Source organism: Myotis yumanensis, unplaced genomic scaffold (assembly GCF_028538775.1).
Source record: "Myotis yumanensis isolate MYYU_CA2020_CCGP unplaced genomic scaffold, mMyoYum1.0.hap1 SCAF_15, whole genome shotgun sequence".
Classification (NCBI taxonomy): domain Eukaryota; kingdom Metazoa; phylum Chordata; class Mammalia; order Chiroptera; family Vespertilionidae; genus Myotis; species Myotis yumanensis.
In genome coordinates this window covers 51,502,731-51,645,409 of record NW_027223766.1, presented here as the reverse complement: position 1 = coordinate 51,645,409, position 142,679 = coordinate 51,502,731, and the positions used below count along the sequence as shown (strand labels likewise).

Genomic DNA, 142,679 nt, shown 5'->3' with positions numbered 1-142,679 from the left:
TGAGGCCTGGTTTGCTTCCCTCTCCATTTCACAGCACACCCCCTCCTTCTGGCCATACTTTCTACAAAAAGGATCGCCAGAAATGGACTGCTGCCTGTTTCTCTTTCTCGGGCTGCATCACCAGGATCAGGCCCATCTCGCTCCTGTGGACAGCGCAGGTTCCCTGTTGGTAATGTGGACTCGCTGTGCAAGCACCCGCGGGCCTGGCCAAGCCAGGCTGGGCCCCAGCTCTGCTCCCCGCCTCCTGCTCCGCCCTGACTCCTGCCCTCGCCCCTCCCCGGGCCTGGCTTCCATCCTGAATGAACTGTCTGCAGACACTGGTAAGGTCACAGGCACATTTCCTGCTCTGCCCCAGGCTGGGCCTCAGGGCGAGCTCTTCCCTACGCTCTGAGGAAACCCGTAAGGTGGGCGCCTGTGTGCTCCCCGGAGGGCTGAGAGCTGTGGGCCCCCACCTCCATCTCCAGCCTCCTGTGCCTCTGGCCCAGCCTGGGGCTGCGCTGGTGGCCGCTGTGAGCTGAGCAGCTACCTGCTGGGCTCCTGACGGTGGGCGCCACCTCCTGCAGGCCTGGAGGGCAGGGAAGGAGTGAGACCAGGAAACCAAGAAGCGGGGGCTTCTGGAAAAGGCCCCCCTGGTCTTCCTTCAGAGGCTATAGCCCACTGTGTGTGACCTAGAGAGCGGGCTCACTCCCGTGCCTTCCGTGTGTCACTGGGGCTCCCACTGGATAAATCAGTAACTGTCACTTGACCTAGGCAGCAAGTGCATCGGAGAGCAGACCTGGGGCCAGTGGACAGTGTCCTGGACGCTGGTCCTCACCCGAGCCCTGGACAGTGTGGCCGTCCCCTGAACGCTGAGGAAGGAGGAGGTGCCCGGATCCCACGTGACCCATGCAGCGGGCAGGAGGCACCTCGGGGCCTCAGGTGCACGCATGGTCATCAGTGGTACTCGTGTGCGTCTGGCAGCCCCCAGGGAACAAAGCGTGTCCTGCTCATCTTCCGTCACCGGCCCAACACCAAGCCTGGACTGTCCCGTGAGCCCAGTGACTTGTAGATGAGGGAAGAGTGGACATGGCGCACCCTTGAGTGAGACACATGACCTTCCAGGCCTAGTTCTGGGCCTTTTGGAATGAGCCTTTGGGCTGCATGGCCTCTACGCTCCTTGGGGACACTGGCCATTCTTGTGACTTCGAGAAACGTTCCCTCCCCCGTGTCAGTGAATTTGGAAAACGCCGGTGCTGTTACTCAGGCCTGGTGCTCCGGTTGGCCCGCAAAGACCAGCAGGAACAGAGCCTCTGGGCAGAGGAACAAGTGAGCCCAGATCGGCACCGCCTGCGCCCTCCCGGCTGAATGGCTCATTCACGGCTTCGGCTCCCATCTGCGCCGCCGGGGCCTCCACAGCCAAATTCCCAGCCATTCACAAGGCGCAGCTGCCTCGGCCGCGTGACCACCGGGCTTTCTCGAGGAGCCAAGCGTGTTACGTGGGAAAAAGACGTTCGGCTCGGTGTCGTCCGATGCTTTGTTCGCTCACAAAGTGTCTCCTGTGCGCACACCTGGCCGGGAGGAAAGGGGCAGGGCCGGGCCGGAGGGAAGCGTGCATGGAGCACCTGCCCCGGCCGCATGCCATCCCTGCAGGAGCCCCGGCCAGAGGCCAGGGGAGGCTCAGGCAGCAAGCACTGTCCACCGTCTGTCTCCCGGGAGGGAGGGCAAAGGCCAGCCCTCCTGATCCCGGTCAGCACTGGCTCTGCAAGTGTTTGCTGAGCAGCTACTGTGGCCCAGTCACTCTGCTGGGCCAGTTTCAGGGTGTGAGCGTGCCTGCTGGAACCACACCGCTCCCGGACCCCTGCGCCTGCTGCAGGCGGCCAGCAAGGTCTGTGCTCATGCTGACACAGTCCTCCTAACGCTACTGCTCTCATTTTACTTTACCTTAATAGTAACTTAACAGTAACGATAATGGGCTAATATTTCGGCAGAGCGCTCTGGGCCTGGCCCTGTTCTTAGAGCGTCACCTAGACCGGCTCCTTTGCATCTTGTCATAACCATCTGCTCCAGGGAGTGACAGTGCCCGTTTCACCAACGAGGAAGCTGAGGCGCAGAGAAGCTGGGGCCCTGGGCTGACGCCCGCCAGGCGGGAAGTGGGGGAGCTGAGACTCCACAGTTTGATTCCAGAGTCCACACACTTTACCTTCCTATTCAGTCGCCTTGCAGGGAGTGCAGGGCCGGACTTTGTTAGTGTTTTGTAGGCGAGGAAACCAGAGCGGCCCTGGCTCTATGCAGTGCTGGCTGCCCGCCTCCTGCCGGGCACAGGTGACAGGGAGCCCATCCAGGCAGCGTGCTGGATTCTCTTAGACCCAGACTAAAACACAGGCAGGTCAGGAAGGAGCAGACACACAATTCGCCCAACCCTCTAACTTCCCACAGGGACACATACGAGATGGAGGGAGTTCGTGGGGTTTGGGCATGTCTCTGGCAGCATTGCCCTGCAGACCAGTGATTAATGACAGTGCTGCACATCTCAGAAACACCCCCACTGATAGAGATAGAAGCAAGTTTTTAAATTCACCTCAACACTCAGCAAACTCAGCATCTCAGCTGATGACTATTTCCCTGGTGTCAGATCATAGAGTAGAGCAGAAAGAGGCTTCCATAATCTTGTCACCCAGTTCCTTTTGGTAAGTCGGCTCTCTAGCGTTCTCTCTCTCTCTCTCTCTCTCTCTCTCTCTCTCTCTCTCTCCCCTCCTCTCCCCATTGATTCTATTGATTCTTTTTCTCTGGAGTACCCAGACTAATGCAACACTTCAATTAAGGAGGCAATGGTGTAGCTTGATACCCAGTTAATGAGGCCATCACCAACTGATACCCTCCTCTCCTCCATCCCTGTCAGCTGGGTCAAACTTGAGGTCTTCATTTCCCCTCCCCAGATTATTCCATCTGCCCATTAATGGTCTCCCTGCTTCCTTTCCCACCCTCTTCTCACCCATCTTCCTCGTTATTATAAAGTTCATTTGTCCAGAACAGTGGTTTTCAGCTGGTGGCCGTAAGAACGCTTAAGACATGTCATACCTGACTACTAGTCAGGGGCACTGGCCTCTTTTCCTATAGATCCTTTAGGTTGTCAAATTAAAAAATGACAACAGCCAGCACAACAATAGCCGTCCCATGTGAATGTCCTGTCTCAACCATCTATATATATAAAAGGCTAAGCGACCTCTGACCGGTAGCTATGACACGAACTGACCACCAGGGGGAAGACGCTCAGCACAGGAGCTTCTGAGCTGCGGTGACTTGGTAGTGGCAGTTCTCAGGTGATACACCCTGGAACCAGAGAGGAGGGAGCCCAATTCCGGGGTGCGTCACCCGAGAACCGCCCTCTCGCAATCTGGGACCCTTCAGGGGATGTCAGAGAGCCGGTTTTGGCCTGATCCCCGCAGGCCATGCCAAGGGACCCCACCTGCTGGAGGGACCCCGCTAACTCCACTGACGCCCTTTGAGCCCCAGGTGCGGTCCACTGGGGAGGGACTGCAGGAGGTTGGCTCCAGGGCGTGTCCGGCCCATCTCGCCGAGTCCTGCCCCACAGGCCACCTTCTAATTAATTTCCTTTCAATATGCGTGAACCCATGCACCAGGGCACTAGTAAATATATAATAGAGGCATATAACTGAGTTCCATCTTACTGGTCATGTCACATAATAAGGTTGCATCTGATTGGTGAATGCTTGGTATCAGAAATCCTTATATACAATTATAGGCACCTGATTTTCCAAAAAGTCACTTTGGAGCAGTTAGGGTAGATAATTATTGTTTTTTGTAAATCCATCAAAATTTACCCTTTTTTTGTCAGATCGGCAAAAAATATATTTTTTGGTGTGCCGCAAAATTTTAGTTTCTACTTTGTGTGTCTTGAGATGAAAAAGGTTGGAAAACGCTGATCCAGAAGAGCATCCACCTAACTCCTTCTCCTTCTGAAAATTCATGAATAATAACAATACAGCCACCCTGGTTTAAAAGCACTTCCTACATGTTCTACACAATTCGACTTACTAAATTCTCCCAACAACCCTCTGACATGGATGCCTTCATTAGTCCCTTTTGCAGATGAGGGAATCAAGGAGTAGGGTGGTTAAGTAACCTGTCCAAGCCCACACAGTAGGGGGAACAGGATACCCTGGTGGTGCAGGGCCTGAGGCCATGTCTGCACCGCTGCACTCAGCACATCCCCCTCCCCCCTGTCACTAGGAAGAAGGCCATGGTCATCATCACCCAGGCACTCACACTGTGGGTTAGGGCTGCCTCACTGCTCATACGAGCTGGGTGTGCACATAGGAGCTGGGTGTCCACATAGGAGCTGTGTGTGCACATAGGAGCTGGGTATCCACATAGGAGCTGGGTGTGCACATAGGAGCTGGGTGTCCACATAGGAGCTGGGTGTGCATATAGGAGCTGGGTGTGCACGTAGGAGCTGGGTGTGCACATAGGAGCTGGGTGTGCATATAGGAGCTGGGTGTGCACGTAGGAGCTGGGTGTGCACATAGGAGCTGGGTGTCCACATAGGAGCTGGGTGTGCATATAGGAGCTGGGTATCCACATAGGAGCTGGGTGTGCACATAGGAGCTGGGTGTCCACATAGGAGCTGGGTGTGCATATAGGAGCTGGGTGTGCACGTAGGAGCTGGGTGTGCACATAGGAGCTGGGTGTGCATATAGGAGCTGGGTGTGCACGTAGGAGCTGGGTGTGCACATAGGAGCTGGGTGTCCACATAGGAGCTGGGTGTGCACATAGGAGCTGGGTATCCACATAGGAGCTGGGTGTGCACATAGGAGCTGGGTGTCCACATAGGAGCTGGGTGTGCATATAGGAGCTGGGTGTGCACGTAGGAGCTGGGTGTGCACATAGGAGCTGGGGGTGCACATAGGAGCTGGGTGTGCACGTAGGAGCTGGGTGTGCACATAGGAGCTGGGTGTCCACATAGGAGCTGGGTGTGCATATAGGAGCTGGGTGTGAACGTAGGAGCTGGGTGTGCACGTAGGAGCTGGGTGTGCATATAGGGATGAGTGTGCACATAGGAGCTGGGTGTGCACATAGGAGCTGTGTGTGCACGTAGGAGCTGGGTGTGCACGTAGGAGCTGGGTGTGCATAAATGAGCTTGAGCAACCAAGTTGTTGGCATCTCTTGATGGCAGCTCCTTGTCACCATAGCTGGTTGGATGAGATGATCTCGGGGTAAAATTCTCTAACTGGGCCCGAGTTAAAAAGAGGATAATTGGTGTGTCTTTGAAGGTAGACTTTGGGCTAAAAAATTAAAGGAATCTGTATTTTTTCACTTGGAGGGATGCTAGCTAGTTGACAGCCTGGTTCCCATTTCTACAGCACTTCACAGTTTATATATGTGTGCACACATGGGTCCTACAGTAGCCTCAGAAGATATAGGTCATCGTTTTCATTTTACAGGTTAAGAAAGTCCAGTGTAAAATTCATTTTTTTAGTTATCTCAGTAGTGGCAGCATCAAAATCTGAAGCCGCACAGTCTGACACTGGCCCAGGTGTTCTCGCTCCTGCAGCACCTGCTGCTGTCCCCACTGCTCCCACGTCACTGTCCCATCCCCTGACACTCCCCTGCCGCTGACCCACTGCTGCTCCCATGTCACTGTCCCATCCCATGACACTCCCCTGCTGTGGACCCACTGCTCCCACGTCACTGTCCCATCCCCTGACACTCCCCCTGCTGCTGTCCCCACTGCTCCCACGTCACTGTCCCATCCCCTGACACTCCCCCTGCTGCTGTCCCCACTGCTCCCACGTCACTGTCCCATCCCCTGACACTCCCCCTGCTGCTGTCCCCACTGCTCCCACGTCACTGTCCCATCCCCTGACACTCCCCTGCTGCGGACCCACTGCTCCCATGTCACTGTCCCATCCCATGACACTCCCCTGCTGCGGACCCACTGCTCCCATGTCACTGTCCCATCCCCTGACACTCCCCCTGCTGTGGACCCACTGCTCCCACGTCACTGTCCCATCCCATGACACTCCCCTGCTGCGGACCCACTGCTCCCATGTCACTGTCCCATCCCCTGACACTCCCCCTGCTGTGGACCCACTGCTCCCACGTCACTGTCCCATCCCCTGACACTCCCCCTGCTGCTGTCCCCACTGCTCCCACGTCACTGTCCCATCCCCTGACACTCCCCTGCTGCGGACCCACTGCTCCCATGTCACTGTCCCATCCCATGACACTCCCCTGCTGCGGACCCACTGCTCCCATGTCACTGTCCCATCCCCTGACACTCCCCCTGCTGCTGCACTTCCCTGGGGTCTCCTGTCACATACGGCCATGCTCAGACCCACCCAGCAGAGATTCAGGCCACCTCCCATGCCCTGGCATCCGCCTCCGTGACCATGCCCACAGAGGGCGAGGGGCAGGCTTGGTGTTGAGCCTGTCATCACCATAAGAACAGGAAACAACGATTCACGAGGGCCTGGCTTGAAAACATTCCATTTCTCAGGCACATGGAGCCCAACTGTCAGATGGAGGCACTGTATCACCAGGAACCTGGGCTGTTTTCAGACCCGTGACCTTAAGGTAAAAAGCTTCAGCCGAGTGGCTCATTAGCCAGCCAGAGCCTTTGAAGCCAGCCGCTGCCCAGCTGCTCGCTCACCAGGAACCACTCGGGAGGACACGGTGATGGGTCCCATCCGGGGACGTGGATTTAATGGTGTCACCTTTATTTCCAGGGCAGCTCTGGGCGGTCCAGGCAGGAAGCAGAGGTCCCCTGGACCCGCCTGGGAATCAATCAAAGACGGCAGCCGGGCCCCGGCCTCCATGGAGATGCTTCAAGCAGGGACCCGCCCTCGATCGCCGGCAGGTTAGACGTGGCCAGTGACAGTTTGAAGTTCCCGGGAAGGACCATCCTGGGTGCAGCTGAACCGGTGGTCTGGGGACAGAGCCTGGGAAATGGGTGCACAGCCTGCCGACACCTCGTGTGAGGACTGAGGGCAGGAATGAGTCAGTTGGTGAGATGGTGCACTTGCCTAAGTTACTCCCGAGAGTAAAGGCTGATTGAAAATGGATCCATTGGAAATCCTTTCACTCACTCATGTATCCATCAATTTCCAAGTTCTTACTGAGAGGCTGATCTGGGAATTTAAAATCTATCACTGAGCAAAAGTGACAGATCCTTGTCCTCCTGCGAAGGCCTAGTACCATTGTTATTTCCGAGGTTTCCATCGGCTCTCCCAAGGGGGGTTTGACAGTATAACTCGTCCATTAGAATTAGAAAGAGCGAGATAGACAGAAGCACAGCAAAGTCCTTTAATGCAAACTGGAGGGGAGTCGGCTTCCCTCAGGAGGCAGTGGTCTACTTCCTTAAAGTGAAGGAGGAGCTGGCCAAGCAGGAGTCGGGGAGGGGGAGAGGGGGGCGCCCAGAAGGTAGAACACGAGCGAAGGCGCACACAGGGTGGGTTGACAGGGAGTCAGTAGCAGGGGGTGCCGTTGGAAGCCAAAGGGGTTCAAGAGTCAGGGAGAGTCAGGCCAGGCAACCAGCTCTTGGACCTGTTGGTTCTCCATCCAACAGGCCCACCTTGCTCCTGGAAGGAGAGAACAGACAAGACTTCCATGTGGACTTGGCTGACCCTTGGCCTTGACCCTCGCTTCCTTTGTCCCAGCCCAGTGCCCCCTCGCCCTCGGTAAGAGCCCTGCGGAGCCCTGGGCTGCTCCTAGAGCAGCATGACCAGTCCACACGTTCTTGTGGTTCAAGTCCCTCCACAAGCAGTGGCTTGGGAGAGCCGGGGCCTATCTTCTGTTTCCGGGAATTAGCAAATGTCCTGGGAAGCACAGCGAGCCATGGACTACAGGGCGGGCGGGCTGAGGGCGGAGTGGGGCATGGGGTGCAGACAACTTGCTCCCGCCGAGTGTCCCACAGGCAGTGCCTGGGCTGGTGTCAGCTAGTGGGCATCAGTCGTCAGTAACAAGGAACAGACCGGCTGGGCCTTGGCCTCCACGCTGGTCTGCCTCCGAGTGCCGGGGGCGGGACTCCAGCCAAGCCCAGGAGCGGGGACACTGTCCCAGTGGTGATTTGGGCACCTCCCCGCCTGCCATTGGACACAGCGCCTTGAAATCATCACAGTCAAGTGCACCAAACAAATGCGATCGCACAATGCCAGGCAGCAGAACCCGTGTAAGGAAATGACCACTTCCCTCCTCGCTGCTTCGGAGAGAGAGCTCGTCATGCCCGCACTCGCTGAATGAGATTCCACAGACCGCGCTTGCCTGGCTCGTAATTAAAGCCCTCTGTTCCCCAGTCTGAAGTCATGTGTGGGGGAAAACCTCGGGCAAGTTGTTTTCAAAATGGCATTCTTTCTAAATTAGTTGTGAAATTTACATCGCAACCTACTCCCCATAATGGAGTGTGTATTCTGAATTTGTGTTATTCTAACTTAATTAGCTACTTGCTAGTCCCCCAATAAAGGTATCCAGGAAAGCGGGGGATGGGAGATGTGCAATGTCCGTGTTCAGTATCTGCCCCGTGACCGCATCGGGCCCTTCATGCCACACGACCCTGGCAACTCCGAAGCCCAGCGTGCTGGCTCCTCTGCGGGGGACCCCCCCAACGGACAGTCTCCGGGATTTCTGTGGGTTTTTTTTCTTCTCTTTTTCTAATATATTTTTATTGATTCCAGAGAGAGATAGAAACATCAATGAGATAGAATCATTGATCGGCTGCCTTCTGCATGCCCCACACTGGGGATCGAGCCCACAACCCGGGCGTGTGCCCTGACCAGGAATCAAACCGTGACCTCCTGGGTCATAGGTCATGCCGGCCGGGCTCTCCTGGATTTCTTATAAGGGAAACAGGTGGTGAGATTGTGAACTTCGTCTTAGGTGCTATAAAAAGGTGACATGGAACAAGACAAAAACAGAAGTTAAAACAAGATGCATCCACTAACACACGGTCTCCTAAAATGACAGTGTCCAGACTCACAGGTAAAATACAGATCTCTCTCCCTCCCACAGAAGGTGTGGAGATGGGCAACACGGGGCATCTTGTCAGGTCTCAGTCCCTTCGGTCTTGCTGCTCTGTCACCCTCAGCACACTGCGGCTGCCTCGGAGCCCAAGAGGGCTGCGCAGGACCAGCCCTCACGTCTCCCTCTGCAGGAAGGAGCAGGGCCATTTCCCCGGAATCACCCGTGACACTTGCGCTTACGTGCCATGGGCCAGAACATGGTCACGTGGGTGCACTGGGCTTCGTGGGAGGACAGGAAATGGAGTTCCATTCAGGGCAAGCATCCAGGCAGCTACGTTTTTCTGGCTGAAGATGTTAATAAAGGAAGAATAAAAAATAGTTGGAGTAGAAAATCCGTTTCTGTGGGGGACAGGGAACGGGGTGCAATGTCTTAGCCTGAGGGAAGCCCCATGCTGGGGACTGGAGGACCACCAGCTGAGCACTCGTGGGGAACAGAAAGCCCATCCCTCCTCTCGGATGTCACGGAGCCCTGCAGCCTCACCTTCCTCCCTCCACACCCTCCCCCCCCCCCCCCCATTGAAAGGAGGCACAAAAGGCGATCGCACAGCCACGAGGGAGACTCAGCTCCTTCCCCGCACTCACTGGTGGAAGCTCCCCTTGTCCCACAAGACGGAGACCCTTCCGTGGCTCAGGAGGGTTCTCGTGCACGCTCACTTGGATCTAAGAGACATGCCTGGCACAGCTGTTTGTGCTCCTTCATGTGACACTGTCAGGCTGTGGGCAGGAGAGGAGAGGAGCCAGTGAGACAGCAGGCGTTTGCCCGGAGAGAAGAGCCAGCTGCCAGAACCAGCCTCTGGGTCCACCCAAAGGTCACTACCCGCTCGTCCCACTGTTCACAGAAGGGCCAGCCTTTCGCTCCTACAGACTCATCAGTAAATGCATGTTCTCGAGAGAGGAAAGACAGCAACAACCAAAGCCATCGTACGTGCAGGAGAAATAGAAATGGGACATCAGGAGCAAGGAGAGAGGTGGAGAGAGAGATCAAGGAAGTCCAACCTACATCTAAGAGTTCACAGAACAGACAATGAGATAACGTCCAGGCCCCTAAGGAGGTGTCCCTTCCATGAAAACACTCCCCGCTGTCGCCTGCGGAGCGATAAACACTCCCTGTCCTGAGGGGACTCGGACGAGAACTGCTGCAGCATCGAGGAACCTGAGGCTCCATCTGACGTGCTGATCCCAGCAGGATCAATACAGAGATCCTAGTTTCATCCTGAAAAACAAACCACTGCGGACCTTCAGAGAAAACAACCAGAGAAAAATGCAGATTCGTTCCCGGAAGAGCAAGGAGACCATCAGCAGACTTCTCGGCAGCAGCTACGGGTGCCGGGAAACAGTGAGATGCCTCCACCGGCCTGAGGGAAATAGCTGTGACTCAGGATTCTAGAGCCAGGGCCATCGCCACTCACAGCTGGGATGTTTCTAGATCACGCCTCCTGGGTGCCTACTCAAAATGCTGCCGTTAAGATGCACCCTGGGACAAGGAGACTGAGGGGTCGAAGGAGAGAGGGAGGGCGGTGGGGACAGGTGAGCAGATAAAATCCGTGCATCTGCGGGTCTAAACGATGGTTTTGCTTGGGGCCACCTCACTTTAGGGGATGAACTCCCCTTTGGTCGTTTACCTTAGGGAAGAGCCTGACCCTTGCTGTGACTGTTGACTTGGCGATGCTTGCTTGCTTGCTTGTTTGTTTTCCAGGTAGTAACCCTCTTTCAAAAGCCAGTGTCCATGTCAGAGACAGTGCATTTAAATAAACAGTAATTGTAAGGATTAAAATTTTGAGGATGATCATTTAGATTGATTTAAAAACAAGGTGGAATTTATACACAGTTGATTGTATTATGTGGGAGCATAAAAGTTTTGATTCACTTCAGACTTTATAAGAATGCCTAATTCAATAGAAGAAAGCCATGAAATAATTGTTATATAAGAAAAGGAAATAGACTTGGACAAAACTCAATCTTTCTGGAATAAGGCAGAAAAAGAGAGAAACAAATGCAATAAAAAAATAAGTATAAAATGCAAAATAAGGTAAATAAATAAATCCAAATAGCGGCCTACTTACAATAAATATTGGATTCTCAGATTTGATTTAAAGATATGTTGTTTACCCTAATTCATACCTGAGACAGAATTTCTTGTTTCAACAGGTATTTATTATCCATCTGCAAGCCACTGTGGATGCACAGATGAAGGCCTTATCTCTGTGGAATTGACAGTATTTCAGTAGAGCGCAGTGGTTGTGAACGAACAAGCAAATACAGAATGTCAGATACCAGTATGTCTGCAGTGGGGTGCATAGTGTCCCCACAAACTCACCTGAACCTCTGGGTGTGACTTTACTTGGAAAGAGGGTCTTTGCAGACGCCAGGATTTAAGTTAACGCGCAGTCTGAATTAGGACGGGCCCTCAATCCAAGGACTGGCGTCCTTCTAAGAAGAGCAGGTGGCCCACAGACACACGCACACAGAGAGGCGGCCACGTGAGATGGAGGCGGAAACAAGGGATGGGTCAACAAGCTGAGGAACAGCAAGGACTGCCAGCACCCCTGAAGCAAGGACGGAGCAAGGAGGGTTCTCTTTGGAGCCTGCGGAGCGAGCGTGACCCCGAGGACACCCTGGCCTCAGATTCCCCGCCTCCAGACTGTGAGCGAATGCAGGTTCTGTTGTTTAAGCCACTTCAGACAGAGATGTGAGTAGACATGACTCAGGCCACACAGCTTGTAAACCAGAAGTTGTTGTGAAAACTACATGTAATAACGCCGATAAGAGCTTAGGAAATGCCTGTCACGTAGCATGGGCGCAGTAATATTTGGATATTGACTTCTCACGTACAGGGGTAAGCGTGGCCGTCTGTAAAGTGTGTATGATGTACGTGGTCATGTCGGATACAGAGCATGTTTTAAAGTAACACCAGAGAAGAACATTACGGAAGGAAAAGCCAGGAAGTGTTCATGAGGAGGAGTATAAGGTTTGATGAGGAAGGAAGAATTAGTTTAATTGTATGTCCTTCGGATAGTTTACATGTTTTACCATGTGCAGGCATACTTTTGTTAATAAACAGAGCTCACATGGTCCTTATTCACTCTAGACTGACATCAGTGTGTGGATTTGAGTCTTAGATCTAATGCCCTCAGCGGGAAAAGCCAGGGGAGGCTGTGACCTGGGAGAGAAGGTGACGCAATGATTAACCGTGAAGCAATTAACGGGCGGCTCTGTCCACTCGTGCGAGCCCCCGCCATCCAGAGCGCAGGCAGGGAGCCCGTCTCCCGGGTCCCTCCCCAGCCAGTTCCCTGTAAACAATGGGTGGACCGCTGACCTTTAACCCACCAGTCCTCTTGCCCTGTAGCATCCAGTTGGCACAGAGGCCCTTCAGCTTACAGGGGTCACAGGGCAATTCTGCTTTGCAGCGCGCCTGGAACCCTCCTGTGAACGTGAAGATTTGGGGAATGACTTTCTCATTTCACCTCCAGCATGCATGTGATGACCATATAACTGATGTGGGTAGAACTGTGCATATGTAAGGTGAACGACTTGATGCGTTCAGACGTAGGCACATTCCCGGGATGCCGTCAGCGTGACCCTGATAACAGACGTCGCTCCTGTAGCTCGGAGTGCAGGGTTGTGAAATTGGAAATGTAAGAGGTTAAGAGCGTAGATCTCACGCTAAGTGTTCTCACACACACGAAAGACACGAGGAAACCCTGGCATGGGCCACTGACCTTTCAGCCCGCCTGTCATCTGTAGCCCCCGGGAGGCGCCTGGGGACCGTCTCCTGCATCCCTGAGGGGCTCCCGGGGGTGTACGTTCTGTGCTCAGAGTTGAAATGATGGAGGATGCTCATCCTGAATGAGACGACACCTGTGTCCACCTCCCCCCTCGCGCCTGCCTCGTCGGAAGCCTGGCCAGTCCTCCTCCCGGTCCCCACGCAGCAGCTCCAGGCTTGGCTCCGGGCCCAAACTGCCTCCGATTTCCCTTCAGTCCGAGTGCTTCTCCTCCACCGTGAGAGCCATTCCCTCCGAGCCAGGCGGCTTGGGGGCCATATCAATTAAACTTTAATGTGTGTTATTATGCTCCCCGTCATTATCATTACTATTATTAATAATGTGCTTTTGGGCAGCGCTTGGAAACTGTTCCCGCGGTGACATCTGGCTCCCAAGATAATGGATCTTCTTGTGGGCAGCGTGTGGACGTGATGTCTGCCGCTGTCACCACAGAGACGGCGCTCCTGACCTGGGGGCCACGGGCGCTGGGCGCGGCGAGTCCCGGCTGCCTGGCCAATGCAACCCAAACCTTCCTGGGCAACCAGGACGCCAGACTCCACCATAGTCACCATGGGAACAAGGAGCCCCCGCAAGTACACGTTCATCCATTCAACACCAAGCTGCTGCTCACGTGCAAACCATTCATTTTATTGTTTTTAGCCCAGCCGCAGCTGCTCGATGGTTGAGCGCCGACCTATGAACCAGGAGGTTATGGTTCGATTCCCAATCAGGCCACATGCCCGGGTTGTGGGCTCAATCCCCAGTGTGGGGCGAGCAGGAGGCAGCCAATCAATGATTCTCTCTCATCATTGATGTTTCTATCCCTCTCTCCCTCTCCCTTTCTCTCTGAAGTCAATAAAAAGAAAAAGATAAGATTGTGGCCAGTTGCTCAGTGGTTAGAGCGTCGGCCCTCGGGCAGCCCCACCGACAGTTCAGTTTGGGCCTCGGGACAGCATGTGAACCGAACCGGGAGGGTGGGCAGAGGTCAGCACTTGCTGTGGTCGGAGGAGTCCCAGGTGGTAGAGGGACCGGGACACCTGGGGAGAGGCCCTGGCCAAGCAGGAGGGGAGGGCGGCGCTGGAAACCCTCCCTGGCTGGCAGGAAGCAGCCCTCTTTTCCGCCTTTTCCTCGCCCCAGGCTGGTGGTGAGGAAGGAGGGAGCCGGGAGGGACCTGCGGGCGGACGCTTCCCCAGCTGAGAACATCTCCCACCCGTGAGTTCCAGCCCCAGGTCACCTTGTGCGGTGCCTTCTCTGCATTAGTTTTCCTGTTTTTACCAAACACCGCTTGCCTGGTCCCGAAAGGCTTCCCTTTCCCAGCTGAAGGCAGGAGCAAAGTGAGTCTGACATCCCTACTGAGCGGCTGCAGGGAGAAGCCGCCGCCCCACCACCAGCCTTTCTTCCTGAGCCGAAGGCCCGGGGCCGGGACCCCAGTGGTTAAAGCTCCGGAAAGCAGCGGGTGGGGACCTCCCCTGAGCGCGGAGCCTCATTAGGGAGAAGGGACTCCCCTGAACATGGCGAACATGGCGGGGCTGCTTCCGACAGACTCCCTGCTCAGCGCTCGGAAGTTAAACTCAGGAGGCTTCCCTCCCAGGCTCCTGGCTCCCAGGGTCCCTGCAAAGATGAACCGGACAGTGTGCTGACCCTGACCTGCATGCAGATCTCCCCCACCCCCCGCCCGGCCTCCCTCCCAGAGGCACCTCTCAGACACTGAGCCATGCAGAGAACAGGCACACTGGTCTCCGTCGAAGCCCCTTCCCATGATAGCCTCCGAGTTCGCTGGGTTATCCTCAGAGGGAAGGATGGACGAGTGAGGCGCAGGGGGCGGTGGGGGGAGTGGGGCTCAGGAGGAGGCGGCTGCCTGGGAACGAGGGAGAAATAACTCATTTGTTCCAGGAGCAGGCGGCTGTGCTTCTGCGAGGCCCCGGGCTTTGCTTTCCTCCCGGGCGCCCGTCGGTCTCCGCTGTTCTGTGGGGAGAAGACGGACTGGCCCCGAATCAGCAAAACCCAGGGCTTCCTGGCAAGAAATGACCAAAAAAGCCAGGAAGCAGAGGAGAGGCCCGGGGAAGAGCGGGAGAAAGTGCTGCCCCGGCAGAGACGCAACCATTGGCTGAAAAGGGCATTTGGCTACATCACGGCCTCCCCGTGTCTATGCCCACTGGGCCTTTCTGGTCAGCAACACAAAGCACCTTGGAGAGAGGCTTGCGATGGGCTGTGTTGCCCTGAGGTCCTACGGGGGTTGCCGGGGAGGGGGCCACGGCCCCAAAGTGCTGGGGGCTCCAGGCGAGCTTCCTGATGCGCCAGCTGCCCGACCTGGGCCTGGAAATGAGTCCAGGAGTCGCCGTTCCATGTCTGTGGCGAGAGGCTGTAGCCTGTCCCAGAGGCCAGGGTCAGAGCCCATACGGTGTATCTGTGCCACAAAGAAATGAGCATTGAGCCCGCATGGCCGGGATGGCGGGTCTCAGTGTTCCCGTCTGTGTAATGGGGAGGGTGTGTGGATGGAAGGACGCTGGCGGAGACAGCGGCTTTCTCCTCCAGGAGCTCACGCAGCGCGCCGCCCCCCTTACCTTCCCAGGGTGAGGGGCGCCAGTTCCTGTTTTCCCTCAGACTTCTTCTTGGAGACAGGCCTCCTCAACCTAGACTGGGATTCCCACGTGCTCTCCCCCCGACAAAGGGCTGTAATTGCAATCAGCAAAATCAGGCCGTAATTAACCGCCCGCACAGAGTTCCGCTGGTGGGAAAGCATTTTCCATCCCTGTTGGCCTGCATTCCCCCCACCGCCCCCGGGCACATCCCCGGGTTCCACTTCATGTCTAAGTGCTGCCTAGTATCTCCTTCTATACATTTAAGACACAGATGATGCAAACTAGTTGATACAATTGGAACACCATCTCTCATTTTTAAAAAAAGTGGCGTCGATTTCAAATATTTCTTATGTGTTTGATTTCCTTGCCCTTGGTACAGTGGGAGGGACGGGACGCTCCTGGCAAAGCTGTTCTGTGAATCAGATCGCCAGTTGCCTGACATGGACGGGCTCGGGGACCCTGGGGGGCGACTCCAGCCCCCGCATCCCTCCTGAGGCCAGGCCTGTCCACCCCAGAGCCGGCACTTTCTCCCAGGCGTGGGGTCCGGTGAGGCCTCTGTGGGCCTTCCATTCATTGTCTATGAAATGGAGTTTCCAGGTAAAATCATTTGCCCAATTTGGGGGATGATTCTTAGAGGAATCGGGGTGAAGCGGGTGACAGGATGTGGGAGACTGCATCACCGCTTCTGACTTCCCGCCTTCCTGGACCCTGTGCAACGCTGGTCCCTCCGCCCCGTCTTCTGTCAGCCGGTGAGACTAGCAGGCCCTTCAGCGTGGGCCACGGTGTTTTCAGGGAAGACCCACCTGTGATCGAGGCTGACTAAAATATCACAAAAGGCCTGGAGCCCTGCGTCCCAGGATGTGGAGCCTGGGTTTCCCAGACCTGAGTGTGAGCGTCGCTGAGGAGTTGTTCTTAAAATGCAGTGAAGTCAGTGGTGGCCCCGTCCGCTCCGTCCTTCGATGCCCCCTGATTTGCTTTTGGGCCGAGCCAGAGCCTGGACGGCTGGGCTGTCACAGGTTCTTTTATTCCCCTGACAGTCAGCAGGCTGACAAACGTGTGCCCCTCATTGAAGGTGTGTGTGTCTGGCTTCCGGCCCTTGTGTTTCTCACTCCCGTAGCATAAAGCCCCACACACTCGGGTCTGAAGATTCCGTCCAGAGAGAGCCCGGCCTGTCCTGCAGCCCCGCCATCCGGCGAGGGTCTGCGGTGAGCAAAGACCAGGCGAGCTGTTACGGGCCGATTACCCGAGGGCAGCCAGTGCCGGCTTTATTCTCCATATTTGACCTTAAAAATGTTTTGTAGTTTGTCAAGGTTATAATTTTCAGCCAGTCGGCTGCAAGGGCAGCTAATTAAGTTGTGTTTAATGACGTTTGTTCCTTACAGGAGCCTGATTAAATGTACCGTGTAATTTTTTACCAAATCAAGCAATTCGCCCAATTTTCCAATGTGCTTAATAAGCCAGGCCCGAGCCATCAGCCCGCCAGCTGCGGGATGGATGCGGCTTAGCCGGGAGGGGTCTCGGACCTGCTCTGCCGTCCCGCCTCCCTCCTCGGCTCCCTCCAGGGCGCCCTCCCCAGGAACATCCTCTCCTCCCCTCTCCTGTTCCCACCTGACTCATTCCGGACAATCAGCCTGAAACTTTCTTTGTTTTTTTTTTTTTTTACATATTTTTATTGATTTCAGAGAGGAAGAGAGAGAGAGAGAGCAACATCAATAGAGGAGAGAGAATCATGGATCGGCTGCCTCCTGCACGCCCCACACTGGGGATCCAGCCCGCAACCCGGGCATGTGCCCTGACCGGGAATTGAACTGTGACCTCCTGGGTCGTAGGTCGATGCTCAGCCACTGAGCCACGCCAGCCAGGCACTAACTGATTCCTTGCCCCTGTGAACTCTCAGATCAGGCCGATGACGGTATCATACGGTGTTCTCCTTACGGGCCACGTCCCGCCCCTGGTGTACCAGCCGTGGCATGTGTGTGTGTGTGTGTGTGTCTGCAGAGCTGTTCTTGGCATAAGTGGACTTGGGTGCGCTGACCGACGGGGGCTCCTCCGCCAGATGCACCTGGGCTGTGTCTGCAGGGCTGTTCGCCTCCGAGGACTGACAGCAGAGCCCACCCTCCTGCAGTGTGGGAGGTCGGAGCCTGAAGTCCAGGTGCTGGCAGGGGGGACGGGACGCAGCCACAGCTGAAAGGCATGACCTTCAGCAGGCCCTGCGCGGCCGGCTCGGCCTCAGAGCTACGGCCCTGGCGCCCAGGCCAGTCTTCCTGCAGGAGGCGTCTGTGCACTGCGGGGTGGTGAGCAGCACGCTCCACTCAGGAGCCCGTGGCGCCCCCTCCCCCGCCCCCCATGGCTGTGAGAACAGAGATATCTCAGACATCGCCAAGCAGCGCCGGGAACAAAGCGCCCGGTGGGAAGGGCCGCTGTAGGTTTCAGGGGTGGGGGGCAGATTCGTATGCAGGGCGGCGGCTGAGCAGCTGAGCCGTCCAGGGGAAGCTCGGGGGAGGCTGGACCGTGGGCGTCCTCAGACTGCGAGGCGAGCAGAAGGGAGCCTGCGCGGCCAGAACAGGGGACCTGGGGCTGGTCTCCTCTTCCCGTCCCTGAACCTCCCAACCCGCTGACTTAAACCCCAGCTCCCGCGCTCCCTGCCCGAAGGACTGCTCTCAGCCTCCCTGTCTCTGTCGCCAGGTGCTAAGTACACAGTCTCTTTAGCGGAGTTTGCAGATTGACTGCTCCTGACAGACAACACAGATCTCAACATTTACACGGAAGTTGTCTGTCAAAAAGCAAAGGAAAGAATGTCCTATTTTAGGCCGTCTCTGCTTCAAGCACAGGAGCGAGGAGGAGGAGGAGGAGGAGGAGGAGGAGGAGGAGGAGGAGGAAGAGGAGGAGGAGTCTCCCTGGCGCAGAGCAGCAGCTACCCCAGGAGGCAAGTGTTGCTGGGGAGGTTGCTAAGCAACTGCCTGGCGGCGTGTTGGGGGACGAGGTGGAAAGGCACCAGGGCCTGGGCACCCAAGACACACAGAGACCCTCCCAGGACACACTCCCCACGGCAGCTAGGACCCCTCGAGGGCTGGTGGCGGGGTGAGGTTCCTCTCCGTGGCCTTGAAGCCAATAGGAGAGATCCCACAGCCAGGACAGCCTGGCACACGCCACCACCCCTGGCATGTCGTCTGCCATCTCCTGTGCAGCCAGCAAACTCACACGTGGGGTCAGACAAGGCTGGCGTCTCACCCACAGGAGTGTTTCAGCGGCAGCGCATCACAGCGAGATGAGCCTGCACTCGCCTCGCGGCCGCCGCCACCATGTTACACGGAAACGGTCTGTGTCTCGTCCGACTGTTCCCAGTGGGACCGCAAGGTCCACGCTCAGGACCACATCGCCCTTGTCCATCTGCTCAGTGGCCAGGACACGGCGGGAGCGCAGCCCTCATTACATGTGTCATTTGACCAGGGGCACCGAGGCCTCAGTGCCCAGGACGAGCATCCATGCCCAGCTCTGCCCACACCTCTGCCCTCCTCACCAGTTGCCCTTGTCCCAACTACCCTCCCACCCCCACTCCACCTTCAGCAAGTCAGCACCCATCTCCCGGCTTCCTGAATGAGCCGTGACCTCTGAACCATGGGGCCCGCTCCCTGGGTAACTCCTACTCATCCTCTAAAACCCAACTCAAGCGTGAAGGCTGTCTGAGTTTGCTTAGCAGATGGAGAGGATGGCGATAGGGAGTAAGGGGACTGGGACACTCCCAACGCCCGGTCTGAGATAGATGGATGGATGGATGGATAGATAGATAGATAGATAGATAGATAGATAGATAGATAGTAGATGGATAGATAGATGATGGATGGATAGATGATAGATAATATATGATGGGTGGATGGATGATAGGTAGGTAGGTAGATAGATGATGGATGGATAGATGATAGATAATATATGATAGATGGGTGGGTGGATGGATGAATGGATAGATGAGAGATAGACGATAGATAGATGATAGATAGATAGATAGATAGATAGATAATAGATGATTGATGGGTGGATGGATGGAGGGATGAATAGAGAGAGCCATCCTTTTGTGGCCTGTGCTAGTCCAAGCCGTGGGTATTATCAGGACGTGGCTGCTGCAGATCACACACAGCATAGCTGGTAGGCAGATCTGAGATAAAACCCAGTTCTCTCTGATCCCAAAGGCCCTGCACGTCTCTCTCGGTCATAACTTGCCTATGACGCGGCGTGCAAGTCATGTGTCCAAGTCAAACATTTAATTGCGTGTATCAGTCACTCTTTGGACCAGCTTCTGGGGAGGGTGCGGACACACTGTGCTCATCTGCTCACGAGGTCAGGCGCATAGGCACGCGCTCCATTAACAGCACAGGCTGGTCCCTGAGGGTCCAGGACACACAGCCCTGCCCTCAGGGCTCAGGGGGCGTTATGACCCAGCACCGGGCTGCTTTGCTCACCTGTGCGGTGGCCTGATGGTCGCACCTGCACAGTCAGCCCCTCGTGGACTCTCCAGGCTCACACCCAGCCCCCCAGTCGCCCCTGCTCGGGGTTTGAGACGGAAGGGGCTCATATCTTCCCTTTGTAGATTGAGCTCTGCGTGCGTTTCCTCATCTGATTATTGCAGTTCAGTTCTAGGCGGAGAGGAAGGGAGGCCTGTGAGGACCCACTGTGCGCCTTGCCCTGTGTGCCCCCCACTGTGGGCACTGAACCTGGGACAGCTCTGAGGCAGGGACCATCCCTCCTGGCCTCCCCTGGGGACGCCCAGCTCAGAGGCCAGGGGCAGCCTCCCCCACCAGTCACCGCGGAGCCAAGACGAGGCCAGCTTTCCTCCGAAGCCCACGTTCCCGCCATGGAGCGCGGCCGCCAACAGCCTGGGAAGGCGGCTTAGAACCCCACCGACTCAGACCAGGAGAAAGGGGGTGTCCGCGGGAGAAAAACGGGGCGAAGGCATGGAGGGCACGTGGAATGCCTAGCGTGGCCAAAGCAGAGCGCGGACAGACTCCCGGCAAATGCGGCCGGAGGGTGTGGGACAGACACGAGCCCCCAGAGCCCTTTGCGCACCGCCCGGCCTCCTGGCCCCTCCCCTCCCCCCAAACACCCAGCAGCTGCACCTCAGTGTCTCCCCTGACAGCCCCCCATCCCCGGGGGCCAGGAGCTGCTCAAACACGTGCCTCCTGCCCACCCGCCGCTCCTGAGCGGCTGCCACGCTGATCTCGCTGCCTAGTCCTCTACAGACCACCGCCCTCCCCGTACGCGCCGGACGCGTCACCTTGGACGCCTCGCTGTGAGCCAGCTCCTAGAGGAGGCTCGTCCCCGACAGGGCACCCCAGGCTCTGGAACAAGTGAGCCACCGGGCCAGCAAGGGAGCCAAACCAGCCACCTCTCGTCTCCACGTGACACGCAGACACTCAACAGTGTCGCACGCAGAGACCTGCATGTGCAGAGAGAGACAGAGCAGGGGGGGCGGGGGGCAGGAGCCGGGGGCAGGGGGGGAGGGGGGGCTCTGTAATAGTGTCACCAATAAAAGTTCAACAAGTGACAACAGCTAGGAATCTTTGGAGGAGGCTAGGGGTGAGCGTGAGGGGGGCGGGGCGGTGAAGGATGGAGAAAAGACAGACAAGAGAATGAGCTGGGTCTGGGTGGGACGCTGCCCTCTCTGATGGAGAGACAGTGCTGCAGCCTGTGAGCCGTGTCTGTATTTTATAGCAGATTCCACGAGGCAAAGTAAGGTTACAACGTTCTCGCGGGTTTCGAATCCACTCAGTTACAGGCACCTGAACTCTATCAAGCCCACATCGCTCAGGCACGTGGGGCCACGTATTCGGACCATAGGTTCAGGCTCACAGCTGTAGCCTTTGGCTATCGTTGTGCTGGGAGGGCTCTGCCCTCCAAGCTGGGACTTGCACGTGGGGCCACGTATTCGGACCATAGGTTCAGGCTCACAGCTGTAGCCTTTGGCTATCGTTGTGCTGGGAGGGCTCTGCCCTCCAAGCTGGGACTTGCACGTGGCTTTGCCAGGAGAGGACCGTGCCCTCTCATTAGTCCGAGGCTTGAACCTGTCCAAACGCTGTAGCCACCTTATTACTTGAGTCAGTACTTAGGACTTAGGACTCCAGTACCCCCCTAGGGACATTCGGGACAGGGGATGTGGCCGATAAAGTTTTATGGAGCCCACAGTGATCTGCAGTGCCTGTCTGGATCCGGCGCCCACCTCAGGCGAGAGGAGGCCTGGCTGGGCTTGGAGGCCGTGCAGGGGCTGCTAATTGGGCCCTTGTTAATCACAGGCTCCCCAGCGTGCCCTGTGCAGGGAGCGGGAAGGGGGCGCTGAGGGTTTATTTTTAACAGCTGCGCTTTCTGGGGGAAGTAGGAGAGGCCGGTGATGAAGTGCAAATAAGAGGCCGGGCTCCTGGCGTCCAGGAGGGCTCTGCTCAGCCCGGGCAGGAAGCACCCCGTCCCCCGTCCCCCGTCGTCTAACACGGTAATTAGTGGGAGATAATGTGCCTGGCAGCCCATCTCGCCTCCGACTATTTGCCTGACGACGGCAATTGTGCGGTTTCTTTTTGTTGTTGGCTCTCTCTTCAGCCGGCTTCCCGGAGTCCGCCTGACGCGCGAGGGGGCTGGGGACTCCTTTGTCTGGAGGTAACCATGGAAATGCATAATTAGACGTTATTCGTTATCCGTGGTGGAACGACCCGGGCGGCGGGAGGTCCCCGCGGACGGCGCTTTTAATGATGCCAGGACTCTCTGGGAACATCGGACGCCATTACCTTCCCAGATGCAGGAGGCGCACCTCGGGGGCCGGCGGGAGCCGGTCAGGCCGTGGGAGCCCGTGTTCTGGTCCTCGCGCTGCCCCTCCCGTGAGGGTTTCCGCCTCTGGGACCCGGAAGGGCCCAGGTGAGGTCAGTGCGCACTTGGATCCCGTTTTGGTCTTCATCTCCTCACTGCGGAGGCAGGTGCCTGTCCAGAGTCCTCTCGCCGTCAGAACGGGCACGGGCACCAGGAACAGGGGTCTGTTCTGTTAAAGGCAGACACGTGTCCCATGTGTCACGGTGCACGAGAAGACTGAGGCGCAGCGTGTGCTCGGACCATCCACACAAACCAGTGACCCCGAGTGGCCGTGGCTTCCTGCCTTAGGTTTTGTCCTCCGGTTGGAAACCTGGACAGAAGGACCATCTAACAGACGGTGATGAGGGAGCTCCCCAAGACGTGGGGGCGGGGGGGGGGGAGGCAGAGCAGGCGGACACAGTGAGCGGGCAGACTGGCCAGTGCATTGACCGTGGGGGTGAGGTCTCCCCTGAGGGGTGGCCTCGCGGCCGGACACACGGTCTGTGGGGGTAAGACCGTGGGTCGGCTCCTTCACAGTGAATCCTGAGTCCCCAGCAAGGCAGGGCGCCTCTGTGACCTGAGCATGGCCCACCTCCCAGCTTCCCGCCTCACCCCTCGCGCCAGCCCCGCCGCCTCCTCCCCGATTGTTTGGGTCGCGTGGCGTTTCTAGGATTCTCTGGGCTTCCCATTCCCTCTGAGACTGGTCTGTGCTCCTCTTTCCGTCCAGGATGCCTGAGCTTTCACACTCTCCGCAGCAGATTCTGTGCGCACGGGTGGTGCCAGCTGCTCCTGTCCCGCGTGGCGTTCCTGCTATAGGACGGTTCCCACTGCCATCCTGGTTTGCAGGGTAATGTCATCATTTTAAAAGAATAAAAGCAGAGAAGCAGCACTCCGCCCTCTTCCAGTGAAACGCAGACAACGAACGAAGAGAAGGCCCTCTGGCCCCGGATGAGGTGTGAAGAGGAGGCCGTGCACCTGGGCCTCCAGGGGGCCGTGCGGTAGGTGCTTGCCCTGCGCACCCCACGCCGTAGGCATGGAAACAACATGTGTCTGCAGTCCTGACCAGCAGCCTGAGGCTGTCACCCAGCAGCCCAGAGGGTGGTTCAGAGCCAACACCTCATCCTCCTGGTGCAGGAAAAGGAAACGCTCAGGAGACTCTAGGACCAGGCACAGGGTGGAACGGAGATGGCTCTCCACCTGCCCTTTGGGTTCCCCAAAGCGCACGCTTCCTCCCAATGGGGTGCCGTTCCCCTCTGCCCAGTCGTCTTGTGGCTCCCCAGGCCCACCCACCAATCTTCTGTTTTCTCCTCAGGTCTCAGCTCTTTGTCACTCTTTCAAGCATGTTCTCACAGACTTTTATATATACACTAGAGGCCGGGTGCACAAAATTCGTGCATGGGGAGGTCCCCTCAGCCCAGCCTGCACCCTCTCCAATCCGGGACCTCTCGGGGGATGTCTGACTGCCTGTTTAGGCCTGATCCTGGCCTAAACAGGCAATAGGACATCCCTCTCACAATCCTGGACCACTGGCTCCTTACTGCTCACCTGACTGCCTGCCTGATCGCCCCTAACTGCCCCTCCTGCTGGCCTGGTTGCCTCCAACTGCCCCCTTCTGCTGGCCTGGTTGCCCCTAACTGCCCCCCCCCGCCAGCCTGGTTGCCTCCAACTGCCCCCCCCACCAGCCTTGTCTCCCCCAACTAACCCCCACCCCCCACACCAGTCTGGTCGCCCCCAACTGACCCCCCTGCCAGTCTGGTCGCCCCACACAGCCTGCTGTTCAGTCCTTTGGTCATCCCTCACTAACCCCCGTGCTGGCCTGGTTGCCCCATGCAGCCTGCTGTTCGGTAGTCTGTTCGTTTTTTGTTTTGTTTTGTTTTGTTTCTGTCATGATAGCCCCTGGCTTTTTATATATTACTAGAGGCCCGGTGCACAAAAATTTGTGCACTCATGGGGGGAGGGGGGTCCCCCAGCCCGGCCTGTGCCCTCTCGCAGTCTGGGACCCCTCGGGAGATAACGACCTACTGGCTTAGGCCTGCTCCCAGGTGGCAGAGGGCAGGCCCAATCCCTAGGTGCAACCCCTGGTCAGGCTCAGAGTAGGGCCGATTGGGGAGTTGGGGCACCGCCCCCTGTCACACTCAAGGCAGGGTCGATGGGGAGGTTGCGGCACCACCCTCAGTCACTCACAGAGTAAGGCTGATAGGGGAGTTGGGGCACCGCCCCCTGTCACACACAGAGCAGGGCCCATCAAGGGGTTGGGGCGCTGCACCCTATCACACTCAGGGCAGGGCCAATGGGGAGGTTATGGCTCTACCCTGTCACACACAGAGCAAGGCCCGTGGAGGGGGGTTGGGGCGCCACCCTCTATCACCCACAGAGCAAGGCCGATCAGGGGGTTGGGGCGCTGCACCCTGTCACACTCAGGGCAAGGCCAATGGAGAGGTTATGTCTCTACCCTGTCACAGAGCAGGGCCTGTGAGGGGGGGGGTTGGGGCGCCGCACCCTGTCACACACAGAGCAGGGCCGATCAGGGGGTTGGTGCGCCGCACCCTGTCAAAGACAGCCGTAGGGCGATCAGGGGATTGGGGAGCTCCCCCCTATCAGGCACAGAGCAGGGCTGATCAGGGGGTTGGGGCACCTTTCCCTGTCACGAACAGAGCAGGGCAGATAGGGAGGTTGTGGCCCCACCCCCTGTTACACACAGAGCCACAGGGCAATCAGGGGATTGGGGAGCTCCCCCCTATCAGGCACAGAGCAGGGCTGATCAGGGTGTTTGGGCGCTGCCCCCTGTCATGCTGATCCCGGTGCCGGGAGCCTCGCTGCTCCGCTGATCCCAGTGCCGGGAGGCATATTACCCTTTTACTATATAGGATAGAGGCCTGGTGCACGGCTGGGAGCCGGCTGGTTTGCCCTGAAGGGTGTCCTGGATCAGGGTGGGGGTCCCCACTGGGGTGCCTGGCCAGTCTGGGTGAGGGGCTGAGGGCTGTTTTCAGGCTGGTGGGTGACTGAAGCTCCCGACCGCTCCTATTTTTCTTTTTTTTCTTTTATTCTGGGCCAGCTTTAGCTCTGAGGCCTGGGCTGCCTTTGTTTACCTTCTGTATTTGATACAATGTTGCAGTCTGGCTGGCTGAAGCCCGGCTGACTGAAAGCCGGTTTCTGGGGTTTTGTTTAGCTTGTATATTTGCAACATAGTTGCTTAGAGTTGCAGCTGAGAGGCCAGCAAGTCAGGCGGGGAACGTTGGAGTCCACAGTCACTGGAGCGAGCAAGCCTCCCTGTTCACTTCAGTGCATGGCTGCCGGCCGCCATCTTGGCTGACAGTTAATTTGCATAAGGATATGCTGATTAGCCAATGGGAAGGGTAGCGGTCATATGCTAATTACCATGTTTCTCTTTTATTAGTGTAGAAGGTACTTTAATTGATTTCAGAGAGGAAGGGAGAAGAAGAGAGAGACAGAAACATCAATGATGAGAGAGAATCACTGATCAGCTGCCTCCTGCATGCCCCACCCTAGGGATGGAGCCCGCAACCCGGGCATGTGCCCTGGCTGGGAACTGAACCGTGAACTTCTGGTTCATAGGTAGATGCTCAACCACTGAGCCACGCTGGCTGGGCTCTCCCCGACTTTTAAGACCAAATGCTCCCTTGCACATCTGAAAGCCTCCCCCTGCACCTGGGACTTGGGTCTGTCCATCCCCGGCCAGAGGTTTTGGTTGGTGCCAGGTTGGAGTGCACCATGAAGGGCAGTCTGAGGATGCTGGGTTTCACTCTGCAGGCAGTGGGGGCCTAGCAAAGGTTTGCAAGGCACGGCAGGGTGAACCACCCATCGCGCTGGCACCAATGTGTATGATAATTGGCAAAGGCCAGGGCTGGGCAGAGGGTGCTGCCCCAGGTGAGTGTCCCCAGGTACCTGGTGAGCTCTGCTTCTAAACCTAATAAACCACGAAAACTTTGACTTCCAACAGAAACCTTAAAATAATCACAGAGCCCCCCAAAGTGCCAAGAGGGGCCCCATGCGGTTTCCACAGCCTGCCCAGTCCCAGCCAGACCCCGAGCCCCTGAGAGCACAGCACGCACTGGGCTGATCAAAACGCATCAGGGAAAAGATATTTCATCTGCGGACACTATTTTTCTTTGGTACAAAGTGACTTTCGCTCCTAACAACAACAAAAAGTATCCAAAAAAGAGAGAAAAAATAGCAAAGTCTCCATATCAAAGCCGTATTGATTTTTCTTTTCATTTACCAAAAAAAAAAAAAAAATCAGCCAGGCCTGCCTGTTAAAAATGGAACGTCCGAGGGCCCGAGCTGACGTCGCACCAAGAACCCGAACATCCTGCCGAGTTCAAGGAGGCTCCTCATTAGAAGCAAAGCCGAAGAGGCTGGGAAAGGGCGAAAGGCCGAACCCCAAACCCAGCTCTTCACACCGCGCTTCCCAGCTCTACCCCGTGAACCACAGAGTTTGGAGTTGAAATATCACAGCATCAAAGGACTGGAAAAGCCATGCCGTGTTGTCCACAGACATCTGAGCTCCGACTGTGTCCAAGTGCTGCCCCTGCAGGGGGAGGAGCCAGAACCAAGCACCACATGCACCTTGCATTTCAGATTACAGCCATGCTAAGCCACGCATGTTGGTCACGTGTGGCAGAACCCCAAGACCAGCCAGCAGGCTGCAATGAAGAGACTTTATTGACTCCTGCCCCCGACACGCCCGGACAGAGCCATCACAGGCTCAGCTGCGTGCAGGGCCCGGTAACGACCTCCGCGTTGCATTTTCTGGCCTGTGCTCTCCTCTCGGGCCCTTGTTCACGGCTGTATTTTGTTGTTACGGTCCAGCTTTCTCCACGTGGCGGGCAAAGCAGCCGGCGCCAGCCCCAGGCCTCCATGCTTATAACCCCTGATTCCGAGGAAAACGACAGCTCCTCATGGATCACCAGCCTGAACGGTCCAGGGAAGGGCTCTCACCAGCTGACCCTCACCAGGAAGTGTGAGGCATCGTGTGGAGGGGGACAGGGGGACCCCGAACTGGGGGACATGGAGGAGACGTTGTCACCCCCCTCCTTCACACTCACGCCTACAAGCCAGCAGGCCAACATAATCGCACGTCCCCCGAATGGAATAGTCTGAGGATAACACGTGAGGCATTGTGTTAGTAAAACTGGCTAAGCCACAATGACACTGTCCTGCTGCAGAGGGACATTACACACTGTTCACCAGTGAAACATGATCTGTGGCCCTAGCCAGTGTTGCTCAGTGGATAGAGCATCAGCCTGCGAACTGAAGGATCCCGGGTTCATTTCCGGTCAAGGGCACATGCCTGGGTTGCAGGCTCAATCCCCAGTAGGGGACATGCAGGAGGCAGCTGATCCATGATTCTCTCTCATCATTGACATTTCTATCTCTCTCTCCCTCTCCCTTCCTCTCTGAAATCAATAAAAATATATTTTAAAAAGGAGAAAGAAAGTAACATGCACTGTTAACTCTGCCCATGAACCAGGAGGCCACAGTTCCATTCCAGGTCAGGGCATATGCCTGGGTTTTGGGCTCGATCCCCAGTGTGGGGTGTGCAAGAGGCAGCCAATCACTGGTTCTCTCTCATCATTGATGATTCTATCTCTCTCTCCCTCTCCCGTCCTCTCTGACGTCAATAAAAATATATTTACATAAATAAATATATAAAATGCTAGTAACACCAGGGCACTGTTAGAAGGACGGCTATTGGAGAGAAGACGCTGCACCGGTGGCTTTTACCCGGGGCCGGACCACCTGTCCACGTCCAGCCAGCTTCCCTTCTGAGCTGTGTTTAGCCCATCGGCCCTTGGCCTCTCTCCTGGGCTGTTTCTGTGGGAAGCTCTGCATGGGTCTCTCTGCCCACAGTTCCCACCGTGGCTTCACTGCCTCCAGCCCAGGCTCTGGGTCATGACATTCAATCCCTCCCGCCGCTGCCCTCCTCCAGCCCCTCCCCCTGCTTCCTCCTCCCGGGAAGCTTGAACGTGGAATTGAACTTGCACTGCTGTGGGCGCACAGACCTGCAGCCTGATGGTGAGGGCTCCTCTTAGCAGAAAACTCCATGAGAAATTTTTAAGTTTTTTTTTGCCAACTGACTATTATCTGTGACTTTAATTCAACAAAGTGAAACGAGTTGTGGACTATTGTAGCGTGTCCTTGAGTGTCATTCATCGTCAGTTGTGTGAAAACATCGCTCTTTCCGGAGAACCAAGGCCTCGCATGCTCTTTGAAAACATGCAACCGCAGCCCGTCACGTGCTGTGAGCGTCTCATTCCCTTCATCCCGTGGAAGGAAGCGCTGCCTCTGCCAAGCTGAAGTCCTTGACGATGAGGCTCGTCTGTGACCTTGACTGTTTTCTTTCCAGGCTTGCGTTGCAGATATGTTATTTTATATGCACACTAGAGGCCTGGTGCATGGAATCGTGCACCAGTGGGGTCCCTCAGCATAGCCTCGGGGATCGGGCTGAAACCAGCAGTCCAATGCCGCCTGCCGCTCCTGCTCATCCCGGCCCCGCTGCGCCTGCCACTGCCGCTCGGTAGGCCCACTGCCGCTCCGCTGTGATCTCCGGGCTGTGGCAGCAGCAGCAGCAGCCGTGAGCCCTACGTCTGGCACCCATTGGTCAGCTGAGCGGCACTCCTGCTCTGGGAGCGCACTGACCACCAGGGGGCAGCTCCTGCATTGAGCGTCTGTTCCCTGGTGGTCAGTGCACGTCATAGCAACTGGTTGACCAGTCGTTTGGTCACCTAGGCTTATATATATATAGATGCCAACCCTCTCTTTAAAGATTTGTAAGGTGACGAGTGGTCTGGCCATTATAAAGCTATCCAGCCTTGCGCGTGAGCATGAAGATATTTGAAGGATTCTGACAGACATTGTTGAAGATCAGAAGAGAAACCTGAGCACAAAGAAAACGTAAAAGAAATGCATTCAGAAAAGTTGATAAAGCCCAGCAGGCGTGGCTCAGTGGTTGAGAGTCAACCCATGAACATGAACCAGGAGGTCACGGTTCCATTCCGGGTCAGGGCACATGCCCGGGTTGCAGGCTTGATCCCAGGAGGGGGCGTGCAGGAGGCAGCCGCTCAATGATTCTCTCTCATCATTGACATTTCTATCCCTCTCTCCCTTCCTCTCTCTGAAACCAATAAAAGCCTATTTTTAAAAAGTGGATAAAGCTGCAAGATATCATGTCAACTGTAATTGAAAAGATGTTTTGGAATGTTTCAAATAAAAAAAATAATAAATTACAGGCTCCTGAATGGGATGTTCATGAAGCATACCTCCTTTTATCATCTAAATTTATTGTTAAGGAGATGAAAGGAAATGTAATTAAAGATTACGGGACGCGTGCTCACTTCCGCAGCACATATACTAAGATTATGGGAAGCAAAAGGAAAATACGCGGGGAGAAAAAGCAAAAGCAATAGAACTTAACCTGACATTTAGAAGCAAATTATAACAAAACCAGCATCCCGCTCACAGTGGATGTGGTGACTCGTTAGAGACAGTGTGCCTCTCACAGCCATCACCCACAGCCGCCTGGGTTGTCTGAGATCTTGATCCCTTTAACGGACTGGATCATCGGGATGTGTTGAGAAGATACTCCATTTCTGGCTGATTTGAAACAGGGCGCTCACATCCACGCGGGTCACACCAAACTTAGCCCCTCGCCGAGAAGCTGGCTGCCCCGCGCAGTAACTCGGAGAAGATTCAATGTCCCGTGGCTCCGTAAGAAGAATTAAAATGCCCCAAACGGTAAGCTCATCCGGGGCAGAAACCAGGTTCTTTTCCAAAAGAACCTGCTATCAATCCTAAACATTTAGAGGACATGACCAGCAATGAGCTGGGGCCGTGAATGAACTTTTCTAGGCCATCAGAAAACCTGTTTTAACCCGACATGCTGGGGGGGGTGGGGGTGGGGGGACTGAGGGAGACTTCTATAGCCTCAAAGTCAAGGCACAGGGTTATCGAATGCAGCGGCGCGAAGAATCGGAACCAACCTCCTGCAGAACTCTGGACTTCGTTCATTCTGGACACAGTGGTGTGGGAGCAGAGCCATCAAGGCCCAAGGACGGTCTCCCCCCCACCCCCCCATTCCCTGGGGAGGGACGGGTTCGGGGAGGGCGGGACTGGAGCAGAAGGACCTCTCACAAGAGCCCTGAGGGTTCCCCGAGCTGGGCCCCGTGAGCGATGGGGGAGGGGCGCTGGGGCGAATCGGAGCCACAGCCCACACTCCTCATGCTGAGCGGAGAGTGGTTTCCAATAAGGGGGGTAGCTCCCAGGGCCGCTGGGGCTTCGGGAAGACCCGTCGGGAGGTGAGTGATGGTTCTGAGACCCATTAGCAAGAGCAGAGGACCGCAGGGTGAGCCTCCCTTCCCTGCCCCCAGCGTGGTGCCCCACGCGGCACCTGCACCTTATTAGTTGCCATTTGAGACGTCTTCATTATCTGGGCCCATTGGAAACCACGTCAGTTATTCGAAGCCAAGAGGTCGATGGCCAATCAATGCGGGGCCATTAAGGCGCAGAGCTCTCACCAGCCCTCAGGCCGGGCCCGGCGCCTGCGTTCTCCGAACAGAGACCACAAAGCGCTTTCCCTGGACGGCGCTTTGCTGAGAGGCTGCGGCCCGGCCGTCGGTGGGCGCGGAGCAGTCAGGGCTGCCGGTCTCAGGTGGTGGGGAAGCTCTCGCTTTCCTCCCCTGAAGAAGCCTGTTATTTATTTTCAGATTGAGCCAGACCTGGGTGGGAGTGTCCTTTCTGTTCCTCCCTAGAGCCTCAGCCAGGAGGAGGGGGGCAGGCTGCACTCCTGGGTGTCACTCTTTGCGGGGTGACTCATGGGCCCGCTCGACTCTCCGCCATCTCCTCCATCTCAGACGGGGCCCCACCGTGGGTGTCACCCACAGTGAAAGGCGCCTGGCTCCTAGCGGGCGGGGAGCAGTGCGTGATGCTGGAGACTGCTAGCATCTTGGGGGCCACTTTCTCGTCTGCACAGACCTGCGGCCAGCGCCGCGTCACCTCCAGGTGTGTCATGATTGGCCCAAAGGCGTGAAAACCTTCCATGGAGCCTGGCACCCCACGGGCCCCTCCTTCCACCCGTGGAGACGGGAGGCCCACATCGTGGCGCAGGGAGAGGGGGCTGGGTGTCCTCAGGGCAGAGTAGCAGAGGCAACTGAGAGCAGCCAGGGAGCCTGTGGGAGAGCAGGGAGGCGTTCTCACAGAAGGAAACCCCGAAAATGCCAGGTGCCAGACGGCGCCGTGAGCACACGCCTGGGCTGACCTGAAGGTGCCTCCCAGGTAGAGGAAGAGTGCGAGAGGCCGGGAGGGGAGCAGCCCAGGGCCCCAAGATGAGGGCACAGAGGAGGGGCCGAAGGCCCTCCAGGTGGTCCCGCGTGTCGGAGGCCACAGCAAGGAACCGGCCGGATGGAGACCTGCGTGTGCGTAGCTGGGGCCCAGCCTCCCTTCCGTGTTTGGGACGACAGAGCTGTTTTCTAAATGCCTCCACCCAGGAAACGCGCCTCCCGGGACTCCCAGCGCGGCTGCAGGAGCCGGGGTGGCCCAGGCTTCCGTCGGCCACTCGGCACAGCAGCCATCACTGCGGCCAGTGGATGAAATGCGGCACTGGGTGTAGCTGACTCCCAGAGAGAGGGCCATTCACCCGCCGCACTGCGGGCCCGTGACGGTAACTTCCGGCCAGCGGCAGCCCTGGTTCCGCGTGGGATACGGTGCTTGTGTTGCATGTGTGTGTGTTTTAATAAAAGAAACTCTCAGATTCTTTTTTTAAAATATATTTTATTGATTTTTTATAGAGAGGAAGGGAGAAGGAGAGGGATAGAGAGTTAGAAACATCGATGAGAGAGAAACATCGATTCAGCTGCCTCTTGCACGCCCCCTCCTGGGGATGTGCCTGCAACCCAGGTACACGCCCTTGACTGGAATCAAACCTGGGACCCTTCAGTCTGCAGGCCGACGCTCTATCCACTGAGCCAAACCGGTTAGGGCAGATTCTTTTTTTAAAATATATTTTTATTGCTTTCAGAGAGGAAGGGAGAGGGAGAGAGAGAAACATCCATGATGAGAGAGAATCATTGATTGGCTGCCTCCTGCACGCCCCCTACTGGGGATCGAGCCCGCAACCCAGGCATGTGCCTTTGACCTGTGACCCTTTGGTCTGCAGGCCGACGCTCTATCCACTGAGCCACACCAGCCAGGGCTCTTTCAGATTCTTCATTGACAATCCCGTTTCCCATCTAAAAACCATAGCAGATGATGTGACTGTAAAACATGAGCAAAGCAATGCCACTTCCTGGCGCTACTGATACTTCAAACCACGGGGTTCACCCAGGGAGCCCTCTGTCTGCCGCCCGGAAAGTCCCGCGTGTTTGAGCACCAAAGGGAAATTAAACCAACCAGAATAATGTATGGAGCATCTATGAACGGCAGCGTGGTTTTCCAAGAGCAAGAACTCATAGTAACAGCCGTGACTGCTGTCAGTGTCACTGGGCACGCCCGCCGTGTCCTGGGAGCTTCCCTGGTCCTCGCCCCTAAACGCTGAGCCGGCCCTGAAAGCGGGTCCCGTTACCCCTGTGTCTGTGGCGAGCAGTGTGCTGAGGGGCGAGGTCCCTTCCGTGGCTGTGCAGGGAGCAGGGAGCCTCCCACGGCAGCCCCTGGACTCCACGCAGATGGCCGTGGCCGACACCCACGCTCCCAACTGGGAAGCCCCGCCCCTCCCCAGCTGGACCTGCACCCCCACCCCCTGCGCTCCATGGGGCCCAGGAGGTTTGAGAAAGCCCTCAGTCCGGTTCTCAGAACCAGACCTCATGGCAACTTCTCCCCAGAACAGTCGGTGGCCAAGGGCGTTCCCTGGCCCTGTGCGGTGCTGAGGGTTATTCCCACGGAGCAGCCGTGGGCAGCCCCGGCCTCGCTCGTGTCATGAGTACTTATTGAGCACCTACTGCATGCCTGCGAGCCCTCCGCCGGAGAGGGACGGCGTGGCGCTGATTGCTACTGCGGGGGGGGGGGGGGGGGGGGGGCCAGGCTGAGGCAGGCTCTTCCTCCACGCCTCCCCCAGCGGCCCACCGAGCGCTTCTTGGGGCAGCCTGTCCCCGAGATGGGAAGATGGGGGTTGGGGGGTGGCCCACAAGTGCCGGGGCACAAGCTGCCCCCTTTCTCTCCCTGCCTGTGGCCAGCGAGTCTGCCTCCCAGGGAGAGAGGCCAGCAAGGCCCATCCTGCTGGTCCCAGACCCCTGGCAGCTGGGGTGGTCACATGGCCGACTCCAACCAATGAGAGTGAAGGGCGATCACAGGGAGCGGCTCCGGGGTAGGTCGCTGTGGAAGGAAGATGCAGGTGCAGAGGGAGGAAGCCCAGCCCGTCCCTGCCCATCTGGGTTTTTATCTGGTTGTGGGGGGAGCTCAGCCATCTGGTGCTGGTGGCGGTGGAGGGGACTCCCCAGCACTGAGGAGACAGCCTAGGACAGTGGTCGGCAAACTGCGGCTCGTGAGCCACATGCGGCTCTGACCCCTTGAGTGTGGCTCTTCCACAAAATACCACGTGCAGGCGCGCACCTACGTGTGATTGAAACTTCGTGGCCCATGCGCAGGAGTCAGTATTTTGTGGAAGAGCCACACTCAAGGGGCCAAAGAGCCCCATGTGGCTCGCCAGCCGCAGTTTGCCGACCACTGGCCTAGGAGGACAGCGAGAGGCGGGCCCTGGTGACACCATGAGGGCCTCTCCTGGGGTGAAAGCAGAGCAGAGGCTGCGATGGGTGGGTGGCTGGGGTGGATGGCTGGGCAGCCCCCGCATCCGAGGCCTCAGGGCAAGAATGGAAAGCAGCCGAGGAGGCCACGCGGTTGCTGTGCAGGAGAAAGCAGGCGTGCAGGCTGTGGAGGCCGCGTCACCCTCCCTCTGCCCCCAGGTGTTTTCATAAGTGTCCACAGCCGGCCCCAAGCCAGGATGCCTGCGGCTCTGAAAACTGATCCCAGACTCTGGTCCCGCCACTCACTCTGCCTGCCTTCCCGCCTGGGGCCTTTATCGTGTTGTCCTCCCTCCGTGCACACAACCAGCACTGACTGAGAGCCTTTTGTGTACCCGGCACAGGGGCAAGTGATGACACACAGAGGCGACCAGACAGCCCAAGCTCTCGGCGTGGCAGAGCCGCGGGGGAAGCCAATGTGCACGAGAGAACCCGAGGACACAGCCCCACGGGAGGGAATTTACCAGGTGTGCGGATGGACTCACCGGTCCCGGCCGTCAGAGTCCGGAGACGCAGAGCTGGTTCCCTGCGCCCAGGCCTCTGCCACACCTGGGCCGGCCCTTCCTCCCCGCTGAGTCCCCGGCAGCTCGACCGTGGTCCCTTCGTGTCCCACCCACCTCCCCGCAGCCACGGAGACACCGACGTTCATGTGGCTGTGAGTCACTTCCTCCCCTACGGCGCACGGTTACCAGGGGAACGAGAGAAATGACAGTGATCAGCAAGGACAACAATTGCTGGGCTGGAGGAGTTGATAATTGCCAAGTGATTGAAATTTGCGGAGAGCTGGGACCACGGAGCCGGCTAATTGCTCTTATGACAAGGCCTGGGGAAAGGCACCCCGACCCGCTCCCGGCAGTCGCTGCGGCTTGCCATCCCCGAGGCTACGCCCCGGCCAAGAAGACAGACACCGAAATGCCCTGGCAGACTTTCCCGCAGCCTGTGCCAGGAGGAGCTGACTTCGCCAGGATGGGCACCTCTGTCCTTCCTTCTGCCTCCTGCTGCCGCTTGGGAGGCGGAGGCGATGGCGGGGGCTCAGCAGCCCTCTCCGCCCGTGAGGTGACTCCGGCGGTGAAAGCCTGGACGGAGGGCGGGGGTGAGCCCTGCTGAGTCGCTGTCCCGGGGTACATGATCGGCCGACGTGCAGACATCTTTAATGTGAGAGAGAAACAAAAAGTCACAGTTCTTGGGGTTTCGGCGTCAGCATCGCTCTGAGCTGGGAAATCCCCGTCGGGAGGCTGATGCTGTGGGTGCGAGCGATGCCCGGATCCACGCGGCACAAGCGCGATCCCTCAGGGAAGGGGAAGGGCCGAGGACGCTACAGAACAAGTGCAGGCCCGAGATCAGGAGTTTCCCAATTGCAGACGCCGTTCTTGCACCGGAAGGGCTCTGTGGGGCCTGGCTGAGCTTCAGATGGGAAGGGGCCCCTGAACTGTTTTTCACTGAATCTGGCAACCCCAGCCCGGGGACCCCACACATGCAGACAGATGGCGCCCCAGCTTTGAGAAAGGATGCGACCTGAAGAAAAACTCGGGGCAGCTGATCCGTGCCTTCCACCTGCAATGCTCCCCCTCCCCCTTCCCGGGGTCCGCTGGGAGGGTGGGTGCGAGCACCCTGTGACCCCCCCGCGCCTTCCCTGGGGGCTCCAGCCCACACCAACCGCAGAGTGGACAATGGCCCCCACCCCGTTGCTCCTCCTTTGTGGCCTCTGTACCCCAGTTTTGCCTCCCTGAGATCAGCTGGGGCTCAACCAATCAGAATCTTCCTTCTTCTGACTACAGCCATTGGTTGGAGGCTGCCCTCACGTGACCCTAGTACATCCAATCAGAGTGGGTCTTGGAGTTTTTGCTGTGGAAGGAAGGGGATCTCACCTGGGGGGGTCTCACCTGGGAGGTCTCACCTGGGGGGGGGCTCTCACCTAGGGGGGTCTCACCTGGGGGGGTCTCACCTGGGGGGGTCTCACCTGGGGGGTCTCACCTGGGGGCTCTCACCTAGGGGGGTCTCACCTGGGGGGATCTCACCTGGGGGGATCTCACCTAGGGGGGTCTCACCTGGGGGGGTCTCACCTGGGGGTGTCTCGCCTGGGGGGGACCCCTCAGTCCTAACACCCAGGTGCAGCCGGGCCAGGCCCAGGTGCCCGGGGGACTGGCTGCCAGCCCTGCCCGCGTCACTGCATCCCTCCGGCCGGAAGCCGCTGGTTCTGTTGTCTCCCACGCGTGACACACCGGCTGTGATGCAGCGCTCGGTGGCCCAACCGAGCTAAGCGCTGGGCACGGGGCTGCCGCGCAGTGTTTACCCTCCTCACAGCTCGGAGATGCTCACAGCTGGTAAGCTGGTAAGGGATAAGATAGTAATAATAATAATAATAATAATACAATAGTAAAGCAGCGAGCGCTTATTGGAGCAGGCAGAGCATCAGGGCCAAGGGTAAGGTGTTTGCTATCCTGTTGGATCCTCACACCAACCCTGAGTGAGGTGCGTTCAGGTCCCGCTTCACAGATGAGGAGACCTTGGGCGACATGGAGAGGCCCGAGGTGACGCTGGGGCGCGCCCTGGGCAGTCTGTTCCCAAGCCTGCACCCTCCATCGTGAGCGAGCCGGGTCCTGTTTTGGGCACCAGGGCAGCCCAAGCAACAGCAGCTGCAGACGCTGCTCCGGATGAAAGGCAGGATGAAATGCAGGTGATGCCTCTTCCAGGAAGGCTTCCTGGTTCCCACTCTCCTGCCTTCTGCCCCCGCCATGGCCCCTGGCCCTGTTCTCCCCGGAGGATGTAACTTGTCGACACCCGAGTCCTCCAGTGACCCCCCAGTCCCTTTGTGCCTTGGCTGCTGGGAGGCTCAGGGGCACATTTCAGGCTTCCCAGCTCACCTTCCTCTGGTCGCATCTCACTGCCTCAGCCCCACTTGCTCCTTCCCCCCATTCCCTCCTCTTTTCCTTTTATCCTACTGGGCAGCGCGCACGCATTGCAGGAACCGCCCCCAAATCCTTCCACGGGGAGTGAGACAAAGCACAAAATAAGTAAATAGAAATGATAAAACTCTACCCGCGGCTATGAACCCCATTGCATCGCCAATAGGAGCCATACATTTCCCCTGAGAGGCACTGAGACAGTGTGCCTGCCCCTCCCCGAATGTGAAATGCTGTTGCTGTTTAAAGGAAACGAAGACTAAACCCCCCTGGCGTCTCCCTGCCCTCCCAGCCCCTCCTGCTGAGCTTTCTCTTAAGTAACCGCAGGAACCCATGGGAAACGGGTAATGAGGGGCTCATCCACCTGCCGCCTCCCAGCTCATTGCGGAGCCAGGAGATGCGAGGCAGCCAGGCCTCACTCCACGCCCGGCCTCTTCAGCTCACATTCAAGGCCCTAAGTGGTCTCAGGTGTGTGGGTCCCTTTCCGATGGCGGCCGTAATGAACTGCCACCCACTTAGTGGCTTAACACAGCCCCGATGTATCATCGGGAGGCTCCGCAGGGCAGACCTGCAGGGCGGGGCCCCCTGAGCTCACGGTGAGGTGGGGGCAGTGGGGTGTGTTCCTGTCTGAGGCTTCAGGGGAGGGTCCCTCTCCAGCCTTGTCCAGCTTCTAGAAAAGGCCTCGTTCCGTGGCTCACGTGGCCCCTCCTCCATCTTCCAAGAGCATCCCTGGCCCTGTCCTCACACCCGCATCCACTGACCTTGACCCTCTTACAGGGATCGTAGTGACCAGGGCGGGTTCACCTGGATGGGGCAGGTGACCTCCCCTCCAGGCCCGAGTCACCCCTGCAGAGCCGCTTTGCCGTGTGGGGAGCACGCTCACAGGTTCTGGAGATTCAGGGGACATGATTCCACGACAGCCTGTGCTCCCCCCAAGCAGACCCCAAGGGAGGGCCTCGGGGACACAGGCAGCAGGTCCTCCCGCAGCGGCATTTCCTGCCGCGTCATTGGTGGGTGAGAGGCAGCCAGCGTTCCTTATGCAGAACCTGCAGGCGACCCTGGGAGGACGCACCTCCGTTGGTTTGGGGGTGACTGGAAACAGGGCGGGGATGCCCCACACATAACAAGTATCTGTGGTCAACCTGGAGGACTCGGCGTCAGGTCGTAGGTCCCCTTCCAGGTCACACGTCCCTCCGGCAACGGGTCTCACTTCATCCCACAGCATCTACCCGGGCCAGGCCTCATGCTCACAGCGCTGCCCCAGAGTGAGGCCGCGCAGGGGGCGGAGCCCACACACGAACACTTTAAAAAGGTCCCAAGTGTCTGCCTCGGGAATGTTCCTGGAAAGCCAGGCCTCGTGAATGCCACCTCCCTTCCCAGACACCCAGGTTTAAAAATTTGTAACATTCGTATAAAAGTGATTGTTTTGCAAATTTCAGGAAGGATTGAAAATCACACACACACACACACACACACACACACACAATCATACTTCCACAAGCCCAAGATGATGACTGTAAGAAATTCCCATCATTCTGTGCAATTTCTTGCCTATGAAGATAGAGAGGACACACAGTTTTTAAAAAATAAAATTGCGATCATATCACACAGGTCTCTTTCACTTAATAATTTGGAAAATGTTTGCATGTTATTGACTAGGCTAGGTACATATATATTTTTAAATATATTTTTATTGACTGCAGAGAGAGGAAGGGAGAGGGAGGGAGGGAGATAGAAACATCAATGATGAGAAAGAATCACTGATCGGCTGCCTCCTGCACGCCCCACACCGGGGATGGAGCCCGCAACCCGGGCCTGTGCCCTGACCGGGAATCGAACCCTGACCCAGGGGTTCCTGGGTTGAGGCTCAACCACTGAGCCACGCCGGCCGGGCTAGGCTGTTCCATTTCTGTTGGAGAGAGTAACTGAGTGTGTAAACAAAGCTGAGCTGGGCTGGCTTGTTCGTCTCCAGAAGCCTCATTTCTGACGGGACCAGTTAACCCGCCGCCGCCGGGGCTGGTAAGAGACGCCAGCCAGGGGCACCGCCCGTGCGACTAGATGAGCGAGAAATGGCCGCCATCTTCCCGACGCGTCACAGCCGCGGGCAGGAGACGCTCACCCGCTCGGCGCCGGGGCCCAGCCCTCCTTCGGCTTCGCAACTCGGCCCATGTCTCCTAACAAGAGAAAACACCTTTTTAGTCAAAGAGAAGGAGAGGCCTCAAGAAATTTTTTAAAAAAATTGAATTTTCATGTTTCATAAGCTACAATTTTAAAGACAACTTATGCCAAAAGATTAAAGAATAACTTTATGAAATAGTTGTCAGTGTTAAGTCGTGCCCTCCGTGACTAACCCAAGAATGTATGACAAACAACTAGTTATGAGGTTTTACATTGGTTTAAGAGGGGAATAACTGGCCCCAATTACACTGGCTGAGCTGCGGCTTTTTAGATGACTAAGACGAATTAAACTTTTTAAGCTGAGCATTTAGGTGAGCTGGAAACCCGTCTGGGGTTTCTAGGGCAACTCCCTCCGTCGTACGCTCCCTGGTTTTTAGTCGTTCTATTAAAGATAACTTAAGTGAGATTAAGACCTTATTTGGTTTATTTACCTTTGGCAATGAAGACCGTTTAAGGGCCACACACATCCTTGGCCTTGGCGAGGGCGGCCCCATTTAGTCAATGTCTTTAAAAGCGTGGGCTTTATGGCTTCCGGCACGGGGCGAGGAGCGCATTAAGGCACCAAAATTCTCATAAAAAAATCCAAAGTGGCGCTAGTGAGAAAACGCTCGACAAGATGAGAACGGATCGCATCCTTCCCCCGCAACTCAGGCGTTCGTTTAAAACCAGCGTTTAAGCAAGCTTTGGTCCGGACACCCCCTGGACTCTTAGGCAGCGTTTAGGTCTACGGAGAGTGGCTCTGGGATGGCGCGTTTAGTTTTATGCCGTTTTTAAAGGAAGTCGTACGATGTTTAGCGTGACCCTTTTATGAGGAGCGTCGTTAAGCGAGTGCTCTCCCTGTTTACAGCTATTTAGGAAGGCCTTTTTAAGTCCGAAAAGCATGAAACTGTTCGCTCACACACACAGGAACATTTCTTTCAAAAGTTTATTTAGTATCAAGCAAGAGGAAAGTTTGCTTAACACTACAGAACATTTCAAGACTGGAGTTACAAAAAGAATACCACATTATTTGCACTTGTAATTGGCTTCCCTTTTTACGCGAGGGAAAAAAAAAAACTGGCATATGGCTGAAAGATAAAATAACTAACCTCTATGGAAACCTTTAAAATGAAAGGTGAGGCGTATGTTAAAGGATGGATTAACATGTTTAGTAAACCTATTTTTTGTTTAACACTAGTTAATCAAAGTTGTGTGTGTTTTTTTTCCTTTTGATGACCTATTTTTTTTTTTTTCATATACAGGTTGGAAATAACAAAATGTTACATGTCTTTTTTATTTTTTTTCTCTTTCTTCCCAGGTTGATGTTTCCACAAAGTAGTTTTAAGTTCCATCCATTCAGATTTTTAGGCATTTTGATTTATTTTAAAAAGGGGATTGTTCATAGAAAAAAATTACTTTGAACAGTTTACAGGACGGGTGGAGATGGGCTATTTCACAACATCAGAAAGTCAGTACAATCAGTAGCGGCCGTATGGCTGGTCTCGGTAGACGCCCTTCGCCGTCCGCGCCGAGGGAGCCTTGTGTCTTGAGTTAGTCCACTCCGCTTGCCCTGAAACCAGTATAGACGGATCACAATTAGACCATCGGCCAGGTCCCGCGGGCCTCGTTCTGCAGGGTCTAACTTGGCCCTGAACCTACCGCGATGTCATATTGCAGAGACACAGCCCTGACGCACCCAGAGAAACACCCACGGGAATTCACCGAGAAAACAATGACAAACACAGTGCAAGACAGTCTGCGCGGGAAGAGATGTGATTTTTGTATCTTACGTGGCAACCGACTTCGCAGGACCCTTCCTCTGGGGAAAGGGTGGCTTAGATTTTTTTCTAACAAAGAAAACACAGGAAAAAAATCTGTGAAGTTGGCTCGGCCGGCGCGGCTCAGTGGTTGAGTGTCCGCCTCTGAACCAGGAAGTCACGGTTCGATTCCCAGTCAGGGCACAGGCCCGGGTTGGGGGCTCTGTCCCCAGTAGGGGGTGTGCAGGAGGCAGCCGATCAATGGTTCTCTCTCATCACTGATGCTTCTCTCTCTCTCTTCTTCTCTCTGAAATCAACAAAAACATTTTAAAAAAACAAAAATTAAAAAATAGAAGACATGTGGAGGCAGAAGGAACAACTGGAGGGGAACGTGGAGAGGGCGGACGAGGGTGGAGGAACGCCACACTGCCCTTCGTGGGTCCTCTCAGAGGAGGGCCGAGTGAGCGCGTGCTGGGTGCAAGTCTCACCGAGGTCACACTTCGTGACCGTGAGGGAAGTCAGTGGCATAACGCCACATGTAACGCACATGACACTAATCCATTAGTGACAAGGGCACCCATCGTCTTTCCGCCGCAGGTCCTCCGAGACCTCAGGTCTTAGACAGCAAGCCATGACCCCTGCACCCCAGCAATCCCATGTCCCCTGGCCCCGAGACCAACTTAAAAAGCTGCCAAGGAAAAGGCTTGACACAAACATGCATCAGCGTCACCCCCGCCCGCTAACTTGCATCCACCTAACTGCACGGCGTTCAACAGACCAACGTGCTTCTCTCGAGTGGCTGCTCCGAATCATAAAAATAAAAAAGTGAAAATCCCAGGTGCAGTCATCGCGGCTGGGGGCGGGCGATGGGAGGAAGGCACTTCAACAGGAAACGCCTGGAAACGGCCTTGCAGGGGCGTCCACAGACGTCAGCACATCCACCACCCAGAGCCTGAGGTGCACCCGGGGGCCGGGCACAGCCGTGACTGCAGCCTCGGTCCTCCGAGCCCCGAGCCCTGCCCATCATGACGCAGCCGCCGCCAATTCTTTCGATTAAACCGGTTGTCATTCCGCCTGCGGAGGCTGGGGCCTGGGTTCCCCCGGAGCCGGCGAGAGCGCCCACCTCCGCCCCGGCTCAGGGTCCTGTCACCCCTACAGAGTGGCTCCTCTGTGAGGTGCTCAGAGGCCTGGGGCTTGGGGGTGAATTGAACTATCAGGATGGGTGGGAGGGTCACTCCAGGGCTGTCCCCCCAAATGGTCTCATGTCCCTTTCCTGTCAAGAACAGAGACACTCCTGTAAGCCCATCCGAACAGGGGCCGGGTGGCCAGCTGGGCCATGAGGGAGGAAACCAACCCAGGGCATCACCCAGACAGAACCCCCCCCCCCCCGCCCCCCAGTGCGAATCTGCCTTCCCACCGTCCTCCGCGAGGCTCCCCCCTCGCTGGATTTTACATCTCCCAGGATGTGAACACAGACAGGCAGGGGCTGGCGGCTGCGCACCGTCCTCCTGTCTGAATTCCCCTCAGGCCTCTGTCCACGGTTCCCGTGGCCTCGCACTCACCGTAGGAATCGTACGTCTCGTCGCTGAGCCCGTGGCCGTAGTCGTAGTAATCAGCGCCGCTGCAGGAAGGAGACAGAACAGGGGAGAGGTGAGCTCGGGAGAGTCCCTGTGGGTGGAAATCACCCCCGGGAAGCAGTCCACGCGTAGAGACAGCCTAAAGGACCGGCTGGCCGACAGACAGCCCCTAACACGCAGGCCTCGGGCCTCAGGGTGACCAAGGCCCCCCACCTGAATACAGAACAAATGTGCCGACACCTTCGCCACAGCAGGAAGGCCTCCTGCAGACGGAAGCAAGGACTTCCCTTCCTCCGTGGGCCTCGCCCGCCCGCCAGCAGACTCAGCTGTGTGAGCTCAGGGACGTCCTCTATCCCCCGGCACCACAACTGGCCAGTTCCTCTGAGAAACTCAGCACTTTGCCCGGCCGGCGTGGCTCAGTGGTTGTGTGTCGACCCAGGAACCAAGAGGTCGCTGGTTCGATTCCCGGTCGGGGCTCAAGCCCAGGCCGCAGGCTTGGTCCCCAATGTGGGGCGTGCAGGAGGCAGCCGATGGATGATTCTCTCTCATCACTGACGTTTCTATCCTCTCTCCCTCTCCCTTCCTCTCTAAAAATCAATTTAAAAAAAAACAAACATTAAAAAACAAAGAAACTCAGCACCAAATTAAGAGAACCTGAGCCCTCTTTTCAAAGGCCAGAAGCCACGTCCTGATGGCCCGAGACAGACACAACCCTGGCTTCCTGGGAACTTATCTTCGCTGCACAGATAAGGTGAGAGCAGCCTCTTCATCAATCTCAAAAGGCCACCCTTCCCTGAGACAGGCCGAGCTGCTCGCCTGGGGCTGTGAGCGGCGCTTTCTCAGTCTCCTTCACACAAGGAGCCAGCAGTCAGGGCACCGGCACAGCTCAGCCTACAACAGCGGGTGCGGACTGCTCCCCCGTGAGCGGGAGGGTAGGGGGCGTCACGTGGCCCAGCCGCGGTTTGCTGATAAGACAATCTCCGTCCTGACAAAGGGAAAACTCTAAACTGACGTTTCCATCGTTTCACCCGGCTTCTCATTACTTGCTGCGAGACTGTCATCACGCCACGCGCTGGGAGCAGCTGCGCCCCTCACGCCTGTCAGCCCCTCGGGACGGCTTCCCCAGCTTTCATTCCGGGGACCTCAGGGCCTGGTAACCAAGGACGTGTCCTATTTCCCAAGGGCACGCTGAAGACCGAGCCGTGGCAAAGGGGAAACACCACCATCTCCTCATCCAGGTTCGCAGCTTTTAATACCGACACTGGGCAAGAAAACGCAGCAGGCCGCATGCAGCCCACTCCATCTCGAGGTCGAGGGCGCCCCCCCTCCACAGGTCAAGAGCGGGCTTCTTGCCACGCGAGGCCGAGTCTCCTGCCCTTCTCCGCGTTCCCCCCTCCCGTCCCATGTCCGGGGTCCGGAAGTCTACACGTTCAGCATAATTCCTGGCTCTCCCAGGGGTCCCGGGTCCCCCATCAGAGTCAGGAAATACGCCCAGAACTGGAGGAAACCAGGGCTACGGAGCAGACGGTGACCCCGAGACTGTCCACGCCTCCCTCCCTGGGCCTCCTCCCTCCCTCCACAGGGTTCAAAACCAGGCCAAGGCCCCGCCTGCCCGATCACCAGTCTCTGTGAACGGGGCCAGGAAGGACTCCTGGTTTGTACCCATGCGTCTCCCCGTCCCCCCACAACCTCTTTAAGCTTCTGCAGTTTCTACTTCACAGTCCCTGGCGCTCTCTCCGCAGGCTCCCAAAAGGCTGAGGGTCACACGGGCAAGTGCGGGCCCGAGCCTGTGCCTGACAGCCTGCCCGCCCCACGCCTGCTGCCCCCCCACCCCCCACTCCCCACCCCCGTCCCCTGTAGCCGAGGAGGCTGCAGTGCACCCTCAACCAGCAAGCCCAGTGCCCTTCGCTAACGCGCTGGGCTCCTCCCTGTCCCGATGTGCACGATAACTTGTGTTTTTCTTCCACGTCTCGATTTTTTTGTTCTTTGTAGAGAGTCTCTCTCCTCCCGGTCACTCTCTCTGCTGCCCCAGCTGGGATGCCGTCCGCCTGGGCCTCAGTGTTCCTGCCGCACCCGCGGCTCCGGGCCCATGGAGCCGCCGCCTCCGCCTCACCCGCGGGTGAACTCCCAACCCCTCGCCTGGCTGGCCTCGTGGATGCCGTCTTCTCACCCACCGGGGATGCACCGCCTTGGTCCGTGGCCGCCTCCCCTCCTGGCAGCTCTGTCCTCCCCAGGGGTGGTTCTCCAGTCTGCTCCCAGATTCTTCCGACATTTCGGCCGTGTGCTCATTGTTGCATTTGGGGATGAAAGCCCTGTTTCGAGTCGCTTCTTCTGGGGCCGGGGACAGGGAGAGTGTATACCGGTGGGCGGGTGGGCAAGTAACGTGTCCTGTGTTTGGGCCCCGGGGCCCCCCGCGGGTGAGAATGTGTGAGGTTTGGCTTTGTGCCCTTACCGCTCTAACCTGGGGTCAAACACCGCTGAGCGCGAGTGGGCCCACTGAACGCTAGTGGGTCCGAGGCTGCAGGAAGAGCGGCCCAGCCTCCGCGGGCCCCAGTTCACAGCTGTCGGTTAGGGGCTGTCCTGCCCCCTCTCCTGGACGGTACAGAACCCCTCTCCCCCGCGGGGTTTGCTCCGTTTTGTTTTTTCGTAGATCTGCTTTCATTCGCTTCCTCTTAGGAATCTTTCATAACCTTTTTCTGACACTTCATGGAATTTTTAAAAATATGTTTTTATTGATTTGAGAGAGAGAGAGGAAGGGAGAGGGAGAAAGAGAGAGGAACGGCCATGAGAGAGGAACATCACTGATCGCTGCCTCCTGCACGCCCCACACTGGGGATGGAGCCCGCCACCCGGGCATGTGCCCTGACCGAGAATTGAACTAGCAATCTCTATGGTTCACGGGCCGACGCTCAACCACTGAGCCACCCGGTGGGGCCCGTGGGGGTGGGTGAGGCAGACGTCCCATCCTCTTGACCCATCTCCCTTTCTATGTTAAGTCCTTTTTAGCTCACAATGCGTCACCTCAAGGCCTCATACTGTTTCCTTTTCCAGGGAAGACAAGGAGGTCAGAAGATGGAACCACGTCTACCCAGACCTGCCTATCCAGGGGTCAGTCCGACAGCAGCGTTCGTTCCAAAACAAAGAGGGAAAGGAGAGGCCACTGTGCCCCCAGGGACCGGAAACGCGGCCCGTCTCCACGAAGAGCCTGCGGTCCTCACGCTTCGCTGCGATGCCGGGACAGCTCTTTGGGGCGGGAGGGGCGGTGCGTCCTCCAGAAGTTGAACCAGTCATTTCTGTGCCGGGTGAATTTCTCGTAAAAAGGCTGGCATTTTTCCTGATGATTCTGGCCCATTCCTTCCAGGAAAATCTTATCTGTAATCATTATGATAAAAATGAATATTCGAGCAAACGGTTAATAAATTCTTACTATGTGACAGGAGAAATGGAGGGCCATAACCCAGATAACAGCTCCAGCCCGGCTTTCGACTCGGGGCCTTTAATCCTCATAGGACCGTTAATTTTTATAGATAAAGTGGAGTGAGTGAGAAGGGCCATTTAAAACGCAACTCGGGGCCACTCCCGGGTCCCATTAGCATGGACGGCGGGAGGACGGGGCTCCTGCGGGGGGGCTGGCTGACACTCCCAGCGGTCGTCCACGCGTCTCACTCGCCCGGTGGTTCTTCCGTGACGTGTAGTAACTCTTCCCCAGGCAACACGGAAGAGGACGTTTCCGACTCGGGCGGGTTAGACCCCAGCCCAGTGCTGTGCGGCCCGGGTCCCGCTGCAGCGGGGCTTGTTCCCTCGCCGACCGGGGGCTGCTCCCCCAGCTGAGCTAAGACGTCCGCCTTTTTCCCGGCGCAGACATGGCACCTGCTGTGGGGGGAACTGCTGGGACTTCGGCATGACCACGGCGGTGCTGGCACTGCACCAGCGTAGTGTGTGGCTGCTGGTTTTGTCAGGCAGCTGCAGTGTTCAATGGCCTTGATCGAGTTGTAAAAATGATTCCTGTTACTAAATCTCAGCTCTGGAGCAACACCTTTCAGCTCTCCTGGGCGACCAAGTGCGGAGGCCCGAGGGCCGTTCCAGAGCGGGACCCAGGAGGCCGGGGCGGTGCCCAGCCCTGCGATGCGGACGGGCATCCTTGTTCCAGGAGAGGAGTGGCCACGAACCGTGGCTCTTCAGACTTAGCTCCCGGGCAGGCGGTTTCTCAACAATGAAAGACGTGAGCCCGTCGCTGGGAGGAAAACAACAGACCATGTGTTTCCATCGACAAAACCCACGCTTCCCAGCAGGAACCAGAAACTGCGAGCACCAGCGTTTGACGCAGGAAACTGCGGCGAGTCGACACTGGACGGCCTCTCTGCTGAGCCTGGCGGTGATGATATAAAATCCAACTTTTTCATGTGACATAATGAGACGCATCGCAGCGTGGAAAAGGATGCCCGGCTCGGCGGACCAGTTTTCTCCAAGGACCCGTAGGGATGTGACAGACTCCAGCATGGCGGGGGAGGTAGGCCAAGGTCCCCGAGCTCTCAGAGTCGGGAGAGTCTGCGGACAGGGCTTCCCGCCCACAGCTCACCTTGAGGCACTGCCGCCTCCGCCTTTGGGTGCAGCATCAAAGAACAGCCACCCTCCTGTGGACGGCGAGCGAACACTCTTCCCTTTTCCAACCGCGCACGCATCTGTCATCCAGCTTCTCCCCCCAACACGAGGGAGCCCCCCCGGACGGAGCACAGAAGCTGATGGGAGAACCCAGCTGGCTTCTCTTCAGCCAGACAATAAAGAGATTTGCAAAAATATAAGAGAGATGTATGTAATTTTATTATTCTGTTAGCATGCAATGGGTTGATTATTGTTATATATTTCATGATGAATAAATACCTTTAAACATTCCTGTTTGAAGTCTGAATATGGAACATGGTTAACAGGCAGCAGCCATATCCACGGAAGGACTCTGTGGCCCTCACTAATTCTGGGGGGTAAAAGGGTGACATGTGATCTGGTCACAAAGAGGAAGTAGCCAATCACAAGACAGTGACTTCTCTGCATGGCCAGGATGTCACGGCGGCAGGAGAAAGGCCAGTTGCCCTGACTTCCAAGTGTAGCTTCTCTCCACACCACGGATCCAATTTAACTACCGATCCCGACGTTTTCGGAATAACGGGAAATATGTCTGTGTACTTTTTCAAACACCCAGGTAACTGAGGGAGACCAGACGAGATGGTTGTAAGGGATCCCATCGTCCAAAGACAATGCCCCAGGGCCTGTGGGGTGCGGGGACCGTCCTCTGGTTACCCGGGTGCGCACCCAGGCGAACATCCCCCCAACTACCCTCTTCAGATGGGGGTGAGTGCATGCTCTCTGCTGTGTGTACGGGATAGCTCAGAAAAAGGGGAAACCTAAATGGAAACACGCCCTGACGTTCGCCACCAGGGAAGATGCACTGTCGCTGCATCGGCCGCACTTTCCCCCTTTCTTACCCAGAGGCTCCTGTGCGACCAACCGGGTGCCAGTGACAACGCATCAACCCCAAACGCTCATCGCAGCCACTTCCGCAGGCGAGGCCGCCAGAGAGAGAGAGGCAAACCCAGGGAGTAAGCTTCCAGAAGTTTCCAGGCAGAGGCCGACCACCAGGAGGTAAAGGCTTGCATCTCGGCTCCCTGCTTCCTGCCTGAACCCCAACTTGGCGGCGGGACCTGCAATAGCCAACCCGAGCCTGCGACACAGGAAGGAGGCGCCTGCCCCCCTGCAGCTGCTGACAGCCCTACAGGAGAGGAAGCCAGCCTCCGACGTCTGGATTTATAGTTATTTCAGAGCTCCTCCCGGTCCGGGAAGACAGAGCGCTGCCTTCTGCAATGAGGGGCTGAGTATCTCTCGTTTTCTGATGCAGAAATATCCAACGAGGGCTCCTTACTTTAATGGTTTCTCTGTAGTTCCTTGCTCTCAAAGGCTGCAGATGGGCCCTGGCCAGTATGGCTCGGGTGGTTGGGGCGTCACCCCAGACATCAGAAAGGGGCGGGTTCGATTCCCGGTCAGGGCACACGCCCAGGTGCAGGTCCCATCCCCTGCGGAGGTGCCTGCAGGAAGCAGCTCATCAGTGTTTCTCTCCCTCCCTCCCCCCTCCGCTCTCAAATCAATTTTTAAAAAGGTTGCAGGAGGTTCTATGTAATTTTTAAAAACACTGGATTCTGATGAGATTCTAAGAAAAGGGAAAAGAACAAAGAGCTTTGTTGACAAGAGCCTCCAGGTCGCTCTGTCCCCGTCTCCCCTCACACGCCTGCCTCTCGGGCAGCGCCTCGCGGCCCGGGGGTGTTTCACAGCCGCGCACGAGGCTGAGCTGGGCGTCCCTGCATGTACTTTCCTTACACGGTCGCTGTGTCATTTTTTAAGCAGGTTTCTCATCTTCCTGCGATCAGTGTGGAAGACAGTAGAGAATCCATAGTGAAGGATCGGGCTTTGGAGTCAAACAAACGTATTGTCAGAACCTAGGCTCCCGCACGTAACTGTGTGTAAGCTTAGGCTACGTTAACTCAATTTCCTGTAAAACACTTTTAAAAATAAATCTCGTATACGATTGTTGTGCGATTTAAATAAGATAACGTGCTACATGATTAAGCTCTTATTCAAGGACAGCTGTTATCAATCTTATTAAAGCGAAGTTCCTTCTAAAGAAGCAGCATTTGGCCCAGAATGCTGGCTCGGCTTTAACCTGTTGTGCTCAGAAGAGCGCAGACCGTCCCTTTAGCGAGACACGTCTCACAAAAACACAGGAGCAGTTCCCTTCTGTGCGCCGTGCTCCACTATGTCAGCGTTTTATTTAATTTTCAGGAAGGTAAGTCCTGTTCTGTCCGCTCACCCCTATCAGTTCAACGCGAGGTTCCCTGAGGTGTGCCCTTGGCGTGCTCAAGGTCACACCGCGAGTGGCAGAGCTGGATTCAAAGGCAAAGGGAGACCTGCTTTTCAACTCCAGCTTCGGGATTTCTATGGGGGCTGCTCACTTCAACACCAAATTCATTCCTCAGAAACACCAACATGTAGGGTAAGATCTCCCATGAAGAAGCACAAGGGAACGGATCCATTTTTCTAACTTATTTTCTGGCAAAACATGATTTTTAAAAAGGTACCGCCGTGTGCCCACCACCCAGAGTCAAGTCGCCTTCCGTCACTCGGTCCTGCTGCCCGACGGCCCCCGGAGCCGCTCTGACGGGGCGGGGGCGCCTTCCCATCTTTCCAAACTCACAAGTGCCGCCTCGGAGACGCTCTGCCCCGGGCTCCACGGGCAGGACCACAGCTCGAATGGTGGCTCCTGGCAGCAGGCACCGCGCCAGGAAGCACTGGCCACAGTCCAGACGCTCACGCCCACAGCCTGACCACAGCCTGGGAGATGGCCACCGCACCCACCGCCCCTTTCACCGACGGGACCGAAGTGCAGGTCACAGGACCCGGCGCAGCTGCCTTGCTGGCAAGGGCAGAGCGGGGACCCCTCGGCGCACCCCATCTCGCAGCTGTGTCCACTCGGCCTCCACGGGGCCTGCCTCCTCGGGGTGCTGCCTGGGCCCGCAGCCGTGCGGACGTTTCCCCCCTGCCTCTGCCTTGTCTGCCCCAGGACCTGCCGGAAACCGCCCTTCCCTCTCCGTTCCCCCTGCAGACGCGCTCCGTGCAGTGAGCCGGGCTCTGACCGCACAGACACCGGGTCACGGGCTACGAGCGCGTGCCAGGCCCGCGATGGACGCCGGCCAGTTCCCTTCAGGGTCACCAGCCGGAGGGGAAACGCGGTCTCACCTGACTTACTGCAGCTTCTCGGCTGAGAGGCGGGAATGAGGGCTGACTGGACCCTGGGCATCGCAGTGGGCACGCCGACGTCAGTGTAAACATCGCTCCCCAAACCCACGCTCTCCCGCCCACGCCCCCCGGGTTCCAGGGTCTGCACACCCCCGAGAGACCTTCGGTGACTCCTACCCCACAGACGGGGATCTGAGTGGCACGTGCAATTGTCTTCAGTGCTTCTTGTTTGGATGCCACGCACGAGGGTCTTCCTCAGAGAACAGAAGCGACCCTGGAGGTCATGGTCACCAGTCACACTGAGGGCGATCCCGCCCAGAGCCGGGCGGCCCGCCCCGAGCCGGGTCCACGTGGGGCTGCGGCACTTCCTCCCCACGGGCCTCAGCCTCTGTGCCTCAGTCTCCTCATCTGTGAATCGGGTAGTAATAGTTGCCTGCCTCCCAGGGTTGTGGCACCCAGGACACGAGACCTCACTTACAGGTTTGCTGAACTCCTGCTGCGTAACGGACACCTGCTGCCTCGAAAGTGCCCAATAGGATTTTTATTTTTTCTAAGTTTGCTAACGGAACGAAACGTTTAGAAACGTGTTTCTCCCTTGCTAGCTGGAGTCTGAGGAGTTTCCCGGTGAAGCTGTGAAAGGCCCTGCGTTATTTCCGGTCGAGTGGAGGGCCAGCTTGGGGCGGCGGGGGGGGGGGGGGGGGGGGGCTCTGACACGGAGGGTGGGGCCCAGTCCTGGTTCCCAGTCCCTGGATCAAGCTGGCCCCAGCAGGCGACCCAGGACCGAGGGGAGCGGATGTGAGCCCAGCGCGGCCAGACGTCAGGCTGGGGGACCACCCCCCTCCCCCGCCGCTCACCACCTTCCTGCTGCCGACTCCAGGACTCTCCACGCTGACTGCATTTCCACTTCAATCTGTCGTAACTGAGTTACAGCAACAACAGTCCCAACAACAAGTGCTCCGTGTGCTCATTACACGTTCCCAATCACGTTAACGCCGAATCACCGACACCGCCCAAGCCGGCCTGGCACCACCTGGAACCGCGTCACGGAACACCGCGGCACGCGTGCCCGCTGAAACACGGCGGCGCGAAGTCAACGGAGCCATGGCGGGCAACGCGGGCACCGATCCAGCCTCTCTGTACCTGTCTTCCCGAGAGGAAAACGGGGATGAGATCCCAGCTTGAAGGTTAACGTTTAGACCAGAGGGGATGTGTGCCCTCCGTCCCTGCCTGGCGGGCCGAGGGCTCTGGCCGTGTCTGTCGCGAAAGCCAGTGGCTTCACACTGAGGCCGTCTCCTCCCTGGGGCACGGTGTCTGGGGTCCCACAGAGCCTCGCTCCGGGGCCCTTCGGCTGTGACCCTGGAGACACCGCACCCTCAGCTCCCCCGAGGGGCACCGGCGTGCAGGGCCTCGATGCCAACACGAGATCCTCTACGAGAGGACGCAGGCCGCCGGGGGGGGGGGGGGGGGGGGGGGCTGGACAGGTTCTCCAGAACGGCAGCTCTTACTCCTAATTCCCTTTCTTCAGCCATGTGAAGTGTTTTCATGAAAATCACAGCGATTTTGGAGGACGAAAATGAAGTATGTACTTGAAAGTACGGTCAAACCACACTGTGCGGTGGGTAAATCAGCTTGTCAGCGTGACCCCGTCCAGACACTATGCCCTTGGCACATGCTCATCCCGGGTGTGTGTGGGGGGGGGAGGGCGGGCGGGGTGAGCACGTGTGTGAAACCCTTTTGTTCCACTTTCTTTGTGATCACTAGAGGAATCAAATATCCCCTCGGAGAACTTACACTCTTCAGAAGTCCATAAGTGTAAACAGGATCCGATTTACAGACAGAGTGACGTGGTTGTTGTGTATAAGTGGGAACGTAATGACTCGATATACAGAGAGCCAAGCTCACCGACATGCCTTCGCCCTCCGCTACCTTTTCCGAGTGATGGGCGCCCCTGAACCCCACTCTCTGAGCCCGTTTTCAGCCTTCAGCCCAGCGTTGTAGGAACTGGAGCCGCCACACAGCGAACGGTGATTGTCATCAGGGTTACAAATAAGACAGCAAAGGAAAATTAATTCCACTCGGCTTAGAGTGAAACGAATACCTTTCCAAAGGGCTTTCTGGGGAAGAAAGTATGACTTCTGTGAGGGCTCGGGGCCCGGCGGCGCGGGTCTGTGAGGGCGAAGGTCGCTCCTACCTGCTCGTCCCCACGCAGAGACGACCTCCACCTGCCTGGCAGGGGCTGTGGCCTTGCCTGTCTCATTCAACCTCGAGCACAGAACTAAGTCGCACCGCCCACGAGCTGGGGCTTTCAGAGGCGAAGCCACTGCCCAAGGCCACCCCCGCAGTCAGCGATAAAGCGGGACCAAAGCGCAGGTCTGCAGACTCCCCACCTCTATGGCGCGGGCCCACAGCTTTTTGTGGTACAAGTAAACGTTCATTTGGACACAGAGGTAGGAGAAGTGAGCCGTGGAAAAGTGAGCCAACTGGGCTGCATGGGCACAGGACCCAGGTTACAGCGGCAGAAGAAGGGCCCCGGGAGCTCGGGAGAGAAAGCAAGTCTAGTGTAGGCCTGGGGGAGGGGAGAGGGCAGGAAAGGCACAGGTGTGCTCCAGAGCGAGCCTTGGCCCCACGCGTGTCTGGGCCTCAGACAGAAGGCTGTGGGTGAGCTGGTAACTGTCACTGTGCATGTGTGACATGTGTCCTATAATACTAACCAGTTCTATCTCATACACAGAACAGAACATTTGAAAGGCTGAGTAGGAGTTGACGCTCCCTAATTCTTTCTGCATCTGGTGAGTTGACCTACTGACCTGAGGGCTTATTTATATACCCTGTGTCCCCTTTCTTTGTCGACACAGCCCCACACCCTTCATAAAGCTGCTGGGCCTTCAGTGAGATATCTGTGTAAGCTCTTACCCAGAAGTCACCGGTGCCAGCCAGCACGCAGTGTGCTAACGACCTCAAGGACACAGACACCGTGCACCAGGCTGCCACTAAATGAACCTATTTTTTAAATTAATATATTTCTATTGATTTGAGAGAGGAAGGGAGAGGGAGAGAGAGAGAGAGAGACATCGATGAGAGAGAATCATTGATCGGCTGCCTCCTGCCCACCCCGCACCGGGGATGGAACCCACAACCTGGGCATGTGCCTCGACAGGGAATCGAACTGTGACCTCCTGGTTCATAGGTCGATGCTCAACCACTGAGCCACGCCAGCCGGGTGAGGCTTCCACTAAATAAAAGGACCAGCTGACAAAGTCTAAAGGCTACTTAACTCTTACAAATTATATAAGAAGAAAACTTGGCAAGAGCAAGAAGAAAATACACTTTTAAATCACCGTCAGCCTCGGGATCAGGATGAACAAGTACGACCTTGCCTGGTAACCCATCTGAGCTCAAAAGTGAATTTATGCTCCATCAGAATGACCACGTGGTCCCTAGTGTCAATGCTTCACAGCGCCAATGCTTTCTTCTGTGTTTGTCTGCCTTTATTCTCCACTTAGAATTTCAAATATAAAGCGAGAGGTTTCCTGGCATTTAGGAAAACATTCTGAACAGAATAAACACTGATTTCAAATATCAATGAACAACCAGGTATACCATCAGAAGAGGACATTTGAAAGCTTTTTCTTGCCTTCAATAACATGTATTTCTGAATAAACACTTCTTCAGAAAACGAATGGAAACCCACTCATTATTACCAGGAACCTGAGATGCTTAGAGACCGGAAGGCGTCTGCTGCGAAATGGAAAGGTTCTGTGAATACAAACCAAACCTCGTGCTCCCTCCCCAGGCACGGACAGTGCAGGGTGCTGACATGTTTCTCATGTGATCTGGGGCCTCAGGACTTGAGTAACCAGACTCCACAGACACTGTTCCTCCTCAGAATATGCTAAGCGGTTAAATTCTCAGAGCGAATAAAATTTCAATTTTTATCTCCCACGCCGCATTGCCTTTTTTAAAAGAAATATTTTTTTATTGACTTCAGAGAGGAAGGGAGAGGGAGAGGGAGATAGGAACATCAATGATGAGAGAGAATCAACAATCGGCTGCCTCCTGCATGCCCCATCCTGGGGATGGAGCCCCCAACCCGGACATGTGACCTGACCGGCAATCGAACTGTGACCTCCTGGTTCCTAGGTCAACACCCAACCACTGAGCCACACCAACCGGGCCCAAACCACATTGCTTTAAAGCTACAGTAGGTTGCAGAGGAGGTAGACATGCTGGTTGGTAGACAGACAGTGATGCTGCATTTAAACCAAACACCATGCAGAGCAGCCGAGTCAGACTACCCTCCCGGGACGGCCATCCCCATCCTTCCCCCAGAGCAGACGCGGGGAGGGCAGTGTCGGTGACGGGGTCCCAGAGGCGGCTCTTACCTCTGGGCCGGGGCGCTATAGCTGTTATCGTAGGAATCGTAGTTCTGCTCGTCATACGTGGTGCCATAGCCATCGTCATAGTCCTGAAACAGACGGGAGGAGGACAGAGACGGTCAGAGGGTGTCTGGTTAGAGTGCGGCATTCTGCTTGCAGTGCGTCTTCCTTCATCCGGCCAGCATTGAGCAATCTATCTACTTAGAGTGTAAAGAAAAATGTAACAGGGACATCACTGGAGATGATGTGGTAAAACCTCCAAAAGCGAAAAGCAAAACCAAGAGGAACTGGCAAAAATGGTCAGAATCCACATTTGCACACCTCTGGGAATTAACCAAAGGCCTGCAGAGATCTAGGGAGCATAATATATGTTTTTTAAAAGGCTCCATCTTGGGTATAAACAGTGAGCTTTGTCATATTTTAACTTCTCCTCTCCCCACCCCTCTCTCCCAGCTCTGTGGGGACCTTAACATCCAACAGCCACAATCACTATGGAAACCAGGAGGCTGGAGGCCAATGGAGGGGGCGCGGCAGGGTGGGGCTGTATCAGAGCCCCATTCCCAGAGGGATGCCTTTATGTGACATGACTTGGAGCTCATCCCATGAAAATACCCTTTTCTCCAGGGGCTGTTTGAAGAAAATAATCAAGAGGCCATTATTTAAGGTTTCTGCTGCCTGTGGTGGTGGAGAAAAAACTGGAGCAAACAATAGGCGAACAGGAAACAGTCGGGAACAGGTGTCCACATGGGCTCTGAACTCTGATCTGTTTCTGGGCGTCTAGACGACGATGTGCATGCAGTGACAAGTACATGCCCAGGAGATCTGAGCAGGCCCTGAGCTTTCTCCTTGGGCTGACCGTGAGGTTCAGTACGGGAAGGAAAGGCGGAGCCAAGGCAGAGTCAGTTGGAAGTTGGCTGGGTGGGTGTGGAAGACATGCTCCAACAGGCACCCAGAGGCTCCTGGCAAACACGAGGGACTCAGCTGCCAGGCATTCGGTAAAGTATCTGTCCAGTCATTGGGTGGTCACGAAGGTAATACAGGGGAGACACTTCAGTGGCAACACATGATATATACAGACTTGATAACATTTGGAAAAGTCACTAAACCAAAATAAAAAGAAATTCCGAGGAAGAAGGAGAACTTTATTTCCACAGTTGACACATTACATGTCCAGTTTTAAATTTAAAAAATATGTGATGATGCAAAGGAAATTTAAGTATCATCCATGCACAAGAAAATAAACAAACAATAGCAAGTGTCCTTGAGAAAGTTGACATTGGAATTACTAGGGAAAGACTTTAAATCCGTTATTTGAAATATATTTAAGGAACTAAAGGATAACCTGGGTCTAAAGAGCTAAAGAAATATGAGAACAATGCCTCCCCAAAGAGAAAATATTAATATAAATACAGAAAATAGTTTTTGAAAATCTGAAGAAACTATTGAAATGAAAAGCACAATAACTAACACTAAAATTTCACCAGAGGGGTTCAACAGCAGATGAGACTAGACAGAAGAAAGAATCAGTGAACCTACGGATAGATTAATTGAGACTGTCCAGTCTGAGGAAGAAGGAAAAACAAGGGAATGGAGAACGTAAAGTGTCTCAGAGACCTGTGTAATGAGATACCTAGAAGGTGAGGAGAGGAAAGAGCAGGAAGATTATTTGAAGAAATAATGGCTTAAAATTTCCCAAATTTGATTTTTTTTTAAAAATCTCTAATCTGTACATCCCAGAGTCTCCACAAATTCCAAGTAGGATAAATTCAAAAAGGCCCACACCTAGAATATTATCTTCAACATATTGAAAGACAAAGAGAGAAAGTCAGTGAGAGAGAAGCCACTTTTCACGTGCAAGCGATCTACAATAAGATCAAAAGCTGGTTTCTCAAGAGAAACCATGGAGGCCGTAAGACAATGAGATTCTCATTGCCAAGTACCAAATAAAAAGACTGTCAACTAAGAATTCTACATCCAGCAAAACTAGCCTGCAAAAAAAAAAAAAAAAAAATGAAAAAAGTACGATATTTCCAGGTAAACAAAAACTGAGAGACTGCATCGACAGGAGATATGCTCTATAGGAAATACAAAAAGGAGTGCTCCGGGTCAGTGAGAGGTTGTTAGGCAGTATTTTGAATCCAGATAAAAAATTAACATTGGTAGCTACTTAGGTAAATATAAAAGACAGAAGAAATATATTTTCTGTTGTAACTTTCCCCCCCTATTTTATTTAAAAGACAACTGCATGAAGACATCATCAGAAATCTGTGCTGGTGAGCACACCATGGAGGAGGCTATAATTTGTAGGAGAGCAACAACACAAAGGTGCGGGTGAGAATGGACCCGTAGAGAAGAAAAAAATTTGTGTACGTTTGCAATTAAGTTGGTATAAATTTGGAAAAGACTAATATAAGTTAATGTATAAGTTTCAATCTCTAGGACAAAATAAGAAAATAATTTAAAATATTTAAATAAAAGCTAGAAAAATAAATGACAATGAGTTAAAATGGTACCGAAAAAAATATCTATTTGGCACAAAAGGGGGTAGTAAGATACAAAAAAAGATGTTAGAAAACAAGTAGCAAAATGGCAGATGTAAATCCTACCTTATCAGTAACCACAAGAAATATAAATGGACTGAATGCATCAATTTAAAGGCAGAACTTGGCATCTTGTTAAAAAACATAATCCAACCACGTGCTGTCTACAACAGATACACATTAGATTCAAAGGTAAAAATACACTGAAAGAAGAAGGATGGAGAAAGACATGCCATAGAAATACCAATCAAAAGAGAACTACCACAGCCATCCTAATATCAGACAGAATCGATTTCAGGCCGGCTCAGTCACGTATCGGAATCTGTTTCTTTACCTGTAAAATGTAAATCCTGGTACGCATCGCTTTTCTAAATATATTTTTAATGATTCAGAGAGGAAGGGAGAGGGAGAGAGAGAGAAACATTAATGGTGAGAGAGAACCATTGATCGGCTGCCTCCTGCACGCCCCACACTGGGGATCGAGCCGCAACCCGGGCCTGTGCCTGACCGGGAATCGAATCATGACCTCCCGGTTCAAGGGTCCACGCTCCATCACTGAGCACACTGGCTGGGCTACCGGAAGTCTTGATGATGGATCTTAGTTTCCAAAGCAGAGTAAAGCAAAAGGTGCCAGGAAAACTCACTAAAAATAAAAGTTAGGCAGAAAGAACAGCAGATGCAAAACGACAGAGCACACGCATGTGAGGGCCCTGCCCGTCCAGGGGAGCAAACGGCTTGTTGGGGTTCACTGGAGGGCGCACCTGGGAGAGAGAGCCAATGGCCCTGAGAACCCGCAGCCACGCCCGAGTGACCCAGGTAAGGAGTGCGGGTTGGGGTTTGAGCGGCAGGACTCACGCTGTGTTTCAGGAAGAGTCCGGGAACGCGAGTGGGAACCCGGAGGCCGGGCACGCAGCCGCGTCACTGCGCTGGGCCGTTTTGGCAAAACGCGGAGCCAGTGGTTCCCCCGGTGCGGCGCTAGCAGCTCGAGAAGAACGTGCCTTTGCCAAGTGAAGACTTCCCTTTCTGTGCTTATTTAAGGACTCAAAATTATAAACGACTGGAGCCTTCTTAAATCACTAACATGTCCAGTGCTACACTGTTTTAACCCCAGTGATGTCATTCACCCCTTATTCAATGATTCCGTCCGATACCACAACAAGAGCGACTTATGTGAATTTTCAAACTGGTTAGGTCACTGAATTATTGACTCCTTATGTTTACATGGGAGGTTGTAGAAGATTACATTTGCAATTCTCAGAAGGTTTCTCTCATGACGACTGAATTCCTGGGTGGAGTTGACCGGGGGTGCTCCCCCGCCATCAGCAGCGTTATGTGTTCGATGGACAACACTGGGAAAACACCGGGGAGCAGAGAAAAGACTGGACAGGAGGAGAGGAGGAAACGCTGAGTGCGTGGCTGCAAATACAGGCCTACGTTTCTAGGAGGAAAGAGGAGTTCTTGTTGATCGTCTGCTATTTTACTGCGAGGCAGGAGGTGAGGTCATCGGCTGGTAACAATGGGGGCCCTTCACCAGCAAGGGGTTCAGCAGAGAGTTAGGGGGAGAAGGGGAGGGTGGCCAGGCTGGGTCCCAGCCTCTGAACGTCAGGGGTCCTTGAGGACTTGGGGGCCTAAGGACTAGCACCCCCTCTTTTTTCCAATGCTCTTACCTTCCAGTGTTCCCAACTACTGCTTCTTTGTTTTTCTTATTTTTTTAATTTGACATTATGAAATTCCTCTTTAGGTTTTTCTGAGGCTAGATTAGAAAAAATTTTTTAATGTTTTATTGATTTTAGAAAGAGGAAGGAAAAGGAAGAGAGAGATGGAAATATCGATGAGAGAGAATCATCACCAATGGCTGCTTCTTGCCCGCCCCCTACTGGGGACTGAGCTCGCAACCCAGACATGTGCCCTGACCTGGAATTGAACCGCTGGCCTCTCGGTGCCTGGGTCAACACTCAACCACTGAGCCACACCAGCTGCGCTAGAGGAGACATTTTAAAAATCCTGAATGCGTGATGTGTTGCAAGTTAATGTAGAATTGAGTGGAAGTGCAAACCCAGCAGAGAAGGGGAGTTACAGAGTGAGTGCGGCCCATGCGTCTCCCTGCGGAGGCTCGCCAGAACCTGGGATGGCACGCACTCCTCCCGTCGGCGGGCTGAGAGGGTGATGATTGTCTTTACTTGCAATCTTTGTGCAGTTCCTCACATTTCCAGGGCTTCCCCTAGGGACCGTCGCTCTTGAGACCTGGCCCAGGCACACGCCAGCCTCATTTCCGGCCATGGGTCCAGGGCCTCGAATGCAACGATTAGACCCAGGCCACCTGCTGGTCCCTGCAGGTCTGTGCCAGCCCCTCTCTGCGGGGAATTTGTCAAATGGAGCTCAAGTGAGTCTCCTCTTCGGTCACATCTTAGCCCCACAGACCAGTCTCCCGCCACCGCTGAGCACGCAGTGGGCCTGACGCACCCGCCTCTGTCACTGCACAGAAACGAGGGGCACGGCCTCCCCACCCCTGGGGACAGGCCCCGTCCTGCCTCCTCCTCCCCGCAGTCATGCAGCGCCCGGAGCCCAGAAGGACTGGCGGTGAATGTTCACCAGGTTGTTGGACCCAAGGCCTCCAGGGGCAAAGCCTGCCGAGCCCCAGGCCCGGCTGGCGTGGCTCAGGGGTTGAGCGTTGACCTATGAACCAGGAGGTCAGGGTTCAATTCCCGGTCAGGGCACAGGCCCGGGTTACAGGCTCAATCCCCAGTGTGGGGCGTGCAGGAGGCAGCCGATCAATGATTCTCTCTCATCATTGATGCTTCTATCTCTCTCCCTCTCCCTTCCCCTCTCTCTCTAAAATCAGTAAAAACATACTTTTAAAAAAAGAGGCATGCAGCAGTGTCTGATCAATGAATGAGTAAGTGAATGGACGAACAAATTAAGAAACAAGAGGCAGGAAAGAGAGTGAGCGAGAGTTTCTTCGAATGAATGCACATCCAGGGACACGTACAATGAAGGGCAGTGTTTAGTGAGAGTGTCCGTTCCGACGAGCCGACCCCTGAACTCCTCTGCCACACGCCGCCCGCCATTCTCACGCTCCCTGCCCCCAGCAGGAAATTTCCCTTTAAGACGCTGGGTTCTATAGGGTGTCCCAAAATTCATGCAAGAAGTAATTTTGATAGAAAACACAGGTTTATAATTAAAAATTGTAAATTTTTTATTGATTCATAAAGTATACAGTATAGGGTTATGTATGGAATAGCACATCGGGTAAATGGCCTCCACGGCTTTGCTGGCACATACGCAAAGCCGTGGTCTTCATTGTCCCTGCTCCCGGGCCATAATTGGTACTTGGTCATGCTTATCAAATTGACGGGATTGAAATCAAAGGGCAACAGATATTAGAATCTGATTCAATAAACCAAGTAAATTAGGCTTTTATTTTCTGTTGTTGTTGTTAATGCTCACGCAAAATTCAAATCTTGCGTGAATTTTGGGACACCCTGTATTTCTGAACATCAGAGCAACATCATTAAAAATAGTGGACGAACGCGGACAAGAAATAAAAGTAGATGAATATACGCCCCGGGCTCGTTAAGAAAGACTTACTTATTTTTTCATCAAGCTACACCTCTGGGCTGTTATCTGTGATGAAGAAGGTGTCTAAATGCTATTTCACCAACAGGGCGCCCTGGGCACGGGGTCGGCGCCCGGCGTCAGCAAGGGAAGCCTGTTCCACCACCTGCCATTCCCGACCCACAAACCCCGACCCACACACGGCCAGACAGCAGGCAAGTAGGGCTTTGAAAAGAAGAGCTTTTCCCGGATAAAGGAAACAGCATGACATTTAATTCTATTTCTGTCACAGGTAAAATCAAGCGTAGCATTTAAGCTGGGAAAAACCATTTTAAACAGAACTACTTACAAAAGATGGTGATTTTAAAAATAATGTTTCAGCTCTGAGTGAGTCCTTTTAAAAAAGACATTTACCCTACGAAAACCTCACCTTAATGAGGGTGATGTCTGGTCATTTCAAAATGTACGAGGTTTTCATGGATAATGTAGTGTTCACAGCTTACTTAAAGCTGGCTTTATCGCGGCTGCTTTGAGTTTATAAAACGAGCAGATTAGCTTCTTAGGCTTGGAGAAATTCATTTTTTTTCTGGGGTTTTGAGTCATAATGTCCTTGTTGAGTATCACCAATGACCATGCACACATCACGTCCTGTAACCACATTATTTTATAATTAAAGACAAAAATCACATTACTAATCATTCTAAACAGGAATGTTTCCCACCGTCATGTAAATAAAACACCACTTGACAATCAAATCGCATGGGTGTGACAAGTATATTATTTATAACAGACTCACACAACTTCGGAGCCTGATGCCCATGTTCAGACTCCAGCTCAAATTCAGCGAAACAAAACAAAACACAGACAACCCAAATGTATGTGGAAGCTGGCTGGCACGGTTCTTGCCAGGAAGGGTAGTTCTGTTTTATGTGAAGGTCTGTTTCCTTCGACATGCTCATGCCATCAGGCCAGAGAGCCGCCCGAGCCACGCAGGCGTCTGTCTTCGTAGCACGCGATACAGCCTCGCACCTGCCGGACGGCGCCGTCTGCATTCCCACGGCCCACGGGTCCCAGCGTTAACTACGGCGGCTCTTAGATGAAGAAACGCTGACCGAGATCAGCTGAGATCCGACCACGTAGAAGGCGGTTGCCAAAAGCACACTGACGTCAATTATTCATGGACCGCCTTCTCCTCGCGCAGCTCCTGTCTCACACAGATGTGTTTGGACTGGGCTAGGTGCTCAAAAATGCAATTCGGGAAAATAAAAGAACAAAGAAGCGAGCCCAGGCCTCCCAAGGCGAGAGAAGGGAGAAGCGTAAACAGAAAGTTAAAGAAGACAGGACGGAACCAGCAATCCCGCAGAGATGGGGAGAGGGGCACACAGGCCCGCACTGCCCACACCAAGCTGGAGATGACTATGTCGGTCTGTCCGTTCCCCGGGACGGAGGCACTGTTGCGTGCCGACGGTGTGTCAGACACTGTTCTGGACGCTGGGGGTGGCGTACAGCACAGACAAAGCAAACACAGCGTCCTCAAGGGCTGACATCCCAAGTGGGGACGCAGGCGGGCAGAACCAAGCATGGCAGCTATAACCCTGCTAAGCGGCACAGCCAGGGTGGCCAGGAGAGAGAGTGCGGGCGGGCAAATGGAAGGAGCAGAGGGGGCGGGATGTATTTAGGGGGAGGGAGCATCTCAGGCAGAGTGACAGCAAGTCAGATGCCCTGAGGCAGAGTGAGGTGGAGGGAGCCAGGAGGGAGAGGGGGTGGGTGGGACACAGATCACCTGGGGCCTTGAACTGCAGGGGAACAGGCGGCCACGGGAGCCTTTGTGCCGTGGGATTCTGTATCGTCCAGGTTTGCCTTTCCCCCTCCCGGGGCACCTGCTGGGCAGCAGCAGGTGGTGCCAAACATTTCTCCCCCGTGGCTGTGCCAACGTACGCTCCCACTGCGAAGGTGAGGAGGCCTACTGACCCGCACCCGCTCCAGCTAACACCGAGACGGTCTTTTTAATTTGCATTATCCCGGTGCGTGTGAACAGTACTAGGTACCACGCTTTTCATACCTTCATCTGGGGCACAGGGAGCAAGCGTCTGCCCTGACAGACAGAGCTACCCCAGTAAACTGAAGACTCGGCTTCTGAGCCAACAGTAAAAATGCTTATATATCCCCCTTTCTGTGCCAGGCACCGTTTCACACACTGTCCACATGTTGACCTGTCCAATCCTCATAACCATCTCATGCGATCAGCACTAATATGTCCATGGAAATACTAGAAACGGAGGCAAAGAGCAGCGGAGCCACTCACCAGAGGTCACGCAACGAAAGGCACAGCGCGGGTGTGAGAGCCGTCAGCCTAGCTCCTGACTTGGCCGCGAATGCTGTGATGTACCAGTACCGCCTGTCCCACCCACCCGGGGGTCAGCCTGCCTGTGAGGGACTCCCAGCACGCAGCCCCCACGTGGACGGACCTGGGTGGCCAGCGGGCCTGGCGTTCGCATCACCCACCCTGACAACCGCCTCAGCCCTCGGTGTCTCCCAAGGCTCCCCGCCCTGCTCTGTGCCTCACACTGTGCCACCACCGGCAAAGGGAACGGATCGGAGCGGGAGGATGGAGATGAGCGTACCGACGGGCACCCCGGCGAAGCTCCCTGGCTGCCCCGGCCGCCCGAGCCGCTGGTCCGTCTCCCGCCTGGCTTCACCATCGCCTCCTCTGGAAAGTCGGCCCACATGCCATCCAGGGCTCCGTCCTCCCTCTCTGGCCTCCCTCCACATTCTGTTCGCAAGTCAATGGCGGGTGCTGATACCCTGAAGAGTAACTGTGTTTTGTCTCTGCATCAAGAAATCAAACATCGATTCCTTGTTGCATGTGCTGGATGCTGTGGACAAGAAGGCGTGACCGCCGTCATCCATCATGTGAGCATCATGGGGACAGTCAGACAAAAGGCGTGATCACTGCGCTGCAAGGTAAGCACCCTGCTCTGGACGCACACAGAGTCAGACAACAGAGAAGGACCGCCCCGGACACAACGGGGGCCACGGACGGGTTCCAGGCGAGGATGGGGCTGTCTCGCTTCCTCGACGGGACCCACTTGAAGGCAAGGACTGCGTTCTACAACGCTGACCACATGCTCCAGAAAACGGTAAAACTCAGATTCAGGTTCTTGAGAAAAACCCAGTGGCTCTCAGGTTCCCCGGGGGGGTAGCAGGGGGGCATTGCACACCCATCACAGCAGCTCAAGCACAGCCATGGCCACCGGGCTACCTGGGGAGGGACCAGCCCCACCAGGAAGGCGGAGTCTCCCCTTCTTAGGGACACCGAGTGCACAGCCCGCCCTTCCTTCCTAAACCGCTTTTTGGGGTTGTTCTGTTTAAAGTCGGGAGGAAAAAATAAACTCCTCCATATTCACAAATTTAAATCCGAAATGATTTCCTCAAGTCTTGGGTTTCTAAAATAGGTCAATCCTTCACGCATTTAGAGAAGACATCGACGTGTGAAGCTCCTGACAGACATTGCGAGCAAATTGCCTGCGACTCTGATTCTTGCTCCTGGTAAAATGGAGATTAAAAAAAAAAAAATTACAGAACCTTCATCTTTTTGTCAGAAATAAAAAGGTGTCCCTAGGCTTTTCAATTCACATTTAAAAATGCGTTTTCATAAATAACCTTTTCACAATCTGTACTCTGTTTTAATTTGTCACCATGGAAAACAAGGTAATTGAAGCAGTTTAGAGATTAGTTAACTGTCAAAAAAAACGAAGCCAGCAGTCACTGCACTGGGAGGTTCTGCCGTCGCTACAACCTCCTCAGCGCTAAATCCCCAAACTAGTCAGGTAATTAAAACTTCAGGGGAGCTCTCCAAAGAATGGGAGTATCACTTCACAGAATCTTTCCACGGAATCTAGGTTAAAGAATTGCATGTGCCCGGCTGGCATGGCTCAGGGGTTGAGGCCAACCTGTGAACCAAGAGGTCACAGTTCGATTCCTGGTCAGGGCACATGCCCCGTTTGAGGGTTTGATCCCGTGTGGGGCCTGCAGGAGGCAGCCAATCAATGATTCTCTCTCATCATTGATGTTTCTCTCTCCCCTTTCCTCTCTGAAATCAATTATTTATATATATATATTTTAAAAGAACTGCATGTACATTTAAAATACATATACACACTGAAATCAATAATATATATATATTTATATATTATATATATTTAAAAAGAACTGCATTTAAAATACATTTAAAATACATATACACACTTTAACACTCAATTTTCACTCCTTTTCAGATTTAACTGATTTGAAATAATGGGTGAAGCCAGACTAAGTTTGGAACAAAGAAAATTTATCCAATGCGCCACAGAACTTTTTTTTATGGGGATACAGAAAAGATAAAGTTATGGTACAAAACGGCAACAGTCGAGGAATTGAGGGGGCAGCTGAACAAGAGGATTCCCGGTGTCTGCGATGCCATTGCTTCGCGTTATCAGCAGTGCCTGGACCAGGACGGCCATCAGTTTGAAGACAGGCGTTGATAAGAAAATTATTCACACCTGCAGGTTATTTTAAATTGTGATAATAAACTGTGTGTTAGTAACACCGGACTGTGTAATCATGCAAGTGCATATACGCTGTCCATGTGGCTTTCCCTAGCGACCTCCGGATACTCCCCGTCGTCGACATTCCAGAAGAGAGTATTCTTACGCCAGAGGAGAAGACGGTGGCCCCTGTCCTGCATGTCACCGAGCACGGGCCGCGTGTGGCAGCAAGCAGTGCCTTCCTCAGGACAAGCCTCCTCTCTCGCAGCTTCGGGGCCACGTGGAACACAGGGGCAGGTTTCTGCTTCCGCTCCGAACGGCCTCTTCGATGCTTTAACCGGGACTCAGTTAACGGGCGGGAGTTGTCCTCCCAGCCACATCTGCATTAGTCCAACCTGAGAACGGGTGAGGGAGACGAGGGGGAACCGACAGACACCAGTCCCCCGGGAAGGACCCCCACACCTGCCTCTCGGTCACGGTCCTGCTGGTGGAGGAGCTGGCGGCCTGGTTACTATGGCAGGTTTGGTAAGAACAGGGGTGAACAGGAGCCCGGCCAACCGTAAGGCAGACAAGTGAAGAGGCAGAGGCCACGCCCTCCCAGGGGCCCGGCAGGTGGCTGAAGCTGCGGACAGGAGGTCAGCTGTGGAGTATAATCCATGGAGCTTCCTATGTGCACTTGCTGCTGAGTAGAAAGAGGTAAAAGCCACCCACCCACACATCCATCCTTCCAGGTGTCCCTCAAGAAATAAATGAAATGCCATCCATGCCTGTCCTCCCAGAGGCCCCAGTCCAGGGAGCGGGGAGACCGGAATGACCCTGGGAATGCTGGGGGTCAGCTACTCTAAGCTTCAAAGTCGCCAGTGTCGCCATGCAGGGAGGCATCGGTGCAGGGACAGCAGCGTGAGCGGAGGTCTGGAAGCTGTTGGCAGACAGCGGTTCTCAGCATTTCCTTACAATCCTTCGTCTCTGATGTCAGTTGTCACTTCTCCACTCCCATTTCTGGTTTTAGTTATTTGAGTCCCCTCTCTTTTTTCTTGATGAATCTGGTTAAAGGTGTGTCAATCTTGTTTATTTTTTTTAATGTTGATGAGTCTGGTTAAAGGTGTGTCAATCTTGTTTATTTTTTTCAAAGAACCAGCTCTTGGTTTCGGTGTTTGCATGTTTTTTTAGACTCTATTTCCCTTGTTTCTGCTCTGGACTTTATTATTTCCTTCCTTCTACTCACTTTAGGTTTTGTTGATTGTTCTTTTTCAGGTGGCAAGTTAGATTATTTGAGATTCTTCCTGTCTCTGGAGGTCGGCCTCTACTGCTGTGAGTTCCCTCTCAGGACGGCTCTCCTGGGTCCCATAGCGTTTGGGCTGGGCTGGTCTCATTCTCATTTTCAAGGTATGTTTGGATTTCTCCCTTGGTCTCACTGTCACCCCATTCACTGTTTATAACATGTTATTTAGCGCCCATGTCTTCCTGTGTGTTTTCAGTTTCCTTCTTGTGACTGATTTAAAATTTCATGGCATTATGGGCAGAGGAGATGCTTGATATGATTCCAACCTTCTTACGTCTGCTGAGACCTGTTCTGTGTCCTAACGCGGTCTCTCCTAGAAAACGCTCCATGTGCACTTGGAAAGCACGTATATTCTGCTGCTTTGGGGTGAAACGCTCTGAAGGTATCAATTGCATCCATCTGACCTAGTGTGTCACTTAAGGCCACTGTTTCCTCTATTGATTTTCTGTTTGGAAGATCTATCCATTGATGACATGGGGTGTTAAATTCCCCTCCTATGACTGTATCCCTGTCAGTCTCTCCCTTTATGTCCTGTGTTCACTGAAGCGTTATTTACAATAGCCAAGATTTGGAAGCAGCCCAAGTGCCCATCAGCAGATGAGTGGGTAAAAAAATTGTGGTACATTCACACAATGGAATACTAGTCGGCCGTAAAAAAAAAAAAAAAAAAAAGAAGAAAATTTACCCTTTGTGACAACAAGGATGGACCCGGGGAGTATTATGTTAAGTGAAGTAAGCCCATCAAAGAAAGACCAATACCACACGATTTCACTCCTACGTGAACTCTAATGAACAAAACAGACTGAGAAACGAGACAGAAACAGACGCGCGGAGAGAACAGACGGGCAGAGGGGAGCGGGGATGCAGGGCTGGGTGGAAAAGTGCTCACAGACACGGACAGAAGAACGGCCATTCCCAGAGGGAAAGGGAGGTGAGAGGAGGCGGAAGGGCAAAGGGGGCATAAACAGTGATGGGAGGAGCAGGACCTGGGGTGGTGAGCACAACATACAATGTACAGATGATGTGTCACAGAACTGTACGCCTGAACCCTATATAATTGTATTAACCAACGCCACCCCAATAAATCCAATTAAAAGAAAATAAAGAGCAAAACATGAATACCAACTGGGTCCCACACTTCAGCCCTGCCACTGCCTCCCTCTCTCTGACGACAGTCACACCCTCGTCCTTTAATCCTTCCGATTACTGATGTGGAACATCTGTCCGCTACTAATGCTCTTCCTTTACGGTAAACTGGGAAGTGACAGCAAGGATCCGAGGGGTTTGTATTCTCGTAAAAGAATTCCTCTCCCCACCCCTCAGCCAGTTTTCAGGGTTCTATTTCGCTCCTCGCATGCTCAGTAAGTCTATGGACCCGATCAAAGAATTACTGAATGGGGAACGAGAAAAACTGATGTGCCTGAATCTAAAAAATGGTGAGTTTCTGTTTTCTTCCCTGAGAAGGTTGTCGGCTAAGAATCCATATTGGGCAGCAGAGCGTAAGAGGAAGCCCTGCGGCGTGGAGACGGCCCGGCACGCGCAGGCAGTGGCTGTTAAATAACTGGATTACGAAGAGGGGCCCGAGGCGGAGTGTGAGAGGGCGTTACGTGGACATCCTACAGAAGCGTGGCGACATGCGCCTTGAGCCTCGTCTTGAACTCCAGACCCACCACCCAGAGTCATCGTCAGCAGCTCGGACTCAGCTGGTAGGTGAGCGAGGCTCTTTCTCCTCCCTCTTCTGTGCCTCCAGCACCAAGTGCTTGTCCGGCTCTCAGTACGCACGGCTAACACACCAGGGGGACAGCCAGGAAGGGACTCGAGGTGAGAGAGGGTCCCTGGCTGGGGTACGTGCACCCGGTCAACCCCATCGTCAGAGCTGCTGTGATGCTGTCACTTACGTAATCGCCGTAGGTCTCCTGCGTTGGGGGTGGCGGTGGAGGTCTGTACCCGGTTGGGGGGACTCCTCTTGCTCTGGGGGTGAGAAGGCCTCGTCCCCGACTCACAAGCCCTCGGGTGGAAAGGACTCCCCTGGACGCCGACGCCCCTCGTGGGGCCACAACGCCAACGGGCCGGGCGGTGACGCCTCCCCTGCCCCTGCAAGCAAGGGGGACAGGTTAGCAGCGTCTGTCATGTTCTCTGAAGTCCCACCGTCCCACCGACACCTCCGAGGAATCCATGGTCCCGTAAAAGAAAGGAGGAGCCGATATGCGAAGGAGCAAGCAAAGCCAGAGAAGCAGCGGGTCCACCGGAAAGAAGCCGGCTGGGCAGCTGGCCCCTCGCCGGGAAACGGGAGCATCCAAGACGCCCGCGATTTCGCTGAGACCCTAACCCTGCCCTAATCAATACATCAAGTATCTTTTAAAGACACACACAACAGCACTTACTGAGGCAACAAAAGAAGTGAAATGAAATGCTTTGGCACACAGCTAAGAAAATGTGCACAGAAACCATGTTAAAAAAATACAAGACTCTGAGGAGGGAAACCAAAGAGAAACAAACAGTCCAAGCTCATGGTTTTACGAGTCAATAATGTTAAGTTGCCAATTCTTCCCGACTTGATGTATGGACTCAGTGCAATCCCCATCCAAATCCCAGCAAGCTATTTTGTAGCTGGACCAACATACTCTAAAGTATACAAGGAAAGATAAAAACAAAAAAACAGAAGAGACAATACAGTGCTCCAGAAGAAAAATGTTGGAGGACTCATAATGCCTGACTGCAAGACTCACTTAAAAGCTACCGTAACCCAGAGAGTGAGGACTGAAGATAGGACTAGACACACAGATCGATGGGCGAAAGCACAGAGCCCAGAAATCGATCCACAGAAAGAGCCCAGAGTTCACTGACAAAGGAGCAAAGACAGATGAACAATTTTTACCAATGCCAATCACTCCGGACTGCACTGGAAGACACTGTAATTTCTAGCGTGCCTCGTTCATCCTTTTACCTCTGGTACACGTCTAGAAAAGTCTTCAATGTGATCAGAAGAAAAACGCAGTTTCCACTTGCAGTGCATCTAACCCACTGGTGGTATTTCAGTTGATCCGTGTATATTCCAGCCAAGGAAGGCACCTGCTTCCTTATCCAACACCCCTCCACGGCCATCCAAGGTACTATAAGGGCCACGAAACAGTCGCTATGTCTTTTGAATATATAAACGCATGTCTTCTATCAAGTTGAAAGACATGCATTTACATATTCGAGAAGTTCACAATTCCTCCCCATCATCATGGACACTGTTAGATTGTGGGCCTATGGGGTGTTCGGAGTCACACCGAGGTTCCTGCTACAGAATTTCAGATAGGTCGTGTGAGAGGTGTAGCTCCAGACACTTATCTGTCAAAGATGATCTGAAGATTCATTTTCAAGGGAACGTTAATGGGAATGGAGTCAAGCAGCAGTGAGAGTACGGCTTTAAATGATACCTTGGGGAGAGGAAGGCGTGATGCCGAGTGACACGCTAACACACAAGCCCTGTGATATGGCGAAGTACTCACTGAACGCTAAGACGAGGCTCAGGGCTGAGCTGCACTTCGGGGCTGGGAACAGAAAAAGGCCTGTTGGCTGAGACTACAATGATAATCTGTGGGCATTTTTTTTTTAACTTGAAAAGTTTGTTCAAATTGATAGAATCAGGGTGCGGCGCTGTTCTCAACGAGGACATGGAAGAGCAGAAAGGCAACACAACTGAGTAGAAGGCTTCTTAAGCAGATGGATGGACGGATGTGGTTGTAATGGTTCCTTCTGTTTATAGTTTTTTCAGCAGAGTGACCAGGGTTTCTGGCTTTGAACCTCAAATATAAAAATAACCCAGAGAGGTTTCTGTAGGGAACAGGGCTTTAAAGGGCCGACGACAGTAAGTATGGATTAATCAGAAATGACTTATTTAGCTTGTCAATTAGTAGCAGGTTTAAGATGCGATGAAAAGGCACATGCTCTGGGTTCCAACATGCCCAGATCTACTCTGTCACGTCACTGCTTCGCCTTGGTTTTCCCATCTGTAAAGTGGGTTTCATAACATGAGCTCTCGCAGGACGGATGCGAGGTTCACCCACAGGACACATAAAGTGCCGAGAGCAGGGGCCGGTGAGCGGTGATGACCACGCAGACTCCTCCATGGCTCTGTCCTGATGCCTCCATCTGCTGCTTCCTGGAGGAGGAGGAGGGAGCTGCGTGAAGGTACCACTCCACCCAGTCCTCACGTCACAGACGTAGCAACAGTGCACCGATACACGTTGTGTACATTTAGCAACAGTAACAGTGTGGCAGAGTGAGAGTGAACCTACTGCACTGTTTGGCTTTTATTCCTAAATTTTATGAGCAGCAGGAAAATAGGGTAAAGCCATAGATTTGGCGGCAGCAGCCGGGACGCGCAGGCAGCGCCAGCATGTTAACCAGTGACCATGGGAAACGCAGGTGCGGCCTGGGCCGCAGGAAGGGGAGGCCCCCAGGTGTCTGCGGGATCGGGCCTCAGGGCCTTCGCCTGAAATCTGTGTCCCAGTGAGATCCACGTGCCCAGGGATCCATGTGAGGCCCGCGCCTGGTGCAGGAATGGCCTGTGGGGTCATTCACTTCCCCTGGGAACCCCTCATGCATTTGACAACTTTTCCTCCTCCCTGGGAGCGGGTTTCCGAGAGGACAGCTTCATCATTCGGTGACTCCCTTCCTGCCTGAGGCTGGCGGGAAGGAGGGCTAGACACGGAAAAGACGGGCGTAGCCGTAGCTCCCGCCCCTCAGCAGGCAACACTGTCAGGCTGATGGAGACCGAGACTTCCCAACAGGTGCCCTGGCCCTCGCCGGTGGGGCTCAGGGAATGAGCGTCGGCCTGTAGACTGAAGGGTCCCGGGTTCGATTCCAGCCAAGGGCACACGCCTGGGTTGTGAGCTCGATCCCTAGTGGGGGACGTGTAGGCTGGCAGCTCCCCCGCCACCCCGGCCCCGAGCACCTGTGGAGATCAGTGGGGCTCCAGGGCAGGCCCCTCGGGGGTTCCCGTGCATCCGCATCCCCGGAACCTCGTCTCCAGGCAGAGACTCCCTCAGCAGACCGGGGAGCTGGGGGAGTTTGGGGGGGCTCTTTCCAACCACCTCTCACGTGCTGCTGCTGCTGCTGCGGCTGCTGGTTTGGACCCGGAGGTTCCTGACTGTTGTGAAACCTGCTGGTTCTCCCACGTCTTTATTGTGATCTGTCCAATCTTCTATGTAATTTTTTAAAAATGACTGAGCCACACTGTGCAGAGTATGAAAGAGAGCCAAGGAGCCCTGGCTGGTGTGGCTCAGTGGATAGAGCCTCGGCCTGCGGACTGAAGGGTCCGGGTTCGATTCCGGTCCAGGGCACATGCCGGGTTGCAGGCTCGACCCTCAGTGTGGGCCATGCAGGAGTCAGCCAGTGATTCTCTCTCATCATTGATGCTTCTATCTCTCCCTCTCCCTTCCTCTCACAAATCAATAAAAATATATTTTTAAAAAAGAGAGAGCAAGCGAGCGATCCAAGGCAATTTGCTCTGTCTCCAACAAGTTACACAGGGTGATTAGCAACACTGTGGGCAACAGAAGACAGTGTGTGAGGAAGCCAAGCTCTTCGACAGCATGGGAAGCGGTCCACCCTCTCTTTTCCTCCGGCGTGGTACCTGCCCCAAACAGAGCTGGCTCCTCACTCTGAGGCCTGTCACTGCCTTCTAATTCGGGCGGTTGGCACCTTTTCCCTTTTCTTTATTCAAAAAGGAAAAATCTTTATCGCTTCCGATGAGGACTCCGGGACTCCTGGCACGCGTCTTCTCCCTCTCATAGCAGCGACATCGATGATAAGGGAGCCGAGGGAGGCGTGGGGTTCGTTTAAGGTCCGATAGTGAGGGGCTGACCCAGCATCGGCGTGGAAAATTCAACTGTGAGTGTGGGGTCCTTTCGAGTGATCGGAAAAGGAATCAGTCCGGTTTGGACTGGGACCCATCCCACATTTAAAAAATGAATCTAGTTTCATCTTAAAAGATCTTTAAGACGGTGAATTCCAACTGGAAGGACGGGAGACGCGATGACAGGACACAGTGACCCGGGGGAGAGCGGCCTGACCATGAGTGACGGACACATTAGGGCGGCTGCAGGCACCGTATTCTGAAGACGGAAAGAGCCAGCAGCGAGTGACAGCCTACCTGCCTGTCGTCGGGGTCGGGACGCCTCTGGTGCGCGAGGCGGACTTCCCTCGGGCGGTGGGGGCGTCCGCGCTTTCCGAGCCGCCGTTCAGGTATGTCAGCTCCTGCAGCTGCGCCTGGCGGATCTCGTCGTTGTAGTCCTGGGGAGACAGGCAGCGTCACCGCCACAAAGACACCGCAGTGGTCAGAACACGGAGCAAACGGGCTTTAAAAGATGTTTTTATTGATGTCAGAGAGGAGGGGAGAGGGAGAGGGACAGAAACATCAGTGATGAGACAGAGTCATGGACCGGCTGCCTCCTGCACGCCCCACACTGGGGATCCAGCCTGCAACCTGGGCCTGTGCCCTGACCAGGAATCGAATTGTGTGACTTCCTGTTCATAGGTGGAAGCTCAACCACTGAGCCACACTGGCCGGGTAGCTCACAATTTTTTTTAACAGAGGAAAGGGTTAGGAAAATACTTGACCTCACAAAACAAGCTTTGAGTTTGTTAAAATGAAAATGTATCAGTAAGTTTTAAAAAGTGAAAAAACACAGCATTGCTCCCCAAGGTGAAATGTCCTACCATCAGCCATAACTCCTCCCCCTCAGGCATGAATTCCAGGCGAAACATTCATAATGAAGTTAAAATCGCACGTGACAGATACATGGGCAAGGCCACTCACGGCTCAATTCCACCGGCCGCCGCCGAGCACCGGTGCGGCGCGGAGCAGCAGACGCTGGCGGAGCCGGCCGGGCCCTGCACGCTCTTCCCTACATTTCCACGTGGATGTTGCACCCGGAGCAAAAATGCAACGTTTCCAAAACTCAGCACATCATCTTGTACTGGGAAACCTGCCCTTCCGTGTCCTCTATTCCTGTCCCCACGGCCACCTGAGGGGCTCTGGGAGTCACCCCTGACTCCTCCTCTTTCCTAACTCCCCGGCTCCATCAACCACCGGCAAGAACCATGTGTAACCAGCAGAGAAAAGTGTGACTTAGTTCACAGTGAAAGGGACGTTCAGATGTGCGTTGCCGGACAGGAGCGGCACCTCACTCAGCTGGAGGAGGAAGAGGGTTTCTGCAGGCATCACCCAAGGGTGAGTGTGAACTAGTTGCCGGAGCGGGGACACCACCGTGTTCCCGACAGGGGGTGGGGGGAGCGTGTTTTAAGACCAACGGACGGGCGTGTTGAGCTCATTGCGAGCGGCCGGGGAGCTGAGGAGCAGGGACCGGGTCAGTGTGCATACGGACGCTTTCTCTGACGTGTCTGCGGCCCTGGGACCCCAGGAGACTCACTGGGACGCAGCAGTAGCGCGACCTCTCACAGCCCACCTATAAATACGTTTCCTGCCAGGTGACTGAAAGCGCGTGAGGATCAGTAAGTTATTTGTAAAGCACACCCTAAATAAAACGTGCCGCACGAACGCTGAACGCTTTCCCCGCTGCAAGTGTGAGGCGGCGTGAATCGTTCAGGTTAAAAATAGATCCCGGGAAGAAGCGGACGGGGGCCCTGTTCCCACACACGGAGGGCACAGGGGTCTGTGTCCGCGAGCCATGCACTCCCCGGGCGATTCCAGGGTCACAGAAGGGCAAGGACTCGAGTCCCCCCACTGGGGCCAGGGACTGTGCCCCTCCACTTCCTCACTCGCGTGACCTCGGCAGCGTGATTTAATCTCTGAAGATCTGCGGTCCCACAAGGAAAGGAGGGATGATGACCAGTCATTCGTGGGGACAGGGCGAGGTCTCCTGGCCATGACGCAGGCGAGGCTCCGGGGTAGACAAAGGGCCGTGCAAGCACCAATGGCTGCTACGTCACCAAGCACCTGAGTAAGAGAACGCCCGGCCGGCGTGGCTCAGTGGTCGAGCATCAACCTATGAACCAGGAGGTCCCGGTTCGACTCCCGGTCAGGGCACGTGCCGCATTGCCTCCTGGGTCCCCGGTGTGGGGCGTGCAGGAGGCAGCCCATCTGGTCGATGACTCTCTCTCATCATGGAAGTTTCCCTCTCTCCCTCTCCCTTCCTCCCCGAAATCAATAACAATATCTATTTAAAAAGAAAAACAAAAGCCGTGAAGGGAGAAGTTGAGCTGCACTGACGGGGATGAGGAACTTCTTGATCTCCTCCAGGGCGTGGCCCATGCGGGCGTAGGCCTCGGCGGGCGGGGCGAACACCTCGATGAGGACGTGCAGGTCGTCATGGAGGTGGAAGTACTTGGCCTCCCCGCTTTTCCTCAGCTCTTCCTCCTGCGGAAACACAAGGCTGGTGGGAGGATGTGTCGTTGGGAGGAGAGAGGGAGACGAGGAAATCTACCCAGAGCTCTTCGCACGTGGCTGTCCCAGAGGATCCGTCAAGAGCCAACGCCACCTGAGGAAGAGAGTTAAAGTATAAACAGGTCCTGCCGTTCCGACCCCAGGCTTTCAGGAAAACGCCCAGGCTTCCAGCTGGCACTCGGTCTCAGCTCCTGTCTGGGGCCTGGGAGCCCCCGCTCCTGCCCTCTGCCCCCCGCTGGGCTCCCCGCCTCCTCGGGTCCCTCCAGGCTCCGCACAGACTGCCTTCGTGGTTCTCGCTCCTGCTACGCGGCCCAGCTCGCTCCTGCACTGGTCAGGCTGTGTGCCCGCGGTGCCGTGATCAAGTCCTGACCAACCTCCAAAATGCCTACGCGCCTTTCTGTCCCTCAGCCCTTGCCTAACCCCTCTCGCTGCAGCGATCGCAGGGAGCGCAAACCCCACGGTCCCTCTTGGTGCTGCAACCTTCTTACTCAGAAAAGGGCTCGGCACAGAGCAGATGCTCAACAGATACTCACTGAAAAAGTGACTACTTATCTATTCATGTCTATGGCCACTGGCTGATGCAGGCGTCATTCAAAAAGCGTTTCCACATGCCAGGCACTATACCCTCCCTGAGGACACAGCGGTGAACAAGACAAATGGTGAGCTTTGTTAGATGATTGTACGTAATCGTGATACACATCTTCTAATTTATTGGTGGTTGTTTACACAATGAAATTTAGGGGGGAAATTAGGAGGAAAAATCCAGATAATTAAGGGACCAGTGATTTTGCTACATCATCTTTATCTTTTTTTTCTTAAGATTTTTTTAAATTGATTTTAGAAAGGACGAAGGGAGAGGGAGAGAGAGAGAGAAACATCGATGTGAGAGTAACACATCACTGGCTGCCTCCTGCATGGCCCCCACTACCGGGGATCAAGCCCACAACCTGGGCCGGGATTCAAACAGGCAACCTCTCCTGCCTCCAGGACAGATGAGTCTGGGAAACAAAGCATCAATCAGGACAGGAATGTTAGTGAGTCCTTACGTGAAGGAAAGGTTAGTGACCTGGCCGTGAAGGAAAATTATTTCACACACCTACTGAGAATTCACCTAAACAGGCCGGGGCCGGGGGCTCTCTACTGTTACACGGCGTCCCATGGGCGTCTGAGGCATCGCCATGCTTTCATCAAGTCAGAGAATGACCCTCCCTGAGCAAGCAGGCCGTACACTCGGATGCGCTGAGTCGCAGTTTCCTTACATTTAAAAACAAAACTTTATCTCCCATCACGTGTCCGAGGATGACATGGAGGAACGCCTGGTGTCTGAGCCGCAGTAACTGCTCAGTAAACTAACGGTGGCGATTTTCATATGAAAGCTGTTATTTAGACGGACTCGCGGGCGAGGCGGCTGGACTCTGTCTAAGTGACTTTCCTGTCTGACAAACCATTGTTCAACCCTTCACGGTAAGTGCTCACTAAACACAGACCTGGTTCTGAGTAACATCAGCCTTTAAGCGATGACAGAGCGACACAGCGACGGGGGAGAACAACGTGCGTGGTAGCACCTGTGCAGTGGGAACGTTTTTTTCAAAACTTGTACATTTCAGAAAGTGATTAGTGAAAATCACAGTAGTTGTGGCTTACTGAAAAGGAAGCACGCCGCCTGTCAGAATGACTACCACCCATAAATCAACCAGCAACAAGAGCCGGTGAGGATGTGGAGAAAAGGAACTCCGTGCACCGCTGGCGGGATGCCGACTGGTGCGGCCACTGCGGGAGGCCGTATGGAGTTTCCTCAGAAGTTAAGGATGGAACTGGCTCTTGACCCAGCGATTCTGGGGATTTATCCAAAGAGAACCGAAACAATAATTCAAAAGAATATATGCGCCCCTATGTTCATGGCAATGTTATTTACAATATCCAAAATTTGGAAGTGCCCGTCAGCAGATGAGTGGCTAGAAGAGCTGTGGTACATTCACACAATGGAATACTACTAGGCCATAAAAAAGGAGGAAATCTTACCTTTTGCAACAGCATGGATGGGCCTGCAGAGGGTTGTGCGAAGGGAAATAAGCCAGTCAGAGAAAGACAAGGACCACATGGTCTCACTTACATGTGGAAGCTGATGAACAAAATAAACTGACCAACAAAACAGAAACAGACTCACGGACACAGAGAGCAGACATACTGCTGTCACAGGGGAGGGGGACAGGGCCAGGTGGAAAAGGTGAAGGGATAAGCAAAACAAAAAGGAAAAGACAAAAACACTCACAGACAGACAACAGTGTGGCGATTACCGGAGGGAAAGGGGGCGGAGGAAAGGGTCCAGGTAAATGTGATGGAAGGAGACTTGACTTGGGGTGGTGCACACACAACACAATACGCAGATGACGGGTTGTAGAACTGGACCCCTGAAACCTAAACAATTTTATTGACCAACGTCACTCCAATAAATTCAATGAAAGAAGTAAATCAATCCTGAAATTCTAAAAATAAAAAAGGAGGCAGTTAACATGAATACATCCAAGTAGAATAACTATGTGCAGGCAATTATTAAAACGTTTTAAACCAATAGTATTAACTTGACAAAATACATAGGGTACCGAAGGAAGGGCAAATAGGCAAATAAAAATATCTGCTTTATAAAGTCAATGATACGGAGCACAGGCCACGGACAAGACCCCGAGGAGCGTGTCCGAAGTGCACACAGCGATGGTGAGAGGACAGCCAACTCCTTGCTCTCCGTGACAATGTCAGTATCCCCGTGCTTTCTGCAAGGTGACATACCGCGTCTAGAATCAAAACCATAGGGGCCGGCCAGCGGGGCTCAGTGGCTGAGCCTCAACCTATGAACCAGGAGGTCACAGTTCGATTCCCTGTCAGGGCTCATGCCAAGGTTGTAGGCTCGATGCCCAATGTGAGGCATGCAGGAGGCAGCCAATCAATGACTCTCTCTTATCAATAATGCATCTATCTCCCCCTCCCTCTGAAATTAATAAAAATACATTTTAATAAAACATAGGTACTACAATATTATTTTATAAGTGAATATAAAGGTCACAAATGCAAGTTTAAGACACTGAATTGGCCAGTGTAACTCAATTTTCCAAACAGTCTCATAAACTTCACCTTCTATAACATTTTCCTATAACTCCATTTGAGATTCCAGTTAGCTTTTATATAAAACTAGAGGCCCGGTGCATGGATTCATACACCGGTGGGGTCCCTCGGCATGGCCTGCAGGGATTGGGCCGAAATCAGCAGTCCAATGCCACCTGCGGCTCCTGCCTGCTGCTCCTGCTCATCTCGGTCCCCGCTGCGCCGGCCGCCGCTCATAGGCTCACTGCCGCTCCACTGCGGTCTCCAGGCTGTGGCAGCCAGCCGTGAGCCCTGCGTCTGGTGCCCATCCATCAGCTGAGCGGTGCTCCCACTGTGGGAGCGCACTGACCACCAGGGGGCAGCTCCTGCATTGAGCGTCTCTCCCCTGGTGGTCAGTGTGCGTCTTAGCGACCGGTCGTTCGGTTGTTCAGTCATTCGGTGGTTCAATCGCTTAGGCTTTTATATATATAGACGAATGAATACAGTGGATGATCTGAAGGTGCATTACACACTGGCTAAGAACGCAGCCACGTGTCTACAATGAGTCTTACCTTTGCCTTGTCTCTCATGGAGCCTTTGCCAAGAATGGACATTTTGGTCAAGGTCTCTTCTTGTAAACGCTTCAGAGAATTGCCACGTGGACCCAGAAGCTTCCCCACAAAGTTGAACTAGAAAAAACACAGAAACCAAACTTGTAACACCCGTATCTGAAGGTAACTTGTCACTCCCGAATACTAGGAAACACGGTGGCATGCTCCACATCATTGGCGAATGACAAACAGGTCAGTTCCCGCTACAGGAATCGCGCTGGTTCCACACACCACAGGTAACAGGGCTAACCACGGTAAAATAAAACCACAATTGATATGTTTCTCCATTCCAGTCATGCCCAATGGCTGTATTTCACAACCTGTAAATGCAGTTAATTTCCTTGACAACAGGCACACACATTCAACACCCACCATGGACAGCGCCAGGGTTAGGACACAGGTGAGGGAAAATGCCGCTACACGTCCATCCTGCAATGTCCCTCGACTGGTCATAGCGTCTGGGTTCTGCGACCTGGTCAGCACTCAGCCTTGGCCAGTCAACCAATGGAGGCTGACTTCAACATCCGGCGGCTGACAGGAGCTTCACCACAAAGCCCCCGATCTCTTCGACAACTAGCTATGGGGATGTGGACCACTTACACAGGCTGGACGCTTAGGGCTGTTTGTTAACAAGCAGAGAAGTGAGTTACTGAAGGACCTGGACGCTGAGGCGAGGCTACCTGGGTTTTAAAACCCGGCTTTACCATTTGGCAGCTGAGGAACCCTGGGCCAGTTACCCAACCTCTGCACACCCGGGCTTCCTCAGCTGTTCAACGGGACTGTCCTGGGGACTCAACTGGTCCATATAAATAGACTGGAGGCCCGATGCACAAAATTCATGCAAGGGGCTCGGCCCCCGCGGCCACAGCAGCTGCCTCTGCCTCGGCCCCTGCTGCCGCGGCTTTGTCCAGAAGGTTCTCTGGAAGGTTGTCCGGAAGGTAGTTCGGTCTAATTAGCATATGACGCTTTAATTATTATAGATTATTTAGAATGCTTGATGCAAAATAGACAATAAGTATGTCTTGAGTGAAAGAATTATCATCTGATATGTCACACAATGTTTGAAGCCTCGCTGTAATGAAGGTAAACCATGAATACTTCTCACTCCCAAACAGAAAGGCAGCCTGTTTACTACCCAGAGAGCACCTGTCCTCTCAGGCACGCTCGTTGGTAACAAACTCATGCCTTCCCTGCTCTGAAGTCGGCCACCATACAGGGGCCGTGCCACGGCCGCACCGCTGCTGTTTTTAAGAGAAAATTGTTCCTTCGTTTGCCTTGCTATGATAATTGAAGTCATTTTCCTGAAATACCCACTTTAAGGAAAATCAAAGTACTTTTTCCTTGCCCACTTTTCATTTTATTGGTCTTCAACAAGACTCAAGTATCTATTTTTAACCTTTTCTTGCAACTTTTTCATTTTTTAAATTTATGTAAATCACGGTTTTAAAGTATATCAGTAATAGAGAGTTGAACATATCAGACAAAACTACAAGGTTGGGGGGACCAGTCTCTCGAACCGCCCACCCCTACCTGCTCCTCGTGCCCGATTCTCTCCGCTTTTATCTTTTTGGAATTTGTATTATTTGGATTCCGGAGCCCTGGGTTGGATTTCTAAGTTTCCTCTTTTTCCCCCTCTTTCGTCTTCTCACTCTTTAGTTTTCGGAAGATTTAATCACACTAAGCTGGCGCATCTATTGATTCTTTCATTTCCACAATCAGAGGTTACACTACTGACAGCATTTTCGTCCTGTGTTCTCTTTCTGTTCGTTTAGAAATGTTTATGGAGGTTCCTGTCTTTCTGAGAATCTGAATGGCCACGGCCCTCACCCATCCGAGTGTGTGAACTGGCCTTGTTCTCAGCATGGACAGCCCTCAGCAGAGCGGCTCTCCTCTGCCCCGTCCTCAGCACGCAGCCCGCGGCTCGGGAATGCTGCCTGAAGCTTCCTCTCATGGCAACTGACAATCCGCTGTGCCTGGCAGCCCCAGTTTCCATCACAACCTACTCCAGCCCGGCCGGCGTGGCTTGGTGGTTGAGCATCGACCTATGAACCAGGAGGTCATGGTTTGATTCCCGGTCAGGACACATTCCGGGGTTATGGGCTCCATCCCCAGTGTGGGGTGTGCAGGAGGCAGCCAATCAATGATTCTCTCAACACTGATGTTTCTATCTCTCCCTCTTCCTCTCTCTGAAATCAATAATAATAATAATAATAATGCTTTACAAAGCCTACTCCAATTTTGGTATCAACACTTCTTTTCTCCCGGGCCAGGCATCGGCTTGAAGAGGAATGAATAAAAATCACCCACCAGCCTGGCTGGTGTTGCTCAATGGTTGAGCACTGACCTATGAACCAGGTGGTCATGGTTCGATTCCCGGTCTCCTAAGAGGAGGTATCACCTTGGTGGCCAGGATTCCAAGAACCCATCAGTTAGCACAGATACCCCTTGACTTATGTACGGAGCAGCGCCCCCATTTTCAGGTGGCGCCTCCCTCTGGCCCTTAGTGGCATCTCTCTCGGTCTCCTCTGGGGCGGCCTCTTCGGGAAGCCTCGCACCTGGTGCTGGGTTAAGATGGGCAGACGCCGGGCCATCAGCAGGAAGAGCCTCCGGAAACCTCACTTCTTCTCAGACAACCTCCCCCAAGTCTTCTGTTCCACCCGATAAGCCCCTTCACAGGAACTGCGTCTCCAGCCCTGAGTCTCCCCGAGGTCTTCCCACACTGGCGAGCAGTGTCTGGTGGCTGCTCTTACCCCACCAGCTCAAGGCTCTGGGGCTGTCTCCCTCCGCATCACCATCGTCGCCCACCTACTTCGCAGCCACCGGAATGTTCCTGGCGGCCTTTGCCTATTGTTGTTGTCTCACACGCACCTTATCTTCACGGATTTGTGCCTTTTTAATCCATTTAGAGCCATGTGAGCGGGTTTCGAAGATGGTGTAAAATTACATTGAGGCGGTCAAACAGCCATATTCACATTTCTTTAACAGTCACATATCCCCGGTTAAGAGCTGGGAGTCCTTGAAAGTCAGCCGGCCCAAGCATCTCATTTCACTCTGAGGAGACCGAAGTCCACGGAGTGCTATGAGTTTTCAAGGTCACTTGATGAAGCATAAAAACACAGGGATCCACATAAGAAGGAGAAGCCCTGGCTATGGTTCTATGTACCTGTAGGAGTTTCTCTCTCCATTTAGCTTCTGTGAGCATTTTGTTCACAGAAAGTACATGAAGGAGCGCTCTGACAATCAGAAGGCCTGCTATTCACATCTTTGCTAGCCCACGGATTGTGTATTAGTTCCATCTCCTCATCAGGTTAACCTGCGAGAGGCTCTCTCCTCCTCCTCCACCACACAGGGTTCACCTACTGCAAGTGCCCGTCGTGTGAATTAAACACAAAAGTGAATGAAAATCACCCACCTGCCCGGCGGATGTGGCTCAGTGGTTGAGCATCAACCTATGAACCAGGAGGTCACAGTTTGATTCCCAGTCAGGGCACAGGCCCGTGTTGCGGGCTCAATTCCCAGTGTGGGGCGTGCAGGAGGCAGCCGATCAATGATTCTCTCTCATCATTGATGTTTCTGTCTCTCTCTCTCCCTCTCCCTTCCTCTCTGAAATCAATAAAAATATATTAAAAACAAACAAACAAACAAAGATCAAGTGCGGAGCACTGGGACAACGTGAATTTCACCGGAGCCCTGAGCCCTGAGCGACAGTGATGTTGACGAAGTCCTCAGACCTGGCAATGGCTTCCTCCGAAGATCTACTCTCCTCAGGTGAGGCCCATGATGACCCCGTTTACCCACAAGGCCAGGCACAGGCCTCCAAATTCCCCTGCTCTGCTCCCTAGAAGCCGGGCGGGCCTGGCGGTTCCCACAGACCGTCAGAAAGTGCTCCCTCACCTGCCTTGATCACACACCAGTCAAGGATTCTCTTCAGGCAGGGCTGTTGTTTTATGTGGTAACTGGGTTTGCAATCAGACATTAAGAACTTACTACATTTTTAAAAGATTTTAAAAAACTGATCTTCAGAGAGAGAAGAAGGGAGAAGGAGAGAGAGAGAGAGAGAAACATCCACATGAGAGCGAAATGTTGATCGGCTGCCTCCTGCATGTCCCCTACCGGACCCCAGCTGGATCAGCTGGACCCCAGCAGCAAGCTAACCTACTGGTCAAAGCATCTGCCCCCTGGTGGTCAGTGCGCATCATAGCGACTGGTCGAACGGTCAAACGAATGGTCAGACACTTAGCATATTAGGCTTTTCCTATGTAGGATGCCACTCTGTGCATAGGTGTACAGGTGAAAGTGTTACCATACCCACAACCACTGACTTTTCTCCAGGTGCTAATTATTCTATTACAAATATATATTACATTATAGATGTTACAGTTGCAAATAGAAAGCTTTTCCAATGGTTGTGAAGATGGTGAATCAGCATACAGTAAGACAGCGGAGTTTCACTGCGTACTGTGTGCCATCCAATAATTAGGTCCTTTGTTGGGGAGGCCTGGTGTCCTGAACCCGCGGTAATTGATCTAAGCCGTATGTGTGACCTGACCCTGCTCCTCGGGGAACAATTAGTTACGCTGTCATTTCATAAACAATGAAGCTTCCAGAACATGTCACTGTCTCCATTCAAATGTGTCCCCTAATTGGCTGCTCCCCAAAAGGCTGATTAGTCTGACCGAGGGCTGCCTGGCTGCCCTCTAACTCAGCCTGGAACTGAACTCGTAGCCTCTGCCACCACATGCCGAGCACGGGGTTCTGCCAGGGCGCCCCAGCCCAGCACAGGGCACGGCCGCCCATGCAAGCGACTCGGGCCAGGGGCCCCACAATTGCTCTTGGGGGCCGCGGCCAGGCCTTCTGGAGTCACTGCCCCAACACCTGGCAGAGCGGGCACTTACTAAATATTCAATGAGTTCATCATAGGTTGACAGTCTGGATGTGGGTCCCTACTAACCCTCTGTCTGTCTCATTTTAATGCTGAAAAACTCGGATTCTGTAGCTGCACCCTAATGAAGGTTAGTTAGCAAAAGACTGTGGAGCAAAACCACTAGTCCCTTAATTATGTGCTTTTTCCTCCTAATTTCCCTTGATTTCTGTGCAGCCAGCATAGACACCTGGGGCGGGCAGCTCTGGGCCAGCCCACTGCAGCGTCTGAAATACACCTGCGATCGAGGTGGCCTCACTGTCTGTGTGTTTGGGCCACGGCTTATATTTTCCACATGGATGTGAGTTCTCCTTTCACCAGGGCCAAAGTGCGCGCGGAAATAGACCACGCGCGGGGCTGCGAAGCGCGTGCTGGGCCAGTGCCTGCTCAGCAGGGTCCAGCGGGCCCTCCTGCTTCCCTCGGGCACCTCCTGCTTTCTCCTGTGACACTTTCCAAACTAGACCTCAGCCCCGTTCCCTCCGAGTTGGATTCCCGGGAAGAGGGGGTGTGCCTGAAACCTCCACACCTCACTCCCGTCGCCATTCTCAACGCACTGCCCGACGCAGTGTCACGTGCAAAATACACAATGCGCTGAGTCGACGGAAGCAGGAGAGCCAATGCACAGGGTCCCGCCTGTTGCTGCTTTATGGTGAGGAAGCCAGACAACAGAAAGCGCTCCCTGGCGCGAGAGGCAGAGAATTGCACAACGTTAAGCCTCTGCCTACCCCAGCGCCCACGTGGGAGCCCTGCCAGCTGGGTCCTGGGCTGCACTTCCCCCGGGGTCTGCTGTGCGTCAGCACCTGTCCTGTCACCTCTGAGCGGTGGTTGGGGGCTGGGAGGTTCCTCCCACTTTCTTGTTAGACTGAAAGTTGTTTTAAAAGTATGTCTGTTGGACTTCAGATAAGACCCATTTATGCTGAAATAGGAGGGCATTTGTTGTAAATAGACACAGCGCAGTCCCTCCTGCTCACCAGGACGGAAATGCCCCCACTGTCATCACGGGGTCTCCCCTGATGATCACACGCATGTGTAATGCTCCTTTCATATCACTTCTTTTTCTTGAAATGCACTTTATGATTTCACAGACAAGATCAAATCCTGGGATAAATCTCAGACTTGCTAAAAGTAATTCCCTTTGCTCCATTATGGTCCCTTTTTACTCTCAGTCTCTGCGCCCCCAACCTGCAGCCAACACAGGCACATCCCCCCAACCTAAACCCCAGCCTGCAGCCAACATAGGCACATCCCCCAACCTAAACCCCAGCCTGCAGCCAACATAGGCACATCCCCCAACCTAAACCCCAGCCTGCAGCCAACATAGGCACATCCCCCAACCTAAACCCCAGCCTGCAGCCAACATAGGCACATCCCCCAACCTAAACCCCAGCCTGCAGCCAACATAGGCACATCCCCCAACCTAAACCCCAGCCTGCAGCCAACATAGGCACATCCCCCAACCTAAACCCCAGCCTGCAGCCAACATAGGCACATCCCCCAACCTAAACCCCAGCCTGCAGCCAACATAGGCACATCCCCCAACCTAAACCCCAGCCTGCAGCCAACATAGGCACATCCCCCAACCTAAACCCCAGCCTGCAGCCAACATAGGCACATCCCCCAACCTAAACCCCAGCCTGCAGCCAACATAGGCACATCCCCCAACCTAAACCCCAGCCTGCAGCCAACATAGGCATATCCCCCAACCTAAACCCCAGCCTGCAGCCAACATAGGCATATGCCACCTCCTTTCCACGCAGCCCCACTGGCCCAGGATCAGAAAACCAGTGACTGAGCAGTGGCCATATATGTATGTATCTATGTATGTATGTATGTATATATGTGTGTGTGTGTGTGTGTGTGTGTGTGTGTGTATATATATTAGAGGCCCAGGGCATGGAATTTGTGCAGGGGGGGGGGGGGGGGTTCCCCCTCAGCCTAGCTTGCACCCTCTCCAATCTGGGACCCCTCGGGGGATGTCCGACTGCCAGTTTGGGCCTGATCCCGGGGATTGGGCCTAAACTGGCAGTCGGACATCCCTCTCACAATCCTGGAACACTGGCTCTTAATCGCTCACCTGCCTGCCTGCCTGGTTGCCCCTAACTGCCCCCCTTGCTGGCCTGATCGCCCTCAACTGCCCCCCCTGCTGGCCTGGTCACCCCCAACTGTCCCCCTGCTGGATTGGTCACCCCAACTGGCCTTTCCTGCTGGCCCGGTCACCCCCAACTGCACCCCTGCCAGACTGGTCGTCCCACGCAGCCTACTTGTTCAGTCATTTGGTCATCCCTCACTAAGCCCGACAGCCATCTTGTGAGGGCATGATGGTCAATTTGCATATTACCTCTTTATTATATAGGATATTCCTTTTAATTGATTTCAGAGATGAAGGGAGAAGGAGAGAGAGAAAGAAACATCAATGATGAGAGAGAATCATTGATTGGCTGCCTCCTGCACACCTTCCACTGGGGATACAGCCTGCAACCCGGGCATGTGCCCTGACTGGGAATTGAACCCTGACCTCCTGGTTCATAGGTTGCCGCTCAACCACTGAGCCATGCCAGCTGGGCCAGTGGCACGTCTTAATGCCATCCTGAATGCTACAATCTACAACTCCCCATAATTAAATCGTCCCAGCCCAATAATTACTCTGCTCCCCGCCTCGCCCCACCTCTGCGTGTTCACAGCCTGGACTAAATTTAATTCCACCTGTAATTCTTTCCCCAGAAATAACCCTCCCTCACACCCTTAAATGTGCATGGAGTCCCTCACCTATCGTGTTAATTCCGTTTTTACCTTGAATGACTTAGTGACATTTACTGTTTCTCCAGGTGCTGTGTAAATCCTGTGAGAGTAATTAGGATCCGTATTTGATTCATCATTTTTCCCACATAAGGAAGGCTTCTCAATAAATAATTGGGGAACTAAAGCTGATTTTACTCCCAAATCAAATGGCACTAGTCAACCTGGTTTTTATGGATTTTGTTTGCTGCAGAAATTATTGCCACATATTAAACCTAGGGGTAAAAGACTCTCATTTGAATTTATTAAGTTTCCAACCACAAATCTCTAAGCATTACTGGTTGTGGTGGAAACTATCTGGGGTTGCTCCATTAGTAGTAATTTAACCCACTATCCACTTCTAAATGGTAAGCGGCCCAGTTCAATGAGATACCAGCAACTCTGAGCATGAGTGGGCGTGCAGTGACGCCTCCAGGAGGCGACACGGGCAAAATTAACACCCACGGGGCCCACGCGAGGAGCGGCCTGAGCTACCCCGCCGCGTGTCCCTGCTATCTCTGTTCGCTCACAGCTGGAGTACATTCTTGTGGGGCGGGGAGGGGTCGATGGCAAAACAAATAAAACATCTATGTAACGACTCTGAAATGGCAAATCCAGAGAAGTGCAGACTGCCGCCGGCCTGGGATGTGGAGAGCAGAGGAAGGAGCTGAAAATGGAGGCCGGAAGTGGGTCAGGGTAGACAGGGTAGAGAGAGAGATGGATGGTAATTCAGGAGCAGAAATAACAAAATATACACGCCATGGTGTTTTAAGAATGGAGGGGAGGAGGGAAAGGAGGAGAAGCTAAGTTAAAAAAACAGTGGCTCAGTGGATGAGCATTAACCTATGAACCAGGAGGTCACCGTTCCATTCCCGGTCAGGGCACATGCCAGGTTGTGGGCTCCATCCCCAGCGGGACAGGGGAGCGGACCAATGATTCTCTGTCATCATTGATGCTTCTCTCTCTCTTTCCCTCTCCCTTTCTCTCTGAAATCAATTAAAAAATAAATTTAAAAAAAAACCCATGCGCGGCGCGTTCCGGGCGCTGAGGTGCACGGCGATCTGTCGTCCACAGAAATAACAAACCCGGGAGCGGGCCGGGCTCGCCAAGAAAGGCAGGTCCGCGGCCGCTGTGGCCACGTCCCAGCTGGGAGGCTGTGCTCCCCACGGGGAGGTGTCCACAGGCGGAGCCGCACCCCACACAGTGGCTCCTGGACCTGCTCCCCTCCCCGCTGTAACTATGTGACTGTGTGTTACGTGTCCCTCGTTTCATGTAATTATGTGTCAATGCCTGGTTTGGACAGAGGCCACAGCTGGGTCCAGGAGGGTCCATGTTTGTTCACACTTCCTGTCTAGTGTCACTAGTGTCTCGCAGTGCTCAGCAGATCCGACCTGGTGGCCCTCAGGGCCCAGAGCCAAAACGATCAGTCCAGTGGCCTTCAAGAGATCTAAGCCAGTGATATGTCCCAACATGGAACACCCCGAGAAGCCCACCTGCCCCCCCAATCATGAAACACCCCGAGAAGCCCACCTGCCCCCCCCATCATGAAACACCCCGAGAAGCCCACCCGCCCCAGCCTCTAAAGCAGCTCAAATGCCACTTCTCCACCTCACAGCCCCGCGGCCCACACTACCCCATCCTCTGCTCCCTCATCACTTTACTCACAAACCCTATGAGCATCTGCACATCTTACTGAAATGAACCTGTTTTACCAAATGAAACGGCCCGTAATTTCTCAAGTGGCCTCTGCCCTCCAGTGCTCCCGTCATGACCAGGTCGGCCCCATGCCGTCTGACCCTGGCCCTTGCCCAGCCAGTGCCTGGGGACAGTGTCGGCAGGATCCCTCCCCACCGCTCCCCTGCCCCGTCTTCCAGGAGCACCTAACATTGAGACTCTCGCGCTGCACTGTGAGCATCAGCTTACTCCTCGGCAGGCCCCACAAAACCGAGAGCTTCCTATGAAAAAACCTGCCTCAACTGCAGCTGTTTTCCCAGCACAATGCCTGGCTCAGAGAAACCCCTCAAAGGATGTGCAGCACAGAAGTGGATGGATGGGCTCCCGGATAGATGAACCGGGGGATGAGGAGAGGAGTGCACACCCCGAACCACAGGCGTCGGCAGAACCTCAAGAAGAGCACCTGCCCCCACGCTGATGTGGTCCTGACCTCAGCTCCGTCACCTCTAGTCCCTGCTCAGCACCAAGGGGTAGGGCTGGTCCCTGGGAAACCAAGAAGAACGTCTCTCCAGCTTAACATGTTCAAAAACAGCAACCCTAAAACAGTGCTTCCTCTGAGGTCAGGCCTGACCAGCTCAGACATGTCGCTCAGGAGAGTGCACGTACGTCAGGTCTGAGCACTAAGACTGGTGCTCAAGGGGGAGCCGTTGCATGAAGAAAGTAGTGCATGAAGAGAAGAGAAAGGGCCCTGGCCGGTGTGGTTCAGTGGGTAGAGCGTCGGCCTGGGGACTGAAGGGTCCCGGGTTCAATTCCGGTCATGGGCATGTACCTCGGTTGCAGACTCCTCCCCGACCTGGGCCCTGATCAGGGCTCGTGCAGGAGGCAACCAATTGTTGTGTTTCTCCCACATCGATGTTTCTCTCTGTCTTTCCCTCTCTTCTACTGGCTCTAAAATTCAATGGAAAAATATCCTCGGGTGAGGATTAAAAAACAAAAGAAAAGAGAAAGCCCTCCATGAATGGAAGATCATCTCAGTAGATGGAGTTTCACACACAGCATTTCTCTCTCTCGCCCCCGAAGCTGAATGTGTAGGGTCAGCATCGAGTCCACGTCAAGCCGCCCTGTGCCCACTGCCAGGCCAGAGGGCCACGCCCCGCCAGCGCCCCCAGCCCCCGCAGCCCAGTCTGTTGCCTGGCACCAGCAGGAACGCCTTTTCCTAGAACTGGTGGTAGTGCACCATTAGCCTTTACACCAGCTGGCACCTGAAACCCACAGGCTCAACATGCTAAGCAGAGATACCTCCTTCGGCATCTGAAAGCAGTGGGTTTCCGAGCAGCCTGCTTCTCACATTAGAAATACTAGCAATGGACGCTGCTCTCCGTTAGACACAGGAATGACCATCTGTCTTCCCCTGCTCACATCAAAGCTGACATCGCAAAACGATGTTGAAGATTTTATTTCATATCCTTTATTTCATGCACTTACTCATACACAACGGAGTATTAATTATAGATTCATCATCTACTAGGATATGTACCATGTGCTCACTCATACACAACGGAGTATTAATTATAGATTAAGCGTCTACTAGGCTATGCACTATGTGCTCGCTCACACACAGCGGAGTATTAATTGTAGACTGATTAGCTAGTAGGCTCTGAACTATCTGAAGACGGACAGCGATATGATTGTCTATCTACCGCACATCAAGCATACAGAGGCTGTTGGGTATGGTTATCATTTTATGAAGGTTTCCAGGAGCCAAGCTTCAGGTCCTAATGACTCAATGAGAGGGTCCCAACAGAGTTTACTGAAAAGGTTCTGTAAGTCTGACTGAACTCCTAGCAGGCTGACGTCTAGGGATAGTAACTATGAGATAGCAACTATGAACTCTTAAGTTCCAAACAAATTATAAAAACCAACTATCTGAAGCCCATGGAGAATGATCAGAAACAAGAAAATTCTGGAAGAGAGTCAGACTTGGGAGAAGGGAATGGCCTGGGCGAATTTACTGATTTTAGAATGTTTAGCCTCAACAGCAGAGTTTCAGGCAACTACAGCGTTGAAATGTCGGGGAGGAACATTAGAAAAGACAAGAGTCAGAGCTGAGGAGCCCCCAATTTCATGGACAAAATCCAACAATATATAAAAGGATAATATGTCATTACTAGGTAAGGTTTAACCTAGGAATGCAAAGTTGGTTTAATTCAAACAAATCAATCAATAAAATTCACCATGTGGAAAATTCAAAGGAGTAACATCCTGTGTTCGTTTCAACAGATGCAGAAATGGCATTCAATAACATTCACCACCTCATCTGGATCAAACCTCTCAGCAAAACTGAAGTAGAAGGAACTTCCTCTATCTCATAAAGGTCATCTAATAAAAACCGATGGCTGTTACCATTCTTAATGGTAACACACTGACTGTTTCCTACATTGATTGGGATAAGGGAAGAATGCCTAATCTTCCCACTTGTATTCAAATATTATACTAGAGATACTAGCCAATATAATAAAGCAAGCTAAATCCATAAAGAGCACACAAATTGGAAAAGAAGAAGTTATCTGTTTATACAGATGATATACTTATGTACATAGCATATCCTAAAGAATTATAAAGCAACTCACTAGAATTAACAAGTGAGTTAGCAAGGTAGCAGCATACAAGGTTAATATATAAAATTTTAATTAGAAGCAAAAAAAAAAAGGAAAATAATTTTAAATATCCATTTTACAAGTGTCAAAACATAAAACTTTTAGGAACAAGTTTAGCAAAAGACAAATAATCCCTTTATCCTGAAAAGTATAAAATGCTGTTGATAGAAAATAAACATCTAAATAAATGGAAAAGATATACCATGATCAAGGAAGGGCAGTCTCTGTATTTTTTAGATGTCAAATCTCCCTAACCTGATCAACAGAATCAATGCAACTGCAATCATAATCCCTATAGAATGTTTTGGGACAATTCATACAATACTTATTTAACTTACATAAGATTGCAAAGGATCTATATCCAAGAAATCCTGAGAAGGAAGGACAAAGTTGAAGGGACTACATTACCTAACTTGATGTCTTACTATAAAAAAGCTACCGTAATGAAGACAGTACGGTAGTAGCATTAGGATCCCTAAGAAGAAAGTGTGAAAATAGGCCCTCACTTCCACAGTCATCTGGTTCTCATCAGAGATGCACAACTATCGGGAAGGAAACATCTTTCAACAAATCTGACTGAAAAACTAAATATCTGTATGAAGAAAAAAATGAATTTTGACCCTCTATCTCACACCATACACAAAAATTAATGTCAGATGCATCATAGACCTAAAAGTAAAAGCTACAAGGAAATACAGGAGATTATCTTTATATTTAACAAAGGACTTTAACATTTCCTTGAGCTTGGCAAGATTTCTTAATTGGTAAAAGGTAACCATCAGAAAAGGAAATCCTGATACATCAGGCGTCATCAAAATCGAAAACATCTGCTTATCACAAGACTCCATTAAGAAAACAGTAGACAAGTCATAGACTGGCCCAAGTGTTCACAAATCCCATGTCTAACAAATACGTGTCCAGGATATATAAAAAGCTCCTACAATTTAATGGTAAGAAGGCATCCTTCCCATTTAGAAATAGACCAAAAATCTAAAAAGACACTTCACAACAGGAGATAAACGAACAGCCAATAAATACATGAAAAAGCACACAAAATCGTTACTCATCAGGAAAATGCAAATTAACACCACAAGGAATGCCACTAGCATTCCTGGCTGAAATTGAAGCGACTGATAACATCAAAAGTTGAGGAAGACCTGGAGCAGTCACAATTGTGTGCACTGCCCCTGGAGCTGTCACAGGGTACAGCCACTTTGCGGGGGGAGGGGAGGAGTATGGCAATTTCTTGTAAAACTAAATGCACAGCCATGAAATGCCTAAGCATTTACTCAAAATAAATGAAAACATATGGTCACAAAGTGATTTGTATGAAAATGTGTGTGCAATTTGATTTATAATAACCCACGCGGAAAACGGCCCAGGCATACTCAGGTAACGGATTAGTATTCAGCAATCTAAAGAAACCAGCTACTGAGATCTACAAAAGTGTGCGGGAATCGTGTACATGGACTCACAAAAGAGAGAAAAACAAGTAAAAATAGTAATCAATTCGGGCCAAATCTAAGAAGACCCAGATTTTAGAATTAGATACAAATTTTAAAGCACCTAATAGCACAGAATAATACTTGCATGAATGAAAAATAGACCCTTTTCTACAGAATGGGTAACTAGAATAAACAGTATTTTGAACATTTATGTGCTGAACCCCCTAATTTCATTCCTAATCCAACCCTCATCTTACAAATAAAGAAACTAAAGTAGAACGAAGTTAACTAAACCGTCCAGTCACATCGCCAGAGTGCCCGTAAGCATACTTTTTAGGGCTCCGTCCCTCAAACAGTGGAGACGGAGTCGCTAAGTTCCTGATCTCTTGTAAAAGTCTGTGTGTGTTGGGGGTGGGGGGAGGGGGGCTGTGCTAAGGGAACGACCCCTCGGAAGGAAAATACCAAACAAAACAGAAACGCAGCTCCCTGGCGGAAGCTCACACGCCTGCATGGCCTCACTGTCTTACCTTAGGGAACTGTTTTACGGGAATTAACACTTTCTGTCCCAGCTTCATGTTCTTATTAATCACCACATCAATGTACTTCTCTTCGTCCTTTCCTTCTCCTTTTTGAAACTTTTCTATTTCTGTGGAGGAAAAAAGATAACCATGAAGCGTGTGACTTGGAACTCCAGGGGCCGGGAGTTCTCGGCGGCTCTGTGGTGGCAAAGGCAGAAATGCAGACTAGCAGACGGCACGTCTTATCGATCATTCATCGCCGGCACCGTGGGAAAGGCACGGACCGTGGCGCTAGCGAGCAGATCTCCGTTGCCCGTGCTAATGGAAGCTCACAAGCCAACACGGGCATCAGAAGTTCCCTGGGACCTTCTGGAACCCGAGAGGAAGGCTGAGCGAATGGCAGCCAGGAGCCAGGAAGGATTCTGGGTCCGGGTTACCAAGTGCTGACAGCCTTGGTCCGCGCCCTGCCCGGCTCTCCCAGGCCCCTCCCCTCAAGCACTGATTCTTCAGGTGCCTTTCAAAGCCCCAGACAACCTGTCAGTTGACCCCCAAGCAACTCTCCCCTCCTCCCCAGGGACAAGATCAAGGACAGGCCCATCTTTGCTAACGCTCTTCTCTCTCCCTGTGATGCCATTTGCTGCACGATTTCAGTTCCACACATACTAGTATCTCCTTCCAGATCCAGCCGCGTCAGCTGCCACTCTTCATGCGCCTCCGGCCCTTTCCTCGCGGGGCAGCAGGAGTGGGAGAATCGCTCCCTCCCGCCCTGACACTCACAAAGCACCTCACACAGGGCTGTACTGGAGCTCTCTGCTGCAGACAGCGTGTCCCCCCCACCCCTCCAAATTCATCTACAGAGATCCTAACCCCCGTCCCCAAATATGATGGGATTTGGAGGTGGGGCCTTTGGGAGGTGATAGGTCATGAGGGTGGAGCCCTCATGAATGAAATCAGTGCCCCCTGTGAGGACACAGCCGGAAGACGGCCATCTATGAACCTGGACGGGCCCCCACCTGACAGCACACCTGCAGGCGTGTTCACCTAGGACTCGCAGCCTCCGATCCGTGAGAAACAGCTTTCAGCTGCCTATAGGCCAGCCAGTGTATGGGCGTCTGTTACAGGAGCCTTCGCTGACTAGGATACTCTCCCAGCGGAACCTACATTTCTCTTAGGTAACATCTGTTTCTTCACGCAACAAACATCCACGACTAAGCACCTACTATGTGCACGTTCCAGATCCTGGAAAATGTCAGTATAGTTTCCTCAAGTTATTGTATGACTGCTGAATAGATGTGCACATGGGCCGATAGCTCCACAGACTGACCTCAAGGTACCCAGGCTCTGAGGAAAACAGTGAAGAAATACAAGGGAGTCACTGTGGTCAGCTGTTAAATCACTAAAACCAAGCACGCCGAGGCGCAGGAGATGACTCTACCCTTGTTCTAACTAGCCTGAGAGCTGCAACTTGTGAACTCTAGAGTTATGCCTGTAGATATAATATGCATGTACACATATACATGCATGCATGTATAGACATATGTATATACATATAAACATCCATGTAAATCCTATAGATAAACCTCTAATTAGCCCCCAAAGGACTCAGGAAAGAATGTTCACATCTCCGGACCCTTGACAGTCATCATCCAGACCATCGGGCATCTGTAAGACCGTCATCTCGGAGGACCGAACCTCAGGCATGTATGTTCTGCTATAAAAACACAGTTTTCCTTTCTCCTTCGGAGCACTCCAAACTTCTCGGAGTTGTGTTTCTGATTTGCAAACCCGAAAACCCTTGAATAAATATCATTCATTTCTAGCCAGAGCCTCCTGATTCATTTCCACTTGGTGGATGGTTCAAAGAAGGGGACCTTCAAGCAGAGAGCAGGTACCAAAGATGGCATCAGTTGTACAAAGGGCACAGATATTTATCTGTTTTGCTTGTGGAGCTGGGGATATTTAGGAATTCGATGTCACATTCTGACACAATTCAATCCTCCCGGGAGATGACAAACAGGAAGTTCAGAAAGTTCACTTTGCTGTAAGAAATGGCAAAGATGGCATTTGTCCCCAGGTGTGTCGGACTGTAATACCGCATGCCGCGACAGTCTCCCCCACCGTTGTCCTATGTCCTGCCGGACAGGAAGTACGATTTTCACAGCACCTTCGGGCCACTGGGAAACGTGTGTGAAGCGGGAGGCTTCAGTCACCACTGACGGGCCCGGGGGGACCTCGATGTCCTTCTCTTAGTAACTTCCCACCCCCTGACCCCTCACGCTGCTCATCAGCTCTGCACCCCGCCTGGCCCTGCTGTATCAGAACTGATCCTGATCTCTCCCGCTCCGGGGGGAGGGCTGAAAAACGTCTTCCTGACAATGTTAACAAGCGTCAGAACCGTTGTCTCTTTAACAACGCAGAGTAGAAACTCTAGATCAGTGGTTCTCAACCTTCTGGACCTTTAAATACAGTTCCTCATGTTGTGACCCAACCATAAAATTACTTTCGTTGCTACTTCATAACTGTCATGTTGCTACTGTTATGAATCGTTATGTAAATATCTGATATGCAGGATGGTCTTAGGCGACCCCTGTGAAAGGGTCGTTCGACCGCCAAAGGGGTCGCGACCCACAGGTTGAGAACCGCTGCTCTAGATACAAGTGGGATGTCATGAAACATACATATTTGGTCTTTGAGCCCAGTTCCTGGCACAGAGCTCCGACAACCCTTGGGATTTCCTGGCGCTGGGAGTGCCTTCTGTTCCTCACAGCAAACCCCGTCGGGCACACGTGAGTTCGTGCTCAGGAGGTGAGTCCTGGAGGAAGGGGGCCTGGTTGCCAGAAACACCAACCCGGTGACTCGCAGGCTGAACCCTCAGCACCCGGCACTCCCGGCACCTCCGGAGGAGGAGCAGAGCGAGACGCTGAGTTCAGTCCTCGGTGGACACGGATGCCGTCAGTCATGCCCACGTGATGGAAACTCCATAAAAACCCTTAAAAACCAGAGTGGGGACAGCTTCTGGAAATACCTTTAGCATAGTTAGAAGAGTCAACAAAATTTGGTACACTGAAACTCCCTAGAAAAAAAGAAAGGAGCTTTAATGTGCGTGTGCTTGTCAAAGTAGATTTCGCGACCTGTTTTCAAGTAACAAAGCACTTGATGATTTTTGAGAACTTAGAACATATGCGCAATTTAATATCCAATTCCATAATCAGAACGCAAAATGTTACTCCTCGCACCAGCCGACATTTACATTTGAAGTAACATGTGAAGTTATAAAGGTAAGGTTAAAAAATTAGGGGGAAAATAGGTATTTTACCATAGGTGACATTAAAGTTTGAGATATGCCTATGATTTTAAAGAGGAAAATGAAAAGAAAATACATGATTTGCAACAGCATGGGTGGAACTGGAGAGCATTATGCTAAGCAAAATAAACCAGTCGGAGAAAGATAAATATCACATGATCTCACTCATATGTGGGATATAATGATCAACATAATTTGAGGAACAAGAATAGATCCAGAGACAAATGGCAGGGGAGGCGGGGGGGGGGGGGGGGGGGGGGGTTAGAGAGCAACCAAAGGACTTGTACGCATGCATATGAGCATCACCAATGGATGCAGACACTGGGGCGGTGGGGCCTTGCCCGGGGTGGGAAGGGCTGCGGGGCGGAGAGGGGAGAGCAACTGGGGGAAAAGGAGACATATGTAAAACTTTAAACAATTAAAAAAGAAAATACGTATTTAAAAAAACCTGATTTCCCTTCTTGATAAATAGTCAACTTTGCAAACCATACCTTGCTAAATAAAATACGTTGTTACCTTAAGGAAGTTTGGATTATGTGGAAATACACATTTCACTGGAGAGAGAGAGAGAGAGAGAGAGAGAGAGAGAGAGAGTGCTGGCAGCCATCGTAAACCCTATTTGACAGATTACTAACATGCTCCCGGGGCGGCTGGTCGGAAAGGACGTTTTGTAACCTCCAACAGGACAGCTGCATTCGCTAAGGAATTGTTTTATTGAAGCAATCCAAACCTACCTGAACACCTATTAGATTCAAGTCGGAGCTGAAGGCACTGAAACCTGCCCAGACTAGACTGAGGCACACAGCTCACGGCCATACCAATGCCCTTCCATGAACAGGAAAACATGGCAGAGGGGAGATGCGTATTGGTCCTAATAAGGACCGATCAGCTCATCATAAACACACATACATATACCACCCGGGGAGCAGTCGATGGTCTGACTATTAAGGATGCTCAGAAGTGAACTTTGTTTTTTTAAAATATATTTTTATTGATTTCAGAGAGGAAGGGAGAGGGAGAGAGAGATCGAAACAACAATGATGAGAATCACTGATAGGCTGCCTCCTGCACGCCCCCTACTGGGGATCGAGCCCACAACATGGGCATGTATCCTGACCAGGAATCGAACCGTGACCTCTTGGTTCCTAAGGTTGGTGCTCAACCACTAGGATTATTACTAATATAACTCAACACATTGGTCCCATGAAGATTCGGCAAACCCACAGATTAAATCAAGAAAATAGAGCATGAGGTTAATTCAAGTTAAGAATGACTTAAGCCAGTAACCATTGGGAGTAGGGATGAGAATAACAAAGATTGGAAAAAGAAAAATCTGATTTTTAGTTGTATCTGCCCAAGGGTTTAACCACATTTCTCACTTTTAATTGCGAACATCGTTAAGCATCCAGCAAAAGACCAGCTATCTCCAACAATTATCAGGCTCCGGAGGTCACCAATTAGAACCCTGCAAGGATTCGAATTAAGAAAAGTTCTGTGATGAGGCGAAGTAATGATCCAAGGGAGGGATTAGTCCTGTTCAGGCTGCACTCATTACAAAACCCATTTCCTGTGCGCGGAGACTCAGTGTCTCCCGTGTACCTGCCGACAGGACACCCTCACACTCCGAAGCAGACCGAGGGCTGTGCCAACGAGGTTCTACCACAGCCATGTGACATACGCACTTTGCTCTCCTGGATGTTTGCTATTGATTAGATAGATGTACAATAACGCAGACTCAAAGGGTGTGAGAACATTCAAAACAAATCCGAGGATATAATTGTGCATGGCTACTTTCAATTTTTAGGTCACTTCCATAACCATAATCACTCCTTATTTATATACAGTCAGAGTAATTGGGGGGAAATCATCCTTAAGATAATAAATCACATTCCTCATCTGATGATGATCGACAGGGTCACTTTTAGGAAAAGAATTCCAAAATTAAAAGAGCATGACCAAGGATCCCGGAGAGATCCCAGAGAACACCCCTACTCAACAGCCCTGGCCCCTGTGGCTCAGTTGGTTGGACGCTGCCTCATGCACCCAGAGGTCGCTAGTTCAATTCCTGGTCAGGGCACGTGCCCAAGCTGCCAGGCCAATCCCCAGTAGGGGGCATGACAGGAGGCAGCCCATGGATGATTCTCTCTCGTCACTGATGTTTCTCTCCCTCTCCCTTCCTCTCTCACTAAAAGTCAATAAAAACGTATTTTAAAGATAAATAATAAAAGGCATGTCAACAAAACCATAAACAATATGCTAGAATAATAAACATGGCCAGAAAAATGCAGCTTAATAGTAATAGTACAAAAACGTACAAGATGTCCCCAAAATACCATTATTTCCCTTATAACTCAATAGTCTAAGCTCCCTGAAAATTGCCAAAGAGGCATAAAAACACTGTTTAAAAACAAAATACAACTGCAACAGCAACACCGGCGCTGTCCCTCAGATCCAGTCTCCCTAGAAAGTTAAAACGATGACAGGACGCGATTTACACTCAATTCAACAGTCACAGCTTCTGAGGACAGCAATGGTCTCAACACGGACACATCCAGCCACTGACCGTGGGGACACGGCCTGTGCCCACTGACAGCCACAGGAGCTCTGCGGACCGGCTCCCTCTCCATCGCATTTCACAGGCCGCTTCTCCCTACGCGTCTGACACTCTCTCGGGGCCCTGCCCAGTGGGTTTTCTTAAAGGGATCTGTCAGGTGAGGTGCAGACCTTCCCATTCCAGACCACGCTGTGCATCAGGATCATCCAGGGATCTTAGGAGAAGACACTACACGAAAGCCAGTCTGTTTACAGCTTGTCCTTCGACCACGGTGTATTCAGTTAGCAACCTCGCAACCAGAGGTTCCCAAGTGTCAAATCGACGGACAGCTGACGGCTCCATTTTGAGGCTGACTCACAGATTACCGTTCCGTTACAGAACTGCCCCACACAGGCAAACGAGACAGAACAAAAGGGTAAGTAAGCTTTCCTTTGGCTAAAACTTTGACGACAACTAACGATACGTATCTCAGGTGGATGTGCGACTCCCTTCTGTTCTCTTGTCTCAAACACAGGAGGCTGCCCTGGCCAGGTGGCTCAGTTGGCTGGGCATTGTCCTGTGCACCGAGAGTTCACCCATTCAGTTCACGGTCAGGGCACATGCCCGGGTTGTGGGCTCGATCCCCAGTAGGTGACATGCAAGAGGCAGCCGATCGATGTTTCTCTCTCTCTCCTTCTCCCTTCTCCTCTCTTTAAAATCAGTAAGAACATACTTTAAAAAAAAAAAGAGGAAGAATAGTTTGTTGACCAATTCAAGGAACACGTAACAAACTAGGATGAGAACACTAGACTAGTAATGGGCTCCGGAATCCAGGGAAGTGTCCCAAGACCAGACTCAGACATTTACCAACTGTTATAGCAACAATGGTGGTGGCCCCCCCGACACCCGCCCCCCCCCCCCCCCCCCCGGCCCCAGGGCCACAGCACAAACAGATGCACCACCGCAGACCTGAGGAATTACTATTTCATGAGAGAGTGCGGATGCTCGACTGGGGGAATTGTCTAAAAGGGCTCTGTGAGGGAGGAAATAATGGGAAAACGCTGAAAAGCACAAAGAAAGGCAGCTGAAATAACTGAAAGTGCTCGTCCTGAAGGATAAATAATTCAGAAGAAAGCGAGACGTCTACACAAACACTTCTGTGCGTCTCACAAAGGAGGGACCCGACTCCGGCCGGCGGCAGAGCGGGAACTGAGAGGCAGAGCCCGCAGGAAGGGAGCCGCCGTCCCATGAGAGACAAAGGTCCTGGCCACAGCGTTTTCGAGACCTGAGGCTCCCGCAGAGCCCCGCCCAGCCTGCCGCACGCGCCTGGCGGACATACAGAGCGCTCTTCCATCCAGAACACTTTCCAGGACCCGGCTCTGCACCGGGAATGCGACATGCACTCGAAACATGTTTACTGAGCCCTGGTCCGGGCGGCTCAGCTGCCTGAGCATCCATCTCCAGGAGGCGGCGAGCAGGAGGCAGCCAATCCATGTTTCTCTCTCTTTCTCCTTCCCTCTCTCTCCAAAACCAGTGAAAACATTTAAAATATACGCACATTTACATTTGTGGAGTGACTGTTCCATGGCAGTGCTCAGGGAGAGGCACAGGAGGACCCGATGAACGTCAAGGATACCGGGGTTTGCGTACCCAGCGTGGAAGCCATGCCTGTCCGTTGCCACAAGCAGCCATTGGACGGCAGGTGCTGAGCATCTGTCCCTCAGCTCCCGGGGCCCAGCAGGCCCTGCTCCAGGCGCCGGGCGGAGATTCTGCCAGCCGATTCCTCCTATGCCGGAGGTCCCCCGATAGAGCCGGGCGGGAGGGGGGGAGGGTAAGAGGAACTCTGAGGCGTGGGGTGCTGCTGGGCGGCCCACTGCACCCAGCTATGGTCCTTAGCCGAGGTGTGAAAACCGCAGCTGTGCCATGACAGCTGCGTGGGTGTTCTCCGCACAGGGGACCCCAATGGGGCTGGGTTATCGGAGCCATGTTCCTGATTTCCCCCGAGAAGTGCAGGACGACGACACTGTCGCCGGGACCTTGAGAGGCTCACCGGCCGCAGGCTGATTGGAGCAGCGCAGCCTCCGTGTCTAGGAGTACACGCCACTCAGCACATTAGTCAGAGGGAGTGTTTATCATCTTGAAAACAGTTGCTATTCCGGGGACCAATTACGTTTACACACGGCGTTGTGAATGCCAGGAGGAGGGGAGGCACAAATCACAGTGTTGATTATGCCGCTGACAGAGAAAGGGTGGCACACGGGTTACACGCAAATGCCCGGCCAGCCGAGCCCTCCCGACGCCGTGGTCCCCGGTGCTCGAGCGAGCGGAGCCCCGAAAGGAGCGTCCAGTGCAGCACAACGAAGGGGCTCAGAGGGCAATTCAAACGCAGCCCGAAGCGACCGCGCCCTCGGGTCACCGGTCACCATGTCACCGGCTTTTGCTCGGGGCGCCCCCAGAACCGGGTGTTAACCCACCGACCCCAGATAAGCATGGCCGTCTAGCTTTCTGACAGCTGCAGGAGGAGATGAATTAATGAGAATATGTTAGGAGGAGCGGGATCTGGTGAGGCCGTTATAGGAACTAATGAGAACACGGGTTCGAGTGGCAGACCAGCGCTTACTACAGCCATCACAGGAAACGAGCCGGTGGGAGGCTCCGGGCCCCCTGGGCTCTTAAACAGGCGCGGTGAGACCTCCTCCCGGGATGAACGCCGACCTCATGCCCCGCCTCGGCCGCACATGACCCCCGCCCACTCCCTGCTTGTGTGTGTTCCTGGGGCAGCGGCGCCTCTGAAGAGACACCAGTTCACTGAGCAACACCCCTAAGTGTCCGCGTGCAGAGGACGGAGAGGAGGTTCACCCGAGAGGAGTCGCAGGGGCTCCCCATTCTCCGGCAGTCCCATCCACTGGGCAGTGCCCCCGTGGGAGGGAGTGGTTGGGCGAAACCGGAGAGCCTGAACATCGGGGTGCAGGCTCTAGAACCCGCTGCCCTCCCTCGCCCCTTGCTGATGGCTTGTTTGGGGGAGCCCCTTGCTGCTCGTCCTCTCTGAGACAGCAGCATGACCTGTACAGTGGGATCTGCTCTGACCCCAGGTAGCTGAGGAGGAGAGTCCATGTAAGTCCGTGGGGAGGACACCACTCCCAGCCTGCAGGGGCGCCTGGTGCCCGGGGGCCACGGCAAGGGCCCTGAGGGAGGGCCCCTCGGAAGGTCACGGCCACGCAGCAGAGGTGAGCGCAGGGCCCTGGTCCCTGTGGGGACCGTCCCAAGTGCAGAGACACCTCGGCCTCAGTGGCCTGGCCGGCTCCCAGCCTCGGGGCTCCTGCAGAAACAGCCCCGGGGTCCGCTGGGTGAGGGAGAGCCCCTGCAGCAGCCCCGAGCTGTGCACTCCCACGGTGCCCGCAGACCACGGCTCCAGGACCTCCCAAGGAGGACACACAAGCTGGGGAGGGCTCTGTTTCCGTGGCACCGCCACTGTCACTCCCGTCCTAGTCCGTCAGGGCAACCGGTAAGGCATCAGAACCAGACCGGCCCCGCCCGCCCGCCCAGCAGGACTTCCTGGGACGATGGGGGCGGATCCCTGTGAAGTCACGATGGCAGTCACCGCCACGTCTGGCTTCTGAGCACATGAACCGTGGCTGTGTGTGTGTCTGACTGAAGAAATGAACTTCTCGTTCTAGTTCAGTTTAATTAATTACATTTAAAAGCTTCACGTGGCTAGAAGCTATGAGAGCACAGATCTGGAACACAGCCAGCAACTAAACCGAGAGGAGGCAGGTGGGTGAGCAGCAAAGAGAGAGAGAGGACGGTTAAACATGTATTTTTTCATCCAGCCATCGACTGAGGCCTGCGACATCCTCCACGGCTCGCTACCGGGCACCCCGTGGCTCTGAGCAGGGGCCGGAAGGGGTGGACAAGCACGCGGGCCTGGGAGACAGTTGACCACGGCTCCATGAACTGTGGGCCTATTACCGCCTCATATGGGATACTGACCCTGTGCTCAGGAAAGACCACCTGTGGATGCTCTCAACACAAAGTTTAAACTTTGAGCCTTTTATTATTATTGATATCAGAGAGGAAGAGAGAGGGAGAGAGAGATAGAAACATCAGTGATGAGAGAGAATCATTGATCGGCTGCCTCCTCCATACCCCACACTGGGGATGGAGCCTGCAGCCCGGGCATGTGCCCTGACCAGGAATCCAATTGTGACCTCCTGGTTCTTAGGTCGATGCTCAACCACTGAGGCATGTGGCCGGGCATGTGCACATCTTAACCACGGTTCAGTCCCACACTCAGGATACCGCCTGGCGTGTGGCAAGTACTCAATGAAAAGATGAATATATGGAGGAGTAGGAGTCATAAGGTTTGAGTTCCCTGTTGGCTTTTGCCACGAACCAACTAGTTAAATGACCCTGACCTACGGGTTTTCTCAGCTTTGTTTTCCATTTCTTCTCTCTACTGCTTCCCACCCCTGTCAAGGCCCAGGGCCGGGAACTGCTTTTGGAGAAAAGGGTGGGTCACTTCTGCTTCCCTTCCCAGACTCTTCCCCTTCAGAGTGCCTTCCTTCCTGCCCATTGCAAAACCTACTTCTAGAATCTTCCATCCACCCTATAACTCCTCAAATCCTGACAAATTCAAGGTTTGCTGGTTACTCAGGGTCCCTTCCTATTCTTCGTAACAAAGGACCTTGAGTGACACAGCTAGAAGCACTGAATGAGTGTCCCCATATTCCTTCTTGTCATCTCAGCCCTTTATGTACAAAAGAAAGAGGACGATGACCACCCTGCCACCTGGCCCTGGCGTGTGACGCCGCACAATGGACGGCGCCTCCCCGCCGGCCGCTGAGCCACTCGGAGCCGTCTGCCTCCCGAAAGCCTTTGTCCACGTTGTCAGGTCTGAGTCTGACCGACCGCAGCAGCGGTGGTGGCTGTCGGGATGGGTGAAACCTACACTCTCCAATTAAAAGAGAGACCCAGTATCGTTCAATATGAAAACAGGACCTACGATTAAAAACCCTGAAGGCCGCCTGGCCGGTGTGGCTCAGTGGTTGAGCATTGACCTATGAACCAAGAGGTCACAGTTTGATTCCCAATCAGAACACATACCCAGGTTTCCGGCTCGATCCCCAGTCGGGGGCATGCAGGAGGCAGCTGATCAATGATTCTCTCTCATCATTGATGTTTCTGTCTCTCCTTCCCTCTCCTCCCCTTCCTCTCTGAAATCAATAAAAATATTAAAACAAAACCTGAAGGTCACTATAGACAGTTTTAGCTCCGCCCCGTAAGTAACAAAGGTAAACTGCATTTTAAATGTAACATATACTTTCCATTTCATCGTAACTGTGGCAGGACGAGGGGGCAAGAACTCCAGCCTGGGAGGGGACCACCCAAAAGGCGAGGGAGAGACATCAGTAATGGAGAGTCATGGATCGGCTGCCTCCTGCACGCCCCCCATTGGGGATGGGGCCCACAAGTCAGGCATGTGCCCCGACTGGGAATCGAACTGTGACCTCCTGGTTCATGGTGGACACTCAACCACTGGGCCACGCCGGCCGGGCCTGCATCCTTTCTCTCTCCCGGCCAATGCTCCATATATTTTAGGTGACTGAGCGAACAAATGACTAATCTAGGTGCACTGATCGTATTCAAAACAACAGAAGAGTTTAACAATGAACCATGGCTTCCAAATGACCGTCCTTCGTCTACCTATCCAATGCCTCTCACACGCCAGGGGCCACGCTGGCTGCGGAGTTCTTCCCCAGACGAGACTGGAGGAGACACTCAGAGCCGGAAGGTCACAATAGACAGTTTTGAAGACATTCGGAGGAGAATGATGGCGGAGGTGGGTGCACGGGCCATGGAGGCAGTAGCCGAAGACTCAGTCCAGTCAGCTGCAGGGTCAGAGGTGAGATGAGCAAGCTGAGGCCCTGTGGTCGGGCCCGGCTGTGCCAGACCCTTGGCCGCCCGGAGGAGGAGGGGGGTGGTCCGCTGGGTGAGGGGCCGCTCATAGAGGGGGAACCCCATAGGAGGCTGGTGCAGAGACACTGTTCCGTGGTGGCTAAAGCTCTTATGTACCATCCCCCCAACGATCCGCAGAGAAAGTGTGCTGCGTGCACGAAGGCTCTGTCCCTCAGAGCAACCCACACAAGACGGACCGGACATGACGGGGTTTTTCACCTTCGAGTCTGTGGTCCTCCTGGCAGCCATTCATGGATATAGAGCCATGAGGTACCACTCTAGGAACACAGGACTCGAACCCCAGACCACAGGGCAGCCTGGAGGGGAGGCAGGAAGTCGCCTCCCGCCACTGTGACTTAGCGCAAAGGGACAGGAGGCTTCCCATTCAGGCGTCACAGGGAGCTCGCCCGACCGCGGCCCAGTTATGCAGAATAATAACCTATTTTCTGAGAAGTCAGGCGAACAGACCAAAAAGCACAGCCCGTTTCCAGGCTGCCGGCACTGGATGTTATGTGTTCCCTACGTCACGCCTTCCTCGCTTGTAAATGGAGAAAACACCACGTGCTTTTCATGGTTGAGAAAATAGGGTGGATGCATGAAGGATGCCTACTGAGCGCTGCACTTGACACCAAGCAGACGTTAATAAGCGAGTCCTGCTCTGGGACACGCTTACGTTAAAACACACCAATGTCTCCTAGTGCTCCCTTATTTGTAGAGACCTGGCCTAAGAACCTCACCAGGGGTGGGCTGTTCATCCCCTTCCCAGCCCAAGAAAGAAGCTTTCAGGGTGCTGTGCTCCTCTGGGTAAAAGACAGGAGAGACGGCCCGGCCGGTGTGGCTCAGTGGTTGAGCATTGACCGAGGAACCAAGGGTTCACCGGTTCGATTCCATCAGGGCACATGCCCGGGCTGCCAGCTCCGTCCCCAGTAAGGAGCATGCAGGAGGCAGCTGATTGATGTTTCCCATCAATGTTTCTACCTCTCTCTCTTCCTCCCTCTCTCTTTCAAAATCAATAAAAAAATTTTTTATAAAAAAGACAGAAGAGATGCCTGTATCAAAGGTAATATGGCCAAATTCATGCAGAAAATAAACATTTACGAACCCTGAACGCCGTCAACACCGCCATTGAGATGCGGCAGGAAGGGAGAGAAAGGCAGGCCTGAGAGATGCTGCCCAGGTCAGGAGAAGGCCTCTGGGGTGTGGGCTGGTGAGGGCGTGCCTGGTCTTCTGAAGCCCCACGTGGCACTCAGAGCTCAGGAAGGGGTGATGGGAGGGGGAGGGGGCAGACACCGCCTAGGCCTCTGTAACACAAACATCTGGGGCAATAAAAACATTAATCCTAACAGCCGACCTCTGTCAACCTCGGCTCCCCCAAGGTCATGGCCAGGTCCTGCAAGCAGCCAGCTGAGGTCAGACCGGAGCCTGGGGAGTGCAGGTGGCCGGAAAACACCAGAAGGAAGCGTCCCTAAAGGGGCGGTGCTGTGAGGACCCGGATGCCAGCCTTGGACTCAGGCAGCAGGAGGCAGGGGACAGCGCGGAGGGTGGGGCAGAGCGAGGAAAGGCAAGGACATGGGCACCGTGTGCCCAGGAGCAGGGCACCATCACAGACGTGCAGTGCGCGTCCCGGTCCCCGGGGTGACTGGGTCTGCTGTCTGCCCAGCCCCGGAGATGCCATAGGGAACGGAACCAACCCAGGCCCGACCTCTCGGGGACCACAGCCCAGCAAGGGGGACGCACCATAAGAGGTTGGGAGGGGTGGACAGAATTACCCAAGGAAACCAGAAGTCCTCTAAGTGCATCGCCAGCTACAACAGGATCAAGACTGTAAAACACTAACCGTCCTCATAGCAGTGGGCCCGTCCGCGCTGGGCACCCCCACTGCGGTGCTGGGCTGGGCTGTGCACAGGACATCGGGCCGTGTCGGAGCAGCGAGAACACTCGCAGAGGCGAGGTGACCCTCCTAACACTCGGCTACCACCCAGCGCTGGTCTGTGGCCCAGGCTTCGCTGGGCGGAAACACCCAACAAGGTCCACTCGGAAGACGTTTAAGCATCAGCTACGGAGAGGACCCCCGCACGCGGGGCTGACAGCAGTGGCCACGACCCGACCTCTTTCCCTGCGAGTCTCCCTGATCAAGGGGTTCAGACACGATGCTCAGAGCGCCTGGAACTCGGCTCCTTCTCTGGTTCCGGGAACAGCCTGACTCCCTATGTGCCCCTGACGAGGGCACAGTGGGTCACAAGGACCCCGGCCCGGGGTAAGCTGACCCGCGCTCTCCTTCGCTTTCCCGGCTCTGGGTGCCGCAGCCAAAGCAGCACAGAGGGGGCACCAGCTACTCCTCTGCACAGGGGTGCCCTGGGAAGCTGGGTGTGGAGGGGTCACCCAGGCCCCTCAGCCGGGCTGCAGGTCAGCCACAGCCAGGAGGATGTGCTCAGGGCTCAGCCAGAGGGAAAGGCGTGTCCGCCTGCAAGCCAGCAGGGCACCCAGTCCAGCCCATTAGTCAATAATCGGGCAATAACGACGAAAAGATCTAAAAAACTCACTTCCCATATTACTTAGGTTCGTATTTTAGATCAACGTGGTAACAGTCTCCCCTTAGCAAAAGCTAAGTGTACGAGTGATCAGTATTAGCAAGTGTACAAGTCAATCAAATATATGTGTATCACTATGGAAATATGTCACTTTATATAACACTAGCTTCACAGAAACACATTTGTCTATTACAAAGGAGTGCATGTATTTATCTGCCTGAGTGACATGGCCCACAGTGTCACAGTGTTAAAGCAATGCTGTGAGCCTCACACTGGTCACAAGCCCCCTTCCCATTACTTTTCCGGCTCCTGTCCATGGTCCATGGACCGGCACAGACGCGCCGGCGGGTCCTGCTGCTGCGGTCTCGCCCTCCCAGTAACTGTGCACCCAGAACCCCTCCCCATTCCAGAACCCGTGCGGTCACCCGCGTTCTGTGACATCGCCTCTGTGGGGCTCTTCCTCCCTGGTCCCCTCCAGTCCCACCTCAGCTTCCAGTCCGACCTCAGGGGCAGCGCGGGCGCTCCCACCACCCCACAGCTCACACTCGCGCACCGGCACACGGGGCCTGATTTCCTTCATGTCTGTGTCCGTCTTGAGAGCAGAAGATAGTCTTTGTTCTCCTTCCTCCTCCATCCAGCTCAGGCACAGCCTCTGATACAGCAGGTGTTTTAATAACATCACCTGCCCATCCGGTGTGGCTCAGTGGCTGAGCGTCGACTTAGGAACCAGGAGGTTGTGGTTCGATTCCCGGTCAGGGCACATGCCCGGGTTACAGGCTCAATCCCCAGTGTGGGGCGTGCAGGAGGCAGCCGATCAATGATTCTCTCTCATCATTGATGCTTCTATCTCTCTCTCCCTCTCCTTTCCTCTCTGAAATCAAAGAGATATATTTCATCCCCTTCCCAGCCCAAGAAAGAAGCTTTCTGCCCCGCCCCGGAGCTGCCGCAGGGAACGGAACCAACCCAGGCCCGACCTCTCGGGGACCACAGCCCAGCAAGGGGGACGCACCGTAAGGGGTTGGGGAGGGGTGGACAGAATTAGGGTAATTCTGTCCACCCCTCTCCAATTAAAAGAGAGACTCAGTATCGTTCAATATGAAAACACGACCTACGATTAAAAACCCTGAAGGCCACCTGGGTTTGAGTTCCCAGGTGGGAACTCACACACACACACACACACACATATATATATGTATGTATTTAAGTAGTAATAATCATTAGTTTGAGAAGATGTTCCCACACAGGTCTGACCACAGTGCCACATGCTTAATGTGGGGAAAAGAGTCCATAAATAGAAGCAGCAACCTTCCAAATGAGCCAGGTGCAAAAAGGAATTGGTTGGTAAACACAGCACTTCAACAGAGAAAACGCATCGTGTGACCTTCCTTTTCAATGGGAAGGGGATGCGGACGGAGGGGGATGGGGGGGAGGAGAGAAACTGGGGTCTGGAAAAGCCCTGGGCGAAGGAAGCATCCCAGGGAACAGCACCTCCACAGCCACGCCCACTGCTGAGCCACAGAACCGTCTCTACCTGTCCCGGTGGAGGAGCCTCCGAGCGAGGAGGGAGGACGTGTGGGCACCTGCCAGGCACGTTACACTCCTCACCAATGTTCTTTCACGGCCGCCCTTCACACACACACACCCGTAACTCCACCGCCGGGCGGCGTTCCCCTGCTTTGCAGGTGAGGAAAGTGCCGCGCTGGGGAACAAGGCTGCCCGAGTCCCGGAGGCCACAGCTCACCTGGAGCCCTGGGCACCCTCTGTCAGGCAACCTGTGCAGACGCTGAAATCAGAAGCTCACATAGCACGCTTTTCCCAGGCCCCAGGGCATGGCGCGCACACACACACACACACACACACACACACACACTTAGAAAAAAGAGAGAGAGAAGACGGGCACGTTGGGGACTGTGCAAATGCACAGACACTGGGCACCGCAGCTGAGGACCTCCTTCCAGAAGCCCGTGGTCACCCAGCGCCCACCTCTCCCGCCCCTCTCCCGAGGATTGAGCCTATTAATCCAACCACGTCCTGTCTCCCAGGGCAGCTGTGAAATGCACTGCAATTCTATGACAGGCTCTGGGTGCAAATCCAGGCGCTACGCACGCCATTGCTAATTACTTTTCTCTCTGTCCTGCGGACAGCGTCAGCCACGGAAAGGCCCACGGCCCAGCCAGCTACCCCGAGTTTACATATTAATATCATTCGCGGCGGCATTATAACACCTTTTTTTTCATCTTTGAGAAACCACCAGGAGGCCAGACGAAGTGCTTCTCCGAGAGCTTCTCCGGGGCCTGAAGGGCATTGGCTCTGGCCGCCAGCCGCTCGCGTTGGGGACAGCACGCTGAGCGTCAAAGAAGCTCCCCATCGGCCCAGCTCCCACGTCCAGGAAAACAAATTACAGCTGAGAGGCACCGGTTGGCAGAAGGGGAGACGGAAACCGAACGCCCGGTTTTCTAGGTTAGCACACGATGTCCCATTACCGCGGCCTCATGAGGGGTGGCGGGGAGAGCCCGCCAAATACATGCTCCCACTTAGCACCCCCACAACAGCCCCGGCCCAGCAGCCCCCACAGAAATGATGCCAACAGGACACAGAAGGCCCCGTATCTGAGCATGCTCACACTCACGCCTGGCGGAAATGAACGTGACCCTGGGGGTCAAGAACCTTTATGCTGCGGATGAACTCCGTCCCATCACCCACCTCTGGGGGCCAAAGAAACCAACCCAATGGCCCCGCAGACTCGCGCACGGAGGCCCCCGCAGCACCCACTGAGTCAACGCGTCCCGAACACCTACCGGGTCCCAGGCACAAGGGGGTGCAGGGGCCCTGCCTTCAGGGGCTCCCTCTGTAAGGGGGAGACTTAAGTGAGAGGGAGATTGGGACCCAGGGTGACAAAGACCATGCCAAGGTGCCCCACGTGCCAGGAGGCATCAGAGAAGGACAGAGAGGGTCCCCAACCCGGAATCCAGAGCGGGCGCCTGGTCTCCTCTGGGTGGTGACGCCTGCACTGAATCCCTAAGATTATAAATGAGCGGGGCGCGTAGAGGGAGAAGAGCATTTGCCTTAAAAACAAACTAAAAACAACAGAAAACAAAGCAAAACAGGGCATTGAAAGGAGCAGGTGGCTCTATGAGTCAGAGGCAGCCCAGTAGGCGGGCACCACAGGGCCCGGGGGGGGGGGGGGGGGGGGAGCAGGTGACAATGGACAGGGAGGCAAGGTCTGGGACCAGCGTGGGAAACTGCGCTTTCCCCTTGAGGACAGGACGGAGGGAGAAATCGTAAGCCAAGCAGAGGCTTGGCTGGAGCTGCATCTTTGGGAGGATTCGCATCTTGCACAGCCTCCTCTTAGAGGGCAAGTCTGGAAGGAGCACGCCCACCACGAGCGGTGAGGAGGCAGGTTCAGGCCGATGGGCAGCGGTGGGCAGCGTGGAAGCACACGGGTGAGACGAGTCAGAACCGGTCATCCCAGACACTGGGAGTGCTCCGTGGGGCACCCCAGCTGAGGGAACGAGGGCACACATGACAGGGAGTGTTCCACAGCCATGGAAAGCGGCGTCCCCAACTTTCCAAGGACCGAGGAAAACTGTGACGTCAAAATCTCAAACTAAACACCAAAACACAAGATTCTAGATGGCGACGGAGACTATCCGAAACATGAACAAGGACTATCTCCACCATGTTGCTTTAGGAGTACAATCGTGTGTGTGTGTGTTGGGCGGGGGGGGGGGGGGTTATACTTTCTCTTTTTCCCATAACATGCATTCACATATCAAGCGTGCACACAGTGATTTCTCCGGATCAGGCATGTGGGTGGGTGTTAGTTACACAGGGATCTACAGACATGGGCCCCGGCCTCATGAGCTTACGGCCCAGTGGAGCACATACTATTTATCATCAGGATGGTCTCTTTAAATTAACCTGCAAAGGGGAGGGCGGGGAGTGTCCTGAACTTGCTTATTAGGTGCAGCCGGTTTTCAGTGGATTGCTTATGATTTTCTGTACAGAGGACCATGGCGTCTACCAATGGAGGAAACAGTGCCTTTTCCTTCCCGATCCAGATGCCTTTCGTCTCAATGCCTGGCCCTGGCAGGAGCCTTCAGCACCATGCTGATCACAAGGGGTGAAGGCAGTCACATCTGTTGGCTGCTGATCTTAAGGGGCAAGGCCTTCCAAGTTGTGACGTCACCTGGGGGTTTTCACGGCTTGCACTTTATCAGGTTTGGGAAGCTCCCTTCTATGCCTCGCTTGCTGAGTGTTTTTATCATGAAAGGATGTTGGAATCTGTCACACGCTCTTATTGTGTGTCTATTGAGAGGACTGTGTTTTTCCTGTGTTCTATTGATATGGTGTATTAAATAATGAATTGATTTTTGGATGCCAAACCAACCTTCATTCCCGGGATAAGTCCTATGTGATCCTGGTGGATAATCCTCTTTATATGTTGCTGGGTTTGATTTGCTAGTATTTTGTTGAGGATTTTTGTGTCTATACTCATAAGAGGGAATGGTCTGTGGATTTTGTGTGAAGTCTTTGTCTGATTTGGTATTCAGGAATGAGTTGGGAACTAGTCCCCCTCTTCAATTTTTTGGAAGAATTTGTCAAGAATTAGTATTAATAAATGTTTATGTTTTTGGAAGGATTCACCAGTGACGTCATCTGGACCTGGGCTTTTCTTTGTAAGTTGTTGTTTCCCAATTCTACCATCTCTTCACCATTCTATTCAGATTCCCCATTTCCTCCTGAGCCAGATTTGATAGCATCCTTCTAGGAGTCTATCCAGTTCATCTAGGTCATCGAATGTACGGGCATAGAATTGTTGATAGTTTTTCCCTATAATCCTTTTTGTTTCCATAAAGTCAACAGTAATGTCTTCTTTTTCATTCCTGATTTTAGTCATTTGAGCCTTCTCTCTCTCTCTTCTTAGGGTCAATGTATCAAAAGTTTGGTTTATTTTTATGTTTTCAAAGAATCAACATTTTTGGGCTTGTTGATTTTCTCTATTGTTTTTCTATTCTATTCATTATTTTTCATTCTAAGCTGAATAATTTCCTTCATTCTTCTTGTTTTAGATTTCCCAATGTCTTAAGATGCAAGGTTAGGTAACTGATTTGAGATTTATCTTCATTTTTAAAAATATATGTTTTTATTGATTTCAGAGAGGAAGGGAGAGGGAGAAATAGAAACATCAATGATGAGAATCATTGATCAGCTGCCTCCTGCATACCCCCTAACTGGGGATCGAGCCTGCAACACAGGCATGTGCCCTTGACCGGAACTGAACCCGGGACCCTTCAGTACTCAGGCTGACTCTCTATCCAATGAGTCAAACCAGCTAGGGTATTTACCTTCATTTTTTACATAGGTGTTTATAGCTATAAATTTGCCTCTAAGTACCGCTGTAGCTGCATCCCATAAATTTTGGTATATTGTGCCTTCATTTTCATTCTTCTCAAAATATTTTCTAATTTTTCTTGTGATTTCTTATTTGGCTCACTGGTTATTTAGGAGTCTGTACATTTCCACATATTTATTAATTCCCCTAATTTCTTTCTGTTATTGATTTCTAATCTCATTTTGGTCAGAGAGCATGTTTTGCATGATTTCAATACTTTAAAAGTTATTAAGGCCTATTTTATGGAGTCACACATGATCTTTCATGGACAATGCTCATGTGCACGTGAGAAAGTTACAGCTTCTTAGCTCCTACTGTTGTTCGGGAAATGTGTTCTACGGATGTCTGACAAGTCTATTCAGCTCACACTGTTGTTCAAGTCTTCTATTTCCTTACTGATCTTACTAGTAGTTGCTGTATAAAAGGGTACTGCAGTCTCCAACTATTACTACTGAGCAGCTCAATGATTTAAGGACGCTGTGAAGCTTCCTATTGCCATTGTAACAATTTACCACAAACGTAATGGCCTAAAACGAGGACATGAATGCATTATATTATCATTCTGAGGTCAGAAGTCTAAAAGGGGCATGAAAGGCAGCATTTCCTCGAGGGGCTCTAACGGAGAATCCTCCTCCTTGTTCTTCTCCCAGCGCCTCCAAGGGTGTGCCCCCCGAAATGAAATGAGTTGGGGAAAAACAACCTGTTGCAGCTCCTGTGTCAGAAGTCTGGGCCAGAGCTCTTTGCTAAGAAGAAGCGTCCGTCCATCCGACTGGGATATTGCCTCTGTGTCTGCAAACACCCCTGGGAGCCGCTGAGGCGTGGGGAGGCCTCTGCCAGGAGCAGGATTCGCATTCAGGATGGAATCTGGACCAACCACCGCCTGCTGACGATGCAGCGCTAACCAGAAACCCTCGCAAAGAAAGCAGCGATTTCGGCGAATACTTGGTGGCGAGAACTGAAACCACGAAGCCTCTCATTTCAATGTAAAGTCTACTGGGAGAGTGTGAACCGACGCACAGTCAATTTGGACGCCTTGTGGTCACTGACGAAGAAAAGCTATCAAGAGCAATGAGCTTTGCAGACAGCCCAGCGGTGACAAATTACCCCTCCGCGTCCCCTGCGCGCTTCCTCCTCATTCTCACCCGCTTAGGGCTCCGGAAACCCCGCACACCCTGTTCTGCTTAAGCATCGCAGGCAGTGACACATTTTCAGATTTCTATTGAAAAGAAATGCATTGCAAAAAAAAAGGCGCTTTTAAAATAAACACTTTAAGTGTAATTTACACGGAGGGGATTTCATGAAGTTAGTTCCCTTAAGGGAGAAAGGACACAACTGGGTTCCCTCCCTCCCCCGGCCATCAGCGCCCATGTGGCCTCAAGGGCTCCTTCCTTTGCCCTTTCTGTCTCGGTCTGTTCTGCACTCTCCCTGGGGAAGGGGAGAGGGAGAGAGTGTCTCTCTCTTCTCCTTCTCGACCGTGGCTTCAAATACAAGGCAATGCGTGGGCAGTGAAAGCAGACGCCCAGAAATACTAACTCTAGATGGCATCGTTCTAAAGCTTTTCGCCCTGTACCGCTCAGCAGCCCAAACGAGCTTTCTAAAACACACAGCTGACCACGTCCTCCCCCTGCACCTCACCCTGCGGTGGTGCCCCAGAACCTTCAATACGTTCACGCCCCTCAGCCACCTGCAGGCCCTGCACGGCCTAGGCCCCGCCTACCCCTCTAGTCCCATTCGTCCACCCAGTCCTGCCTTCACCTTATGTTCAGACAGATGGCCAGAAGGTGCTCTCACGTATTCATTCAACAAGCACTGAGCGCCCACTGTGTGCCGGGCACCGTTCTGGGCAGGGGAGATCTGGCAGGGAAGGCAGGCCGGATCCAGCAGCCTGGGGACTGGTCACAGACAGCCTCGGGCACGTCCCTGAAACTTCCCAACGAGGCTAGGGCAGGTGGCATCGCACCTGTTCTGACAAACTATAAGCACGGGAGCTGAGAGAATCTTCTCAGAGAGGGGAAGGCGTGTGCCCAGGTCCAAATGTCCTTTCACACAGAGGGGGCTTCCCACTGGTGGTCGGGTGCCCACGCCTGGCACACCTGCCTGAGCACTAGTCGCCAGCAACTCGAGTAAAAGAAAAGGCCGCCGTTGCAATCTTCCTGCACCAAAGCATCATGGGATGAGGCCTGCACGGCCCTGCCCCACAGGGAAGAAACTGAGCCCCACCCAGGGGTCATTCCACAGACACATCCTGAGCCCCGGCCGCTCCCAGGTGCTGGCTGAGCATCGGGGCAGGAATCGAAGGGAAGTCCGATTTGCTGATTGTAAGGAACCCGGGCTCCCGGGGCAGAAGTGACTCCCAACAAACCATGACCATCTGCAGTGGGATGCGTGCAAAGACGGTGCAAGAGGAGGGACTGCCAGTGCAGGGAACTCAGAGGGAGGAGGGGCACCCTCATGGCACTGCTGTGCCAGGCAGAGCGGGGAGTCTGCACAGGCGTCCATGGGTTAGCACAGGAAGAGAAACCCCGGGAAGCAGCCTGCCTCCCGCCCCAGCGCAGGCCTGTCTCACTGGCAGCCCCGGTGCCACTCCACCAGCCGGGGCCACACACACCCTCCCCCTGGGACAAGGCAGAGCTCCGCCCGGCCTGCCCCCTGGGCGCGTGTCTTTAGGGCACTCACACCCTCACACCCGCACTGTCAATGCCTTTCCATGCGGGGCTTCCTCGCTGCGCTGCACACCCTGTGACCAGAACTCAGTACCACCCGGTCCGGCAGCCCCGCTCTGAGCCTCGCCCAGGGCCATGAGCCCTACAGAGTGAGATCTGACTTCCCCCACCCCCACCCCCACTCCAAACCCCTGGGAAAGACCAGAGGAAACACTCCCTCCCGCCTTCTCCCAGACAGGGAGGTCCCCCAGGGCCACAAAGCCTGAAGTCTGACAGGTACATCCCCTGTTCCTGCGCCACCTCGCTGACCCCTGGCCTGAGAACGCCCCTTCCGCTCTCACCCTCTGTTAGAATCGAGCTGGCGCCCAAACAAAGCCTGGCGAACCAACAGTTCACGTCCAGTTTTCTAAATAAATGCTTTGCCCGGCCGGCGTGGCTCAGGGGCTGAACAGCGACCTATGAACCAGGAGGTCAGGGTTCAATTCCCGGTCAGGGCACATGCCCGGGTTGCGGGCTCCATCCCCAGGGGGCAGCCGATCCATGATTCTCTCTCATCATTGATGTGTCTATCTCTCTTCCTCTCTGACATCAATTTTTTAAAAAAGTAATTAAGAAAAGGCTTCAGTAAGCAGGCCATGGTGTCGTCTCTGTGTCGTGGATTGTGGCTCCAGCAGAAGGAAAACGGGAGCCCGGTCCACGACAGGAGGAGAGGAACCTTCTCAGAACCTACAACGTTCTCGGGACTGTTTCACAGATGAAGAGCCTGAAGCTCAGAGAGCCTGTCATCACCAAAGCTCCGAGTCCGGTTCGTCCGGTTCCCGGGGAGGCTCTGGGAGAAAACGACAGCACGCCACCAAGTTCCGAGCGTGGCCTCTGTTCGTCACCGCAGGCCACGCTCGCACGGGGCAGGGAGAGATGGCTCCGTCCTGGATGGCGGGCACCGTGTCGGAAAGCAGAGATTCCTCTGCCTGCGCCTGTCTCGGAGACAGACAGATGGTCACGGAGGTATAATTTCCTTATGGTGGTACTCGTCATACTTCACAAAATAAAAACAGAGCAGCGCTCGGGAACCCAGTCAGAATCTCCTGAGGCACCCGGGGACCTGGGGACCCGGGGACGGGAGACACTGCTCGGCTCCCCCTCGCCCCTGGCCGGGACTCTGCACCAGCCCTGGGCCGGCCCGCCACCCGCAACTGGGAAGCCACTCATGTGGGCAGACAGTGGGAAGCAGGGCACAGGAATTCCCACACCAGCTTCCGCTATTCTCGTCTGCGCCCTCACACAGATCAAAGCATCTGACTTACGTCCGGCCACGCAAACACTGCATTTTCCCCAACAGAATAAACAGGTCACAGCCGCCAGCTAGCCTCACACTCTCCTTGAAAACAGTTTCTCAGTTCCAGCTTTCGGAGTATCTTTTCTTTAGGGCACAGTCAGCCCGAGACTGGAAGTTGGCTGCGTGACCCTGAACCAGTTACACCTCCCTCCAGCCTCCAGCTCTTTCTCTGCAGAATGACCACAACGAAACACCTCCACCAGGTGGTCACCAGGGTTGGAGGAAGTGAAGTGGGGAAAAGCCCGGCCACACGGGGCCTGGCACACAGTGGTTCTCAACCTTCTGGCCCTTTAAATACAGTTCCTCATGCTGTGACCCAACCATAAAATTGTTTTCATTGCTGCTTCATAACTGTAATGTTGCTACTGTGATGAATCGTCATGTAAATATCTGATATGCAGGATGGTCTTAGGCGACCCCTGTGAAAGGGTCGTTCGACCGCCAAAGGGGTCGCGACCCACAGGTTGAGAACCGCTGCTTAGGCACTCAAGGAATAGGGGCTACAGAACACACACAAGCCACCGCTTCCTGCAAATACTCCGCAGAGAGCGTGCCTCTTACAATATCCAAAATGTGAGAGCTTAACAGCAGCCGGCGAAAGCCAAAAGCCACTCCAGCTCCTTGATGGATCAGGACTCACAGGCTCAGCAGCAGCCAGGGCTGAGGCAGAGGGCGAAGGCGCCACGTGCAGCGCCACCTGGTGGGAAGAAGAGCGGCGTGCACATGACGTACAGCCTGAAACAGAGGAACAAGGGCAAAGGATGGGAAGGAAAACTGCCCCTTCTCTCCAGTATAACAACTTCTCCCTGGAGCCTGGGCCAGCAGGGGCCCCACATGTGAGACTCCTATCAACAGGGAGACCAAGCAGGGCGCTCTGGCACGCTCGGGCTTTTTACCACGCCAGGACTCGGCCAGGAATACCCTGTCAAGCCCTTAAAACAGCAGCAGGGGGGCTGACTGGTGAGAGACTGCGGACATGGACTGGAAGGAAATGGACGGCTCGCCGGGGCGCAGGAGGGTGTCTGTGCCTGGTGAGGCGCGCTGAGTGTCCAGACACGGTCACAGGTGCGCACAGAGGCCCGGCTGTGACAGCTCCATTTGTGAACTGCAGCTTCAGGTGCTGCCTCCGCGGGGAGCATCATAAACACCCATCAGCGCCGCTAACTCTGTGCCTCACAGTCACGAGAGACGCGTCCTCAAGAATGCATTTCTCCCTGGCCGGCCGCTGTGGCTCAGTGGTTGAGCATCGACCTATACAGCAAGCTTTCCCACTTCCTCCTTGACCCCTGACATACACGTAATTAAAACCCCTGCCTGGGACGCGTACTCAAGACCAAAGGTATCGCTGGGGAGCACAAGGAAAAGCGGGCCTGCCTCCAGGTAAAACACACGTTCCAGAACCTCTTCTAAAAATTCATACTCCCCGCCCTGGCCCCTGAGGCTCAGCTGGGCATCTTTCTGTTGCCAAAAGGTGGCCGGTTCCATTCCTGGTTGGGGCACATGCCCGGGTTGTGGGCTCGATTTCCCGTAGGGGGTGTGCAGGAGGCAGCTGGTGGATGTTTTGCTTTCACATCAGTGTTTCTCTCTCTCTCTCCCTCTCCCTTCCTCTCACTCTCTGAAAATCAATAGAAACTCTTTAAATGACTAAGGACTTGAAATTAGCTTCCCTGGACATTTCCATAAATGCTTACTTAAGGTATCAGACAAAAAGCAAGCCTGGATTTAAGGGAAACCACTGCAAACGATTCTTTAAAAATAATAATAACATTAAATAATTCATCATCACCAATGGAAATTCCTGACCGGCGTCTACCACAGACACCTCCCAGGAAGCAGCTGGCACTGAGGGGCCCTGGATTGGGCAGCTGCTGTTAGGATTTTCATCCCCAATGCCAAGGAGCACTCAACTTCCTTCTTTAAAAAATGTAATGCATTCTCACTCCCCCTGAAGGGGAGGAGGACAGGAGCACCAGGGCCCTGTGGTGCCCAAGCTGCCATGGGCACTGGATCTGCTCTGTCCATTGCTCCTCTGGCCTCGGGTGTCCGTGTGGCGCCCGGGACGGCAGGCCACTCCTGCAGGTGAGAAGGCTTACGTGGCAGAGGCTCCAAGTGCTGGTTCTGATCTGCCCTAAGGACCCTCATCAGGGGTGTCAGGAAGGAGAGCTGATTGCATTAGCGTGCACCGGCTTCAGTTCCCGGGGAAAGGATAAAAGGGAACAGACCTCTGATTCAAAGCAGACCTGACGCAGCCTCTCAGCGCCTCCCGGAGCGGGCCCTTCCCCAGGTGGCCTGACACAGCCTGTCCGCACCTCCCGGAGAGGGTCCTTCCCAGGTGGCTCACTGCATCTCACTAGGACCTGCTTGTACTTGTGTCTGGGAGCCCATCAGAGACCCCCTCCCTCCCCCCAGCTCAGGTGCCCACCTTCCTAAGGGGCAGGGCTCTCTCAAATGGAGACATGAAAGGGCCATGGACCAACCATGGGCCAAGCACGATGTCAGGTGCCAAAGACACAGACACATAGGACGAGGCCCTGCCTCCCAGCAGCTCACTCTGCCCCAGGGGAGACAAGAGGTGCCAGAAACAGCCTGGCCAGCGGGGCTCAGTGGTTGAGCGTCAACCTATGAACCTGGGGATCACGGTTTGATTCCCTGTCAAGGCGCATGCCCGGGTTTCGGGCTCAATCCCCAGCGTGGGGCCTGCAGGAGGCAGCCGATCACTGATTCTCTCATCATTGATGTTTCTATCACTCTCCCTCTCCCTTCCTCTCTGAAGTCAATAAAAGCATATTTTTAAAAAACAAACAGAAAACCCTAAGAAGTACAATTAAAAACGGAATCACCACGCCCGCCTCTGGATGTAGCAGAGGCTCACACTATAGTCTGAAAGAGCTCCACGTAAATACAATTCTGCAATTTTCATTCTCAATCTGCTCTTGTGCTTTACTCACCTGAGGACATTCAAGCAAATCAAAGGTATTTTCCAAAAGGGTCCTCAAAAAATGAAACCGGGTTTTGTGGCACAGAGCTGCGCGCAGGGCAAAGGGACACGCTGTCACCCCTCACGTGCACCCCGCGTCACACTGAGTCCCAACATCAGAGAAGCGGGTGCGAGCTGAACGTTTGTTCTAATCGACCGACACAGCGCTCCATCAACTGGGCGCACACAGACCACCTTCCTCGCCACTCCTCTGCTCCGCTGCCTCCTGCCACCGACCACTATGCATAACCTGGCAGCGAGCCAGCCGCCAATCCATATATTATATCAGATAATTAAAAATACAGGGTTCTGTAATCTTATTTAATGGTTACTTGGCTTGTATTGAACACCATCCAAAGCGAGACCAGAGTGCGGGATTAAATTATAATGCGTAAGGCATTTCTGGAGATGGCTCGGAGTCCGAGTCAGCACTTGCCTCCTAGCAAACACAACACAAAACACAGCCCAGAGCAGTACTTTCATCTCCAATTAGCCGCCCTGGCAAGAGAGGGCTCGGCCAATGCACCCGCAGGCGCCTGCGTGGAAGGGGGTGGGGCGGGGTGGAGGGGGAAACAGCAAAGCCCTTTTTCTTTGATTTGGTTTTATATCAAGTAAACATCACCCGCTACTTTGGGGAAAGGAACAGAAGTATTCAATATTTGGGGGAGGAGCTGAGGGGGGGTGGGGCGGGAGAACCAGTTATCTTGAGAAAATAACTGAAAATGAGAGTCAGCAACAAAGGCCCATCATAAAACACCAGCTGGAAAAAAGTCTAAAAGCCAACCTGGCCCTGGCTGGTTCGGCTCAGTGGATAGAACATCAGCCTGCGGACTGAAGGGTCCTGGGTTCGATTCCAGCCGAGGGCACATATTTGGGTTGCAGACCCCATCTCCAGGCCTGGCTGTGGCGCGTGTGGGAGGCAGCCAATCAGTGGGTCTCCCTCACATGGATGTTTCTCTCTGTCTCTCTCTCCCTCCCTCTGACTCTCCCTAAAAATCAATGGAAAAATATCCAGGGGTGAGGATTCACAAAATACAAAACGAACGAAGAAAAGCCAGCCTCTGCTCCAATGTCCTCCCAGCTCAAGTTTTCTCTTAAAGATGATTCGGAAAAAAGGAATTAGGCTGGAGAGTTGATCAATGCTAGCAAAGCCTTAATTTTTTACAAAGTGACAGCACCTTACTCCTAGGCTGTTTGTGACCACACTGCGCTGGTTACTGAAGTGACGGAGTGGTCACGGGGCGGGGAGGGGGGGGGGGGCTGTCACTCCAAAGGGCCTCTCGGCCGGAGCGCGAAAACCCTGCCACATACATCCGTCCCAAATGTTCGCTCCTTCAAAGGAGACCAGGAGACAAGTCCGGGAAGAAACGTATTTTGGAAAATCAAGGTAAGTGGACCGGAAGCCAGCGTATGAATGAAACTGATCTCTGAGGGTTTTGAGTGAACTCGGGCAAAATGTTTTGCTCCATCTTTTCGGGGAGGCGTGCGCAGCAAGAACAACAGCCTTAAGAGAGAGGCCCGAGTTCCAGTCGCATCCCTCTCCGTGGCCTCGAGGCTTGCGGAGCGGGTCCTGGCTCCCTCCCCTGGAACGTGGAGACTTCAGAATCCGCCCACTAGGGTGCGAGCCTGAGAACTGGACTCCGTGTGCCTGGCAGAGCGCTGGAAACTTCCAAGCGCCCCGCAGACACAGGCAGTGACCGCCTTGGGAGACCTTCACCATGAGGGGTCCCTGTGCCCGCCACTCCCCAGGGAGGGGCGCCCACCAGCACTGTGCAGGGTGGAGGAGCAGGCTAACCTCGGAGGGAGCAGTTTCCTTTAGAGACAAAGAGTCAGACATGTAGCTAATCAAGAATTAGCGCCCCCCCCCCCCCTCTTCCCCCTGCCAATACCAAGAGATGGTCCTCAGGTTTCAAATCAAAGCTTCCTAGCCACCGCAGAAGCTCGGATTTACGCAACAGCACCCTGAATGTTGTCAGTGACAGGCCTGCGCTTCGCACGGGAGACCAGCCTGTGACTGAAGGGGAAAGCCTTTCCGTCTGACGGAAACAAAATTAACAGCAATGAGCGCACACGAGGCGCTCGGAGCTCTCTTCTCCCGTCGCACAACTGTTCGGGGTGAGAGATGTACTTCCCGCAGGAATTACGTTTGCAATGGACAAGCAAGGTTTAACTTCTGTTTCAAAAAGACACCAAGTGGCAACACTGTCCAATATCTGTGTCAAGGAACTGGAAGCCGTGGCACTAGTAAAAGCACAGAAACCAAAGGAGCTTTGAATGGACGAGCAACGCAGCACTATGGCAACACGGCACCGGAAAACAATCCTGACTTTTAAAATAACTCATTGAACTCTTACACTGTTCCTGTCCCTGAGCACGACATCGCCTGGATCCGGCTTCTCTGTCCAGAGAAACCCACCCGGGCCCACAGCCCAGAGCACTTCTCACGCTGCCCAGCTCACAGGACGGACAGAGACGTGCCTTTCACAGCGATGACGGCCCAGCCGGCAACAAAGGACGTGGGGGCACCCTAAGAGCAGGGGGTCCGGCCTCACCCAGACCCGACTGTGCAGGGAGGACGGGCATCCGACTCCTGGCCCTCCCCTCACTTAGGGATGCACGCCTGTCACTTTCTCACAAGCCCCTCTGACCAAGGAAAGCGACATGAGCCTGAGGTGAAAATAACCCGGGAGAGCTCTGCAAACCAGATCCCTGTCCAGCCACCCGGCTACCACTGGGTTCCTGGAGACGGGAGTCCCCCTTGGCCACCCCGCCATCGGTCCACACACAGTCCCCTCCGGAGAACAGGTTGCACCCGGCAAACAGCGGAGGTCATGGCTTTACAACACAGACACACAGACAGACATCTAGATACAAATAGAACATGTCTGCCTCGTCTTTCACTTTCAGCAAGGAAGGAGCCAGGGCATGGAGACCGGCAGACGGGGTTTATCTCAGGCGCTATCTGGGCTGTCGCTGCAGAGTGAGCCGCCAGAGGTGACAGGTCTGACCAGGAGCAGAAGGGGCTCCTGCCTTCACCTGAGCAGAAGCAGCCCCGCGGCCCCCGCACCCATCTTCATCTGAAATGCGGACCCCAGACCCAGGAGGCACACAGAGCTGCTCTGCTTGGGGAAGGAAGGCTTCCTTTGCCCTAAGAAGTATGGACCCTGGGGAAGCGGGCAGAGGAACCAGCCCGGGATGCTGTCCCAGGGAGGCACGCCTCCATGGGCCCCGCACCCGTCCTGCACCTCCCAGGGCTGCCCACACCTGAGCTGGCGAGAGCGGTGCTAAGGGCATGGGCGGCTAAGACTCCTTGGCCGATGTTCCGGACCCTGAGCCAGCCACCCATGAGGGTCACCCAGCTCCTCCCAAAATGAGGGCAGGCGAGCCAGGAGGGACTCTAGTGCCTGCCTCTTCTCTCCTGCCCCCTCCAAGGGCCAGTCTCAAGGGTGGTCCTGACTGGCTCACCCCCAAGGAGGGCAGACTGCCCCCCCCATCCCCAGGGCTATCAGAGACTCGGGAGAAACACAGGGAGGGGAGGGAAGCGTGCTCTCCCACAAGGACCTCTGATCCTTCTCTAGGTGCCTGGGGCCTGCCCCCAAACCTCCTCCAAGGTCCTCAAACTTCACAACAATCCCAGCACCTGTTCCCTTCACCTCACTGCACCTGTGCCCCTCAAATCTCTCATCTTCTCCAGCTCTTTCTTCAGTTCCTTGGGCAAACCAAACCCCAGCTCCCTGCCTCCTCCCCACCCTCCTCTCTCAAGAGATCATTCAACCCCCGCCCCACAGAGCCCCCAGATGTGCCTGTCCCCCACCCCGAAGTTTCCCTTGGGTCTCCTCCGAGTCCCCATCAGAACGCCCGTCCTCCTTCCTTCCCCAGTCTCCCAAATTCGCGCCGGGCTTTCCCCAGGTGTCCCATATCCTCCCAGCTTCCCCCCCAGAAGCCCCCAGATGGCTACCGGGGCCCCTCCGGCCTCCCGGGGGGGCTATTTCCAGCGCGGTCCCTCCCCGCCCCTGGCCCCAGGGCCCCGGCCATCACTCCCCAGGCCCCCGGGGCCCCAGGCGACAGTTGAGGGCCGGCGGCGCGCGCCCTCACCTTGGTTCACCAGCCGCAGGGCGTGCGTGAACGAGGGGTCCAGCGAGTCCTTCTCGGCCATCAGCTCCGGCAGGTACTTCTCCTCCATGCTCGCCGGCCGCCCGGCCCGGGACGCGGACTCGAGGCGGGCGGGCAGCCGCGGCCCCGCAACCCCCGACCGCGCCCGCGCCCCAGCGGCGCGGAACCCGGACGCGGCCGAGCCCAGCCGGGCAGTCAGGCCAGCGGCGGCCGCGCAGCTCCGGTCCCGGGGGTGGCCGCCCGCCGAGTGCCCCGCGCCGGCCGCCGCTCCTCCCGGACGCGGACCGCGCTCCCGCACCTGGCGCTGGGGGAGCGGGCGCGGGCCGGCGCGATCGGGGGACCCTGGGGACGGCGGGCGGCGGCGCGCTCGGCAAGCCCCGGCAGTCCCGGGCGACCCCCAGCCGCCGGCGCCCGCTCCGCCGCGACCCGCACTCCGCGCGCCGCCCGAGCTCTGAGCCGCCGGCCGAGCGCCCGGCCCCTCCCCGCCCCGCCCCGCCCGCCGCGCCTGCGCGCTGCTCCCGCGCCCCGCGTCCCGCGCCCCGGGCCCCGCGCCCCCAGCTCCGCCGCCGCCGGGGTGGGGCCGCCCGGGCCGCGCTGCGGGTCTGCCGGGAGGGGCACCGTGGGCTCCTCCCGCCAGCCCCGCCCCCTCCCCAGCCTTGGGGGCGCTGCCCATTGCGGTCACAGCCTTGCCAGGCGCGGGGACCCAGAAACTGAGGCCCAGAGAGGTCAAGCGGTTGGGCCAAGGTCACCCAGTGAGCCCTCCCGGAGAGAGAGCAGCGCGCTTGGCGCCCCGGGGCAGGGCCAGGCCCGGAGAGAGGACCGGGAGGGGCCGGCTCGCCCCAGCGCGCTCTGGGGAAAGGCCACCGAGCAGGCTCCCTGCGCAGGCTCCCAGGACTTGCCCAACTTATTTCACTTTGCTGCCCCCTCCTACGGGCAAGGGAGAACCGCGGGCTGCCACTCCTAGGCGCCTAGCTCTGCGCGTCCATCCCCAGACCCTGGGCTCCCAGGCCCATTGCATACAGCGCCTGCCCTTCAGGGCGTCTTTGTCACCCAGAGTCACCACCGGGTGGTCACTCTCTGCCCAGAAGCCTGCTGTGCCTGGATGCGGAGGAGGCAGTCGCGCTGGTGCCTGACCCCAGCGGGGAGAGCGCCCTGGGTGCACATGGGCGCCTATGTCCTCTGTCCCCTCAGCCCCGCCCCCGCCCCCGCCCCAACACCCACCGCCCCCCCCCCCAAGCCATTTTCCAGATGTTTTTCTGAGCTTGTGGAATAACCATCCCCCAGCAGGCCAAGGACTCGGGTCTGTTCTGCCCCGCCCCCCCAAACCCCCACATCAAGTCCTGGCCTCCATGCCACCTTCCCTGGACAGCCTTCCAAGAGCCCCCTTCCCACTCCCTGCAAGGCTTGTCCCTGCTGTGTCCCCACACGCCCCAGCCCCCCTTCACCCCCAGTGCTGCTCAGCCCTCACTCCGAAGGCTGGGATTCTGTTTTCATCAGGCCACGGGGATCTCATGGGCAGGGCTAGGTTTTGTTTTGGGGGGAAGATCCCCGGCACCGGGTGCACTGGGGCAGTTGTGGGGGCACCTGAGATGTTTGTGGAAAGCATAAGCCAGTGGCACGCCACTCCCCTGGCCAGGCTGAGTCCTCCTCCGGGTCCCAGGCAACCACCCCTCCCCCCCCTGGGCAGGATGCAAACAGACCACAGAGGCTGAGAGTAGGGAATCAGGGAGCTCTGAGCTGCTCTGAGTTCCAGCCCCCAGTCCCCACTGTCTCCCTCTCAAAGCCCCATCCCCTGCTGCACCCCTAGACTGACCTCCCGCCTCAGGGGCCATGTGGGAGTCCCCGGAAGAAGTTCCTCCAGGGCTCTCTTTGGGCCCAGCGTTCAAGAGGAGGTCAAATGAGGACGTTAACTGTGTGGCCCTGGGCCCGGCAGCCTGGGTGTGGAAGGGAATCTGCTGCTCAGGCCGCGGTGCATCCCGGGGAGTCTCTCTCTGGGCCCAGCTTCCTCATCTGTAAAGTGAGAGAACAGAGCCTGTTCCATAAGAGAATCAGCCGTGGAGACTGGCCGTGTCTACTCATAATGAGATCCCGTCAACCTCCAGCACGTAGGGCATGCTTGGTGGGCTCTGTTGGTTTTTCCCCTGCAGGGCTGGTCTCCGGAACCTCCCTTCCCCTCAGCTGTAGCTCTGCCCACCCTTACCGCCCCCGACACTCCCCGTGGGGTCCCCACCGCTGGACAGTCCACACTGCCCAGCAGACTGAGTGAAGGGCCTGGGAGAAGATGGCTCTGTCTATCACCTGGGGCCCAGGGTGGGGCTGCCAGGACCCCAGCTTGGGTGGCTCCAGTCCCAGCTCCCCCCTGACCCCCTGCCACCTCAGCTCATTCCCCCGTCAGCTGAGCTTCCAGACACATCTGCAGACCCTGGGTGGTGCCGTCGTCCCGGCGGGCAGCGGGAAGGACCGTGGGGCAGTGTTTCGCGTGCACATACCTCTGGCTTCCATTCCTCCATCACAGGACTTACACTCCAGGGCTTGAGTCCTGGACAGCCACTTGCAAACGGAGGGCGGGAGAAGGGCAGTGGCTGGGACAAGGAAGAGCCCCCGGAGAGGGGCACCCGGACCTGAGGTTGGCTGCTCCCTCACCACCTGGTCCCTCACTCTGCTTTCCCTTAGCACTTGTGTCCCAGGGACAGCCCAGACTGAGTGATCGCCGTTTTTATTGAGCGTTTACTAGGGGCCAGCACCGTGCCAGCGGCTCTGCACTCACTGCTTCCCGTGCTCTCCACACCCTGCAGGGGAGATACTATTCATCACCACTTACCAGCGAGGAGACTGGGCCCAGATGCTCTACCCGAGTCCCACCGCTGTCCATGAGGGACCCCATGCCCAGGGACCCTGCAGCTCCCTCTCCCTCCTTCCCTGTGTCACCCTCCCGGGTAGCAGTCCCAGACACTCCTGACTGGCTCGTCCCTCCCTCCTGCATCAGAACAGTTGGCAGAGGTGCCCCACCAGCAGCTGGGGAGGAGGGCTGCACACCAGGACGCCGCCAGCAAGGGCACTGAATCTTCCCTCGGACCCTCCTCCTCGCAGAACCTTCCAAGAGGGCAGGTGCCCAGCGCCGTGAGTGCCTGTGTGGGGTCCTCCAGGGAGGACACAGATGGATGTCTCTGTGAGATGCTCAGGAAATTGTCCCCACCTTCCCACCTGCTGAGCCGCTGGCTGGGGGCGGGGCGGCGGCTCCTCCAAGCCTTACTGCAGAGTCTGCTGGCCTTCAGGAGATGGCCTTCCTGTGGGCTCTAGCCCTCTGGTCCCTTCGAAGATGGGAAAGTCGGGTTGGAGAAAAGTGGTCGTTTTTCTGCAAGTAGGTCTCCAACTCCAGTCCCTGAGCAGGGAAGAGGCAACACCTACGACCCCCAAGGGCCCTTGCACAGTTTACACTGAAGCGCTGAGTTCATCCTGGGCACCACGGGACTGCACGTAACGCATCCGACGCTCCCTCCTCGCCCTCCGCTGGCATCGTTTATGCTCCCTCCACACTTAACCCGTCGGTGCTGGGCAGCAGATGCCCTGCCTCCGGGATGTCCTCAGACCCGCTCACCTCCACGCCCAGGTCTGTGCTGGTCGGGCAGTCGGTCCGTGGCAAGCTCTCAGCTCTCCTTTGCGTCCCTCTGTCCCGAAGGCAGTCTCCTCACAGCATGGCTTCCCGGCTCCCTGAGACAAATGAGTTTGTCATGTAAGACAAGCACCCAAAGATGGCTCGGCCTCGCCTGCAAATCAGTCATCCCTGTGCCCGGAGACACCAAGGATGCTCGCTCAGATCCCTGGCCCCTGCCAGTTACCGCGGGGAATGCACTGCCCGCCTCCAGCGTGATTGGAAAGGCCTGACGCGTACAGGGAGCTGGGCACGGGAGGACCAGGGGGCTGTCCGTGGTCCTGTTCTATTGACTCAACCCACCTCCCCAAACCTGCGTTCAGGGAAATGCAGCTGGAAAGGACCGCCCAGATCAGCTAGGTCCCAGGTCACTCGTTCAGAGGTGAAGACACTGTTGCTCAGGACATCTAAGTGACCTAAAGGTTAATGAGACCATTGCACACATGGCACACTCCACCCACGCCTACGTATGGGTGGAATGACCCTGCAGCCCGGTCACTCATATACCTCAAGACACCTGCCTGTCTGCACCCATGTTCCCTCCACGTCTGTCTGTTCCCTCCTCACACTATATGGCGGAGGGAAACCCCAAGCCTTCTAGCCCCCCTCTTCCTTCCCCAGGAAGGGAGCCCTCCTGGTCCCAGCAGCTCCTGAAACCACAGCTATTGCGCACGCACCCCCTCGTGGCCAAGTGTGGAAGTGCATGCCCCCAAAAGTTCCTGTGGAGCCAGGTTGATAACCCTTGGGTTGGACCTGGTCCCTAGGCCTTGGCGCCTCTCTCACAGCCGAAGCCCAGGCCGCCGCCGTGGCTGTGAGTGGCGGCCCTGGAGACAGAATGTGTGGGCTCCGAGCCCAGCTCTGCCATTTTAAACCCTGTTTCCTCGGACGGAGGACATCACCTCTTCGTGTCTCCGGTTTCTCATCCGCCCGATGAAGGAAAATTGTCCCTATGACGTAAGGTTGTTGCGAGAATTAAATGAGCTATTACACGAACAGGGATTACGCCCTGTCACCAGCACCGAGACCCAGGCTGCGTGCTCAACGCACAGTGAACTCCCTCCAGGGGGAGATCAGCACCGGCAAGCTGGACAGCGCCCTGCCTGGACTCAGCCAGAAGGAGAGGAATTCCTATGTAGGGGCTCATGAGTGGTGGCTCCCTGTCCTTGAGGCGGGGCGGGGGTCATCACAGAAGCCAGCACCCCAGAAATCCCTGGGCTCAGATCAGGTACAGGGCTGCTTAGAACCGTGGCTAAGATCATAACCTACGAAGCCAGCTTCTCTCTGGCTGTGGGGCCTTGAGCTAGTCACTGAACAGCTCTGTGCCTCAGTTTCCCCTCTTGTAAAAACGGGATTCTGGTGGCACCTGTATCACTGAGCTGTTCTGGGGACAGCTCTACCTTTCCAAGGGGCTGGGATTGTGCCTCCCCTCCCTCCCCTCCTTTCTCCCTTCTTTCCTTCTCTCCGTCATTCCTCCTCGTCCAGCTGGCGAGATACACAAATGACTCACCGCTCTGTGGCCGTGAGTGTGTGGAAAGTCTTCCCATGTAATCAGTGGAAAAGCACATCTTAATCTGTCTACGGAAGCCCCCTGCCCCAGTTCACAGCCACCTCATTGACTGGGCTGGTCTGTCCTGAGATGGGTGGTTTCCCAGACGAAAGGGAAAGGAAGCTGGTTTGAAGAACCAGTCTCCGCGCTTAGGAAAACACGCCTGTAGCTGCGATCTAGAGGATTATCTAGAGATATGATCAGAGAAGGTTTAAGGGGGTGGAGGGGCTGCAAATACAGGCACTCTTTCCCTGTGCTCATGAGAAGCATCAAGTTTCCGGGGTGTAGCAGCTGAGAGTGTGAAAAAGAGTGTTAACTTACTTAATAGTTTGTTACATATCAAGTCTAAAGAGCCAATTATGTAAAAAAAAAAAAAATTTTAACGCATCCATTTCAATAACATTAAAATCTATGTGAGCCAAAAAAAAGCTTCGGTTGTATTATATATATATATATTTTTTTATTACTGTAACTGGTATTCGAGAAACTAAAGTTCCAGCCTCTCCCTCCATGATGATCAGACCATTTTTCAGCAAGTCATTCATTTCTCCATTGAGCGCACCATCAAGTACCATGTGCCTTCTTCATCCATTTCTCCATTCAGCACACACCATCCATCGAGTACCATGTAGGGAGCACGCCATTGAGCACCATGGGCCTTCATTCATTTCTCCATTCAGCACACACCATCGAGTACCATGTGGGGAGCACGCCATGGAGTACCATGTGCCTTCATTCATTTCTCCATTGAGCACACCATCAAGTACCATGTGCCTTCTTCATCCATTTCTCCACTCAGCACACACCATCCATCGAGTACCATGTGGGGAGCATGCCATTGAGCACCCTGTGGGGCACTGGGGAGCTACAGCAGGATGGCTACATCCTCACCGAGCCCTGGTCCCACTCCTCCCCTGGGGGAGACAGATAGTAACCAAACACGCTCACACCAATATGGAAATTACAAATGGCGGTGCACACTGTGAAGGAAGAAGGGTGAGCAACCCACTGAAATCAGGGGTCAGGAGACTCGCAGCGAGAGGGAGTCACTGTGTCCCGAGTCCCCGTGTGCAGATGGGGAGATGGAGTCCCAGGGTGCGAGAGAGATGGCGTTCCAAAGCCCCAGCTTTCTCCACTCGCTCAATGTGTTACTTGCTTAACTGCGTCATCTTCACAAACACGGGCTGAGCTAGGTTATTTCTAAGGTCTTTCTACCTCTAACGGTCCGTTAGCTCATTCAGTTAAATCACTCAAATAGGCACCCTTTGAATATGTCTGTTTTTCCAATTCTGTTATGAATCATTGATGAAAACCAATTGTAATAATTCTATTGGGGGAATTATTTTATCCCCACCCCCCCTTTTAAAATGTCTCGTTATCTCTGAACACTACTGTTTTTCCTACATAACATAATTTCTCTCTGAAATGGAGCTACGTGTTAACACATACAGACACAAAACGATTGATTGCAGGCCCGAGAGGGGAAGGGGTAGTCTGGCCAGGTGATCCCTGCTTGTTCTAATAGCCATGTAATCAGAATCTACACGCAGAAGACATTTTCTGAAATCGTCTAAAATAACCTATGTTTCATTAGATGGCAGTGTCAACAGAACACAGTCTTGTCACAGAATATGTTCTCTGCAATCTGCAATTAATTAAGCAAAGGGACAAATTGTACTTAAAGGTCTGTTGAAAGGATATCAACACCATTATTTTTCTAATACAAAGTGCTTTTCCCATGATGCATGTGACCCCTCTGTTTCCCCCTCTGGAGTACTTGATTGCAAAGAAATTCTTAAAATAGGCAGAGCCCTCATCACAGAGCGTTCGTTATCTCTGGAATGTGTCTCGGGTCCCTGAATTCCATCCACCTCCTTTCGCTGACTGCTCTCTGAGATTGCGCCCGTGTGGTGTCACGCTGTCTGGCGAAGGCTTTGTGCTAAGTTGAGCAGCTCACCTCTTTCTTCCTCCCTCCCTCTCTTCTTCTTTTCCTTCTATCCCTTCATCCTGCTGTCCCTGTCTCCTTCCCACCCAACATGTCGAAAGGCCTCAACATTGCTGGCTGAAGTGGAGGTAGGGAACTTGAGGGACCCTGAGCATCCTCACCCGTCCCTCACCCACTCAGAGCTAGTGAAGCAGCTATAGATTCAGGGCAACTTTGGGGCCCCCACTGACCCCAACAATAGGGCAGCCACAGCAGATGGGAGCCTTCCTCACCATTGCACGGTGCAGGGGACAGTGCGATGCCCTCTCATGGCTCCAGCTGGGAATTCAATCCACACCTGCTGGCTGACAATTATGGAATCTGAGTCTGGCTCCACTGTGTTGAGCTGGCTGACAAGGAACTATTCATTCAGGTGGAAATAAGGGCTCTGCAGGCTTTCACCCTTCCGCGGTAGAGTGCATTCTCATCTCTACCGCCAGGGGGAACCCTTGCAAACAGGCTTCCAGTGTGTCCACCCCCAATGGCTCCCACCTCCTATGTTTGTTGAATGAACAAATTAACAGAGATGTTTTTGCAAATAAAATACAATTATGTTACTTAAGAATTCCATTTGTCCCAAGCTTTGCAGATGCACAGCTGTCTTAACGGTTGGTGTTTCAATTACATTCCGCTTTCTCTGTGCGGCCTTTACGAAGTGGACAGTGGCAGGAATAGAAGGAAGCTAATCAGGGTAGAAAGCGAAATAGGATTATCCAAGCAGATGTTGACCCTCGGGGGTAAGATGTGGTTAGCACTACCCAGGACCGGGGAAGAGGCAGCGTGGTCCAGCCAGATGACCAAGGTCCTGGGACACACCCCTAACCTGGAATCTTAGCTCTGTCCCTCACGATCTCTGTGACCTTGGCAAGAATCCGATTCTTCATCTGTTATGTGAGAAATGCAGTGTCCACCTCCGACATGTGAGGCTCATGAGTGATGGTGTGCACATGTCAGCGGGCCACTCAGTAGGGTCACTCTAAGTTCAGGTGATGCTCTTGACTTCAAATCTTCGATCGCTGTGCCCATGAGGTGGAGATGGGGGAGTTGCTTGAGGAATCAGCTCCCGACTTGGAATCTCACTGCCGTGCGTAGTGGGAGACGGGACGCAACCTGACTCCCATCCAAACCCCATGGCCCAGTATTCATCCAGACTCAGTGTGAAGCCCGATCCAAGCTCTGAAACAATATTTAATATCAGCCCCTGGTGCCGTGAGTTCCGCCTAATCCGTTTTCAGATTTGCTGAAGCTTTCTTTCCTATTTTATCAGCAATTATTTCGAATGACATTGGCAGCAGACAATCAGATTACCAAATCGTTGACTCTCACATCCTGGTGGACAGTGAGAAGCAAATGTGGTTTTGGGCCAGTTACCTGTCAGCTACTCGGTGTTGGCTCAGGGAAAAGCCGCTTTGGCCTGGAGAGACGGGGGAGGATCTGAGCTGATGAGAACCGTGGAGTCGAGCTCTTGCTACAGGCATTCTTTCTGTTTGCAAGACAGGACTCAAAGAGTTTTTAGAAATCAGCTCCTTGCCCAGCTGGCATGGCTCAGTGGTTGAGCGGCGACCCATGAACTAGGAGGTCATGGTTGTAGGCTGGATCCCCACTAGGAGGGGAGGGGGGTGTAGGAGGCAGCCAATCAATGATTCTCTTTCATCATTGATGTCTCTATCTCTCTATCCCTCTCCCTTCCTTTCTCTGAAATCAATACAAATATATTTTTAAAAAGAATGAAATCAGCTCCTTATTGTCTTCACGATGCATATCCCTATTAATCAAACTTCCCACCCTAATAATTTATGTTCCTATACTAAATGCCATGCCTTTAAGATAACACTTGAGCATGACTTGTCCTCCAAATAATTCTTCAAGGAAAATGAATATGATGAAAGGTGTGGATGGTAGGGCCAGAGAGAGCCAGACTTAATCCTTCCCCCAGGACAGAGGTGCTTCATGTGGGGGTAAAATGACAAGACATCCTGGCCACTTGTGAGGAAGGCTGAAAGCAGTAGTAACAGACAGGAACAGTCCAGTCATCCCCGATGCTTCCCTCTGTTACAGACACAGCTCGTCTAGTCATCTGTTTGGTAAGGAATGTTTCTGTCAGATCCTAATTAGGGCAGAATGCATTATTCTTCTCAAATTTTTTTTTTGCCTTTTACCCCCATACATCCTCAACCATCATCTGGGTCTTTGAATGTGAAAACACATGGAACAGATCTGAATTCAATCTTTAGCTTTTAATAAGTCATTATTAATTCAGTGAGATTGGTGGTGGTGTATGGGGGAGGGATATTTGTTAATGCAGCAAATGCTGAGTGATACACTCTGTGCTTGGAGTTGAGGGCTGAACAAACCAGACACTGTTCCCTGTCTCATGCAAGTTCCAATCTGAGGAGGGATACAGCTGTTAGACACGGAGTTATAATAAACTGTTCAAGGGAGGGGCTTGGGAGTTGGTAGCAGGAGACCGCATCCCTCCTATGGGGTCAGTGGCCACAGAGGAGGTCACAGGCCTGGGAGGTTTCTGACTTGCCTCAGACATGGGATGTGGATCTCATCGGAGGTGAAATAATGGCCTCTCAAAGATGCCCGTGTCCTAATCCCCCAGAATCTGTGACTATGTATGCTTTATAGAAAGCAGAAATTAAGATTGCAGATAGAATTAAGATTGCTAATCAGTGTACCTTAAAAGAAATACATTATCCTGGATTATCTGGTGGGGCCGATGCAATCAGAAGGGTCTTTTAAGTGGAAGAGGGATTGTTAGAGCCAGTCTGATCTCAGAGAGAGATCAGAGGATGCTATGCTGCTGGCTTTGAAGTTGAGAGAAGTGGCCACAAGCCACGGAATGCAGCTGATCTGAAAACCAGAAAGGCAGGGAGATGGAATCTCCCCTCCAGCTCCTGGACGGGATGCAGCCCTGCCAACAGCCGGGTTCCTCCCAGTGAGACCCAGTCAGACCTCTGACCCTCCAGCGCTGAGATAATATATGTTCATAGTTTCCAGCCACTATGGCTGTGGTCGTTTGTTCTAGCAGCGATCAGATACCCATACAGACCTGGCTGTCTGTCTCCAGATCCTCCAGGTCCTGAGGAATTAATTCCTGTCTCCTCCACAATGTGCTTTCGATTGCTCTGGGCTGCTCCAGGGTTCATTTTCATTTCCCTTCCTTCAACACCAACCCCAGCATCAGAGCCACTCGGGGTCGAAGCCATAGCCCAGTATGCAGGTTCTGGGGGACTCACGGGGGTGGGAGGCGCAGGGACACTGGAGATCACCCAGTCCGTGCTCTCATTGGACAGGTGGGCGGCTGACATTTAAAGAGCAACAGGAGAGCCCTGACCGGTTTGGCTCAGTGGATGGAGCGTCGGCCTGCGGACTCGGGGGTCCCGGGTTCGATTCTGGCCAAGGGCATGTACCTTGGTTGCGGGCACATCCCCAGTGGGGAGTGTGCAGGAGGCAGCTGGTCGATGTTTCTCTCTCATCGATGTTTCTAACTCTCTATCCCTCTCCCTTTCTCTCTGTGAAAAATCAATAAAACGTATTTAAAAAAAAATAAAATAAAGAGCAACAGGAGAAACTTGCCTCAAGTGCAGAGCCAGGAGGGCGCTGCACGAGACCCAGGGTCCTCACACCAGATGGGAGGGCCTCCTGGCCGAGGCAACACAAACCAAGTTCATTCCCATCAGCAGCGCGCCTTCCCCGTCAATGGCAGGCACCAGGACAGTGGCTCTCTGAGGATGGCTGAGTGCTGGGGAGGAAGTGCCACAAACTGCCTCCCTCTGCCCTCTGTCTGAAGGGCTGCACGAGGATCAGTGCCCACAGAGCCTGGACCTGGGGGGTACTGGCTTGCAGGCGGTGCTACCTTTATATGTATATTTCAGAGAGGAAGGGAGAGGGAGAGAGAGAGAGAGAAACATCAATGATGAGAGAGAATCATTGATCGGCTGCCTCCTGCACACCCCACACTGGGGATCAAGCCCACAACCCAGCATGTGCCCTGACCGGGAATTGAACCGTGACCTCCGGGTTCATAGGTCGATGCTCAACCACTGAGCCACGCCGGCCAGGTCAATGCTACCATTTTTAGAGGAATCCCGGCAGAGGCTGCAGGTGGGGCAGCCTCCATCCATCGGAGCCTCCACGGGCCCTGCAGGGCAGCCTTGCACCGGCAGCTCCCAGGTCCCCTCTGACCTCAGGGACAGTGAGTGTGGGAAAGTCATGCTCGGACAGTGTTTAAGCCTCAGGCTGCCTCTTTCCCTGGACCTGCCTGCCCTTTTGCAAACCCGCAGGAACAGCTTTCCATTTGTCGTGTTGTCCCCGAGCCTCTGTTCCCTCTCCCTCCCAGGCTGAGGGGGGATGAACCTGTCTCCCTTCAAAGCGCCCGAGTAGGTGAAGGGCACACAGGAGAGGTGAGCGCATCTGAGAGCAGCCCTCTCTGAGGTTCCGCCTGGCGACCTGGCTCGCCCAGCGCCAGCCAGAGCCCCCTGCAGCTCCGGGTCAGCCCGCTGCCCTGTCCTCACCCACTGCCTGCAACCCCCACCTTTCTCTCGCCAGAAGAAAGGCTCGGTGTGGCCCCGTACTGTGAGGACAGAACTCAGTGGTCATTGTGCCTGGGCTCCAAAGGGCTGTCTCCGAGCCTCTGAAAGGCGTGCGGGCAGCCTGCAGACCCCTGTGATGTTCCCGCCAGGAGCAGGGAGCAGTCGGGACCTGGGGAATCTGTGGGGACCAAGCACTTAGCACCTCCTCCACCCCTCCTGGCCCTGGCCGCAGCACCCTTTCCCCACATACCTGCTCCACCTTTAGGGTTGCTGCCCTCACCACTGGGAAACGAGTTACGACCTTATTATCTTCTTTTTCGCTAAGAGAAATTCTTTTGTGGGGTTGAAGGTGGGGGTGGAAGGACCCAACTTGGAAAGAAGGTCACTGTCCCCGCTTGGATTCAGGGTGGCTGCTTGCTGTTCTGCGTTCGGGGCCTCTCCCCACGGGTGACCTTTCCCTCCGTCCTCTCTCGCTTTGTCCCCTGCAGGAGGGAAGAGCAGACAGCACCAGGGGACCCCGCAGGCTCTCCTCCTTCTTATTCCTGAACAAAATCCCTGCAGCTCTTTTCATATTTGCCCATTGCAAACGGGGAAGGAAAGTGTGGGTGGAAGGCATGCGAATGGGGTGCTGTTTCACGAAAAGCAGCGAGACTGATCTCACTCATGACATAGCAAGGGGGTGGGGACGGGACACTCACACACAAACACAGGTTTGGTCGCTTTGATGAAACTTGTATTATCAGCCACAGACAGTCAGGGTTAATGCAGCCGCCCATCTGCTCGGAAGAGGTGTACGTGGTTAGGGAAACAGCAGACAGCGCCGGCCACGCACAGAAGCCCTGCTGGAAGGAAAGCAGGAACCACGGCGCCAAAAGCACTGTCGAGTGTGAAAACCGACCCGGGAAAATGAAACACTTTGCTTGATTTCCATCGCGTTACCTGCGGAGACAGGACGTGCCTGGCATTTTGACCGACACGAAGCCTGGTTTCTCGGCTCAGGCACAGCTCACACTTTCACACTCGGCCTCGCCAGCGATCTCCCAGGTCTGGCCCGGTTCCCGCGGATGGCGGAGAAACGCGGGCCTGAGTCCCACCGCCTTTCTTCCCGCACATTCCCTGAACTCGAGCGCTCCCTTTTGCTGTTTCTCCTTCCAGGTGCAAGTCGAGTACAGGGATCTGGAAGGCCAGCCCTTACAAGAGAATCCAGCCCTGGCCAGTGTGGCTCAAGGTTCGAGTGTCGCCCCGCATACTGAGGGGTCACAGGTTCAATTCCTGGTCAAGGGCACGGACCTGCGTTGCAGGTTTCACCCCCACCCAGGGTGAGCCACATGCTGAAGGCAACCAATCAATGTCTCTCTCTCATCTCTCTCTCTTCCCCTCCTTCCTCCCTTCCACTCTCTCTAAACATTAATGGGGAAAATATCCTCAGGTGAGGAGTGACAACAACCAAGAGAACCAGCACCCTTATGGGCAGGGAGCATTAGTGGGACCCACAGTGAGCCGTGGCACCCAGTGCCCCTCAGTGCTCACGGGACACCTGACCCTGTAAGCCACATGGAGAGGGGGACCAGTTCACATTCTGTCTGATGCTAGTATTTCTGGACAATCACAACATTGCCCGGAGCCCGGCTGGGGCTCAGTGGGTGAGCACTGACCTATGCACCAGGAGGTCAGGGTTCGATTCCCGGTCAGGGCACAGGCCCGGGTTGCAGGCTTGATCTCCGGTGTGGGGCGTGCAGGAGGCAGCCGATCAATGACCCTCTCATCACTGATGTTTCTCTCTCTCTCCCTTCCTCTCTGAAATCAATAAAATGTTTGTTTTTTTAAAAACATTGCCCAGAATGGTTCACAATTCCTATTTTAATAGACTCCCTAAAATCAGTGCGGTTTCTGCAAACAAAGGAGCCCACACATCTCTGCAGGCAGACGGTGTGCAGGGCCCTCCCGCCGGAGCGCTGAGGTCAGCACCATACGAACAAAGCGGCCTGTCCTTTAGGAGAAATCCCTCGCTGGAAGCGCGCAGTCTCCCTGGGACAAAGGCGCCTTTCTCCAAGCCCGTCAAGCGCCGGTGTATCCCACGTGACCTCCGCTTTCATCCCATCAAGGTTGTATCTGATCACAGGGTAAGACGGATGAAGGGGACGCTGTTCTGGGCACAGAAGGAAAACAGCAGGGGCCTGGGTCACTTGCAACAGTGGCTCTTCACATTCATTGGCCATGTTTTCAGTACCGTCCTGGGTGGCCCTCCTGCGTCAGCCTAGGAACCCGTCTGCGATGCATTTCGGGGGCTTTGATGAGCCGTCGGAGGCCGACCACAGGGGTGGATGCCGGACTGTGTGGCCGGTCCTTCTGGAAAACGAGGTCATGGGACAGGAAGGAGTCCGGACAGACACGTGTCCCCACGGCCTTCTGCCGCTCTGGGTCATCGGGTCACCGCAGCCTGAGCTGGCCTGCAGTTCAGACCCCGCAGAAATGCATGTGACTTCCCTGGGAGCCACACACTGTAAAGAACAACATTCATTTCCTTTTATTCCTGGAGACAGACTCGGGGTGGGAAAGCCTACAACAGACCTGACATTGGTTCATTGTGGTGACACTGGTTCACAAAACCATACAGATTTCAAGGATACGACCTAATAAAACATCATCTGGACATTGCATGGTGCGTCTCCTTCCGTCCCCATTCCCCGCCCCCTCCCTCTCCAGCCCACCTTACAGGCCACGAACTACAAGGAGGAAGAAGTGTCTCCATTTCAACACCCGGGGAACTCGATGACAGAAAGATAAAGAGACCTAGCCAAGGTCTCAGAACTGGGGACAGGATACAGGCCTCAGTCCCACATCCGCGCCATTTCTGTTACACTAAACGCTGCTCCCTCCCACGGGGCTCAGGGCAGCGAGAACTGCCAGGGCTCTGCCTCCTTCTTAAAAGCGAAGAGTAATCATAGGGACATTTCTTGCACACTTACTACGCCCTGGGCACTGCGCCCAGAGAGTGATGTACATTATCTCATTTAACTCTTTAGAGGGCTAATCAGTTCAAATTAATACAAAAAATATATATAGAGAGAGCTCGCACTTGCAAGAATTACTGAGCAGCAGGGCCAGGTGGGAAAACCCTTTTAAGAAGGAGGCAGAGCCCTGGCAGTTCTCGCTGCCCTGAGCCCCGAGGGAGGGAGCAGCGTTTAGTGTAACAGGAATGGTGCGGGTGTGGGACTGAGGCCTGTATCCTGTCCCCAGTTCTGAGACCTTGGCTAGGTCTCTTTATCTTTCTGTCATTGAGTTTCCCGAGTATTGAAATGGGGACACTTCTTCCTCCTTGTAGTTCGTGGCTTGTAAGGTGGGCGGGGGGGGGGGGGGGGGGGGGGGGGGGAGGGCCGCGGGGAATGGGGACGGAAGGAGATGCACCATGCAATGTACAGATGATTTTTTATTAGGTTGTATCCTTGAAATCTGTATGGTTTTGTGAACCCATGTCATCCCAATAAACTCAACTTTAAAAATAAATTTAAAAGATATATAAATAAGCTTAGACTATGAAGGGAGAACAAAAAAAAAATGAAAAGGCATCTAAATGAAATGGGGTGGAGGCGGGGGCGTGGCAGAGTCTTCCCGGGGTGCCCCAAAAGACCTGGATCTCAAAGACGATGGGACAAGTTATAATGCAGCCCCCCACCACCCAAACTGTTGCTGCGGGAAAAACGGATTATATACGAACGTGCTCGGTAAACAAATGCTCTCTACGAACATCGCCGCTGCCGGCAGCCCCCGCTTAAGGGTGCGCATCGCCCTTGCTCCCCGGAGCTCCGTCGATTTCAGAACGGTCTGTTTCTTTTCTCTGCTGATGCAGAGAAAGCCCCGGGCTTCAAACTCTAACCTTGAGCCTTTAAATGCAGAGGAGACGGAGGGTGGCAGGTTTACAGAGTGAGGAGCCGGCCATGGGCACAGCCCTGGGACGAGCTGCAGTCACAACAAGAAAGCCGATTCCCAGGGTCCGAGCCCTCCAGCCCCTCCCAGTGTCGTCAGGGGACCTGCTGGCGAGAGGCTCTCACAAAAAACACACAAGAATAATTGCTGTTAAAAATATGGTGACACATTAGATCAAGCGCCGAGGGATATTCCCGAGTTTCTTAAGAGTGAGGCCGCTGTGCCCACGGTCATAAAAGCACCTTGGCGAGCAAGGACAGTAAATGCAGGCACAGCCCAGAAATGTCGGAGCTCAGGAAGGAGGAGGGTGACGGTGTAGTTACAGTCCTTCATGAAATCCTTCCACGCGGGAGAGGGAGAGAATTGGGTCAGCCGGCGATGCCTCCATCACGCTGGCTAACCCAGACCAGATCGGTCGTCTGAAAGGCAGGGCCGTGTCATTGTTCTAGTGAACACCGGGCGGGCCTCGGGGGAGAGACCTGCCATTTTAGATTCAGCACGAGGCATGTTCTCAATAGAATGCTTACTGGACGGGGGTCAAGAGACCTGAGCTCTGGGCCCACTTTTGTCTGAGTTACTGTGTGGCTTGAGATAGTCACTCAATGTACTTGTCAGGACAATGAACTCTAGATGCTGTAACAAATAAGTCCATAATGTTGACATCCTAACACATGAGGCGTTGGTTTCTCTCTAACACAGCCGTGTAGTGTGGCCGCAGAGGCCTCTGCTCCACGTGGTCATTCAGGGACCCAGGCTAAAGGACACACTGCTTTTTTTTAGCACATGATTCTCGGGGTCAGCCCAGGTATTAACCTCCAACCTGCAGGTGGGAAAGAGAGAAAGAGATGGAGGACCAGCGGAGACAGGGTGGGGCAGGGACAGGAATTCCGCAGTGAAATCTCCCACTCGCAACAGGAGAAAAGAGCAGGCACAGACCAGTTGCTTGCTGACTGCAGCGATGTGGGCATCTCGCGGGCAGGCCCGGAGGCTGCCTTCCCTGGCAGAGGGCGGTGGCCCAGACTTTCGTTCGGCTCTTTGGGCGGAACGAGCGGGCCCGTCTCCCTCAGTGGTCCCGCGTTGCCCTCTGGGAGGCTTTCTCTTGCTCGTTCTCTTTCATGACCGCGTCTGAAGTCGGTGCTGGGAAGGGACTTTCCGGGGATTTTTTGGAGTCTGCTGTTTGCTGACAGAAGGTCAGAGAGCCAAGGGCTGTTTTAAGCCTCAAATCATCAAGGATTTGTATTAGTCTGAAACTGTGGTATCATTGGTTAGACAATCCTCACAAAACCTTAGTAGATGTTTGATCTTTCTTTCTCCCCGTCAGTTCTATGGGCCAACAGCCATTCCCAGAGATCTCTCCTGGGTGCACTTTTCATAACTGCCTTCTCTCTTTGCTTCCTTGCCCCCATGCCTCTCTCTCTCAATTGCGTGATGCCTATCTGGGTTCGGGTTCAGTGGAAAGACCACATTCCCAATCTGGTCTCTGTGGCAGGGTTTGCTCATTTAGATACAGACTCTCAGTCTTATTCTCTGCCATCTGGGTCTTGAATCAGTCCGTTTTTCGGATCCTTCAGGGGTCTACATTTCTGGATCTCTCTATTCCCTTTCATTTTCGCTTAGAAACCAGCTAATGGTCCCCTGAGTGCCTCGCGTTTCTGTAAGGCCTTGTCAAACAGCCAGGACTTGCCAAGCGTTCCCAATATTCGATCTTCCGCCGGAGATGAGGCCATTACCACCTTCGAATCGAACCCACATCAGAGGCCCAGCTCCGGCCTGTGCTGGAAACTGACGTGTTTCCGAATGCGCTGAGCGGGTCGTGTTTCAGGAAGAGAGAACTCCCTCCAGGTCTTCTGAGCAGGAAGGGGTTGAAGGCAGGCAATCAGAGTCGGGCTCAGTCATTGGAGGTGCCAGGGGGACAGGTCCCGGGACACCCCCCCCCACCCTCCTCCAAGCCCTCAGTGGGGGAGACAGTCATGAACCTACAAGAGTATTTATTTATTTACAATTATGACGCATGTTAAATAAGAGGTTCTGGAGAGCCCTGAGAGCACACAGATGGGGAACCCAGTACAAGCTGGTGGGTACTGGAGGCCGCAGTTATTGCTGAATGTGGAGAGTTTTCATTTTGGAAAATGAAAGCATTTTGGAGGCAAGTATTGGTGATTCTTGCACAAGAATGTGAATGTAAACTTAAAAATGGTTACATGGTAAATGTCATGTTATGGATATTTTACCACGATTTTTTAAATGGACAAAAGATCTGTGGAGACACCTCACCAAAGAAGCTATGCAAAAAGCAAACAAATAAGCATGGGGGGGGGGGGGGTTATCAATGTCATTGGTCATCAGGGAATTTCAAATCCCATGTACAACCAGGTGCCACTACAGGCCGAGTAGGGTGGTTAAAACCCAATAAAAGCCTGACAGTACCAATTCCCGGCAACAAGCACACCTCCCACCTGATGTTGTTTGCTAACATCATTCTCCACAAAAAGAAACTAGGATTCCCGGGAGAAAGAGATACATTCTGAGACAGGGCCACAAAATACACAAGATGAGCCTTGCAATGCCAGAAAGTAAGGGAGCGTTAAAAACAAAAAATAGTCACAGCCCGTTGGCATGGCTCAGCAGTTGAGTGTCAACCTATGAACCAGGAGGTCACAGTTTGATTCCCAGTCAGGGCACCTGCAAGGGTTGCGGGCTTGATCCCCAGTGTGCGGCGCGCAGGAGGCAGCTGACCAATGATTCTCTCTCATCATTGATGTTTCTCTCTCTCTCTCCCTCTCCCTTCCTCTCTGAAACACAAAAAATAAAATAAAATAAATAGTCACAACAAGGAAGGAGAAGCTACCAAAGGGACACAGGAGAACTGCCAATGGCCAAAGTGGGAATAAGTCAAGCAAAACAAGTGAAGAACTACTGGGCTATTCCCAAAGAATACAGTAAATACTCATGGGTCCATACTGACCTAAATAAACAGTTGAATAAACAAATAAAGTAGGGGAGAACATGACAATTCTTCTTCTTCTTTTTTTTTTTTTGTTAATCCTCACCCGGGGATATTTTTCCATTCATTTTTAGAGAGTCGAAGGGAGGGGAGAGACACAGAGAGAGAATCATCAATGTGAGAGAGACACACATCGACTGGTTGCCTCCTTCATGCACCCCCAACCGGGGCCAGGGATCAAGCCTACAACTGGGGTACGTGCTCTTGACTGGAATCCAACCTGGGACCCTTCAGTCTGAAGGCTGATGCTCTATCCCCTGAGCCAAACCGGCCGGGGCCACAGACAGTTCTTCAGCGCAGAGAAATTCCAAAGCATCTATGTAGCTACTCTGCCCTCTAGGGAGTAGAGAATATCCACCCCCCACACCTTGCAGGTGGGCTGTACATGGTGGCCCCTTCTTAAACGTACACTCTGGAAAGGGGGGGGTAAAGGTGGGCTTATCAGTGGGAAAACCTGGCCACACTGTTTCAGAAAGGCCATCAAGTTTGACATCGACAGTGACAGGTCGTGTGGACAGTAGGGACTCTTGATACCATATGATGAAAATGGTGCTTCTCCTTGAAGGTCTTCCTCCCCCCAGTGCACACGTAACGCTCATCTAATCATGAGAAGAACATCAGATTCCAGTTCAAGGACATTCTACAGGTACCTGCCTCATCCTCATCGAAACCGCCATGGTCACCGAGAAGCAGAAACTGTCATGGCCGAGGGGGAGCCCGAGGAGACGTGGTGACAGAGTGATGGGCTGTCCTGGGG

The 142,679-nt window shown here is 54.1% G+C and overlaps 1 protein-coding gene across 5 annotated transcripts; it reads right to left on the bottom strand.

Moving 5' to 3' along the window:
• Positions 1-38,505: 38,505 nt before the first annotated feature.
• KHDRBS3 (KH RNA binding domain containing, signal transduction associated 3) lies at positions 38,506-126,979 on the bottom strand. Of its 5 annotated transcripts, XR_011468254.1 has the most exons (10): positions 123,251-123,599; positions 92,471-92,589; positions 78,433-78,549; positions 74,609-74,755; positions 72,530-72,669; positions 68,283-68,478; positions 54,488-54,570; positions 42,309-42,367; positions 40,406-40,559; positions 38,506-39,006 (listed from the first exon to the last, which is right to left on the bottom strand). XR_011468254.1 is itself a non-coding variant. In XM_070392389.1 (9 exons), the coding sequence occupies exons 1-8, from the start codon at positions 123,336-123,338 to the stop codon at positions 40,443-40,445; spliced, it is 870 nt and encodes a 289-aa protein (XP_070248490.1). In that variant the 5' UTR covers positions 123,339-123,599; the 3' UTR covers positions 38,506-39,006; positions 40,406-40,442. The 5 variants fall into 5 exon arrangements, 4 of the variants coding, with proteins under 4 accessions (XP_070248490.1, XP_070248488.1, XP_070248486.1 ...); XM_070392389.1 differs by lacking the exon at positions 68,283-68,478; XM_070392387.1 differs by lacking the exons at positions 38,506-39,006; positions 123,251-123,599 and adding an exon at positions 126,867-126,979 and having other exon boundaries at positions 39,918-40,559.
• Positions 126,980-142,679: the final 15,700 nt, after the last annotated feature.

Coding starts and splice junctions, on each gene's coding strand:
- KHDRBS3 (XM_070392385.1), bottom strand. CDS start 123,338: ATGGAGGAGAAGTACCTGCCGGAGCTGATGGCCGAGAAGGACTCGCTG. Junction 72,670..74,608: donor TCAAGAAGTTCCTCATCCCC/GTCAGTGCAGCT, acceptor CTGTCTCCCCAG/GACTACAACGACGAGATCCG. Junction 54,571..68,282: donor AGGAGACCTACGGCGATTAC/GTAAGTGACAGC, acceptor CGTCTGTTTCAG/GACTATGACGATGGCTATGG.